Raw genomic sequence first — 144,179 nt, 5'->3', positions numbered from 1 at the left:
TGCCCGGGGTCTCTTTATCGACATATACGGGACAATAGGCACCATTTGATCTGTAAGCTTAGCACAGGAGCGTCTTATGCAGGGTACAATACAGACAGAAAGTAGCAGGAGTATGATAAGAGTAACCAGAATCCCCATTCCTATCTGCATCAAGAATTGTTTCCATTGTCCGGTCCATGCAAACCACTCATCCCAGGGGTTAGTTATCCCAGAATTACGCTTCAGCTCTTCTGACAATGTGGCCAATTTCTTTATTGCAATAGTCACTTTACCTGTGGGGCCTGTATTATCTGGAATATTCGTACAGCAAGTTTCACCAATCATTTTACAAACACCACCTTTCTCGGCTAGCATCATATCCAGAGCCACTCGGTTCTGGAAAGCCATGGTGGCCGTGGGGCCCAACTGATCAGCAAACCCCTAAAGTGCATCTCTTGTATAGCTCACGAATCCCTGCTGGTTGTAATATATATACAAACATCCTTATTGATGGTTACTATTCCAAACAGGGACTCAAATCCGGCCCCAACCTGATCCCTGGCCTCAAACCCATCCGGCACCCCCCTTGGCACTCCGACCGCATCCATATATACACACATGTGGATCAAACCTGCCACCTGGTTTCAGATTGTGACGCTCGTCTGTAGGACCTGAGGTAAACTTCTTTACCGATGACAACTATGATGTCAAACATCAAACATCCGACTGACCTAGGAGTCTGTCAATCAACTGAGCCAAAACAGACCAACGGCAGACACCATATGATAAATATGACCGGTCACATTAACCTTTCAAGCCTTGGGTTCCAAATTAGTTTGTACCTGGATGCATCAGGGAGGCCAAAAACTATATGATTTATAGTAATTAGTTCCCACAGATACGTAGAGATGAGCCGCGGCAAGTATACAGCTCACTCTGCTTAAGGCGCGTACACTGAGCGTTTATTGACTGAGTATAGTTCTAATACAGGAAAGGAATACGTCCTTAGTCATGGGGTTAATCTTATTGGGTTAGAAAAACATCAAGAATTGTGCTTTGTTAAAACAATCAGCGCATTGAGAATAAATATGTGAAATGTCCTTCAAATGATCATTCCTCCCTTGTGAGTTTGGATGGTCGCAGCATCTTATTAGCACGATTCGTTCTTTTCCCAGAGCTCAGGGCGTGGGGGAGTCTCTTCTGATAACGATTTTTTCAGGCTTGGCTCTCGGAAGAATAAAAAACAAATCATTAGACATTGCACCGAATATCCTGCTGTAAAGTTATTTCTGCTTGAATTATTGTTTCACTACGCACAAGCTTATTTACATCTTGTAATGCTCCATTTTGTATCTAGCAGCCATTTTGAGACAGATTCTTCCATTTTATGGACCTGTACCTTCTCAAAGGGATTCTTTAGCGGAGCTCACTAGAAGACGTCCGCCTTGAGTGTCGTCCAGGCCACGCCCTCCGTTTGAGCGATCATCGTGTAAATGGGCCTTAAGAGTTCCCCATTTATTTGTGCAATTAAGGCATAGTTTTTCTGGTGCTGAATACGTTCAAATGGGCCTTTTGTTTTCTTTATAATGTTTCAATGTGGCAATTCCTAGTGGCCGGGTATTTTTATGCTCTTTGCTTCTCAATTAAAGTTCCTTTAAAAGAAATATTCAGAAGAGGGGGCAATCACCCTACAAAGGGCGGCTCCTTAGTTTCCCAATTATGGAGACGCTTCTAATGCATTTCGTCCAGATAGCAGGGACCTTCAAGTTTTCGTCCTCATCAAGGGACCATAACTACAAGTTGGCAAATCAGAGATAATGTATAATGACAGTGCTAATATATAATAACATCTGGAGTGCCAGATGCTGTACAGATGTAGGGTCATTACAGTGGCAAACGATAATCCCTAAGGACAGTTTCACACAAGCGTGTTACGGGTGCATTTATGCAGCAGTAATACCGACAAGTGTTCTGGCCCAACCGTGGGTCTACTTACTGGGACTTATAGCATCATAGGAATCTATAATGCTCTGAGTTCAGGTCAGTGGACGCACAGTCGGGTCGGGATACTTGCCCATAATACGCTCATGTAAAGCTGTCCTAAGGCCTCTTTCATACAGCAGCATTTCTCATCAGAATTTGTAAGTAACAATCAGGGTGGATCCAAAACTCAGAAGGTGGTAAAATCTCTCTGTTGTAGTTTTTCTCTGTTTCTGTTTAATTTCTGTTTTTGGCTTATAAATACTGATACAAAATACTGACCAAATGTGAAAGCGGTGAAAGAAACACATCTAGTAGCAACAACGAAGCAAAAACCAAAAATAGCTTATTTGTCTATTATTGTGAAAGATAGAGGAAGAAGGCAGCTTCTGTACCCCCAGCAGTGTGCTTATAGCATTGAAATGCAGCTGTCTAGAAAATGTCCCACTGGCTATAGGATTAAAGGAGGATTTCTATCCTGCATTGCCAAGACTATGACTCACGCTTTAGTTTTCTGAATCTTTCTTAATCCGTTTTATCATCATTATATAAACCACACAATGCTAATTTAACTTTTCATGGAATTGCTGATGTTCAGTCAAGAGGCAACAGTAGGAAATATCCTGAAGCTGCAATCTGTAAGCACCTAGAATGTTTGCTGAAACTTAATTATATAGTTGTATCATTCACATATAGAGTTTCTAATGCACTAAACAATTCTTGTTATCCATAAAGCATAAATGAAATAGAATTATAAGGGTGCTAATACTTGGCCATGGGTAACCCTCACATTGCTGGGTTGTATCTGTGCTAGCAATTTAAAACAATGGCAAGTCCAGGGGCAGCCTGCAAATAGCGGTACATTCCAAGTGTTAGCTGTGTCCGCTAATAGAATCATATAATGATAGAGTTGGAAGGGACCTCCAGGTCAGCACGTCAGACCCCCTGCTCAATGTAGGATTCACTAAATCATCCCAGACAGATGTCCGTCCAGCTTTTGTTTGAAGACTTCCAATGAAGGAGAACTCACCTCCTCCCGGGGTAACCTGTTCCACTCATTGATCACTCTCACTGTCAAAAAGTTTTTTCTAATCTCTAACCTGTGTCTCTCCTATTTCAGTTTCATCCCACTGCTTCTAGTCTTTCTAGTCCTTCCCTCTGCACTGTGACAGCCCTTCAGATATTTGTAGACAGCTATTACGTCTCCTCTCAGCCTTCTTTTTTGCAAGCTAAACATTTGCAGATCCTTTGACCGTTTCTTATAAGACATGGTTTGCAGACCACTCACCATCCTGGTACCTCTTCTCTGAACTTGCTCCAGTTGCTCTGTGTCTGTTTTAAATTGGGATGCCCAGAACTGGAAACAGTATTGCAGATGAGGTCTGACTAATGAAGATTAGAGTGGGATAATTACCTCACGTGATCTAGACTATATGCTTTTCTTAATACATCCCAGGATTGTGTTTGCCTTTTTTGTCACTGCATCACATTGTTGACTCATGTTCAGTGTATCATCTATTAGTATACCCAAGTCTTTTTCACGTTCTGCTGCTTAGCTGAATTCCTCCTGTTCTGTATGTGCCTTTTTCATTTCTCTTGCCCAGATGTAGCACTTTGCATTTCTCCTTAAAAATACTGCTTGTTAAATACCATTCTGTTAGTCGTCGCCAACAGTTCAAGTTTTTGAATACTCTCTCTTCTCCAGTGTTAGCTAAACCCCTCAAGTTTTGTGTTGTCGGCAAGCTTGATCAGTTTTCCCCCAGTTCCCTCCTCTAGGTCATTTATAAAAATGTTGAACACTTTGTGGTACTCCACTTGAGACATTTTTCCACTTGGATGTGTAGCCATTTATGACCACTTTAGGACCAATCTTTGAGTATGATCACTCAGCCAGTTGTGATAATAGCTGTCTACAAATAACTGAAGGGCTGTCACAGTGAAGAGGGATCAGCCCTATTCTCATTTCCCGCTGTTTGCTGGACCGCTGTGTTGGTCTTTGCAGATGGAACAACACAGCTACGTACACACTGCAGCCACCAGACATGCTATTGTAGGCACAGTTCTCATTAAAGTGAATAGTAACTGTGCCTGCAATCCCATGCCTTCAGAAGAGGACACAGCTAAGGCTGAGTATGTCTTCACTCCTTATCCCCGCACTAAGCCTACCCCAAACTTTGTTCCCTGGAGATGACAAGGGCCTTTGGACACCTCCACAAAAATTTCACTGAGGCAGAGGAATTAACTGTATTTTAATTTTTTCACTGGATTAATCCCTTAAAATATAAATTATTGATACACAAATTAAATTTAGAAGGTTGGGCTTTATAATAAGAGAAAAATGCAAAACACTCCAAAGATTCCACCACCCCACAGCACAGTGTGCAGACGGGGTGGACAACACTGGTTTCCCCCCATAAATGCAATCTAGGCAAAGGGGTAAATCCCTTAACCCAGACTGGGAAAGTGTGTAGCACCCAGATGTAAACACTGTCTGGATGTGTAGTATATGCACACTTCCAGAAATGTGGTTAGTAACTAACCACCTATACTAACAGAAAGTTACTTTATAGAGGTCTACAGAAGTCGTAGATTGAGACCCCTTTTTGGAACGTAGTACTCCTCGTCCTAGTCATGGGTGAGGGTAACTGTGTTGGAGGGGTGCTAGTGGAAACCAGTGTTAAACATTATCCTGACAGAAGGCTGAAAATGCTATACTATAAATCCCTACTTGTCTTACAAAAAAACCTTAGTGAGAAAAAAATGCAAATGTTTAAATTCAAATGAAAGGATACCTAATTGGTTTATGATAACATCTCCGGAATCTAGGTCTAATAAGGAATCAATGTTTGTAATCCACTGTCTAGGGCAGTGAAGGGGTTAATTTTTGCATTCCTTGTGGTTTAGGGCAGTAAAGGGGTTAAGCCCTTAGCGACCAAGCCTGTTTGCACGTTAATGACCAAGCCAGATTTTGGAAATCTGATGTTTCACTTGAATAACTCAGTTAAGGTTTTACATATTCAAGTGATTCTGCCATTGTTTTTCCATCACATATTGTTCTTCATTTCGGTGGTAAAAATAGTCTGATAGAATCTGTGTATATTTATGAAAAGCGCCAAAACTGGCAAAATTTTGAAAAAAAAATTTCATTTTTTTTTTACATTTTCAATTGCAATATCTCAAATATGTGCAAACATACTGTACAATTTTTTGATACAATATATATTTCCATATGTTTAATTTATTCTGGATGCACATTTGAAAAACTTTAGTTTTTTTTTAACCATTTAGGAAACATACAAATTTAACATTGATTATCAATAGAGATGAGTGAGCGTACTCGGAAAAGAACTACTCGCTCGAGTAATTTGCTTTATCCGAGTATCGCTGTGCTCGTCCCTGAAGATTCGGGTGCCGCTGCGGCTGACAGGTGAGTCGCAGCGGGGAGCAGGGGAGAGCGGGCGGGAGAGAGGGAGAGAAAGATCTCCCCTCCGTTCCTCCCCGCTCTCCCCTGCAGCTCCCCGCTCCGTGCCGGCACCCGAATCTTCAGGGACGAGCCCAGCGATACTCGGATAAAGCAAATTACTCGAGCGAGTAGTGCTTTTCCGAGTACGCTCGCTCATTTCTAATTATCAACATTTTGAGGAACACTTTGTTTTCCTGCACCAAGCCAAGATTGCAAAGGCTCATAGGTGTCAGAATGATGGATTCCCCCACAAATGACCCCATTTTAAAAACTACGCCCCTTAATATATTTACTGAGGGGGGTCAGGAGTATTTTGACTCCACAGGTTTTTTTTCAGGAGTTAATGCAATTTAGAGAAAAAATAAAATTTTGCAAAAATGTCATTTTAAAGGCAGGTTTTTTTTTTCTATAGTGCACATGAAAATGAGGATTTACACACCAAAATGGATACCCCTGTTTGTTCTGTGTTCAGAAACATACCCATTGTGGCCCTAGTCTTAAGTCTGTATGCACAATGGGGCCCAAACCGAAAGGTGCAGCTGGTGGCTTTCAGAACAGAAATTTTGCTTGAAGGCCTTTTAGGCCCCATTACCCACTTGTAGAGCCCTTGAGCGAAAACTATGGAGATCCCCCACAAATGACCCCCTTTTGAAAACTAGACCCCGTAATAAATTCATCTAGGGGTGTACTGCATATTTTTACTCCACAGTTTTTGAATGAATTTAAGCAAAGTAGAAGGAAAAAAATTAAAATCTTCAGTTTTTTGGCAATTGTGTCATTTTAAAAACGATTTTCTTTGTACAGAATACTTATAAATAAAGACTTGCACCCCAAAATGGATACCTGTTTGTCACGTGTTCAGAAACACACCCATTGTGGCAGTAATCTTATGTCTGTATGCACAATGGGGTGCAAAATGAAAGGAGCAGCCAGTAGCTTTCAGAATAGAAATTTAGCTTGAAGGCCTTTTGGGCCTCATTGCACACTTGTAGAGCCATTGAGTGTCCAAAACGATGGAGAACCCCCACAAATGACCCCCGTTTGAAAACTAGACCCTGTAACGAATTCATCTAGGGGTGTACTGCATATTTTGACCGCACAGTTTTTGAATGAATCTAAGCAAAACAGAAGAAAAAATTCCGATTTTCATTTTTTTGGGCAATTGTATCATTTTAAAAACAGGTTTTTTTTGTATGTGATCGGGAGCCGCATACAGCGGTCCCTGGTGATATCTCCCTGCACTTAGCTATCCTTGACAGCCAGGTGCATGGAGATTTTAAATATGCCGGGCTCTTCGGCCTTCTGTGCATGCATGGCATATCGGCGCATGCGCAGAAGCCCATGGCAGGTCCAGACCGCCGCAGGCATCACGGAGGACGGAGATGAGTATTTTCAGCTGCCCTTATAGATCCAATCCATGGGGCAGCTAAAAGTTTAACTTTTTCTGACTCTTTTTTAACTTCTCCGTGATCACCGGATGCTGGCGATCATTGGATGCCAGCGATCACTGGTTCGGTGGTCTTCGGTGATATCCCCTGTCTCCCAGCTACCTTCAGTAGCTGAGAGCCAGGAGATTTCAAATTTCCCGGGTCTCCCAGCTTCTGCACATGGGACTGACATAATGACGCCTGGCATGCATGCGTGGAAAATCGACATCAGGTTCTGGAGGACCAGATCGCCACGGGACATCGCAGAGGACAGGGGTGAGTATTTTCAGCTGCCCTTATAGATCCAATCCATGAGGGCAGCTGAATCTTTAACTTTTTCTAACTTTATTTTTTAATGCGATCGGTGATCGTGTAACCGGGGGGGTGAAGGGTGGGGGGGTTTCCGCAGCCCCTGATGACAGCTCCAGGTTGTCAGCTACCTCCGGTAACCGACAGCATGGAGCAGTCACGTCCTTAGCCTGCAGGGCTTTAATCCCAAGAGGCAGCATGTTTTTACATCCCTGGGGATTAAAGCCCAGCAGACCCGGACGTAAAAACACTATGGGGTGGTCACTAAGAGATTAATGTCATTATTGCTAGTGGTCTAGAAAGAGAGAAAAGGTTAATGTTGCATACCTAGTATCCAGTGAGCTACTACTAGGTAAATAAATAAAAAGTACGAATAGGGAGAGGGAAGGGGGGTATAAGGGAGTTGCCCAGTGATTCATTTCATCCATTCACATCAGTAGGATTTGAAAGTTTGAAAAGTCTTGCAAGGAGGCTCACATAGCCCAGGGGCCAAAATCTAAATTGAGCAAATCCTCCATCCCCATTTCCTCCATATGCATTAGGAAGTTTAATTCTTAAATAATAAACATTGTTGGAGGGTGGGGGTTCCGCCAGTGGCTTGGGATCATGGTTCGTGCTGCCGTCAGAAAAAGCCAAAGCAATCCTCGTTTTATCTGGGCAAAAGCCCTCGGGATAATGGACAGTAGGGCTAGTTGAGGGGACACAGCTATTTTGTTATAGAAGAGAGGCGCCAGTGCACCTATTCGAATTGGGAGGTTACCCTTGATAGTAAGTCTATCCCATATATCTAGGCAGGTGGCTGACAGGGATGCCTGCGGAATAGAGGTGGGCCTATCTTTGAGGGGTATCCATAGTAGTATGTGAATATGGGGCCATGTCAATACTGCCGCTAGGCCAACCCATTGTAAAAATGCCAAACAGTCTCATCAATATTGCTGGGGTGTAGTATAACTTAAGCTCAGGCATTCCGGCACTTCCATGAGTTTTCAACGGGTTAAAGTCCTGAAGTTGAGATGACTGGTCAGACCCCCCCTCCCCCCCCACAAACCTACAGGATACCCTTGGGATCTGCTTTAAAAAATTGGTATGGGATTTTAATAGGGAGCATTTGAAATAAGTACAGGAATCCGGTCCCAGTCCCAGCTGTTTGAGGGAGGATCTGAGAAATCCCCAGTGTACTCAAATGCCTTCTCTGTGTCAAACGCAAAGAGGCAGAATGAGGTGTTCAGGGTTTTAGCTTTGCTTAGCAAAAGAAGGGTCTGTCACCTTAATGAAGACCACCTGGTCATTGCGGATGGTGGCTGGTAGAATGAGCCTCAGTCTATTGGCGAGCAATTTTAGAGGAGAGTTTGAGGTCTATGTTAATCAATTATATAGGGTGGTAACTCAAGCACAGGAATCAGTCTTTCTCGGGTTTGTGGAGTACCATAATATGTGCCAAAAGGGACTAGTGTGGAAAAGAAGTGGCAGGGGATAGTTAATTGAATGTGACCATCAGGATAGGGGTGAGATTTCCTCTAAACATTTTAAAGAACTTAAGAGTGAACCCATCTGGACCTAGGGATTTACTCACAGGAGATATTTTAATCACTTCACTGATTTCTTCCTCAGAAAAATCTTCGTTCTACCAGTTCCTGACGACCCCTGGCATGACTGCTAGAGCTGTCTCACTTATGTACGTGGCTATTCAAGCTTGTAATGAACTAGGGTTCATATAATCAAATTGGGCTTTGAGGTTGTAAAGGTCATAATACTCCCTAAAAATCTCTGGTATCTTGTCAAGATTGTGTACTTTACTTCCAGACTTATCCTGAATGTGGCAAATAAAAGTGTGCCTCATCTTAGTGTGAAGGAAACGAGCAAGGGAACGACTGTACTTAAAAGTAGAGTTTCAATATATCACAATATCATATTTTTGATCTAGGAGGCTTCTTAGCTCTTTTTTGGTGTTCAGAAGCTCATTGAATATCACTTGGGAGCCTGGGTTCTTGTGCAATGCCACAAAAGACTCAATTCTAGATAATAGGGAATTTATTTTGACTAATCTCTCCTGAGTTACAAGGAGGGCGATTATACTTCGTTAGGGGGAAGAAATTAATAGCCATACCTGGAAAACTAGGGTACAGGTCCCCCAGTATGGGATACGCTTTCTATGGGAAGTGTCGTTCCCCCCGAGAAGTGTGCCCCAACCCACATTGTTATATAACTGTAAATATTTTGTTTCTACAAGGCATGTATAACTAACAATAGATGGGAACCTAAGGTTAAGTATCGGCTTCATATGAGGCTCCCAGAAGAACCAGCTCCAAGGCACCGATCCAGCATTTTGGGGGAAGCTCCCCCACTGCACAACAGCGGACCCTGTAGCACGACCCTAATAGGTATGGAAGGGCAGCACCTGAGAAAGCTCCACAGGTCTCCACTATGGAAGAGCTATAAGCTCCCTGATATACATCAATCAATAATCATTTACATCCAGCACCCCTCCCTAAGGACCCCCACCCCCCCCAAAAAAAAAAAGAAAAAAAAAAGGAAAGTTACTGTAGTTTAGGCGGAAGGCGGGATAACTACCCATTGAGCTTCTACAAGTCTACCCTCAATCTTCTCCGTGGGCCACAGCACGACTGGAGGTCGGAAGACCGTGGGGAAGGTAGAGTTGGCCACTTCCGAAGAGCTGTCAATGGGAGACCCAGAGCAGACAAAAAAAAACAAGGTGGTCTCTTGGGTGGTGCAATTCCTCCATATGATCCCTGTGGCGGACCTACAAGCGAAAGGGAAAGCCCCAGGTGTTGCTCAAGTCATGGTGATGGAGTTCTTCTGGGAGAGGTCTCAAAGCCTTTTGCTTCAAAAGTATGAGGTGGGAGAGATTTGGTAGCAACTGTAGCTCAGATCTTTGAAAGAGAATGGAGTGTCGCTGTCTTGCCTTACGCATAGTGGATTCCTTTAGCTAATATCTATGAATATGGCAGATAACATGTCAAGGATGCTCTGGGTCTATAGATATAAGACCCAAGGAGCAATGGAACCTGTCCATCTCTAATGGGGTATCCAGAGGCACCTTCAGGATGCTGTTAAATATACTCCGGAGAGTTTCTTCCAAGTGCTGTTGATCCACAGACTCAGAGAGACCCCATTATGCAGACGTTGTTCCTTCAGCCTCAATTTTCTATATCGCCCAAGGAATACACTATAAATTGTAGTTGGTAAGAAACTGTGGCCAGGGCCACAGTATGAGTGTCCACTGTTGAACAGGAAAGAAACGATATCCTCCGCAGCGGATACTCTCTCCCCAAGCTGCTGCACCTCTGAGCAAATGGTGTTCAGCTCCGACCTATAGGAAGACTCCAGCCATCTAAGATTCCATGTCTTCCCTTGTAAATAAGTATCTGAGCTAGGAACTTAGCTCCCTGGCAGTGCTATCTTGCTGCAAATATTGGGAAAGTCATGGGCTGTGCATATACAGTGTAGATAACACTGGAAGGCTGTTATCAGCTATCTGAGGAGTCAGCTTGTGCAGAGAAGGATGGGTAGGGTAGTATCCCATGAAGTGCTGACCATTGTGTTGTATGAGAAGCAGATGGTGGGTTTGATGGAGATAATGCAGGGGAGCAGTTCCATCCTCAGGTGTACCCGTAACTCTAACCCTCAGGTTCCCCTGAGCAGGGGGGGATTGATGGAGTAGTACCTCCAAAGACAAAGTTTCATCTTATGCCTGGGAAGAGCTGATGGATATGCAGAATGGGGGTGACCCACGGGTGACAATGTGGGCAGGAGGAAGCTCATCTGGATCTTGCAGGATCCTTTGTGTGGTGGAGGGTGGGTATTGTAGTACACTTCCTGAAGGCACTGTATTTTGTGCCTGGGGAGAGGTGCTAGGAGAGCTCCCCACTCCAGGGGCTCTAGAGTGGCCTAGAATCTCCTGCTTCTCCTGCAGGGTCCCTTGTATGGCTGCGGGGCTTTGCTTTCTCTCCACATGCTCACTGTGCGGCCTCTCTCCTGGCGCCATTAACAGCATAGGAGAGGCACCATGTAGCAGGCCGTTCCGCTCTGCTTCGTCCCCCGACAACCTCCAAGAGCTCTTTGTATTCTCCGCCTGTGGCCTAGATTTACCCGTAGCACCACTGTCCTCCCTGCATGTGGCTGAATGTCTGGACATTCGCTCCCGCGAGTGCTCTTCCAGCAGGCGGCCTGAATCCTCCATGTCCGGAACTGCACCATGGGAGTTAAGTGGGGAACCGCCGGTCAGGTATCGGCCAATGTCATGAGCCACGAAGGTCCCCACCTGAGCTCCTGGGCAGCAGTGTGATCTTCCCTTTTTGCTGTTGCCCCTCTGGTGCTGCAAAAGTGCCTTGTATGGAATTTCATTGGGCTGAGGGCCTCTCCAAGAGCAGGGTCTGTGAAATAAGCAGCTTCACTCCACCATGGACAGCCCATGCCCCCATTACCTATAGTATAGTACAGGTCTTTACAGTTGCATGCACTTTTTAATATTCTTAATCTTTTTCTAAACACTCTATCTAATTTTTTTCATTGTGTTTGCCCACTAGAGGATTTGAGCATGCGATTGAGGTTTGCTTACAGTAATATGGTGGAAAACTCCAGTATTGCAGTGTATTATGCCTGAAAGTGTAAAATTGTCAGGATCCTTATTAGGCCCAGTGGGTAGCAAATGGCATAGATGCATAGCAAACCTGCATGCCTTCTTTAGGTATCCTGTGGTGGAGTGAAAGAGGGAGCTCCCTTGCTCTGTTTAACTACTTAGATGGTATGGTTGCTATTGACCACAAATGTCTGAGGGGTTAAACAGCTGAGATCAGAGTTAGTTTTGACCTAGACTGTTGCAGTAGAGTGTTAGCTGTAATATACCATCTCTGCAACGATCATCTCTAGAACTTTGGAAATCTTGCAGACCTGGATTTGGAGATTCTCTGCCACTCTTCTCTGCAGATCCTCTCAAGCTCTGTCAGGGTGGATAGGGACCATCTGTGGACAGACATTTTCGTCTATCCAAAGATGTTCAATTGGTTTAACGTCAGGGATGTGGTTGGGCCACTTAAGGACATTCACAGAATTGTTCCTAAGCTACTCATGTGTTATCTTGGTTGTGTGCTTATGGTCATTGTCGTGTTGGATGGTGAACCCTCTGCTCAGTCTGAGTTCTCTTGCACTCTGGATCAGGTGTGCATTAAGAATATCTCTGTACTTGGCTCCATTCATCTTTTCATCAACCATGAGCAGTCTCCCTGTCCTAGATGCTAAAAAACACTCCTACAGCATGATGCTACCACCACCATGCTTCACTGTAGGGATGCTATCGGGCAAGTGATGAGTAGTTCCTGGTTTCTATAGACATAATGCATAGAATTGAGGCCAAAAAGTTCAATCGTGGTTTCATCATACCAGAGAATCTTGTTTCTAAGAGCCTGAGAGTCTTTTAGGTGCTTTTTCCAAACTTCAGACGGGCTTTCATATGCCTTTTACTGAGGAGAGGCTTCTTTCAGGCCACTCTGCCGTGAAGCCCAAATTGGTGGAGTGCTGCGGTGATGGTTTACCTTCTGGAAGTTTCTCCTATCTCCACACAGAATCTTTGGAGCTCAACTAGAGTGACCATTACATTCTTGCTCACCTCTTATCAAGTCCCTCTGATTACTTAGTTTGGTGGTTTGGCCAACCCTAAAAAGACGTCTGGTTGTTAGAAACTTCTTTCATTTAAGAATTATGAAAACCACTGTGCTCTTGGGAACCTTACATAGACAGGGGGTGTTTTTTTAAAATGATGTCTAATCAACTCAATTTACCACAGGTGACTCCAATAATAGGTGTAGAAACATCTCAAAGATGATCAAGAGAAATAGGAGCCCCCTAGAGCTAAATTTCAAGTGTCATTCCAAAGAGGTTGTATACATATGTCAATGCAAATTCTTAGTTTTTCATTTGTAAAAAATGTACAAATATTTCTAACATTCTGTTGTCACTTGGTCATTATGGGGGACTGAATGCAGAATTTTTTTCTAAAATTTGCACAGGGCCACAGCATAACAAAATGTAAAAAAATGAAAAGGTTTGAAGACTTTCCACATGCATTTTAAATAAATAGCTGGAGTGTGGCACCAAGAGGGTTAAGTGCTGTAGTAGTGGGTAAAGCATTGTTTTGTATATGTTTAAAAGGTAAAGCATACTGTAGAAATTGGATTGTGCTTGCAGAAAAACATAAGGAAGCTAGTGATTAATTTGGAAATGTGAAAACTACCAAGGCTGTAGAACTGGATGGATAGCATTCATGAGTTTGTTTGGGAACAAAGCTGTGGTGCAATCTCCTTTCTTCCTTGTGTCCTACAGCTGTGTAAGATTATCAGTGAACTGCACAGTATCTAAACCATGGCATTTCTCAGACTATATAAATAGTAAAAAGATTAATACTGAAAGTGTTGGCTCTTTAATAAATAATGTAGGAAAATTGCAGAAGCTGATGAGGAGAAAGCAAATCTATGAAATAGCTTTTTCTCCAGTATATTTACTGAGGCAAATGTAATGTCAGATGTCACCAGTCTAACCCAGGAAGAAGTACAGAGCCATCTTAAAAATATTAAAATAGACAAATTGCCCGGTTTAAAGGGAATTAAGTAATGTGATAGACAGACCCTTGTTTCTTATATTTAAGGACTCTATAGTGACAGGGTCTGTTACAGCAGATTGGCACATTGCCAATGTGGTGCCGATTTTCAAAAAGGGGTCAAAAAGTGAACCTGGAAACTATAGGCCAGTAAGTCTTACTTCCATTGTGGGTAAAATATATGAAGGGTTTCTAAGAGATGCTATCCTGGAGTACCTCAAGAATAATAGCTGTATAACTGTATATCAGCACTGGTTTGTGAGAGATTACTCCTGTCAAACCAATCTGATCAGCTTCTACAAGGAGGTAAGTTCTAGACTGGACCGGGGAGAGTCATTGGATCTTGTGCGTCTGGACTTTTCCAAAGCGTTTATATTGTGCATAAAAGATTGGTATATAAAATGAGAATGCTTGGTCTGAATGAGAATGTGTGTAAGTGGGTAAGTAACTGGCTCAATGATAGAAAGCAGAGGGTACATACTCTGAGTGGGTCACCGTTCGTAGTGGAATATTACACGGGTCAGTATTGGGCCCTATTCTTTTTAATATATTTATTAATGACAGTAAAATAGCAATATTTGCAGATGATACAAAACTATGTAAAGAAATTAACACGAGAGAGGGTGCAAGGCAGTTGCAAGAGGATCTGGAAAAGTTGGGGGCTGGAATCCGCACACGTGATGGGGCGGAGCTACGTGATGATGCGTAGAAGGGGCGGAGACAGAACGCCGCTGCTGCCGGACAGACCCGAAGGCAGAAGACCCTTCTGCGCAAGCGCGTCTAATTGGGCGATTAGACGCTGAAGTTAGACGGAGCCATGGAGACGGGGACGCCAGCGCAGGGAAGGTAAGTGAATAACTTCTGTATGGCTCATATTTAATGCACGATGTATATTACAAAGTGCATTAATATGGCCATACAGAAGTGCATAACCCCACTTGCTTTCGCGAGACAACCCCTTTAAGCGGGTACAAAGGTCGGCAACTACAGTAAAAAAAAATAGAATAGGCGAACTACAATACTCAGAGAGGTTATCAAAATTGGGATTATTTAGTTCAGAAAAAAGACGGCTGAGGGGCGACCTAATAACTATGTATAAATATATCAGGGGACAATACAGAGATCTCTCCCATCATCTATTTATACCCAGGACTGTGACTCTAACAAGGGGACATCCTGTACATCTAGAGGAAAGAATGTCTCTACACCGACATAGAAGAGGGTTCTTTACTGTAAGAACAGTGAGACAATGGAACTCCTGCCTGAGGACATGGTGATGGCGAATTCGATAAAAGAGTTCAAGAGGGGCTTGGACGCCTTTCTTAAGCGATACAATATTATATATTATCATTAATAACTTCAGAAGGGTTGTTGATCTGGGGATTTTTCTGATTGCCAGATTGGAGTTGGGAAGAATTTTTTTCCCTTAAAAGGTTAAAATTGGCTTTTAGCTCATTGGGTTTTTTTTTTTGCCTTCCTCTGGATCAACATCTGGGGGGTAATAGGCTGAACTGGGTGGATATTGGACATATGTCTTTTTCTTGCCTTACATACTATATTACTACGGTTAAGCATTCCCCAGAACAAAACCTCAGCAAGAGCTTTCATTTTTAACCCCTATTGTTTAGAACCCTTTTGTGCCACCTAAACAGTTCTGACTCATCAGAACTGTTTAGATCATGGACTCCACTAGACCTCTGAAGGTATCTGGCACCAAGACATTAGCAGCAGATTCTTTAAGTCCTGTAAGTTGTGTAGTAAGACCCCATTGATCAAACCTGTTTTTCCAGCACATCCCACAGAATGTGAAGGCCATGTCATCACTTTGAACCACTTCTCATGTTCTTCAAACTATTCCTAAACAATTTTTTCAGTGTGGCAGGACACATTATCTTGCTTCATTCTGGACCTTTGGAGCTCCTTCAGAGTTATTGTTGTCGGTTTTGTTGAATCTCTGATTATTGCCTTCCTTGTTCGGTCTGCAAGTTTTGGTGGGTGCATTTCCCTTGAGAGTTTCCAGTTGCGCCATATTCCTTCCATTTAGTTATACTATATTTAATAGCGCTCTGTGAGATGTTCAAAGGTAGGCAGATTTTTTAACAACCCAACCCAGATCCATTCTTCTGCACAACTTGATCTGCAAGGCTCCTGCAGAGGTTTGATATTCTACTGCACTCTTGTACGAACATATCTATGACTCCATGAGGTGATGCATTTAATAACATATTAGAAAATTGTCACTTATATAATTGCTTGAACTGGAAAGCAAGCTTAGCTTCTGGAATACTAGTACATCCAGAAAGTCACTTAAAAAATTGTAGTCACGTTGGTTTGGATGCTATAAAAATGGTACTAATGTGAGAAGATGTACAAAATATTCAGTGGTTTTTGAAATAGGACCAGCCACAAAGTCCTCATTTAGTGCAGTAATAACGTAATATACTTCCAACTGCAACGTGCCCATTAGCAGTCAAATAGTTGCAACAACAAAGTCCCTAGTGCTAGTCTAAGGGCCCTTTTACACGGGCAGATAAATCATTTAGATTACTGCATCCAGCAGGAATCTGAACGAATATCATTCAGTGTAAATGCATCCCCGACTGAACGACGAAGGATAATTTGTTCGCTTCTTATTCGTTCTTCAGTTTATGCATGCAGAAAACTGATTGACGGGTCAGCTTGTGCAGACAGGCAGTCGTTAATTTATGAACGACAGCCTGTTTTCTGCGAATGGAGGCAGGAAGGTCGGGACGATCCCCAACTCACTCTACCTCTAATCACTAGTGATCATTTTCCAGTGTAAAAGCACAAGAAGCAATCATCGCCCTTGATTTATCCATGATGAGTAGTAAACGCCTGTGAGGGTTTTCTTTTGGTTAAAAACCAATAAAAAAAAGGCCACATTTAAATGTATGATAATAAACTTGAGGTTACCAATGTCGTATGTTCTGCTGTGTGCATGAGGCTGCAATAGGTTGTCTGGGGTTGGGGGCATTTTTATTTCCATGGGCCGTGCCTTGGTATAACATTTTAGCTCCATGATCTAAAAAATAGAAATAAAACCATGGAGCAAAAAACAAACATTAATTAGTAATAAACAGTAAACAAACTTTCAATGGCCATTAGAGATTAAGAGATTACAGTTTAATACATTCTGTAATAATGTGGTGGTCCTCTCTCAATGTAGTGTAAATAATGTGTCTTTTGAATCACTGTATTTTCGTTTGATAGCAATAAGGTATAGCAATCATGTGAGCTCATGTAATTGACCATCATACACCTGCTTTTATATGGTCAATAACTTTTCAGACAATGTGGTTATATAATATGTAATGTGTTAATTAGCAGAAGTGCTATTCACTTTATTTACCCAAAATTACATTTTTGTGCTGAAATATCTCTCTAAAGTGCTAGCCCCTAGGGAACTCCCTTCTTCCTAAGGTTCTATTTACTTTGAGATTTTGTGCTACAAAGCTGATTTCATCTTGGTATCCGTCCTCCATGCAAAATACTGCATGAGGACGATAAGCGCTATGAAACCATAGGCTTCAATTGGTGAGATGGAGACCTGTTTGGTCTCCATTTCATCAAGTTTCTGTCCCTGGCAGTTTTTTGTAGCTGCACAGAAAAGTGTTGAGGTTTGTGGAAAACTGGTTATAAATGCAGGATACGAGACATATAGTGGCACACACACAGCAACTTATTCTGAAAAGTCAGTTACAGTATACTATAAAGCTGAAATACTTCTTCAATGTTTATTTAGGAGCTCAACAAGCCTTTTCCTGCTAGAATATGGATGTTCAATTTTTTGTATCTATACTGAAATATTTATAGCTACCCAACAGGCGGCTGATCTCACATGGAATACAATATTTAGTCATGTGTGTTCAGATACATCTATGTATAGACCACAAGCAGATCATAGACTAAAATAGAAGCATCATAAATGGAGAAATCCCTACAAAATGTATTACAGAATACTCTATATCTGCAGGACATATATATATATATATATATATATATATATATATATATATATATAAAATTTCTGTTGTCTGTTCCTTATGCACGGTTGAACTAATAGACCAATCTGATCCAAAATTTCTACATATGTGAATGAGGTGTTGTCAACAACATATTCGGATAACGGCGGAATACGGCCGAACAACTGGATCAATCTGTACCCACCAGACCAAATTTGCCACATAGGTAAATCAAGTGCTTCAGAAGGTTTTAGACTGAAATTCAGCTCTTCAGGACCTACGGTTCACAACATATTTGCAAAAATTTAGAATACAAAAGCAAATATGAGCTGTTGACATGACATTATTAGCAATGTTAGTTATTAGTTTTTTTTTTGCCTTCCTCTGAATCAACATTGCAGGATAATTGTATGGAAATATATAATTTTTCAGCGTTACATACTGTATTACTATGAGAGTATAAAAGGAGAAGTGTGATTGTCCTCAGTAAGAGAAACCAAGCAATCTTGTAGATATGGTACCTTTTAATGGCTAACAAACATACATGATGTTACAGCAAGCTTTCGGGACATCGCCCCTTTCGTCAGGCTAATGAATGAATGAATGAAAGACTGACGAAGGAGGCGATATTACGGTACCAAAATTTTTTTCATATAGTGAAAGGAGATAAACAGTGAGAGAGAAGAGTTTGACATTGATAGAGGTGACACTTTCAGTATGCTTGTTGATATACATTCCAATCTAGCTGTTCTTGGCATGAATGTAACGAAGAACAGCAATCGAGTCTATAGTTATTGTGTTAATCGAATAAACCATGTATGTGGTGCACGAGGAGTGTTTACTCACTTTATGTACTTAATGGAGAGCTTCATTCTTATTCTGCTAAGTTCAGCTTATACGTGGGGATGACACTCCCAAACTCTGATGGACAGCAAGTTTAGTGGCCCGAAGATGTTGTGTGGATGCATGTGCATGACTGTTGTAAATGATTCTTGTGTCTGTACTCCTTGAACTGCGTGAGTTACGCGATTGAATGTCTCACGTAGTTGAGAGGCGGAGTTTAGTTAGGAGAGTTGAGAAAATGTAGTTAGAGGTGGATGTTCCTGCACTGGGCTAGGCGTAGAGTAATGGGTCTTCTGCCATGACAAGAAGAGAAGGGAAACCTCTGAGCAACCTTAGAATAAAATAGAAAGCTTGAGTGAATGCTGATTACTGAATCGGGAGTGCATACCCCAAGGACGGTCTATCAGATAACTGGGATTGAAGATGTTTACATTCCTGAGGGAAGAGTATCTCCTAGAAGGTGTGGAAGAGAAGTGAAAATCTCTGAAGATTTGTTATTTCTGCACAATATACTACTTGTAGAGGAATCAACGTTGGAAAAGCTGTGAGTAAAGAGCAACCATGCACCTCTGGTTCTTTTTCTGAAAGTTCATTATTGGAGTGTGGTGGCGCTAGCAGGAGAGATTGCAGAGCCACTTGTGACATCCATCTTGGTTCCCCGTGGTCTTCCCCATCACGGTGGGCCTCCAGCTCGGGTTGCCTCATTGCACAAGTTTGTGAGAGATTGACCAAGCCGGATACAAAGTTTCACCAAAGCATTCTCCTGAGGAGGGACTATTAGTCATCCTGAGATAATTACTGTCTATATGTTTCTGACATAGTTTTGTTATCAGTCACAGAACTATTTGTTTCTTATGCTCCTTAACAACACTAAATCTAAGTATAAGTGTATATGTGGGTGGTCGGCTTATGATATTAAAGTATAAATGAAATGCTAAACTTTGATATATGTATTTTGTAACAGATTTCTTGCCAGTTGGGAGAGCTTTAGTTCCCTGCATTTACATGCCACAATTTACATAGATCGCGGCAGGGAAGGGGTTACCAGCAGAGATCGCTGCTCTGATACACCCCTGCTGTAACAGCGGGAGGTCGGCTATCAGTGTCTGCTGGCTCCCGTTGCCAGAAAGCGCAGGATCTCTTCTGATCTCGCGCTATCCCCAGGACGTAAGTGTACATCCTGTTGCATTAAGTACCCCGCAACCAGGACGTACATTTCTGTCCTGTGGCATTAAGGGGTTGTATCTGAATTAACTTTTATCACCTACCCAAAAGATAGGTCATAAAGATTGATCATGGGGGTCTCACCGTTGAGACACCCACTAATCCCGAGAACAAGATGCTTTATCCACCCACAGTAACATCACATTGCAGGCCTGCAGCTGCTGCTCCATTCAATTCAATGGGGCTGTTGAAAATATATATGCGCTTGTGCTTGCCTTTCTGCTGCAGTCCCACTGAAAATGTATGGAGTGAAACTGGATGTGCAGCCATCACTCCATTTAATCCCCTCCTCACTGTGAGGGGTGCAGTGAGCCTGCAATGAGAAGGAGGGAAAAAACGAAACTGCATTCATGAGATCGGTGGAGGGCTCAGCAATGAAATCCCGCCCCCAAAAATCAGACTTTTATCACCTATTTTATGGATAGGTGACAAAAGATAATTTTTTAAAAATATATTTTTATTGAGCTTAATTTGTAGTAACAAAAAAAAAGTATTGTAAAGATACATATACACATGTGTACAAATGACATGTAGCAAGAAGAGAAATATTACGAATGCAATAAGCTCATATTTTACAAATAATACAAAAAGATATAGAAAAGCATAAACAACAGCATAGAAATAGAAACATGACCAACAGGAAGGCTTCAAGAAAGGCAGATCAATATAAGCGCAAATTGATTTACTTCTCCCATTTGTACCTAGATTTTGTATAACGACCCATTATGACTCCCAGGGTACCTTCCATACTACAGTTACTACCGTATTAATAAAAAAAATAGTTTCAAAAGGTTTGACAGTTACTAGAATATGAAAAACTAACGTTTTATCTTCTAGCCGGAGAACTGCGATATTAATATGTAGGAGAACCAATGAACAGTTCTAATCCACCTTAATATGTAAGATTTCTTTGAGTAATATAACAATTTGGTTCCAAAATTCCCGAATACAGGGACAATCCCAAAATATATGTTTCAAAGTTCCCTTACTTGCGAAGCATTTTTAATATGTTGCGGATGACGTAGGATATAATGAAGCTAAGTGGCTAGGGGTCAGATACCAGTAGTATAAAATTTTCCTTGATATTTCTAGATGTGCGGTACAATGAGAAAGCAATTCTGCAGCACAAAAGTTCTATTCCACTCGTCTTCACTAATGAGAACCTCTAGTTCTCTTTCCCAATGGGAAAGACACAAAGGTTTTTTCACTATGAAAGCGGTACAAATAGCTGAGTATGCTCTTGAATTACCCTTGGTTAATTTATTCAGTTTGAAAAATGATAACTCAAAAGGGGTTTTTCTTTATAAATATGAACAAGCGCTGTGGAAACCGAAAGCCAGGTTTTATAGTCAAAATAATAAAGTTAGTGCATTATTAGCATCTTATCTCAAATCTAGAGCAGCTATCTCTAAAATATCTTATATTATTAATGCGCAAAATGAAAAAATATTCAACCCTTAAACTACAGCGAATATTATAGCTTATTATTATGCAGCACTTTATAATCTCCAAGGCTTTATAATCTCATCAATTTCCCAATCCGCTGCTGTGGAGATAGAATTTATAAAGTTGTTTCACCCCCTAAGGCTTTATTCGCACAAGCGTATATCGGCAGCCGTTTTCACAGCCGGCTGATATACGCTAAGATCTGAGGAGTTAAAACTCATGAAAGGGCGCACAAATCTAACGTTTGTGGGCCCGTTCAAACGGCATGGGCCCCGACACATATACGCCAAGGCCGCCATGCCATTGCACCTTCCCTCCCCCTTGCCGGCTCACCTCCTCTTTCCTCCCCTCCGGCTGAATGCAATGGGAGGGGGCGGGGCGGGGATGGAGCTAAGTGCTACCCTGTCCCGCCTCCTCCCATTGCTGGCGGCGGACAAGGGGATGGGGTGGTGGCAGCTTAGCTCCACTCCCTCCCATTGCAATCAGCCAGAGGGGAGGAGAGGAAGGGAGTTTAGCAGTCATGCTACTAAACTCCCTCTCACCTCCCTTCAGGGAGATGTGGCGTGAGATATAAGTCATACTGGTGTGCCAAAATCATGTTTAGGCTTTGTGAGTGCGGCAAATCTTGACACGATACAGATAAATCAATTTCATTTTTGTATTCAGCTATGTATTTATGTTTATCTATTCATTGCACATTTATTCCATCACTCCAGAGAACATTTTCACACGTTACAAACGTTGTCATATATCAATGTCCTTAAAAAATTATGTTTTTTTTTAACTTGCACAATTTCGTGATTTGTGGAAAAAATTGACGTGATACAAAATTTTGAGTCATTTTTGGAATCTGCAGAAAAAATGCATTCCGATACGCCTTTTTATTTAAAAACAACAGACAAAAGTTGCAAAATTGCAGATCATTGTTATCTGCCCCTATATCCATAGCAGAAACTAATAGTGCTATGAAGTCACCTAGACCATATAGAACTCCTGGCTCTGAGGGTTTAACAAATAATTACTATAAAGTTTTTCAGTCTGCCTTATCCTCTCATATTCTCTCTCTTGTTAACGATATACAAACAATGGATAGAATCCCCAAAGAGATGTTACACGCCCTAAACCAGTGAAAATCCCAGATAGACCTGGAAATTCCACCCTATATTATTATTTAACACAGACTTAAAAATATAGTCAAAGATTTTAGCCAGTAGGTTGGCAGATATTTTACCTACTCTGGTTCATCGAGATCAGGTAGGATTTATTAAGGGTGAGTACTCTGTTGACGAAACCCGTAGATTTGTAAACATTATTAACTTTATTGAAAAAACTCAGCTGCTTTCTCTTGGTGCACAGAAGGTGTTTGACTAAGTCCATTTGGGATGCCTAAAGGCTGGTTTACACGGGCCAATGATCACTCAAAGGACAGTTTGAGTGACAGCTTTGAGCGATCATTTAGCATAAACTATTAAGTAGCTACTTAAGAGCAATTAAGTTTGCAAATGAAACCTTAGCTGAATGCAGTCAATAGCTGGAGGGCTCTTATCTGCGCTCAGATCCTTTGTTCTCCAGGGGGAAACAATAATATCAGCATTCCCCCGTGGAGAACTGCTGATAAATTAACAATCAACTAGCAGTGCCCGAAAAGCGCACGGTGGGCGCACATTTAGACGCACCGATTATCACTGAAACGAGTGCCGATTAGCTCAAGTTTGTGATTTTTGGAGAAGCATAAGACTCAATTAAGGCACTATACTTCCTCCCATCTGCTGCTGCACTAACATCTGGATACACCTCTTAAACATTTAATATCTCCAATGACACTCTGCAAGGATGTCTGTTATTCACACAAGCATTTTCAGGCAGCTAATTTAGCCGCAATAAAAAATCGTGACCATCTGAGGTATTGGTTTCCAATGTAATCATTTATATGACCGATTTTCAGTCGTGTAAAAATGACACGCCAGGAAAGTTAGGACATCGGCAACTGAATACGGTGACCGATTTTATATGTGGCCAGAAAAGATAGGTCTCACCCTAACTTTTGGCCGAGATACCCTGACGGCTCATATGGGAGCTACAAAAAAGGCAGAGGGAAGGAAGTTTTGCAGTGTTAAATATTGCAAAAAGATGACAACTAAGGCCTCATGTCCACGGGGAAAATCAGATCCGCTGCAGATTCTACATGTAGAATCTGCAGCGGGTCCCTCCTGCCCCGCGGACATGAGCGCTGAAAATAGCAATTTAAAAGCATTTACCTTTCCGTAGCGGACGGCGAAGATCAGCTGTTCCTCACGGCCGGATCTTCATTTTCGGCCGGCGGATGAATTCCTGACGCCGGCGGCACATCGCCGGCACGTCGTCGACGTGCCGCGCGCATGCGCCGGGCACATCCGCCGAGCCGAAGCAAGGGAGATGCAGCCGTGAGGAAGAGCAGAGCTTCGCGGCCCGCTGCGGGTGAGTAAATGCTTTTAATTCCTATTTTAGGTCTCCCGCGGATCCGGACGGCTTCCATAGGCTTCAATAGAAGCCCGCGGGAGCCGTCCCCGCGGGAGACCCGCATGAAAATGGAGCATGGTCCAGATTTTTTCATGCTCCATTTTTTTTTAAATGCCTTTTATTGACGATCCGCGGGTATTTATGTACCCGCGGGTGGTCAATGCATCCCTATGGGGTGCGGATCCGCGCGCGGGAGATCCGCTGCGGATTTTAAATGTCATTTTGCCCGTGGACATGAGCCCTAAGCCTTCTGAGGAATTATGCTGACCAAGAGATTCCCAGGCTGCGACATATTTTTTCGCTAATACGCCGCCCATGTGAATAGATGAGAAAAATGCAGATTTTGTCTGTGACTCAATTGCTGCTTTTTCCATTTACATGCAATTGTATTCCATTACTCCAATAGACTGAGCATTATTTAACCAATTTTCTTAAAGATGAAGCATGGTGGTGGGAATAGCAACCATCAAAATACTAATAATTTTAAAAATCCTATATATGTTTAGGAATCTCCCTATCCCTACTCCAGTGTCTTAAAAATAATTCTTAATAAACATTTTTGCAAACGTCAACGCCCCGTGCAGTGGTCCACCTTTCAACCCATAAAGGTGAATTAGGCATACCACACATTTTTTATTACTAATATGCAACCATAATTGATCAAGCCAGACACTGGAAAGCCAATAGAGTCACAAAGCATTGGGTGAATATGGAAAAATTGTTTCTGAATACTATACCTGTCAATGTTTTAATTACCTCTACAGGTGATGCCCTTTATTATCCCAGATATCTGAATTAGTAACTGGATCACTGCAGGATAATGTAAATCCCAGATATATAGGAAGGTAATTAACTAATAGCCTTTAATGAGAGTTCTGCTAAATTTCACATTCCTAACAAAGGTTTTTATAAGTTCCTCAGAATGCGCCATTTTATTACTAATTCTTTTTTAATTTCTAATTTGTTTCTGTTCCCTAAACTACAATTGAATCAGCGATCTCTAATTTAAATAAGGTTTCCAAAGGCATCTATAGACTTTTTATAGTTATTTGGATAGATCTCTGCTTACTGTCTATAGACAGAAAATGTTTATATTAGCAAGCTCGCTTTCAAAATGTACATCTCATTTAGAGTTGACAAGGAAGCTTCAAGATCGTTGCTATCTCCCTCCTATGCGCCTTGTTGCTACTTATCCTTCAAGTTCAGATAAATGCTGGAGATGTTCTGGTGGCAAAAAACCTTAAAACACATTTTTTGGGATTGCCCTAGTATTACTTTTCCAACCAAACTAAATTCCTTCTTTAAAATACTTAAAGTCTTCCAATAATATGGAGCTGCTCCTTAGCACTGCTACATGCAGGCGTTACAAGTGTAGCCGCTACTGATAAGACCATAGTCATCCATGTACTAGTGGCAGCAAAATCTTTGATTCCGAAATTTTGGAAAATCTCTACAGTTCCTGTGATAACCGAGCTTACCTCCTATATTAGCAAAACTTGCAGGTTGGAGGATACATTAGCAAGTATGAATAGGAACTACGTAAATGATACTGTTAATTGGAAAGTTGATAAATTCACCAATTTATTCTTCTGTCCTTGTGTTAACATTAGATAAACTCATTGAGTTTTAGATAAAGCCTTATTAGGGTTATTTCGTATTTGAAAACCACCTGTTATCCTGTTATTTTTTTATGTCAAACAAAAAACCCCTTAAATTTAGCTCTTTATATGTAAAATGGTTTATCAGCTACAATTATCTTTTGATGGGACTTTGTATGGTTATTTAAAATTGTGACATATTGTAACAATCCTTTCTCGCTCAATAGCATGTATTTAAAAAAAAGGCAATTGTGCAATTTTTTAGGGGGAGGGGTTCATTTTTATGGTATTCATGGTGCGCTAAATGGCATGTACTTTATTCTGTGGGTAAGTACTATTATGGCAATACCAAATTTATATAGTTTATGTTTTACTACTTTAAAAAGAAAACTTTAAAACAAAAATGGCTTTCTGTTGCTATTATTTTTCCGTCACTTGGGCTTGTGAGTGGCCTTTTTTGTGGGGTGAGCTGTAGCTTTTAGTAGTAACCATTTTGGGGTGCATACATCTATTTGATCATGTTTTATTCAATTTTTTCGGAGACAGCATATTCATCATTGCACTTGGAGCATGCTTGGAACGTAGAAAATATAGATACCAGGACTGTAGTACTAGGCAGTGACTGTTGTTAGCTCTCCGTTAACCACAACTAAAACTTAAATTAATCTGGGGTGGATACTTCAAGTACTGAGCTGAAACCAATTAATATCATAATTCAAACCATTTGCAACACAAGTATCATCAAATTTTGGGGAAAACTCCCGTATTGTATATAAAAATCCCCAAGAAAGAAGGGAGTTATACTGTCTCCCCATCCTAATGAATCGGTCACAGGTTGGAGGTGACTGAAGAAACGCGTCGACTGTGGGAAAATAAATCAATTTCTGCAGGACACACAAAAACAAGTTGATCATGCATAATTTATATACTTTTTGTCCACTAAGAGAATCCATTGATATTGGAACTACAGTGTTGATACTTTACTGATCGTAAATTGATCATTTAGATTGATACATATCTGTGTATGTTTGTCAGTGAGCTCAATTTTTAACAGAGTGAATAAAAGTTATACTTTATGTTTAAAATTAGTTAGTGGGCTCTTCCCAGTGTAAGAAAGACTGGGAGGGATAGAGCTAACAGCAGTTACTGCCTAGTACTACAGTCCTGGTTTCTATGTTTTCCCTACTCTGAGCATGCTCAGAGTGCAATGATGCATACACCCATAGCTGGGCAAAATCAGAGAAAATTAAACCACAACAACATGGCAAAAAGTGGACTTCAGAATTCAAGTCCATAAAAATAGTTTCTGAAAGCTATATGCCTTCATGATGTGTGAATTACCTTATGCATTTTAGATTTCCATTAAATATAGGCTATGGGAAACACATTTAAACCCTGGAAAGCCATCCCATTCTTTTTCCCAGGATTAATGTCTTGATGGAACATTTTGAACACATATCCAGCCACAGACTAATGAGAAATGCTGCCAAGTCACCTGTTTAATATTTTCCCTATGTCTATTCTTTCTGTGTACAATAGAAGAGTGTGTCATTTTTATCTATATGTGCAGCTAAACATCAACTACATCACTTCTCATGCTAGGAGAAGACCATGTAATCCTGCTGGCCAGATAATCCCTTGCATAAACACTTTGCCCACTTGAGCAAACAACTCATACTGAGTTTACTTCAGATAATAATGGAATTGAGATGATTAAAAGCCATTATCTGTACATGTAATTTTATATAAAAATGTCAGTTTGTTCAGTTGTGCGTCCGTTTTAGTGATAGTCGTTGTGTGTAAAAGGGCTTTAGTAATATAAGTGGTGCGCTAATCTTAAGAATGAGGTTATGTGAGGGTAGACTGGCTGTGTCATCAGTTTGTAGTACTGAATCAATAGACATATCGCATTTCTTCTCCTTTAAATTATTTTAACAAAAGATCATTAATAGCGGCCACTGTGCTATTTTTGGGAGTTAAAAATCGCATGCTTGCATAACTAATTTATGAGCTTTGCTTTGATGTCAGAGATGTCGGGGTACACCTTAGCAGTTAATTCTGTAAGAGAGGTCACCTCTATGGCTAAGCTTGGTGTTATGATGATCTTACCTTCAAGTGTAGAGTTTACCCTGCCTCCTGTTTTAAGTTACTTCTCTGAAAAATGCCCATCGGAGGCGACACCACTGAAGAGAACTCTCATATTTGTTATTAGGGCAAGCTTCTGAATAGAAGGCCACAAATATGAGGATTTTAAACATGACCTTCGTCTGCTCGTGTCTCCCTGGGCACAACTGCTAAAGTTTGACGAAAGTTTCCATCTAAGAGAACTGTAACAGTCCCCATTAAGCCAGCATTTGCTTTGCACCATATTATTCTGCTTTGATATGCAGCATAGAGGTATCTCTATATGCATCAGATTTAAGGGCAGTTTAAAAGCAGAATGAGCTGTCTTTCCTCCATCTAGTAATGTGGCAGCACTGCCAGAAAAGACGACAGCCAAGGCTATGCCACGATCTTTCCATATTCTGGATAGCACTAGATTTAGGACAAATGATTTGCCAGTACCACCAGAAGCATCCAGAAAATATTTGACCAGTGCCCTACTCAACACTTTCTAAAATTTGGCTGTAAACTTGAAACTGTTCTTCAGTTAACAAACTTTCGTTATTAGACACTACTTGTGCCAAGAAAATAGTGTCATAACTGATCTCTCTAAGGTAATCTCTATTTTGCTCAACTCTATCACATCTTCTAGGTTGAGGTATACCACAGTGTTCTAAACATTGTCCTCTAAAAGACAACACTGTGTCTTCAATAGAAATCAATCATTATAAATTTCATCCATAATATGATGAACATTTTCTTGAAACTCTGGTACTATATGACGCTGTATGTCCTCCGATATACTATCCTTGTATTTTTTCCAAAGACATAAATCATCTGATAGTTGACAAAATATCAACAATACTGAGAAAATTTCCCGTAGGCTGAATGGAGAATCAGAAAGAGAAGCTTCTTCCTTAGTAGCATTCCAGTGCTTGTTATCCTCTAGAAAACTTAGAGCCTTGCGGACTGATTTATAAGTCAGGTGAACAATACCATTAACAGTCTTCAAATCCAAGAATGACGTTGGAGCTCTAATTTCATGAAGTAGAAGACTAAGATATCACTCAGTGTTATTATGGAGGACGGTGTACACTCTGCCCAAAGTGTGATACATTTTTACTTCCGGATAGCCATCAACATCATTTTCACGTTTTCTCCTCTCAAATCTGTTACTTTTCCATACATAGTAGGAAGGAGCTCCCGCATAAAGAAGAGTTTTTGCTAAATCATCTGTTTTGCATAGGTAAAAAAATACTAAAATTGTAGTTTTTTCAGGGCTGTTATCCTTCTGTAGCAAATTATTCTTGTAATTTGGATTTAAATGGATACGCTGGCCATTTTCTAAATAGCGAGATAAACGACTGTTGGAAACATTTTGTGTATAGAAAATGCCAGACAACATCCAAACGGCCTCAGAACTGCTAATGTATTGACCACTTTCATATTTACCCATGTTTTTGTTAGATTTTACAGAACTGCAATACTCCATGTTAAAATAGGTGAAAAAAGTACGTGAAAGAACAGGATTATAATGTACCACCCAGCGGTTATTCAGGGTTACACTATTGATTTCAACGGTGAAACCAGCATCCTTCTGAGCTCTTCACCGATACCTTGGGTATCCTTTGTCTTCTGTTTGAGTTTCTTTCAGAAGGGGTCAAGGATACTTTCTGCAGCAGCAACTTTCTTTCATACAGGGTGCATTGGTGTCAGAGTAACACTGCTTACAGCATCAATCAGGCCCACCTCAATGCCCCGTTGCCGGCGGTAAAGAAAAAAAACACCACACACAGAGGTCTGGTATAGTTCCTCACACTGGGAGTAACTGCGCACTTTATTATAGATTACATGGGGCTTTATACCCCTTATCACGTCATAAGAAGTGTGTAACTGTCTTATTGGCTCAAATCCACCGCATATACATGTGATGTCCGCAGTTCCGACTGAGGCAATCTCTGGGAAAACAGCCAAGCACGCGGTCTTCTCTTGGCCTTGCAAAGTCTTGGCATAATATCTAATCAAGCTTCAGTAAGGTCCATATTAAGTTTTTTTTTTTGCATTATAGCATTGCATAGAATTAGCATATGTATAAAAAAGGCATATAACATATATATATATATATATACACACACAAACACACACACAAACACATATATACATATCCGTATTTTCCACCTACATACACATGTATTTCCCTCTCAAATCCCCCTAAAAAACTTAATATGGAGATCAGGCACCAGGCCTCGCACTCTCCCTCAGTCACCTCAACTCAGAAGGAGGACATGGATTCCCTGGGCTCATCTTCAAGGGCATCCATAACCTCTATCTGTACAAGTTGACAACCCACAGGGTGCCCCCTCCTTAGAACCTACAGTTTTCTATACTATCCCTGGGCAAATGGGAAATCCACTGACAGTCCATCTTAGGAGACCGAGGCAAGGGCAGTACTAGTCCATCTCTCCATGTCTTTGGTAGCGTACGGTGGTTGGCATTATCGGGACTGGCTCTTCATTTCTTTCAAACAAAGGAAATGTTGGTGTCACATTGTCCAGTCCGACAGACTGGTTAATCTTTTATTGGCGATAGTCACCTTATCTTTAGGTCCTGTGTTATTGGAATGTAGGTGCAACAAGTTTCATCAATCATCTTACATATTCCACCTTTTTCTGCCATAATCATATCCAGGGCCATTCTATTCTGGAATGTCATAGATGCGGTGGGCCCTAACTGGTCAGCTAACCCTTGTAAAGCATCCCTGGTGTAATTTACAAAACTCTGCTTATTGTAATAGATATCATTTATCCAGCCCACATTCTTGTTAATAGTGACGATAGCAAATAGGAACTCAAAACATGCCATAACCTGATGTCTGGCCTTGAATTCATCTGGCACCCCCTAGGCACTCCTATTGCATATATATATATATATATATATATATATATATATATATATATATATATATGTGGATCAAAACTACAACCTAGAGCGTTAATTTCTATATGTGCAAGGGCATTAAGGATTTGGCTAAGGCACACTCCCCAGTCCAGTGTCTGCGTCGAGCATGGTACGTATCTTACCATCTCCGCATATCCAGTAGACATCTCCAAAAGATTGGACCTGTGTTTGAGCCCAGGCACCATCCTTCCTGCTTGCGCAATTTCCATCAGTGAAATTTCCCAAAAATGTGCCAGTACCATAATTAACAAAGCAAATGTAATTTCCAGGGTATGTTCTAATACCTTCCCTAGATCGGGGCACCTTAGTGACAATGGGGTATTCCTTCTTCCACTTCTCACACTGTTTCTTATTGGTGGTGGTGTTGGTATATAGACTGATAAAACAAGTCTCATGATTTTCAGGTAACTTAGGTCTCATGTCCACTAGCTAAATGGAATTGCGGATTCCTGCAGCGGAATCCGCAGTGGATTTTGCCAAGAGGTAATCATTGGCCATCCACGGGTCCATTAAATTGATTTTTGCACCCGCGGATGGCATTTTAAAAGAAAAAATGCGGCATGCTCCATTCTGCCGCGGATCGGCAACATTGCTATCACATTAATAGTAATGTGTGCGGATATCTGCATGCAAAAAAAATAGCATTTAAAGCAAATCCGCGCGGAAATCCGTGGCAGATTCTGCGCGGATTGTATTTTTCAAGTGGACACGAGGCCTTAAGGGGGACCGTGCCCAGATGGGGCCTAGCACTACTGCAAACATAACAGTCAGTCTGATTATGGGTGTCTCTATTGCATTTCATCCATTCCAGCTATAGATTGCGGTCAGAAAAACCTGTCTCTATAGCCATGGTTTCTTTAAAGGTAGGATGAACTATCGCCATAACTCCGCCCTCTATTTTCAATTTGGGGGCAAGAGGATTCGTTGAACCTACAGGTTTTGATGACTGTATCCATCTAGGGTCACCTTTCATGTCTACAATTTTAAATTTTCCTAAAGAATCATCAGTTCTCCCATGCGTCCACACCCCTATTATGTAGTTACCTGCATCTCCTGGTCCCGGGTTCTCAATGGTCAATATCAGCGGCATATTAAGCCCATGGTCCCCATTTCTATAACTCTTTCCTCGCCGCAGCAATGTCATTGGGCTTATTAATGATTTTCCATTTTTGTCCTTTTTATTTTGAGCACTCTGAGGCTTATATCCCCAATCTTTCCCAGTGTTACAACCTACTGCCCCCCAATTCTTGCATTCTGTCCTCCAATGATCATCTGTGACACATATATACATTTCTAGAGTATAGAATTCATATTGCCCATTTGATTATGTGAGCTTGTCCTGATCCCTGAAACAGGGGGCTAGAGTACAGTAGTCAAAGGTGTATATGGCTACGTGTTAAAGGAATTGTACCACAAGGTCACCTCCCCTTCATATTCCCCGGACGAGGGGTTCCAGTTTCCCTCCTTTCCTGCCCCTGACAGTCTGGCAGCTACTTCTGCCCAGGCCCCCCACCCTGCCCATAGCATGTAAAGGATACACAGGATCATGAGTTCTGTGCTCCGGGACCCAGGGCCTTTTTGTAGTGTGAAGCGTGGATCCAACTGGGCTTTCCTTTGAGTTTAACTGCAGTTGGGGTGGTGAGCAACACCTGGTAGGGACCTTCAAACTGGAGCTCTAGTCCTTCTCTCTCAAACTTTTTCACATAGACCCAGTCACCTGGTTTCAGATTGTGACACTTATCTGTAGGACCTGGGAGAGAAGCGGAGACTGCGGAATGTATTATTGACAATATCTTGGCAAGGCCCACGACAAAATTAACAAGAGAATCATTCCCCAAGCTCAGCTACTGTGGTATGTACCCTCCTGAGAAAAAAAACTAATGGAAGGCACTCAATCCAAGATTTGCCCATTTCCTCCATTGCCTTTTGTATCTTAAATTTCAGGGTACCGTTCATCCTTTTCTACTTTCCCCCTACTTCGTGGATAGTAGGGTGTGTGAAAGGCCTGGGATACACCCAAAGCAGTTGCATTATTTCACTTGTGAAGTGTGTACCTTTGACTCAATCACTTCTGGTGCCCGTCTCTACAGATTACCTCATTTATGAGCTTCTGTGCAGTTAAATGCTTATTTACTTTGGTAACAGGGTAGGCCTCCAACCTAAAAAGACATCAACAACAAGCACATATTCATACTTCCCAACCAGTGGGAGCTGAATGTAGTCAATTTGCAATCCCTGAAATGGGCAGAGTGGCCCTGGCAAGTGTTATGTGGCAAATTTACTTCAGCCCTGTTGCCTACGGCACAGATCATGCAAGATTGGACAAATGATGTTGCAGCTACAGAGAACCCAGGAGCCACTCGTCCTCGTTCAAGCGCTGACATTATTGCTGCTTTGATAGGTGTGTCTTTCCGTACATCAGCTGGGCCATCATTGGGCACAGGGACCGTGGTAGGCAAGTTCTGTTGACTGTTCACCATACGCCGTCCTGTTCTGTTGCTCCCATTTTTAGTCCATTTTTCCTTGCTGGCTTGTAACTGTAAAGTCCTTAATATATCAAAGTCCAAAGTTTTGTCAATGTCCAAAGTTTTTGTCAACGTCTTCTTTTGCTCTACGGCTTGAGGGCCGCTGGCTTTGCTGTGTGGTCTGCGAGTGTGTTGCCTCTTGCTTCTCCAGTGTAGGAATTGGTGTGAGCGTTCCACTTTTTCAGGTAAAAGTAGGGCCTCCATGAGACTCTGCACCACTGCGTCATTATTAATTGACTGTCCTGCTGAGGTAATAAACTGTCTGGCCTTCCATATTGGGCCGTAATCATGAGCTATGCCAAATACATACTGGATATCAGTGTAAATGTTTGCCGTCTTACCTTCTGCTACTCTACATGCCTCAGTGAGGGCCTTCAGTTCCGCTTTTGCGCTGAGACATGCGGAGGAAGAGCTTCTGCTTTTAGGACATCTCATTGTGTGACCACTGCATATCCGGTATGCAGTCATCCATCCTCACCCTGGTACCATCTACAAAAAGCTCAAAATATGCATTGTCAAGAGGGCGGCTGGCTTTGCTGTGTGGTCTGCGAGGGTGTTGCCTCTTGCTTCTCCAGTGTAGGAATTGGTGTGAGCTCTCCACTTTTTCAGGTAGAAGTAGGACCTCCATGAGACTCTGCACCACTGCGTCATTATTAATTGACTGTCCTGCTGAGGTAATATACTGACTGGCCTTCCATATTGGGCCGTAATCACGAGCTATGCCAAATACATACCGGATATCAGTGTAAATGTTTGCCGTCTTACCTTCTGCCACTCTACATGCCTCAGTGAGGGCCTTCAGTTCCGCTTTTGTGCTGAGACATGCGGAGGCAGAGCTTCTGCTTTTAGGACATCTCGTTGTGTGACCACTGCATATCCGGTATGCAGTTATCCATCCTCACCCTGGTACCATCTACAAAAAGCTCAAAATATGCATTGTCAAGAGGGGTTCCAGTAACCATTTTTAAAACCTGAATTTTCTTGTTGCATCAATGCTAGACAATCTTGCTGATATTCTATTTCACATAGATCTGAATCTTGTTGCAAAAAATTAAAAATAGCTGATCTGTAATACCTAGATCACCTGTGCCTTCTCCCCCCCCCCCTTTGAACCAGGATACTCAAGTGGAAAAGAGTAGCCGGGTTCAAAGTAGTACAACATTGGAAAAAGATGCTATGAGGCATGAAGTGGGGTGGATCTGACAGGCCAGAGATTAAGTGCTTGGGTTGCACTTGTGTGCATATGCTCTGGATGTCATGAGGGGTGAGGACTACTAGGGGGTAGTCCAGAACCATAACCTTATTTTCCTCGCAGAGGTCATGGACCATGCACCACATGGACACCTCTTTGTTTATTTTCTTGACTGAAAAAAGAAAGGTGTTTGCCAGAGGACATGTCTCGCAGTAAACCCCCATTGGAACCAAGTCTCCCACTTGTCCCCAACAACATTTTCTTGTGGGAAACTAAAAGGGTACTATTTGACCTAGGGTGTGTATCCTGGTTTCAAATACATCATCATAGGGGGTACATTCAATTTCCCTAGGTCTGTCTTGGAAATGGCCAACAATTTGTCAGGACCTGCGGAAGACTGAGTTTCTGCAGCGGCTGTCAGGGCGAACACATGAGCTGGATCCACCAAAAGAGCAGTTCGTTTATAAAATTCTTTTGAACTGGCACCCGAGGTCTCAACCTGTACCAATTCATGCTGTGAGAATTTGATGGATGCAGATAAGGCTTGTAAGATGTCAGCGCCAATAACAGAGACATGAGTTATATCAGGGCAGAATAATCTACAAACATCTATCCATATTTGAAATGTGATATCGTTCAAGCAAATGCATTATTCATCTGATCCTGCTTGCAATGTCTCATCAAATTTGAGACACAAAAACTTTTCCTGGCTGCCCAAGATTCTCCCCCCTCCTTTGTGGACAAGAGAGGGATGACCCATTGTGTACTTTTACATCATCTAGCTCCACCCCTTTGATTCTGGCCGTTTGCGTGTTTCTTCATGCTTTATTTAAACTTTACAATCTGCACGTTTACGTCACAAACAAGTAAAGTCTTATGCAGGGGGGGGGGGGGGGGAATTTTTATCCCCACTCAATATCGGCATCACACATTTTACATTCATCACAGTCTGAACATGGGTCATTAACTCTCATCTATCCATGCGGTCAAGTCTGCCCCGTCACCCCCACATTTGAAGGTGTACCAGGACATACAGATACACAGAAAAAAAAACATGTGACAAACAAACATATATCAGTTGAAAAGCATTGAGGCGAGTGGTATAAAGTACATGATTCTATTGAGATGAGATTGTGAATGAGTGCTATTTTTAACAATTTGTGTGAAAAAGTTTGCTGAGTGACTGAGACATTCTATGTTTCTTATTTTCTGAAGCTGTTATATGCTATATTAAACGTTGATGTATTTTAGAATGCGTGGGTATTTTTCAGCCCCCCGTCTTTCCTTCTCTGTCTGTGACCCTGAGCAAAGAGTGAAGTCCGAGAATGACAGCCCCCACCTTTGCAAAATAACTGACTGTAATCTCTCTGTGAATATGAAACACAGACTGAACAAAGTTCTTTTAGTTTAACTACTCCTTGCATTTAAACTCATAAAGAATACATATGCTAAGAGCTTTTGACAACACAACATGTTCTGCATTTTCAACCCCTGTATTCTTAAAAGCCCCCACAGGATGGGAGTGGGGTATAACTTTCTTACACTTGTATGAAAGAGACCAAGACGTGTCCATTTGTGACCTCAGACCCCAGCAAGAATGTACCTTAAAATTCCTATCTTTCCTGTCTTCTAAGACAGTATAATTCATTAGATTCATTACAAGCTTCTATTCCATTAAAGCAAACAAAACAACTTTCCAAGGTTAGTATCACATTCTCTCCTATCTTATCTCTTGGCCTTGAGAAGTTAGACAGAGGCAAAAGCTTCTGCAGCTTCAAGTAAACAATCTCTCACTAAAAGCAAGTTCAGTTAACCATTTGTGTGATATATACATATACATACAACGCACACATACATCCATATATATCTACCTAGTATTATACACCTTTTCTAATATATCTGTAGGTGACACAGTCACATATTGATCCTCTCTCTCTCTTTGCCACCAAATCACATGCCTTGTAACCTTTCTCTCCACTATGCTTGTTACCCATATTTCTCTCACCACCTGACAATCAATGTAACATTCAGTCGACACTCTCCCGATGCCGACACAATATATCACATACCGTACTTTCAAACATTTCACTTACAGATACTTTCTTATGCAAATAATACATGTACAAACTTAACTTTCCCTGACTGTCCCTTTGTTCTTCTTCTTCTACCTATCCCTCCTTAGCAATTGCAGCTGCTGTTTTTCTCCTCACATTTCAGCACTTTCAAGTAAACCTTTGTCCTTCAAGGCACCCTTCTTGGTCCTAAGAACCTTCTCCCAGTCACCATACTGTAATCTACCATGCAGGTTCATGTCACACATTTTCATAAGGGTTTTCTTACATTTTACAAACTGGAACCCCTGTCTCTCCGCCATCAATTCATCCGCCCGACGACGGCTCTTAAGTGGCATTGGTATCCAAGCTGAGTGGCATTGGTATCCTGCCTCCCTATAGCATCTTTTAGGCCGGCTTCACACTGGTGAGAAAATCACGTGATTTTCGCACAATGCAAGAGTGAGTAAAAACGCAGAATTATAAAACCAATGATTTTTAATTGTTTCATTCCCATCTCAAGCTTACTTCTTGTTCATCTTCACCAACTTATAAAATCTGTAAAAATTGAGGTTTTTGTTGCGTCAAAGCAGACTACCAACTAAGTGGTACACCTGTCCTTGCACTTTGAAAGTGGACATAAAACTACTTTCTACAATTTGCTTAGTTCCAAAAGACGTAATTTGAAAGCAACTATTGTACTTTCTAATACAGTTCATAAAATGTATGTGCCCCAAATGAAGACCCATAATTAAGCTACAGAGCATGTCATCTATCTCAAGCATAGGAATTTGCACAGTACCGCTGCTGCAACACATACCAGGAGCCTTTTCTTTCCACTAAAGGGCGGTAAAATATATAAATTTCTGAGTCATAGTTCTTAAAGCAACAGTTTTATCAGATTCATAATCCACATTAGAATCGTAGAACATTCCAGACAAAGCTTTAACCTTCAATGGAAACGATTGCCTTTCTGATCGTCCTCTGATTATTTCTGTCATATCTATTAACAGCTGCTCTGTGAATTTTGGGGTTATTCAGATGATCGTCAGCTGATGATTTTCTATGGATCTCAGGTTTATTTTCTTGGTGTTTAGCTGCTGCAGCTCTTTGAATCTCAAGGTTACTAATCAGCTGCAGCAGCTCTATAAATCTAGGATTTATTTTCTTGGTATTTAGCTGCTGCAGCTCTATGAACCTGTGGATTTGTCTGTTGGTAATCTGTCACTGCAGCATAGTGACTTTCCGTATTTATTTTTGTGTACTTAGTAGCGGCTTTGTTGAGCTGTCTTCTTCTAATCACATCAGTAAATCCAGCTCAGTGTTTTTTAGCAGTTTTCCTAGAATTAGAAGTACTTTTAACCTGAGGAATGGAGAGTATGTTCAACACAGCTTCATAAGGCAGGTAAACATGAAATGTCCGTTAGAGAGATCTTGCAAAGAAGTGAAACGCAGTCTATTTACGGGATTCCCTTCAACTCTGAACTTTTCATACAATTCTCCATTGTGATAGATTTCAAACACTGACCTAAATATTTGCCTGGCTGCTACTAATTTGCACAAACCACCATAAGTTTGAGGTCACAGCATATCAGCAAAATAGTCAACACAACTGTTATTATTCCCATCACTATCATGAGATAAAATGGTGTAATCATCCCAGTGATTCACCATGTGCTCCAATATCTCCTCACACACCTCTCTGGCAATGACCTGAGTATTGTACAAAGTATAGGATATTGCGGTAAACAGGCAAGCACCATCACCAATAATAGGTACTACAGAACGAGGCACCATTGTGCCATTTATGTTTTAACCTATCTGTCTACTCCATTCCCTGATACACAGCGCTCAATGAGTGCTATGTACTAAAAAGTGAAAGTATAACTTCCACTACACGAGCTGACAGTCACGTGACCGCCGGGATCCCCTGGCACAGCAGAGCTGCACGGTCCTAGCAGACCCTGACCAGCTCTACCAGTGACTATTGTCACTACAGGGGATGTTTTTCCCTGTAACTGGGGTCCTATGAATGCCCCAGCTACAGTGGGAAAGTGTCAGATTAAAACAAAAAACACAAAAAATATGTGAATGTCCCCTAGAGGTCTTATATGACGTCATGGAGGACATAGATGGTAAAAAAAATAATTACATAAATAATTAAAACAGAATTACAAAATAAAATAAAAATATATACATAAAAAAAGAAAATAATCAAAAGCCAATGCCAACTAAAACCATCGCTGTATGTGCCCTGTAATCCAAAACCATCCATATTATATATCAAAACTTCCAAAACAAAATGAGGAACCCATTCCTTTACTTTTTTTTTGCGTAACTATTTTAATTAAAAAAAAATAACTATAAATGTTAAAAAATATATTTTTTTAGCTTTTCACCTCCAATAAAACTGAAAAAAAAAATCTGAAAAAAAAAGTAAATGAAAAAGATATTAAAAAATAGCCCTATACGTCAAGGGGAAAAAACGCAGCAAAAATTATTTTGGTAGTTGAAGGTAAAAATAAAAATAGGGCAGTTAAACCACCACATGGGGAAAATCCCTAAAAAGTGTCTGGTCCTTAAGGTACAAAACAGCTTGTTCCTTAAGGGGTTAAAATTTTCACAAATGTATTATCCCGTTGGCTCTAATTTCTGAGTTATGAAAGTTCTATTTATCTTTTGTATTTCTATTTGATGCCCCCTGCATGGAGTCTTTATATTTCCTAAATGTCCTTTATCCATTTTCTGGATATTTACCTACTATAAATGAAAACCTTGAAACATAAAGAATGATGTAACATAAAGGAGCCTTAGAGCTCACTCAGACCAGCGGATTTAGCCTGCGGATAATATGCAGGACACAGCAAATACGCATGTAACATGTATTTAGTGCATATTTTATGTAGCAGACAGACTATGATAATGGTGCTTACTACGTGTGTAATACGTACCAAAATAGGATATGCTGCGTTTTTTTGACGACCGTATGAAAAGCGCATGTCTGATTAGCCCAATGTAAATCAATGGGCTTTAAGTACTGAGTATTATGTACGCAAAATATACACGCAGGCTAAACACGTTTAAGTGAGGCCTTAAAGGGGTTGTCTCGAGGAAGCAGTGAAATTTTTTTTTTGCCCAGTCCCCCTTATTAAGCATACATTACTAAGCCCCCCTGTAAATGACTTTTAAAGCCGGTTTCTACTTACAGTTCCAGCGTTTCAGCAACTTATAAAAAGTTTCCCAAAGATGGCCGCCGGCTCTTTTCCCAAGGTGCACCGCGGTTGCTTCAGCCCGACGTGCGCGCTCCCGAGACGCTACCAGCTGTGTCTCCCTGACAACCAGACGCCCCGTAGCCGCCGACTGGACCCCGGGATTGAACGCGGCCGACCACGGCACACGCTCTTGGGCCACAGTCACCCACCGCCAGGCAGCAGGTAACCGGCGCTAGGCCCAGGCTCCCCCGCGCTAGGCCCCTTACAATAGACGAAGGCTCCGGTGCCCGGCGGCAGGCTCCGACGTCCGGCGGCAGGCTCCGGGGACCGGCGGTCTATACAGTCCCCCCAGCGCACACAAAACCCCCCCCGACCCCTCACTTACATGGGTGGCTTCTCGGCAGGGCTGGGCGGCTTCTTGGCAGGGCTGCTCAAGTTTCTGCACCTTTCTCTAACAGAGAATGGTAGCAGAATGGCCGCTCCAGCGCGCTCCCGAGAAGTGACAGCTCGTCTGCGCATGCGCAGAAGAGCTGTAGCGGCTAGCAGGCTGAAGCGGCTCGTGCTGAGAGCAGAAGACCGAACTGCGCAAGCGCGTCTAAAAAAGCAAGCAGACAGCGAAATTAGACGGAGCCATGGAGACGGGGACACCAGCAATGGAGCAGGTAAGTGAATAACTTCTGTATGGCTCATATGTAATGCACGATGTATATTACAAAGTGCATTAATATGGCCATACAGAAGTGTATAACCCCACTTGATTTCGCGAGACAACCCCTTTAAGGTTACACGGTGAGATGTGCTGAGCGCCATGAAGATAGCAGCGTCAAACTGCAGCCTTGCGTACAATGACTTAATAGTCTTGCGTTGGGAACTAATGCGCATGTGATACCACAATCGCAAACATTGCTAAATTTATCAGCCAAATTGCTGCTTTGAAGCAGTCACACAACAGCATGTTCTACAAGTTTTTTTGTAATGAGACATGCTGTCAAACGTCACGTCGCCATGTAAGGCTGGTTGTCCATGGGCAAGGTGTTATAGCGAGATCCACAGTGATAAATCGCACTCGGAGGTCGCATGACACGCTTTCCATAGGATAGCTAAGAGCAGGAGGGGAGCAGTTGGAGCGAGCCAATGTCAGGCTCGGAAGTGTATATGAAGAAGATTCTAATACTGGTAGCTGGAGGTTCAGGGGTTACTGGTTCACCGGGTGGGACGGTTATTAAGTGGGGCCACTATTACTAAGTAGGGCTACAGATGGGGCACTTATTCTGTGGAGCAACAGAGGAGGCACTTTTACTTTGTGTGTCCATAGAAAGGGTACTAGTACTATGACATTTAGCAGAAAAAAGAGAAGAGTGTGCAGAGACGAGTCATGGCTGGACAAACTCTTCTCGATGATCTGGGCCACATGGAGAAGAAAATAGAATTTGAACATTACCAGAGACATCATCTGTGAAGAAGTCACCTGTGATCACTGGAGGTAACTGCACTGTAATCACTACCGCTGTGTAGAACTGGTATCTGATTGCATGCTGACTGTATTATTTAGAAGTCTCCTAGAGCAGAGCCGCTGAGTAATAAAACTTGTCTTACAGACCACAGTTTTGCTGGGGGCCCCATAAATTTTAAGTACGCCCCTGGATTAAGTACATAAGACAACACATACAATAAGCATAAACTAGAAAGCGAAGCCCGCTATGACCTCTATATGCCCTAATGGATTACGCCGGGTACACATCTGCATTGGGGCCTCTGCTCGGAGGTTCCGTCGCAGATCTGGCACAAAGTACTAGTAAAAATAGCGCCGCAAGCAGCACTTTTTTGTCCAGCAAAATTCCAGGCAGCTAAGCAGAAACTGAATGGACTCCATTATAATCAGAGGTCCGCTGGGTTCTGTCATAAGATAGACCTCTTCAGCCAGGGAATTCCCTGAAAGTGGAGGAAAACGGAATCCCGACCCAGAGGTGAAAACGTCCTTATTAGTTTAGGTTATCCTGGTAGGTGCACTCTCTCTGAGCACTGTGGTGGTCACCACAGGGGGCGCTCTGTCTATAGGACTACACATGCTGGGAAGGTCATCATCACATTGGAAGGTGTGGCAACACTGACATATGTAACCATTATAGGTCAAAGTGCAGCCATTGCCCCATACACCCCAAGAGCAGTCACCCCATGCACTCTGAGAGCGGTGACCTCATTGCCCCTCCCCCAAGAGCAGTATACACCCCGAGAGCAATCACCCTATATGCCCCGAGAGCAGTGACCCCATACGCCCCGAGAGCGGTGACCCCCATACGCCCCGAGAGCAGTGACCCCCATACGCCCCGAGAGCAGTGACCCCCATACGCCCCGAGAGCAGTGACCTCATACGCCCCGAGAGCAGTGACCTCATACGCTCCAAGAGCAGTGACCCCATTCACCATCCCGAGAGAGCAGTGACCCCATTCACCTCCCCGAGAGCAGTGAACCTATACACCCCAAGCGCAGTGACCCCATACACCCCCCCAAAAGAGCAGTGACCTCATACGCCCCAAGAGCAGTGACCCCATTCACCCCCCCCCCGAGAGAGAAGTGACCCCATTCACCTCCCCGAGAGCAGTGAACCTATACACCCCAAGCGCAGTGACCCCATACACCCCCCCAAAAGAGCAGTGACCTATTCACCCTGAGAGCAGTGACCCCATACGCCCCCAGTTGCAGTGACCCTATTCCCCCCCCCACGCGAGAGCAGTGACCTCATTCCCCCCCCAAGCGCAGTGACCCCATCCCCCCAATTTCGAGAGCAGTGACCCCATACACCCTGAGCGCAGTGCCCCGAATTTCCCCCTGAGAGCAGTGACCTATTCACCCAGAGAGCAGTGACCCCATACGCCCCGAGAGCAGTGATCCCAAACATCCCAAGAACAGTAACCCCATACACCACAAGAGCATTGACCCCAAACGCCCCGAGAGCGGTGACCCCAAACATCCCAAGAACAGTGACCCCATACACCGCGAGAGCATTGACCCCCAAATGCCCCGAGAGCGGTGATCCCAAACACCCCAAGAACAGTGACCCCCCCAAACGCACTGGGAGCAGTGACCCCAAACACCCCGAGCAGTGACCCCATACACCCCGAGAGCAGTGACCCCATTCCCCCCCCTCAAAAGCAGTGACCTTATACGCCCCGAGAGCAGTGACCCCATTCAGCCCCGAGACCAGTGACCCCATTCACCTCCATGAGAGCAGTGATCCCATATGCCCCGAGTGCAGTAACTCTATCCCCCTCCCCAGAGCAGTGACCTCATACACGAGTGCAGTAACCCTATCCCCCCCAAGTGCAGTGACCCTATGCACCCTGATCGCAGTGCCCTGAATTCACCCCCAAAAGCAGTGACCTATTCACCCAGAGAACAGTGACCCCATACACCCTGAGCGCAGTTCCCCAACTTCCCCCCCGAGAGCAGTGACCTATTCACCCAGAGAGCAGTGACCCCATACGCCCCGAGAGCAGTGACCCCATTCGCCCCGAGAGCAGTGACCCCCATACGCCCCGAGAGCAGTGACCCCCATACGCCCCGAGAGCAGTGACCTCATATGCCCCGAGAGCAGTGACCCCATTCACCCCCCCGAGAGAGCAGTGACCCCATTCACCTCCCCGAGAGAGCAGTGACCCCATTCACCTCCACGAGAGCAGTGAACCTATACACCCCAAGCGCAGTGACCCCATACACCCCCCCAAAAGAGCAGTGACCTATTCACCCCGAGAGCAGTGACCCCATATGCCCCCAGTTGCAGTGACCCCCCCCCACCCCCACGCGAGAGCAGTGACCTCATACACCCCCAAGCGCAGTGACCCCATCCCCCCAATTTCAAGAGCAGTGACCCCATACACCCTGAGCGCAGTGCCCCGAATTTCCCCCTGAGAGCAGTGACCTATTCGCCCCGAGAGCGGTGACCCCAAACGCCCCGAGAGCGGTGACCCCAAACGCCCCGAGAGCGGTGACCCCAAACGCCCCGAGAGCGGTGACCCCAAACATCCCAAGAACAGTGACCCCATACACCGCGAGAGCATTGACCCCCAAATGCCCCGAGAGCGGTGATCCCAAACACCCCAAGAACAGTGACCCCCCCCAAACGCACTGGGAGCAGTGACCCCATACACCCCGAGAGCAGTGACCCCATTCCCCCCCTCAAAAGCAGTGACCTCATACGCCCCGAGAGCAGTGACCCCATTCAGCCCCGAGACCAGTGACCCCATTCACCTCCCCGAGAGCAGTGATCCCATACGCCCCAAGTGCAGTAACTCTATCCCCCTCCCCAGTGCAGTGACCTCATACACGAGTGCAGTAACCCTATCCCCCCCCAAGCGCAGTGACCCCATGCACCCTGATCGCAGTGCCCTGAATTCACCCCCAAAAGCAGTGACCTATTCACCCAGAGAACAGTGACCTCATACACCCTAAGAGCAGTGATCCCATTCCCCCCCCCCCAGAGAGAGCGCGGTGACCCCAGACATCCCAAGAGCAGTGACCCAATGTAGCCCGAGAGCGGTGATCCCATACACCCTGAGAGCAGTGACCCCATGTGCCCCGAGAGTAGTGCCCCTATATAGCCCGAGAGCAGTGACCCCATCCACCCTGAGAACGGTGACCCCACACAGCTCGAGAGCAGTGACCCCTAAACTCCCGTAGAGCAGTGACCTCATACACCCTGAGCGCAGTGACCCGTGAGCTCCCACTAATGGTGGGCTGTGAGGACGCTCGTCCTGTGTGCCCACAGCCCTTCCTCTCCCCGTGACGGGCGGCACATTCCGGCCGCGCTCGATCCCAGCAGTCACCTCCCTCGGCGCTCGTTCATCTTCGGAAACACTCGGCGGCTGTCGGCTTCTTCCGGGGACGCGAGTGAGAGGTGAGAGGAGAGAGCTCGCCGCACCTTGCCCCGGAGTTGGTGACTGGCAAGTGTGTGCCCGCCTGCCAGCCCTCCGTGACACACAGGTAATGGGCGCTGCTGGGGGTCTCGGTGCCAGTCTATGGGGGCACGCTGAGAGCAAAGTGGCATCTCTAACTTTTCGTGCCGGGATGGAAGCCGGTGCGGCCACTTGTGGCTGCGGGGAGGTCCGGACGGCGGACTACTGCTGTCACTATGCGGACGTGCTGGGGGTCCTAGGAATTGGTGCAGGCTACCAGGTAATAATGTGCACCTTCTGTGCCACATGTGCTGATGCCATTGGGACCAGGGTACTTGTGCTGACACTATGCATTCAGTATATACTATATACTTCCTGTGTCTACAGCCCTGCCCTATACCTGACCCCTCATTACTGCTTATATTATCAAATACTAATGTCACAGAGGAAGCTCAGCTCTACTACATCGTGTCCCATTTACAGTATATGATGTCATTAATACGAAAGTTACCCAGCGTGATGACATCATTCAGCATGTATAGCCGTGCTCTTATGTGGCTTGGGATGTTCCCCAGGAGTGCGGGCCCAATAGGTGCTCTTACCCACTGCACCCCATATGGCTGTGCCACATGTATGGGCAGTCTTAGAGCAGGTAACTGGCAGCATGAGACGGGCAGGTTGTAGCATTATATGACGGAGATGCTGGGCATTATTGGCACGGCTGATAAATGCCCAGTATTGGGAACTTTGGATTTAATGCCCTGTTAGTTTTTGGCTGCTGCATTTTCTCGGTAGAAGGAAGGGCTGATCTCGCTGTCGTTTCCTCCCTCGGATTGTGATTTTTATAATCTCTGTTGGTAAAGAGGCCGGGACTGCTGTGTGTGGCAGTGCGTGCCTGTCTGATCCGGGCAGGGTGTCTGCCAGTTGTATACACACTTTTTAAGGAGTCATGTCTGCAGAAAAGTAGCCTCTTCTTTAGAAAAGAGATTAGTATGAAAGACGAGTTACCATCAGACTCCCCGGCACCAAAACAGGGACCCAAGTTCCCAGGTGAAAAGTTTTTAGCAAAATATGGTCATTTGCATATTTGTACCCTATTGCCAATGCATTTTGTATAAGAATAGCAGAGCTGAATTTGTCACTTAGGTTTACATTGTTGCTGAGATGTGCTGAAAGATAAACGCAGCTCTGCTACAAAACTATTTACATAGTTGTATGTCTTGTATTTATGTTTTTCTTTTCTAAGTACTGTATGTTTTTCCTTTTAGGTTGGCATCATCCGTCTGCCCATTTCTGCCTTGCATCGTGCCCATTTCATGTCCTTCACTTCCTGAGAGCCTTGCGCTAGATAGACGCAGTGAGAGAACATGGCGAGCGGGGGCTATAGGGCACACACCCCATCTTCTTCTAACACAACAGATTTCTTGGAGGAGTGGAAGGCCAAAAGGGAGAAAATGAGAGCAAAAATGTATGCAGCCGAGACCGCGGGGGCATCTGGGGCAACGGATGGAATTAATAAAGCTAGCAATGAGATGAACAATAATAGCAGTAGCAGCAGTACCAATGCCTCAAACAGCAATAACCAAGCCGCTGCCGCCTCCGCTGTACTTAAGCCTCCGGTCATCAGGAGGACGGAGGAAGATCAATCTGTTGGCACCTCCGTAGGGCAGCAAAGAAAGGTGCCAGTTCCCGTACAAGATGGTGTAACAGGAGGATCAACGCAGGAGGAATCGCCACCACCCGCGTCTCAGGACAGTCTGAGTAAGACCAAAGACAAAGGAAAAAGCTGCAGTGGTCCGAGTGCCAGGAAGGGTAAAGGGCAGATTGAGAAGAGGAAACTCCGGGAAAAAAGAAGGTCTACGGGGGTTGTGAATATTCCATCAGCAGAAGTAAGTGATTGGAAGGGATGCCCAACCAGTAGTACACATGCACACTTGTGTTTTACTGAAACCACTGATCATAGTTTTTTATCTACTGAGCCTAATATAAATGGCTATAGGATGCCAACCACTCCATTATAGTAGTTGGTGCCAACCAATCTAATATAGCAGAGGAATACGTTAGAAGGCATATTCATGTGAAGGAGTCTGCGTATTGGTGAGACCTACTGTAGTTGGAAGTGCCATTGTATCAGGCAAAAAACCCGCAAGGGCCATAATGTCTTTACTCTAAAGTTGTCCAAACCTGTTCAATAGCTCTAGTGTTCAGCCGAAAAGGATTTCTTCCGACTCCTATACACATGTATGCTCGGTTCAGCTGAGCGTTCATGTGTTTGCCATGGGGAGAGGGAAACCAGCTGCAGCCAGACAGCTCTGGAGGCGACTTCTATCCGGGATGAACAAAAGGATCTGGCGTTGACATTTAAGATGCTTGATCTTCTACCCCCCATCATGTGTCAGGGAAACATCAGGAGGCCCATACACGTACGGATTGGCAAAAATCAGCAGGTTTGGACCGCTTTTCTCTAGTATGTATGAGGGCCATAAGGTCTGAGAATGTGGTGGTCTATCCTAATGATTTGCCATAATTTTGGGTCTTTTACACAGGATGATCATTGGGCACTGAAGCGCCTGGCAGTAGTCCCAGCGATGATCACTCCTGTGCTTTTATGCAAGAGTGATGATTGCTCAGTGGATGCAGGCGCCTCCATTCACAGGAGGTAGGTAGTGAGAATCGGAACGCTAATTGTTCCTTTTAAAAGGGCCTTTAGTATGTTAGGAATACCCCTTGAGGGTGTGTTTACATGGGGTGGAAACGCTACGTAACGTCTACAGGAAATATCGCTGCATTTCCGCATCCAAAGCTGAATCAAAATCTGCATTGGATTTTGACTTGAAATCAGCTGTGTATCCACAACTGATTTCGGGAGATATAACACTCATCCCTGAAGTCTTCAGGTGTCAGCTCTTCCTTCACCTGGTATCCGGGGGCCCTATACTAAGCGCAACGCCGTTGGTCAGGGGATGTGGAAGTGCCCTCACCTGAGCAGTGGTGCTGCGTTCAGTATAGGCTGCCGGATACCGGGTGAAGGAAGCGCTGACAGTCGAAGACTTCGGGGATGAGCCATGTGTGTCCTGAAATCAGCTGATTTTGAATCAAAATCCACACCAATTGTTCCGATTTTGACTCTGTTTTGGATGCGAAAAAACAGCGGAATTTCCGCCTCAGATATTCTGCAGTATTTCCGCCCCGTGTAAACATCACCTTAAAGAATTTTGTTGTGGGTATTGGGCATCTCTGTATCAGGTTCATACTGCCCGTGGCCTGGGGGGCATGATGTGTGTTCAGATGACACAGTGCCCATTCTGCGCCATAGCTTCTTCATTTCCCATGGGGTAATAAAACATCTATTTTTTATGTACATTCCCTTTATTGGATTTTACGCACAGTGATCTGTCTGCAGATGAGAAATAGTGGATGAGTGTGGAATAGATTTCCTACCATTGAACTTCTTTGTATGGCAATTAGTAATAGACGTGGTGATGTGGCTGGACCAATGCAATTGTGAATTTGCCATGGTTAAGTATCCGCAGACAGGGGACGGTTACATGGAAGCGGGGTCTCTTTGAAGTCTTAGAGCTTTTTCTGTTTAAGTAAGTTTGTTTGCCCCTCTTCTGTAATCGTGTGTTTCATTGTGCAATCTGCTTATAATTAAGAACAGTCTGTGCCCGTGGAAGAAATGCCTTCTAATTGCTGTATCCAAGGGGCCAAGCTCTTTTCTTTTGTTACAGTACACAAGAGAATATAGCAGACACGTCTTATCCATGTCATCACAGTGTTTTCTATGAGTGGATAGACATGTGATATATGAAGCTTTGGAAAGACTGTTAGGGCCCATTCACATGACTTTATGTTTGGGCTATGTGCTGTCTGTGTATTCCATGGACAGCATGCAGTCCCATAAGTATCTATGAGGTCCGATAGTCCATGTGAAGAAACGTTACATCTCCTATTGTCTGTTTTCACAGAGGAGATTAGGACGTTTAATTGAGAAGAGAAAGTACCAGCGCTGAAATGAACACAAGTTCGAGTCCCCTGTGGGGGCTAAATATAAAAGTTAAAAAAAGGATTTATTAAGAGTTTTTAACAGTAAAATAAAAATAAAAAAATGTTTAAAAAAGTTAACAAAAAAAAATAAATTTCCCATAAAAAGAAAGTTTTAAAAAACCCCCACATATTTGGTATTGCTGGGTACATAAAAGTCTGAACTGTTGAAATATTACAGTATTTATACTACATGGTGAATGCCATATGAAAAAAAAGTACAGAATGCAAAAATTGGGTGTTTTTTTTATTATCTCACCTCCCATAGAATTAAAATAAATAGCAATAAAAAACATGATGTGTTTCCTATAGTGCAGGGGTCCCCAACTTCAGTCCTCAGGGACCACCAACAGGTCCTGTTTTCAGGAAATCCTCTAGTAAGAACACCTGTGGCAATGTCTGAGGCACTGACAATAATTACATCACCTGTGCAACACTGAGGAAATCCTGAAAACATGACCTGTTGGCGGTCCCTGAGGACTGGTGTTGGGGAACACTGCCATAGCAGTACCAAAAAAAAAGCACTACAGCTCATATAGAAGTAAGACCCGAAAAAGCCCAGTCAGCAAAAAAATAAAAAAGTTACAGGTCCCAGAATATGGCAACGAAAAACAATTTATGTTCAAGAAAAAAAAAATTACTTTTTAAAAATAGAAAAAAACTTAAAGATAACCATATAAATTTGTTATCCTCATAATCATACTGACCCATAGAACAGAGTTCCTATGTCGTTTTTACTGTAGTGTGAACGCTTAAAAAAAAAAAAAAAAAAAAAAAAAAAAAAAAAAAGAAGGTGGGGGGGCAATTGCATTATTTTCTAATTTCTTTACGTTTTTTTTTGTACATCATATGGAACATTAAATGGTACCATTAAAAAGTACAACTCGTCCCACAAAAAGCGAGCCTTCATACGACTGTTAATGGAAAAATTTAAAAGTTATGGCCTTTACAAGACGAGGAGGAAAAAACAAAGTTTATAAAAAAAATAAATAAAAATCTCTGCCCCTGAAGGGGTTAAACAAATCCCTAAGGCAGGATTCACATGGCTGTAAAAGTGTGTAGCACCCAAGAAGCTTAGGTGCAACTTGCATTGGACAGCACAGGGACATGTGTGCGCTGTTGATTTCCATAGACCCGTCCCGTACACCCTTCACAATCGCCCAACATAAATTTACTATTAGGCAGTTGTGAAGGGGTTAAAGGGAACCTATTATCAACTATAAGCCCCATAAACTAAGTTATGGTGTATATAGTTTAGGTGACATGGAGCCTCTTTTTATACAGGCCAATCCCCCGTCTCTGCGGTGTCCCTGGCAAAGTCAGCGCACCCACAGCAAGCGTGACTCTTTTCAGAAGGGCAAGCGCATGTTCCCATTTATCAGTAAGTGGGGTGCACACATAGCCTTCTGAAAAGAGTCGTGCGTATGCTGACTTTGCCAGGGACACCTCAGAAACAGCGGACATGGTGAGTATACTAATTGTATATAAAGATTCTGCGCAGCACCACTCACGGGGCCTTCTCTGAATGCTGTAGTGTAGTAAATAGCTGTAGTATTTTCACTATAATATCTGTATAGTATGTATAAGTAGCTTTATCGTATATCTAGCATTTATACTGTAAAAACCAACTTACTGTAACAATAAGATTCTGCCGCTCCTGGGGCCTTCTCTGAACATGATGGTCACATGACTCATTTACTGAAGGTCCTTTGCCTGCACAGTCATGTCATGCTAGTGGTGCGGCTAGCAGCTGGTAAAGTTTAGGGCAGCGGTAGTGGCGCCACTAACATGACTATAGCCATATTGCAGTCCGCGGGCCGCAAGAAGTCCTGTGCCCAACCACATGTTGTACAGGCCTGATATATCTAAAGGTGGAGCTACAGTTATTACCTACGCTATAGTATTACTTAGTTATTAGCTTCTCGCTGGGTGTTTTGATTTCGATTACTAAAATTCTGTATAACGTCCTATGTAACTAATGTTTGCCTGGTGACCCTAGCGGATCTCCGCATCATTGAGTGTCGCTGGAGATGCATATGAAAGTCATTCAAAGAGTATGTTCAAATGACGGGAGGAAATCCAGACCATTATTAGCTACTAAATCCACATATAACACCTGCAGATTTTGACATGGATCCACAGAAAATCAGCATCAAATTTTCAGAATTTCCTGTGGAACTAGCAGTAATGGTAAGAACACACCTTTACTTGACAGTAAACCTCTAGGCAGATGTGTAGACTGTAATGTCTGCACATTAGAGATGAGCGAACGTACTCGTTTAGTGCGATTTCACAATCGAGCATCGCTTTTTTCGAGTAACTGACTACTCGGGCGAAAAGATTCGGGGGGTGAGCAGGGGGTTGCAGAGGGGAGTGGGGGGGGGGGGAGAGAGAGAGAGAGCTCCCCCCTGTTTCCCACTGCTACCCCGCGCTCCACCACACCGCCCCCGCCCCCGGTGTCCCCCGAATCTTTTCGCTCGAATAGTCAGTTACTCAAAAAAAGCGATGCTCGATTGCGAAATCGCCCTAAACGAGTACGTTCGCTCAGCTCTACTGCACATACATTATGAAAGCCCACAGGTGTTCACAATCATCAATGTCTTCAGGATGTTGGACAAATACTGGGTGTCTGGCCACTGGACCTTGGGCCTCCTAAAGCCAAGATTAATCCAAAATTGGGATTAAAAAGAAAAAAAAAGTTGGAAATGAAAATCACGTACATGTGTTACTTAAAAGAAGTAACACGTTCTAATATTTTGAGTCCAGACCTGCCATAACCGTTCGTATCCAAACCACCCACTTTCTTCTGAGGAGATCCACTTTTCCTCTGATTACACAAGGATCTGCGTTCTCTGCAAGATTGCCCACAAGGTGCTTTTAGCTTCTTATCAACCTCATTGTGGCTGATAGAAAGTATGTCTGTGATTTCATTCAAAGCCTTGTGCTTTGTGTTTCTATTTTTGTACTTAGAGTATGTAATGTGCCGAGGTGAATTTGAGCGCACTTTCCTGCGCTTGCGTACGAAAATTTGATAGAAGGAAACTTGCAAATTAGATTGAGACAGCGCATCTGATCAAGCCTGTGTGTATAGTCCACAAACTCTGTTGACAAACAGGAGCGGACATGCAGGGTTTGTTTCTTGTTATCAGTTTGAAGTGAGAAAAAAGATACATTGTTTCTTTCTCTGAAAACATAACAAGTTGTTTGTAAAATGTTTCCAAACACTTTTTTTGTAAAATGCTTGGGGTCTTTTTACACAGAAAGACTATTGGGTGCTTCAGCGCTGACAGCCGTCCCATCGGATCACTACTGTGCTTTCACTTAGGAGTGAGGATGGCTTCGGGAATGTATCTTTTCTGGCTACTCTCCTCCATTCATAGTAAACAGGACATCATTTATAGATAAGCGACTGCCTGTTTACACGGCCGATCATAGTTTGATTTTTATTCCTGCTGAAACTGGACAACAAAATGAATTATGCCTCGGGCAGATTTGCATTGAGAAATCCAGAGCAAATCCAGCCTGCAGCATGCTATGAGAAAACACGATTTCCTGCTCACGAGCGGAAATTGATTGCGATTTTCTGCTCGCGGGGGACAAAATTGCAGCATGCTGCGATTTGGTGCAGGCTACGCACAGCCGGCTTCCACTGAAGTCAATGGAAGCCATCCGTCCTGCGGCCATCCTGCAGTCATCATTGCAGAATGGTCGCAAGAGCAGCGTCATCGCCATAGCAACGGCGCGGCATCCCCTGTACTACGTGGGTGCCAGCCGGTGCTCCAGCAGACACATTCACAGTAGAGGAGAAGACGGCAGAGAGGTAAGCTGGGGTCACCAGCCGGGCATCGGGTCGAACTCCGCTGCTGGAATCTCACATGTGGGGCTCAATCCGCCCGTGTACAGGCGGCCTCATTGTTCATCGTTCAGTTGCTGCTAGCATTTACACTGACCGATTATTGTTCAGATTCCCATGATCCACTGAGAATCTGAACAATTTCCAAACAATTTTAAACATCCATAGAAACAAAAAGAAACACATTCACAATTTATCTGCAAACGATGTTTCCAACAATATGTTCCTAAGGCCGACTTCACACGGCCGTGACAGGCTCCGCCGCGGAATTCCGCGGCGGAGCAATACTTACCTGCGGATCCGGCGTCCCAGGTCCCGTATGATGCTTCAGCGCGCATGCGCAATAGAGCAGGTGACGCGCCAGCCGCATCATGTGACATACCTACAGCGTCGCATGACGTGCCGGCCATGTCATATGACGCGGCTGGCGGTACGCGGAGAGGCGGTTTCACGCTATCTTCCGCTGTGCTGAGCGGAAGATAGCGTGAACGGACGGCTTCCATTGACTGCAATGGAAGCCGTCCGTGCGTACACCCGCAGCAAATAGAGCATGCTGCGGGTGAGTCTGGGTGATTTTATGGTGCGGAATTCCGCGGTGGAATTCCCCACCTTAAGCATTGAGCTATTAGGTTCAATAGAACCTAATAGCTGCGGGCAACACAGCGGATTTCCGCCGCGTATTACACGGTGGAAATCCATCCGTGGGACGGCTTCCATTGCAGTCAATGGAAGCCGTGCGTCACGCATTCTTCCGCTGTAGCACAGCGGAAGATAGCATGAAACTGCTTTCCCGCCTACCGCTGCCGCGTCATATGACACGGCCGGCACGTCATGTGACGCTGTGGGCGTGTAATGTGACGCGGCCGGCGCATCACATGACGCTGCGGTGCGTCACACCGAAGCGCCATGCGGGACGTAGGATGCCGCATCCGCAGGTAAGTATTGGGGTCTCTGGGGAGGCGCCGCGATGGGCTCTGCCACGGAATTCCGCGGCGGAGCCCGTCACGGCTGTGTGAAGCCAGCCTAAGTATGTACTAGACTAGCGGCTGTGCCTGGTATTGCAGCTCAGACAGTAACCTGTGTCTGAAAATGGCGGTAAAATTGCGGCAAAATGCTGAGATCAAAATCGCACTATTTTGCTGATGCTATGTGTGAAAGTGGCCTTACCCATCATAGAGGGGGAAGCCCTACACTAATAATTTAATAACTGGTTATGCCTACAGACACGTTATTAGACGGGATGTCCGTTTTAATAATGACTGTATGTGTTTTTATAAGACAGCTTTTTGGCCATTTATAATAACAGTACCCATAGAAGACAAGACAAATGACTTACTTGGAGGAGTGACGTGCCTTGATAAATATTACACCCTTCTAGCAATACAGGCACTGAGAAAGCTGATAGTGTTACCAAGACAAATAGCAATTCCATTCTGATTAGTCATTTTTTATCTATGAGAACTGCTAGTGTCCGTGCTTCATATACAGCAAAGTGACAGTTTTCTTAAACAAAAAAAAGATTTGGATTAATATAGTTTTCTTAATAGTTAACAATTTTTTTTACATATTTATTCTTTTCACTTTTACTTTCAGCCCATTTTTATAGTTAAAATGCCTTATCTCAGCATTAGGCCCATGTGATATCACACATGGAAGATCCATTCTTCTGTTGTTTTTCTAAGATAAGAAGGTTTTATGGAGTCTTTTCCTTCTCCCTTAAAGAGGTTGCTCTGGATTAGAAAAACATGGCCACCTTCTTGGCAAAATTGTGCCACAACTGCCAACAGGTTGTGTGTGGTGTTTCAGTTCTGTCCCATTTGCATTAATAGAGCAGAGCTGCAGTACCCGACACAACCCATGGATGGACAAGTGTGGCATATTTCTCAAATCTTGGAGACTCCCCATAGCCATACTTTTCAATCTTTTACTTGATCTCAATAGATCTACATCAGAGCAGATTTCCAATATTTAGTGTAAAAGTGACCTTGTTATTTTCTTGTAGTTGTTGTTGTTAGCCGTTTAGTCGTTCACAAACTCCCTCTATATTTTTCGGTTTTGCACTGCTTCTGTCAGTTGTGTGATATCCATGCTAGTATCCGCCCTGACAGTATCAGCCATCGTGTTCTTGGCGGCCAGGTCTTCTTTTACCACTGATCTTTTCAAGCATTATAGATTTTTCTAGTGACTCTGCTCGCATTACATGACCAAAATACGTGAGTCTGAGCCGCGTCATCTTGGCCTCCTTGAGTCTGAGCCGCGTCATCTTGGCCTCCTTGAGTCTGAGCCGCGTCATCTTGGCCTCCTTGAGTCTGAGCCGCGTCATCTTGGCCTCCTTGAGTCTGAGCCGCGTCATCTTGGCCTCCTTGAGTCTGAGCCGCGTCATCTTGGCCTCCTTGAGTCTGAGCCGCGTCATCTTGGCCTCCTTGGGTCTGAGCCGCGTCATCTTGGCCTCCTTGGGTCTGAGCCGCGTCATCTTGGCCTCCTTGGGTCTGAGCCGCGTCATCTTGGCCTCCTTGGGTCTGAGCCGCGTCATCTTGGCCTCCTTGGGTCTGAGCCGCGTCATCTTGGCCTCCTTGGGTCTGAGCCGCATCATCTTGGCCTCCTTGGGTCTGAGCCGCGTCATCTTGGCCTCCTTGGGTCTGAGCCGCGTCATCTTGGCCTCCTTGGGTCTGAGCCGCGTCATCTTGGCCTCCTTGGGTCTGAGCCGCGTCATCTTGGCCTCCTTGGGTCTGAGCCGCGTCATCTTGGCCTCCTTGGGTCTGAGCCGCGTCATCTTGGCCTCCGTGGGTCTGAGCCGCGTCATCTTGGCCTCCGTGGGTCTGAGCCGCGTCATCTTGGCCTCCTTGGGTCTGAGCCGCGTCATCTTGGCCTCCTTGGGTCTGAGCCGCGTCATCTTGGCCTCCTTGGGTCTGAGCCGCGTCATCTTGGCCTCCTTGGGTCTGAGCCGCGTCATCTTGGCCTCCTTGGGTCTGAGCCGCGTCATCTTGGCCTCCTTGGGTCTGAGCCGCGTCATCTTGGCCTCCTTGGGTCTGAGCCGCGTCATCTTGGCCTCCTTGGGTCTGAGCCGCGTCATCTTGGCCTCCTTGGGTCTGAGCCGCGTCATCTTGGCCTCCTTGGGTCTGAGCCGCGTCATCTTGGCCTCCGTGGGTCTGAGCCGCGTCATCTTGGCCTCCGTGGGTCTGAGCCGCGTCATCTTGGCCTCCGTGGGTCTGAGCCGCGTCATCTTGGCCTCCGTGGGTCTGAGCCGCGTCATCTTGGCCTCCAGTGATATTTTGGGTCTCATGCGATTCAGGACTTCTGTTTGTTACTCTCGCCTTTCCAGGGCATATGCAGCAGCTTTTGCCAGCACCACAGCTCAAACGCATCAATCCTCCTATTAGCTTGTTTTCGCAGTCCAGCTTTCACATCCATACATGGCTATGGGGAAAATAGTGATTTGCACTATCCTGCATTTATTTGCTATACAGATATCCCTACTTTTCCAGATTTTGTCCATGTTTAGCATTGCACTTCTCCCCAATGCCATTCTACATATTATCTCTGGCATACATTCTCCAGCCTGGTCAATTGTTGTGTCATCCGTATAACGGAGATTGTTGGTGTTTCTGCCACCTATTTTCACCCCGACTTCCAATTCGTCTAGGATTTTCTTGTAGACTCCACCCCAATGCTGTCCATATACCCATGTTAAGGCATATGGACAGCAGTTGCCTATGATGGGATGTTTGCACAATGCAGCTTTGCTCCAATTTTTGCACACTGACCTTTTTTTTAATACATGGTATAAGGCTTTACACACACCTTCCATTTCCTGTAGATATGCGATAAACGCTTAGGCTATGTACACATTGCAGTCTTGGTCTTCAATTACTGGAGATGTCTTCAGCTGTTCATGAGGTTTTCATAGTGTATCCCTTAAAGCCATCTACCACCCGTAAACTAGTATGGTATCCCTTGAATGGATATATCATGAAAAATTCATTATATATACGTGTAATGGATGCTTATGATGGATTCCATATAGTGATACCCATTGCCCATTCACTGTTATTTGAAAAATACGTATACCGCATGGTGCAGGTTTTTAACTGGACTCAAGCAGATGGACTAGTGTAGGCTACTGCTCTATTCCATACTTTTCTTTGTAGTATACTGACATATGCTGGGTAGACAGACACTCTTTTGGCCCACGTCTGACTAGTAGAATCCTATGGATACATTTAGCATGTATGTTGGGAGCTTTCCCAGTGTAGACACTAAACATGAGCAAAAAACAAGATGTGAACCCATTTACCTGCTTTATTGTGGGCCGTGTAAAATGAAAAACAATTAGCTGACAAATGAGCAAATGCTTCTTTGTCGATTAATCATAAGTTTTATGTAAGCATAAAAATCATAGAATTGTAATGTTGGAAGGGACCTTCAGGGTCATCGGGTCCAACCCCCTCTCAATGCAGGATGCACAAAATAATCGCAGACAAATGCCTCTGTTTGAACACTTCCATTGAATGAGAACTAGGCACCTTCTGTGGCAACCTGTTCCAATCATTGATCACCCTCATTGTCAGAAACACTTTTGTAATATCTAATCTGTGACTCCTCCCTTTTAGTTTCATTCCATTGCTTCTAGTCTTTCCTTGTGCAAATTAGAATAGGGCTGATCCCTCTGCACTGTGACAGCCCTTCAGATAGTTGTAGACCGCTATTAAGTCTCCTCTCAGCCTTTTGCAAGCTAAACGCTCCCATATTCTTTAACCAGTCCTCATAGGACATGGTTTGCAGAACACTCCCCATCTTGGTAACTCTTCTCTGAACTTGCTCCAGTTTGTCTTTTTTTAAATTGTAGTACCCAGAACTGGACACAATATTCCAGATGAGGTCTGACTAGTAGAGAAGGATAATGACCTCACGTGATCTAGACTCTATGCTTCTCTTAATACATCCCAGAATTGTTTGGTTTTTTTCCTGCTGCTGCATCACATTGTCGACTCATGTTTAGTCTGTGATCTATTAGTATACCCAAGTCTTTTTCACAAGCTGCTTAGCTCAATTCCTCCCATTCTATATGTGTGGTTTTCATTTTTCTTGCCCTGATTTAGGACCTTGCATTCCTTTTTGTTAAATACCATTTTGTTAGTCTGCGAGCCTGTCTAGATCTTTTTGAATACGCTCTCTTCCCTAGTGTTAGCTATCCCATCTAGCTTTGTGTCGTTTAATCAGTTTCCCCTCAATTCCGTCCTCCAGATAATTTATAAAATTGTTGAACAACACTGGGCCCAGGACAGAGCCTTGTGGTACTCCACTTGATACATTCTTCCACTTGGATGTGCAGCCAGTTATGACCACTCTTTGAGTACGATCACTCAGCCAGTTGTGAATCCACCTAACAGTTGCCTTGTCAATTTCATATTTGGTAATTTTTCCAATAAGGCTTGTATGATTTACTTTGTCATATACTTTACTAAAGTCAATATATACTATATCTCCCACATTTCCCTGATCAACCTAGTCAGTGATTCTGTCATTGAAGGAAATTTGATGAGTCTGGCATGACTTATTAGTTACAAACCCATGCTGGCTCTGATTATTAAACAGTGTATATGCAAACACTTGGATGAGAATGAAGTAAATAATTCGTTCAAAGATCTTTCCCTGTATAGAAGTCAGGCTCACAGGCCGGTAGTTTCCTGGATCCACCTTCTTCCCTTTTTTGAAGATAGGGACAACATTTGCCCTTTTCCAATCTTCTGCAACTTCTCCTGATCTCCAGGAATTTTCAAAGAATACAATGAGTGTTTCAGCAATTACCTTCGCTGCTTCCTTTAGTATCCGAGGATGTAATTTATCTGGACTTTGAGACTTGAATTTATTTACGTTAGCTAAGTGTTCCCTCACCATGTTTCTGCTTATAGATAGCTTGGGCTATTTTATTCCCCCAGTAGCACAGGGAAGATCAGGTGATGTTGCATTTACTTTCTGAGAGAAAACAGATACAAAATAGGAATTTAAAAGTTTGGCCTTCTCAACATCATTCTTAACCAATTCACCATTTTCATCCTGTAAACATCCAATAACATCTTTGACTTTTCTTTTGCTCTTGACTTATCCCCCAAATCCCTTTTTTTACTTATTGCCTCTGTTCCAAGCCTCAATTCATTATTAGCTTTTTTGAAGTTGCCCTACAGTTTCTGTAGACTGCTTTATTTTCTTCTTTAGTTATCCCCCTCTTTCCATTTGCTAAACATATTTTTCTTCCCTGAGGAAGAGACCAGTGTTTAGGTCTTGATATGCGTTGGCGTTTTTTTTGGCTTTTTCAGCTTCCGTAGTGAGGCTAGGTGACGTCACCTTAGCCTGTACTATATGTGTATGCAGCCTCTACTGGCTGGAGTGGCTGCTGCTCACACATGTGCTCTCTGCTTTGCTCAACTGCTGGTTATTGCCTTCTGTTCCCATTCTCCACCCGCTGCTGGGTGTGTGTTGTTTACATTGGCATATTGTTGTTTTTTACTTTCACTGTCACTTTTTTCTTGTATTTTTTAACATTGCTATATTGCCTTTTTGTTCTCCATCCTGATGCATTTTATATGCCTCTTTTCTTGGTTGTACTAATATAAGCATATTCATTAAGTTCAGCACACCGTTTGCTTTTGCATGTTTTCTTCCTTTTTAGCATGTGTGTAAGTCCTGTGTTCATCCATCCTGGTCTATTTTAACTGCTTCCCATTCTTCCTTCTTTTAGGGATTGTTAATGATTGTGCTTTGAGAATCTCAATTTGCAATATTTCCCAACCTTCTTGGACATTTCTGTCCTTGAGAACATCCAGCCATTGGATTCTTCCTATCCTCTCTCTGAGTCCATTAAAATCTGCCTTTCTGAAATCCAACCTTGAGGTCCGAGTTTTCTCAGGTCTTCCCCCTCTTGTTATCCAAAATTCAAGGTTAGCATGATCACTGCCTCCTAAGGTCCCAGCCACTCTTACTTCCTCAACCATTCCCTCCCTGTTGGTAAGAATTAGGTCCAAGATAGCAGATCCCCTTGTTTTCTCTTCTACCTTTTGGAAGATAAAGTTGTCAGCCAAGAGCAGATAAGAATTTGTTGGATCCATTACTTTTACCGGAGAGAGATTCCCAACAAATGTCTGTATAGTTAGAATCTCCCATAATCACTGTGTCATATTTTTGGCCATCTGATGTAGAAAGAGTTCATCAATATCTTCTGCTTGTCCAAGCAGCCTATAGTAAATACCTACAATGGTGTCCTTTCTGTTGTTCTCTCCTTGTATTCTCTTTTGCAGCGCCGTGTGAGCGCTGTCCCATAGACTTGTATAGAAGAGAGCATGCACGTTCGGGTAAAAGAATTTGGATTTGCAGCTTCGGCGTGATCTTTAGAGGGGGACACCACAGGAAGTGGGAGTATAAAAAATACATCACCTGGCTCCCTGTCACCTCCCCTAACACCACCATAACGTAGTTTATTGTGCTGTGGGGACGTGGCGGTTTCCCTTTAAATCTGTGCTGTTGCAGATTCCACTGATCACAGTTCCTTCTTTTTTATCATAAAGAAATGTAGCTCATATTGTAGATCAAAGACTGCTGAACTCACATCAGTATCAAGAGACAGACGTCTGTAACTGCATTGACCTGGAACAAGATGAGATTGTTTTTAGGAGTTTAGTTGATGAACTTTATTACTGAAAGTGATTCCCCTTGTGATTCCAGTGCTCTACCAAATAGGAGGAGGCATTAGATGAGCATGACTGAGTGCGTCCGTAGGCTTCAGCGTACGGGAACAAGAATGCCTCCTTACGTGGGACCAGCTTAAATACTGTGATTTTAGACAGATTAGTTTAATAACCAAATAAATGTACTTTTTTTTAATGAAATACAGTTTTTTTATTCTGTCTGCAGAGCACATTTTGGATTGTAGAAGCACTGTCATGCAGTGTCACTTTGCAGTTTTGCTACAGTTATGCATTTGTTTTCTTTGCTGTTAAGCTGTGCTCTGCGTATATTCTGCGAACAGTCTTTCCGTAAAAAATAATAATTTTTTTCTATGAACAATGCTTCTGCAGTAGGGTGACATATTATGAATGCTGTTTTTTCAGTTTGTAGCCATAGTTGTAGCATCTCTGTAAGTGGCCTTTGACCCTTATTGCTGGGTCTCGCTTAAGGATCGCCAGTGAAGAGGTAGACACGTGGGAGTAACTTCCAATTATCTTTATTTCAACAAGATGTGGAAGTCCTAATGGTTACAGTACAAGGCATGACGCTTGATCGTTACAGTTACAATTGCGTACAAAGCTTAACAGTAAGGCCAAAGTCACACGGGCGTATGGAGTGAGACCCCCACCGATCTGCAAATTATTCCCTATCCTATGGATAGGGCCTAACTTCAAATTCTGGTATAACCCCTTTACGTAGCACCTGGAAAGAAGATTGGTAACATAGTATGCTAGGCCAAAAAAGACATATGTCCATCCAGTTTAGCCTGTAACCCCCCCCACCCCAGTGTTGATCCAGAGGAAGGCAAAAAACCCCAAGGAGGTAGAAGCCGATTTTCCTCATTTAGGGCTCCTTCCCACGGACGAATTTCTGCCGCATAATACGCGGCGGAAATCCGCTGTGTTGCCCGCAGCTATTAGGCTCTATTGAACCTAATAGCACAATGCTTACGGTGCGGAATTCTACCGCGGAATCACCGTAAAATCACCCGTCCTCACCCGCGGCACGCTCTATTTGCCGCGAGTGTACGCGCAGTCAATGGAAGCCGTCCATCACGCTATCTTCCGCTGTAGCCGGTGCATCATGTGACGCTGTGGGCGTGTCATATGACGCGACCAGCGCGTCACGCGCTCTATTGCGCATGCGCGCCGAAGCGTCTTGCGGGACGTAGGACGCCGGATCCGGAGGTAAGTATCGGGGTCTCTGGGGGGGGGGGGGGGGGGCGCCCATCACGGCCATGTGAAGCCGGCCTTAAGGAGAAAAAAATTCCTTACCAACATTATTTACTAAGGGCCAACACTTTCAGTAGTAATCTTTGTACTATTTATACAATTGAAGAACAGTTTGTTAGTTTTATTCTCTTTGACAATAAGTCTCTCTGTCTCCATCTTTGGTGATTTTATCTGCTTTTTACATAATTTATTTTTAACCTTTTATAGGTTTTTAGTGCTTCTTCGCTGTGTTATTGTTTTAGTAGTCTAAATGCTTTCTTTTTTGCTGTGTATTGTCCCTCACATCTTTATTGAGCCACATTGGTTTTCTCCTATTCCTAACCCTTTTATTCCTATGAGGTATGAACTGCTCACAGTATGTATTTAAGATCTTTTTAAAAATCTCTCATTTATTGTCTGTACTCTTATTTCTAAAAAAACATGTCCAAGTCAGGGCATCTCTGAACTGGTCAAACTTTGCCTTCCTAAAGTTTTTAGTATTTTTATAGCTCCCTGATAAAACTCTCTTTTGAAAGACAAGTGAAAATGTATTATTTTATGGCCCCTATTTCCCAGGTGACCCCCACCCCCCCAACCTTGCACCCCTGTTATTCTGTCAGGTTTGTTAGTTAATATGAAGTCCAAAATGGCCGTTCCCCTAGTTTGGTCCTGCACAAGTTGGGTAAGAGAATATCTTTAGTTATTGACAGAAACTTGTTATCTTTATGAGATCTGCAGTTTTCAGTTTCCCAGTATAGATCCATATAGTGCCTCAGTAATAGATTTTCAGTGGCTTTTGTTGTATTTGGTGGCCTACAGAAAACCCTAAGAGGATTTTATTATTTATCCCTCCATATATCTCTACCCGTAGAGACTCCACATGTTTATCTCCCTCACATATGTCTTCGCATAGTGTGGGCTTTCAATAGGATTCGACATTAAGACAAACCGCTCCCCCTTTTCTGAACAAACTATAACTCTATAAGGCTGCCTGCACACGAACGGATTTGCATTGCAGAATCCACAGTTGGTGTCCGCACCGCGGATCCGCAGCAAATACCATTCATTACATGCTATGGAAAACGCTTCTTTCTGCACACTCGCGGAATCGAATTGCGATTTCTGCAACCAGAGGAAAAATCGCAGCATGTTCTGTTTTAGTGCGGATTCTGCACGGACGGCTTTCATGAAAGTCAATGGAAGCCGTCTGACCTGCGGCCCTTTTGCAATTGACGTTGCAGAAAGGCTGCAGATTCTGCGTCACTGCATAGTGACGGTGTTGGAAAAATAAACATTTTAAAAAAAACTCTGTACTGCTCATGTTTGATGGTGGCTCACCGCAAACATCCGTAGTACAGATGAAAAGAGAAAAAGACAGGTATGCGTGGACGTCGGCTGGGCACAAGGTTGGATTCTTCTGTGGGCTCCCGTATGCAAAATCTGACCTGTCCGTTTGCAGGCGGATAGTTCACTGCCCAGTCACAGCTTTCATCCAACCAGGTCTCTGTTATTCCCACTATATCGTAGATTTCTTAAGACATTATTACTTCCAGTTCGTCAACCTTATTGGTCAGATTTCTAGAGTTAGTCACTATTCTCTAAATTTTGGTTGTAAAGTCCATAACTGCCTCGCTAGCTTTGTGTGGTTAATCCCTATGCCTTATCATTAAACATTAGCTGTCATATTATAATTTCCCTATCACAAATTTTTATATTTTATCCGGTTGGTGATCTATTGTTCTACAAGTCACAGTACACAACATGCGATGCCAATAGTGCACTGATTTTTTTTTGTGCGTGTATTACGCAGAAAAAAACATGACATGCACTAGCTAAGCATATTTGTCTACTTGCTGTGTGCTCACATGTGGCATACTGATACATGCGTTCCTGTAAGGCTGGCCCATTTAGACACAACGATTATCGCCCAAAAATCGCTTAAAAGCCGTCTTTTGAGCGATAATCGTTGTGTGTAACTGCGCTGACATCGTGAAGTTTTCATTAAGCCGTCGCTCATCGTTGTCTTTCAGCATGCTGAAAGACGACGATGAGCCTTATCAGGGATTCACAGTGGGATACAGCTGATACTATTTCAGCTGTATCCTGCCCCCTGATAACAGGCAAGGTATGAAGAACAGAGCGGTCCAGCTCTGTTCTCCATACTCCGCTCGAAGCGCTTGGCTGCATAACAGCCGGGCGCTCCAAGCAGAGAACAGCTGGATGCAGAAGACAAGCGATGCCACCCCGCTTGTCTTCTGCATCCTTCGCTCAGAGAGCTAGGCTGTGTAACAGCTGGGCGCTCAGAGCGGAGAATAGCTGGATGCAGGAGACAAATCAGACCACCCCGCTTGTCTTCTGCATCCTCCGCTCGGCGTGCTCAGATGTATAACAACTCAATGTTTAAACGATCATCTTGCGCTGTAAATGATACAGCGATTGTCGCTCAACAGACATCTTTTAAGTGATTATTGTTGTGTCTAAATGGGCCTTTAGGCACAAAATCCAAATTCTGTGGTCATAAAAAATGCATTTAAAGGTTTTGTCCAGTCTTATGGAAATAAGGCGTAGTTCCTTTCTTAAGGGAGCTCCTCGAGTAGTGAGCTGAAAGCAGAGCTCAGCCTGCTGGAATCCACAGAGATCAACTCTAATTTCCATATAGAAATATATAGCTGAGTTTTACATTTCTATATCAATGTAAGTTAGATAGAACATAGACTCACTTTTTAGGATGTGGTACTGAGAACATGCACTTGTTCTGTCTTTGGTGTTGGTGAGTAGTCCCAAATCGCCACTAGGTGTTCAGTGTGTCTGGATACAGTTTCCTGAAAGGAAGAATGAACTGTTTTTTGAATATTTTCTTTAATCCTAAAATATTTTTCTTTGTGGCCTGATGTTTAGGTTTATTTCTTCTTTATTGTGAAATAGTTTGTATCAGCAGTGGATTATCATACCTCCTTATTTACCAACATTGTTTTTGTGATCACCCTAGATCCTTCCCTGCATGGTATACACCCACACTCCCCTTTTATTATCACACTGTGGTTGCAGAGCAGATTCGGATGGCTTACTGTATATGGTGACCTTTACTGGAATTATAATGCCTGGCATTCCAGGGCCCGCACCTGTGTTTGTCTAGTCTCTTCATAAACATTACATGGAGGTGTTTGGTTTCTCAGCATACATACAAGAAAGCTGTAGTACATGCTTCCTTAGGGGTTATTCACACGGGTGTGGAATCAGCCCGTGTGCTGTCAGTGTATTTCATGGACCGCAATGACCCTATAATAACCTATCAGATTATTCACATACCTGTTTTTTGATATGGACCAACAGTCGGTGCGAAAAAAATAGCTACATATCCTTTCCTCATCTGTGAGAATAGAGCATGTGATGAGCGTAATGTAATTATACCTTATTCTATACACCTCTATAAGCGCTGCGGAATATGTTGACGCTATACAAATAAAGATTATTATTATTATTACACCAGATAGTCATGTAATAACCAATGTTACCTGATAATAGTTTTGCTTGACTTGCTGGTACGATGTATAGGAGTGTAGAACTGTCTGCTTTAACTTTGTAACTCACTTGCTGTTTTGCAAGTACAAGTGTTTTGGATTTCCTTGTAAGTGATACTTTGTATCACTGGACAGCCTCAGGACTCTTCTACTGCAGCAGATCCTCTGCCAGGAACGACTGCCGATCAACATTTTTGCAAGCGTATCGGTGCTGATTCATCTCCGATTACATGGAACAGTTGACACAAATGACTGGTAGTGCGACCGTTCAGGCACAGACAGTTGCATTATCGTAAGCAGCACATCACAATGCAGGGCGATGTGCTGCCAACAACCGATGATTTTTGGTCCTGCGTAAAAAATGTAACATACTATGTTAGGCTTAAAAAAGACAAATGTCCATCTAGTTCAGCCTGTTTCCACCCTCCTTGTTGATCCAGAGTTAGGGTTTATTTACACGAGAGTATATTGGCCGGCGTTTTCGTAGCCGGCCGATATATGCTTCCATCTGAGCAATCCACCCTCCCCCTCACTGGCTGTCTGTCTCCTCCCCTCCGAGCGGTTTGCGATGGGAGTGGGTGGGATGGTGCGGAGCTATGGGCCTGCCCCCTCCTCAACCCTTGTCTGCAGCCAGCAATGGGAGTGGGCGGGACAGAGCGGAGATTGGCTCCGCCCCCTCCCATTGCAACCGCCAGAGTGGAGTAGAGAGGAAAAGGGGGGGGGGACTGCTCAGATGGAAGCGTATATAAGCTGGCCGTGAAAATGCCGGCCGATATACGCTTGTGTAAATAAGCCCTAAGGCAAAAAAAACAGTGTGGTAGAAGCCAATTTACACCATTTTGGAGAAAAAATTCTTTCCCGACTCCATAATAGCAGTCAGAATAATCCCTTGATCAACATTTGTATTACATTATACTGCAGGAATTATCAAATGATCGCAAGTTCAAGTACCCTGTGGGGACTAAATTAAATATACAGAGGAGTTTTAAAAAGTTTTTTTAATTATTAGAAAAAAAGTTAGTAAAAGTTAAAAAAACCTTTAACCTATATTTGTAATAAAAAATTCAAGACAAAAAACCCAAACGCATATGTGATCATCCAAACAATTGAATATTTGCTTGGTTGTTTGTTGATCACCAACACCTTTACAGGAGTCAATGAGTCACATCTGAAACCTGGTCCTACACACCTGCTAAAAAACAGGCAGCACTTATCCGATCAGCCATTTATTAGATCTACCCAACAAATGGGTCTAAACAAAGGAGCTGTATGTTTGCTATTTTTCTAGTCAAGTATTTGGCCAATTAAAAAAACAAAACAAAGAAAACCATACACCTCATCACATGATAAAGAATTGCTAGTCATACATGCAAACACTACATGTGTAATATAGTATTAAAGCCAAACTGTACACAACTTTTTATCAGATGTTCGTCAAGTATCAATCGATACAAACATTTTTATCTTTTCGTTCAGCCATTTTCTAAATCTAATCATGTGTAGAGCCTTAAAGGGAATGTCATCCATTTTTAAAATTTACTAATTAACACAGATAGTAAAACCTAGTCAATTTTTCAAATCTGTTTTTATTTCCCTGTTTTAGTTTTTTTTTTTTTTTAAATTCTATTATCTGTACATAACTAAGTAGGCAGCCATCTTGCTTGAGCTGGTGTTTATAGCGCTCAGAGATGCTTTATGACTAGAAATGAGCGAGCGTACTCGGCCACGCCCCTTTTTCGTCCGAGCACTGCGATTTTCGAGTACTTCCGTACTCGGGCGAAAAGATTCGGGGGGGCGCCGTGGGTGAGTAGGGGGTTGCAGTGGGGAGTGGGGGGAAGAGAGAGAGGGCTCCCCCCTGTTCCCCGCTGCTACCCCCCCCCCCCCGCTCCGCCACGCCGCCCCCCAAATCTTTTCACCCGAGTACGGAAGTACTCGAAAATTGAGGTGCTCGATCGAGTAATTACTCGAAACGAGTAGGTTCGCTCATCTCTATTTATGACAGTAATTATGGTCCATTTACACAATGAAGAGTGAGAGAACACATTGACTTGTATGGGAGACTGTTTTAGACATGCTCTGTGACCTGTGCAGGGGTCATTCTGCAGAGAAGGGAAATGGATAAGCCGTGACCATCACCTCTTGTGAATGGTGGATCTTGTGTCATCTACATATAGGGGTTACTTTTCAGTGTAATCCTGCCTGTGATGTTAGTGAGATGACTGCAGAAAGGTTCTCTCTACAGACGGCAAGTGTTAAACTATTATGATGCTCAGTGTGAAAACTGGAGGCTTTAAAGGGTTTTTGTCATTAAACAAAAAACAAATTCAATGATTACCTATCCTTCTCCTGTCAGTCTTCTACAAGCATCTTCTCCTCGCTGATCTTCTCCAGTCCTCTGGGTCACCTCACCATAATCCGGCTAGAACCTCTTCTTGTTATGATGCATACATTCTCAACATTCTTCCTACAGGTCAGTGTAGGTTACATCACTAGTGACGTAGCGTTCACTGCCTAGCAGGGAGTGCTGATCTATCACCGAGACTGCGCATGCGCACAGTCTTGCATCAAGAGTCCATATACTATTGCAGAGAGACAGCGTGCATGTGCAGTCTCTGCAATAGCTTAGCACTCTCTGCTAGGCTATGAACGCTACATCACTAGTGACAGCATAGCATACATTGCCCTGCAGGAAGGAGACTGCAGATAATGGACTCTTCGTCACCAGAAGATGAAGAATCAGCTGGCTTATGGTGAGGTGACTTAGGGGGTCTGCAGGAGGCAGGTGAAGATTGTGGAGGAGAAGATGCAGGAAGCAAACTGACGGGAGAGGAATGGGTAAGTATTGATTTTTTTTTTGTTTTGTTTTCTAATGACAAAACCCCATTAAGGATTTTTAAAATGTAGAAGGAGACATCAGATTGATAGAACCACAAAAAATTATTTAAAAAAAAAATTCTAAAAAATTCAGCATAGAAACAATAGGTCATTTACGCAATAGGTAATTTTTTGATGACCCATTCCCTTAAAGTGAATTTTGCAGCCATGCTGTTTGCATAATGAAAGGACCCTAAACTACAGCAATCTTCAGTTTATATACATGCCTGTATAGATCCTGAACCCCCCCCCCCCCCCCCCCCAACCCCTACATAGCTTAATGCTAAACGGCAGCTACAGTTCTTAAAAATACTTACTTGGACAATTGTGGAGATGCTTTAAAGGGGTTTTCTCAACATTTAGTGCATATTCACAGGATGTTCCATAGAAGTCTGGTAGATGTAGGTCCACCTCTGGTACCTGCCCCTATGCAGAGAATGTAAGTTCTCTGACCCATCTGTTGAGGCAGCTGCCAGCTTTTGCGCTCATGTGGTCTATGAATGGAGAGGTGGCCATTTGGTTGTGCAGCCCTCTCCATTCATTTCTATGGGAGTTATGTAGGCAGTCATTCATAGGTACGCAGCCACCTCTGCATTCATTTTTCATGGAATAGACCTATTGTAATTTGGCATTACCATGTAAAGCCTCTACCTTCCAGGGTATACTAATAAAAGGTACCTTGCCTGCATAGCTGTGAGTTCTGTGAACGTGCCATTTGAATGCCTTATCTGTCTATATCACTTAACAGGTCAACACGATTCTCCTCTCAACTCAACAGCATTATTTGTTGCTAACACGAACAACGTCTGGGTTTTTGCCTCATAAGTGTTACTGGATCACAGAATTTAACATCTAATGCAGAATTTATTAAATTAGGAAGTTTGCAGAAGTACTACTGGGCAACATTTTTTGAGAATGGGTACAATTCTTTCATTTTCACTGAAGAAAAAGAGGTTTAATGAGTGTTTTGACCTCACAACTGTTTGATGGTGCTTGTTAACATTTGACCATGAAAAGTAAAAAATTACATTGTTTTTTAAAAACATAGGTTTAGCCCCATTTTTTAAATTTTCACGAGGGACCATATGAGAAAAATCACAGAGAATATGCCACTCCATTCCTACGGAGTACAGAAACTTCCTGTATGTAAGCATAACCTGTTGTTTGCCTACACTGTGTGTCAAACACAAGGCCAGCTGCCTCATTTTATGTGGACCGTGGTGTGCCTAAGCCCGCTCACTATTGTAGTGATTACCAGCTGGAGTGCCGCAGCTCCCCGCTGGTAATCATGCTGTTAGAGCTGATCCCAGCGCACACTCTGACATCAGTGTGCAGCCTGGATCCTCCTCCCCTGAGTCCCCTGCTCCTTAGTTCTGCAGAAGAGGACTCAGGGAGAAAGCGTGCCGGGCGCACCCATTGACATCAGTGTGCATCCGGGCTCAGCACGAACAGAGGGGGAGCGGCGCTGACAGCAAGAAGGAGGTAAGTATATGGGTTGGGGGGGAACTATTATTACTGGGGGGGGGGGGTTATTATTACTGAGGGGGATTAATATTGCTATAAGGTTAATATTACCGAGGGGGGGTTAATATTGCTGTGAGGTTAATATTACTGGCGGGGATAACATTATTACTGGAGGGGGGTTAATATTGCTATGGGGGTTAATATTACTGAGGGGGGTTAATCTTACTGGGAGGCTTAATATTACTGTAGAGGCTAATATTGCTATGGGGTTAATATTACTGATGGGGATAATATTACTGAGAGGGGTTAATATTACTATGGGGTTAATATTGCTGAGGGGGATAATATTACTGTGGGTTTATTACTACTGAGGGGGTTAATATTATTACTGTGGGGGTTGCTATTACTACTAGGGCCACTGTGGGGTACCCTGTTACTACTGGGGCCACTGTGGGGGTCGCTATTAATACTGGAACCACTGTGGGGCTCGCTATTAATACTGGGACCACTGTGGGGGTCGCTATTACTAATTTGGCCACTGTGGGGGTCGTTATTGCTAATTGGCCCACTGTGGGGGTCAATATTATTACTGTGGCCACTATGAGGGTCACTATTTTTACTGGGGCCACTATGAAGGTCACTATTAGGGCTCGTTCATACGGGTGTAATCGTATTTCGATCGCACAAATACGCTGCGTATTTGCACAATCGAAAATTGCTTATGCCGGCATATTTGGGCACGCAAAAAAGGACCACTGAAATGGTGCACAAATATGCAGTGAATACATAGGTTTCCAGCGCATTCACAACGTATTTGCGCGGTCCATTCACTTTAATGGCCTATCGGGGTGCGTAGTATGTAACAAAATAGGTTATGCTGTGGTAAAATATACATCATGTGAATGAACTCATTGAAATCAATGGCTTCTATTCACTGCATATTATGTATGCAAATACGCTTGTGTGAACAGCCCTTACTGTACTGTCTTACAATCGGCCCTTTGAAGGCAGCCATAAGGCCGATGTGGCCCTCGGTGAAAATGAGTTTGACACCCCTGGCCTACACGGCAGGGCTCTAAAGGGAAGAAGTGTAGATTTCACTGCACTGAGCCCCAACAAAATTGGTTTGTGCACAATGGGTCCACACCTGCACTTCGGACAGGAGCCTTTTACTAGTTAATTAGAAGTCAGCACAGAATTGTGGGCTGGGGTCAGGTGGAGCACACTACGTGTAAGGGCAGTAGTACGCGAGCGCCGCTAACACTCGGCTAATAGTGTTAATTGTTGGACGGCGCATTGTACTTGCAGGCTCAGCTTGGCAATTGTCGGGAAAACGTAAGGGCTAGTGACAGATGCTAGCATTCGTATAATGGCAACTCAAGAGAACATTATATAGCAGCTTGTGACCCATCCTCTCCGAAGCTAAGCTCATGAAAGACTGCTGAAAAATCCATGATACAGGTATCAATTTTGGTGTCATGTGGTATATAATCTATTTAATAATGGTGTTAAATTTTCTAATGTGGTGGGTTCCCACATGGTATTGGAATTGTGGTTTTACTTGGTTTCCAGGGTGTTTCTACTATGTTTTTTGGGATGCATGTTAGTTGCACATAAAATCCACTGATTGAAATCCACTTGTGTTTCACCAAGAAATGCTATGGCTCTGCAGTGCGGTTTCCTCCTGTAGCAGCTGATTGGTTGAAAACCGTGGCGCAAAGCCACAGCTTTTCACAGTAAAACACAAGTGGCCTTCAGCTCTGTTCATATCCTCTCTGGGCCTTATCGTTGATGTAATGCATGCCAAATGTTTGGATGAGAAGGTATAACATGAATGAAAGTTAACAAAGTTCTAGTAAAGTTCTGTTAGGTAAGGGAAATGCAAAGGCGTCTCTGAAGGTCTGTATTATTCATTAGAGTGAACTGCTCATGAATTATACACTTGCTACCTCATTCTCTTTGTGGATCTTGGGTTTACGCTCGCATTATATACATTTTACATTAACTTGTACCAAGGCATTTTAGTTATTTAAGCTACTGCTAGGTTGCTAAATGTACATGAGTACACGATTACTTTAGTTGCTTCTTACCATGATGTAAAGCTGCATACCGGATTAGATTGCTAGACCATCCGGTGTGATACTTCAAGAATGTTTCTGTTTGCATGTAATAATGGGCACAATGATCTATGCTTTCGATGGTCCTGAAGGTCCTTGTTGTTCTCACAAGGAGGTTTGAGATACATTTCACAGTTCTACAAGCAGTGGACATAATCCAACATAAACTCAGTAGCACTCATTTTAAATCACTCTTAATTTATAAGTTATTGAACAATAGATGCACATGGTGTGCCAAGTCTGCGCCCCATCTTGGATTCCCCCCCTTGCCTTCTTCATGGGCCTACCAAGAGTTGAGCTGTCCTTGGAGACGTTCGATTGTCTGTGGGTACCTTGAGATCTCTAATGTGTATGGGCAGCTTTAAGAAAAGAAGTGCAAAAGTTGAAACCAGTCCTTACAAGTAAATAACTGGCATTTTCTTCTAGGTCATTATGATCCCTGTTTTTGACTTCTAAGGAAATAAACAGAAACTGCCCCTTTCTTACATATTCTAGCTGCAGTTCCATAAACATTCATCCCATAACGCGAAAAATAGGTTAATGACCCCTGTGGCATTTTTCAAGCAGACGTCTTAAAGATTAATTAGACACTTGGCCTTTTTATCATTCTGCCACTTATTTAGCGGCCAAACTGAAAAACACATTATTCCATTTTTCTGAAGCTTTAAAAATTATACTGACACAACTTTAAGGCAAACTAGTATGCCATCAGTGTCATTTATTTAATGAATTTATCATCAGCACCTTCCAGTGTCAGAAATGTCAGGACACACTGCATATATAACAGTCTATGTTTACAGACTTGCATTGCATGACAGTAGAGCAGAACACATCCAGAAGAACCACCTGTCCTCCTTCCTGGTTTCCCCACAGGTTAAAGCCATCTCTTCTACCTCAAGAAGAGCTTCATACCAATCAGTACAGATTGACATACCTACTACTACTTTTATAAGAGCTCTGTAGGAGCTGGGAGGCATTATAACTTACATAATACCCATTAATATATCTACCCGTATAAAATCTTCCATTACAGTTGAAAGAAAAAGTAAGTGAACACCTTGGAAATACTTGGCTTTCTGCATTGATTACACTGCATAACACAATTTTTGTAATCGATAAGCAGATAGGCGGCTCATAGTAACTTTAATGCTGAATTCTAATATGATAGCCGTTTTTTATGCCATGTAAGGTTTTCCAGTTATGACGAATAATGTAATCCAATTGCCATTGTATTGTATTTTTTGGAAATATGCCTCTACAATTAATCCTGACTGAACACTATAAGGGTAGGTTTATGTGAGATATAGGGTATTGTTTCCATGTGGCAGAAACACAACTGATCATCCACCAGTAAGTTTTAATTAATGAGCTGTGTTTTTACAGGCCATTGGTTAGACTAAATAAAAGAATCAAAAGCATAAAACAAAAATACATATTTAGTATCGCCGTGCCTGATCTATCAAAGTAATGCATTATTTACCCCGCATGGTGAACGTCATCTGGAAAAAAATTTAAGAACGCCAGAAATGCACTTTTTTTGGTCATTCTGTCTCCAAGAAAAAATGCAATTTAAAGTGATCAAAAAGTCCAAAATGGTACCAATGCAAACTACAGGACGTCCCGCAAAAAATGAGTCTTCGCACTCATTTATGTGTACATAAAAATAAAAAAGTTATTGCGTGCAGAAGATGGCAGTAGAAAATAATTTTTAAAAATTAAATGTTTTTGAAAAAAATAAAAGTAGTATAGCAAAAAAAAAACTACATAAGTTTAGTATCGTAGTAATCGTACTGACCCATAGAAAAAAGTTAGCAGGTCATTTTTGTTGCAGTTTGTAGGCCATAGAAACAAGACGCACCGAAAGATGGCGGAATTTCATTTTTATTTTTTTCATTTTACTGCACTTAGAACTTTTCAAAGCTTTTTCAGGACATTATATGGTACATTAAATCATACCATTGAAAAATACAACTCGTCCCGCAAAAAACAAGCCCTCATACAGTGACATCGATGGATAAATAAAGGAGTTACGATTTTTTAAAAGTAAAAAAAAAAGCTTCTTCACTAAGTGGTTAAATAATTTAAAAATGAGACGTGCCGCTGTTATTCAGTTTTACCAGCATAATCAGCAGAAACATATCAATTTCTGTTACAAAATTTTTTAAAAAACTTATTGCACAGTGTTACTAATAAAATGTGGCCTGATTGCAGTTGTCCAGAACTGTAACTTAAATAACAATCTAAGTAAGGCCGTCTGCAGACGGCCGGGTCGGATCCCGCTGCGAGAATTCGCGAGACTCGAGCCCCTGCAGGGACCAGCTCGGCACTCACCTCTCCCGCGGCTCCGGCTGTTTGATGTGCCGGCTGCCGCCCAGCCGACGCATGCGCAGAGCCGAGCCAGCGGCCGAGGAGTAACATTTCTTTGTGGGGCTCTGCGAGCTCCGCACTGAAATAGAGCAATCCGCGATTTGTTTTCCGTGCGAGATTGTGCGGACAAGTCGCAGTCGTCTGCATAGGATTGCGTTTTCTAACGTAATTCCATGGCAGCTTCCACGGGCTAAAATTCCGCGGGAAATCCTGCCGTGGAATTTCCGCCCGTGTGCAGTGGGGCCAAATTTAATAACGTACAAACACAAATTAATAACTTATAAATGTGGGGAGAAAAATTAAGCAAGGGCTCATGCCCACAAGCGTATTGGTAAAATGCTGCAGGTCTCCCTGCAACATTTTACTGATTTTATAAACATCAGCCCTGCTGGCAGAGAGTCGGCAGAGACCGAATATGGCTGCGTGCGCACTGTTCACGGCCACGTATCATACGAACATGCACAGTGTGACCCTTTTATTTTTTTAAAATCCCCACTCTATTTCAGAGCAGGGATGTGTATGAAATCGCTGCCCATACACAATGTATTGAATATGGACAGGACTCCTTCTGCGTAGTACGCAGAGAAATAGAGCATGCTGCAATCTATTTCTGGTGCATATCGAAGTGGCTACATGCACATGTGCATGGATCTATTAAAGTCTTTTATTGACTCCATTCACTGCATATCACGTGTCTGTGCTACACACACGTAATATGCAGTGAAAACACAGTCATAGACATGAGCCCTAAAGCTCTGTGTAAGGCCAGGCCTACATGGCAATTTTGGCTACGAAGCAAGTTGCTGTGTCTTGCAGATCACAAAAAGATTTTTTTTTTTTGATCTGTGGGTCCTGGCCACTTGCAAGTCATATAGGGACCTTATTGACTTCAATGAGAATGCAATGCAAGATCGTAGAGCCTGATGTCAAGTCCAAAATCACCATGTAGCCATAGCCTTAACGACTTCACCAAGAGCAAATTGGTAAAATGTGTTTCAATTAAGAAGATGAGATTGTAAGGGTGAGTGCTTTGCCCATTAAATTAAAAACCTAAATCTTGGTTACTGAGGAATCTCTTCTTCTGAAGAAAGATTGGTTAGGGCTAATGCCCACGGCTGGATTTCTGCCGCATTTTACGCAGCGGAAATCCATAGTGTTATGCCACAGCTATTAGGTTCTATTGAACCTAATAGCTCAATGTTCACGCTTCGGAATTCCACCGCGGAATTCCGCAGCGTGAAAGAAACCACGGCATGGTCTAATTGCTGTGGGAATATGCGTGGACAGCTTCCATTGTAGCCAATGGAAGCTGGCCTTCATGCTATATTTCCGCTGAAGTATCACGTGAATCCATGTCCCCGCCCACCGCCAGTCACGTCATCCTGCACTGCCGGTGAGTCATGCGCTGTTCTGCGAATGCGCGCCGTCTGGAAGGACGGGAATAACGCGGCGGATCCGGGAGATGAGTATGGGGGTTTTGGGGGGGGGGGGGGGGGCCGTGGCGGACTCCCCTGTGATATTCTGCTAGCAGAGTCCGCCATGGCGTTGGGCATGAGGCCTAAGTCTGAACCATGACTTGATGTGAACAACATTCAGAAAAGTTGTTTAGAAATGCATAAAGCCGGAAAAGGCCACAAAAGCATTGCTAAAAGACCTTGGTATTCATCAATTTACATTTATACAAATTATCTATAAATGAAGAAAATTCTGAACTGTTTCTAATCTCCTGAGGAATAGGTGCCATGGTAAGATCAGTCCAAGAGCAAGCAGGCAATCCTGAAAGAGGAGAGAAAGAACCCAAGCATAAAACCAAAAGGCCTTCGGAAGACTAGAAACTGCAAAAAAAGCTATAAATGTGACCCTATTAGAAAAACAAAGAACAAGAATGGTGTTCACAGAAGGACACCATGAGGGAAGCTGATGCTCTCCAAAAAAACACACATTGCAATGTACCCCAAGCATGTGAGACCGCCTGAATGAAGGAACATCGCATTCTAATGTGTATCAAACCCGTTTTACAGGACAATGTAAGGGCAGCAGTCCATGACCTCAGGCCGAAGAGACATTGGGAAATCTAACAGGGCAGTGACCCAAAGCACACAAGTAAATCAACTAAAGAATGGTTGAAAAGGAAGATTTGTATTTTGAAATGGCAAAGTTCTGACCTTAACCTTATTAAGATGCTGTGGCATGACCGAAAGGGCTGGGCATACTGGGCATCCTGGAAATATTAATGACCTGAAACACATTTGTTAAGATTTCCACAAGGCTGATAAAAGAATTCTAATTTAAAGACATAAAAATGTTTGGATGTGATTGATGCTAAAGGGGTTCTACATGGTAATACCTTTAAAGCCCCTTCTACACGGGCTGAGGTGCCCGACAAGCTTCTCAGCTTTTACATAGGCGTGATAAATGGAGGCAGAGCAGGATAGAGATAGTTCACGGTAAACAGGCAGTCGTTCGTAGATGCAGCGGCAGACCTACCACGAATGTATGGTCTGCATGAAAGATCCAAACCGCGATTTATTGCCGATCCTCCTCTCACTGAATGCGTTTGCACTGCACAATTATCATGCAAACCCCTCGATTTAATCAGTGATTTGCACCATAATTGTGCTGGGTAAAGGGGCTTTAAGGCTAACGTCACATGGGCAAGTGCGATATCTGTCCATGAATTGCAGCATGATATCACGCTCGCCGCCATGTGAATTCCACACGGATGCGAGGCGTTTTTGTGTCGTAATTGCTTTGCATCACTTGAGCGATGTAGCAATCCTCTGCTGCGGCTGATAGCCATGGCGGAGGATCGTGGAGTTGCTCCCATAGTTTTCTATGGGAGACCTCTCATCATGTGCACTTGGTGGTGCGATGCTGCTGGCCCCATTGAAAACAATGGGAGATATGATGCGAGAGTACATAGAAAGATAGAACATGCCGCAATTTGTTCCCTCTATTGCATCGCTGTGCCGCGCAGGAAAAAAAAAAATCACTCGTGTATGACCCCATTCCAAAGAATGGGGCTTATATCTATGCAAGATTGTGCGTCTCAGAATGCACAAATCTCGTGCGATTTTCTTGCTTGTGTGAAGTCTGCCTTAGAATTCACTTTTTTCCTTGCACTGTAGATATTTTCAGTAAGGCCGAATGCAGACAGCCAGGTCGGATTCCTCGCAGCGGGATGCGACCCTGTGCCCCTGCAGTGACCTCCGGCTTACCTGTCCGGTGTCTTTACTCTGTGCTGTAGATGTGCCGGCTGTCGCACATGCGCAGTGCAGAGCCGGTGTGTCCGTGATCACGTGACCACTCGAGGCTCACACTAAAATAGGACATGCCGCAATTTCAACCCCGCGAGCGGAATATTGCAATTGATTTCCACTCATGGGCATAGAAATGCATTTTTCAATGCATGCCCTATGGGCCGTATTTGCTGTGGGATATGGAGCTCCGGATCACGCAGTGCAAATACACCCATGTGCATTGGGCCTAAAAGACATGGACGGTACAAATGTTTTTGTGTTTGTCTATAAATGGGATGTTTTATCAGTAAACAATGTAGATATCTAAGTAATTCCAAATGATTCATTAATTGCAACTCTACCTCTTGAGTACTACATTTGTTTTGAACCATGACAGTAAGGGCAAAGAGTTGGCAAGGTAGCACCCGCTCTGTCACCGTAGGCCTTAGTAGATAAGCCGCCACTATTTATGCTACTAATTTTGCCTCTGTCTCGTTTGTTCAGAGTCACCTTGACTAAGCTTTATGTGATGCAAGCTTGTACATGTACGGCAGCGCTCTCCTGTTTTTCTCTTTGGGTGTGTATGTCATGTAAGTGAGTCTTTGGATGTTGTCAGCGCATTAGTGTAATGTTTTATTTTCATCTTGCCAAAGTATGTCTGATCTCTCTAGCTGTTTGACTTGGCTAAAGCCACATCAACTAGATTTTCTTTATTGACTTTCATGTTTCTGTAATGTAGTGAATCGTAGAAGGAAATGCTTATCCATCAAGAAAAATATGTAGTGTAAATTAAATGTGTGTGTGCACATAACAAAGGGAGGAATTAAATGTATGAAACCCATGCATTACTGTAAAATGGCTTTGAAATGTCCCATATTCCTTCATCCAGTGCCACCGTCAGCGGTGATGCACAGCTCGTAAATGCAAATACCTGCCTCTTTTTGAATGAAATTGCTAAATCTTCACAAGTTGTTAGAGCTGTACAATAGTGTGGTCTGCTCACAGCCGTGTCTCGGGTTTTCTCATTAAGGCTTTGTGTCACAATGACGGCCATTTAACCCCTTTAGTGGCACGCCCGGAAAATCTCCAGGGCTTGCTGCACTGACCATGCGGTTAAACCCCGGAAGATTTCCGTGGACAGCTCGAGTGCTGAAATGTGCAGAGCACTGAGTTGTCATGTAAAATCTTCCGGGGTTTTTATGGCATTGTTGACTCATTTAAAAAAAAAACCTGCCCTGTGAGGCATGACATGGTAATAATAAACCTGCAATTGAAGGGGTTAAATGAAATGTATATATGGCACATGCCATAAGATGCCAGCAATATTCTCCCTTGGAACGATTGGTTTTACATAGCTGCAGTATGGGCCTAGGTGAGCTAACTGAATGTGTCCAATGTTTTTGTCTTGGAGTTCTTTTCTTCCACCAGCATTGGCGTCAGGTTTTACAGGTAGACTTTTTATTTCAGTGATTGAAAAATGAAAAGAGGGTATTTTTTCCACAGTCCTCTAAGTGATAACATGGCTTCTTTCCTTTCAGATGAATAGCCTTTCATTCTCTACTTGTTCTATTTTACAATAGATTTGTCTGGTTACGTTATTATCTGAATGACCCTGTGCTTTTTAGTGGAGCGCTGGGGTTTCGATGAAGCACAGGTCATCCATTTCCTTGGTTTTGCATTTTCATACTGTGCACGCATGGTACAAGAGTAGAATAATAAATGTTCGCTGAATGCCAGCCTTGTCTTTGGAATTATTTCATACTTTGTCTCTTCTTACTGAGAAATGGGAGCCATAGTTTAGATCTCCCGAGATCTAACATGATTAGTTCAGCTTGTTTAACAGAAGAATAATGGTTGCTTACTCAGAGGATACTAAAATATTTGGGTTCTGTAATCTTTAGTATGCTTAAAATGTAGCCTTGGAGAACATTCGAGCTATCCTTCTGTCAGCCTGCTAAAACATAACATTTGGCCTTTCTTTTTGTTAAATATATTTATTTTATTTTAAATGGTAATCAATTATGGTCACCCATATAGAGGTTTTCAACCAACTTTCCAAAACTTCTGGACTGCAAATTTGTCTAGTTATCCAAAAATAAGACATGGTGGCTAGTAGAGATGAATGAGCATACTCCATTAAGGCGATTTACTCGAGAGAGCATCGCCCTTTTCGAGTACCTGCTGGCTCGTCCCTGAAGATTCAGGGGGGCTGCGCGAGGCGGACTGAGAGAGATCTCTCTCTCTCCCTCCCGATCCCCTCCGCAACCCCCTGCTCACCCCGTGGCCCCCCCGAATCTTCAGGGACGAGCCAGCAGGTACTCAAAAAAGGCGATGCTCTCTCGAGTAAATCACCTTAACGAGTATGCTCGCTCATCTCTAGTGGCTAGCTCTACAAAATTTGGCATATTTGCAATGTAGGTTGTCTGGGTAAAGTGGTTGACAACCTCTCTGGGAGTTTTTATGTTGGCCATATTAGTTGTCACTTATAAGGAGGTTGTATACATGCGCAGAATCCTCTACACCAGTGTTCCCCATCTCCAGTCCTCAGGGACCGCCAACAGGTCATGTTTTCAGGATTTTCTCTGTGTTGCACAGGTGATGTCATTATTGTCGCTGCCTCAGACATTGCCACGGTTGTTCTTACCATAGTATATCCTGAAAACATGACCTGTTGGTGGTCCCTGAGGACTGGAGTTGGGGACCCCTGCTCTACACAGTCGGCTACAGGATGTCCAATTCTCTGCTTGCTCTGACGGTGGATTTCTAGGGACTTTGTGTGAATCTTGCACGGATGCGCAACGCTGTTTCCACTCTTGCTAGTGGACAGCCGGATGATTTTCGCTTACAGATGCAACCTTTTTCCTTAAAACTGGGGTAGCACTTATGAATTGTGCGCCCGCTGGTTGATCTTCACCAAACTTTGTTAGAAAATGATGTTGCACACGAATAACAGATCGGTAGATGTGAAATTCAAGGACACGAAACGCTCTCTTGTCTTTGTTGGCAACCTTTTTGTCTCATGTTCCCCTAGCACTGACTATGGCAGAATAAAACTTTTTGGGCCTCATTTAGGCAAAACTATCTAAGGCGTTATTCACACGAGTGTATATGCGTAGCTATTTACCCGTGTAAATAACCCGGGCCATCTAAATGAATGCATTCATCCTGATGCCTGGGGTATTTACCTGGGTAAATGGCTGTGTATATTTACGCTCGTGTGTATAAAGCTAACAGTAAGACTGTTCTTGCTGCCCATAGCAACCAATCACATTGCAGCTTTCTTCTACCTCAGTAGCTTGAGAAATGAAAGCTGTGCTGTGATTGGACATCTTACTGTTAGACCATTTCAAAAACTTTTAGTTAGCAAGTTTCCCTTTTCATTTGTATCACATTTATGTATCTGAGTGTGGTTAAATGTAGGGTTTCAGTTTGGGTGGATCATTTGTAATAACCCTGCATATATACTGAGAAGTAATAGATTATTTCCGATTTTCTTTAATGTTGTTGAGAAACTGTATCCACCAATAATGCTTTCATCTTTAATTCATTGCTCTTTTATGATAAGCTCGTCCAGTAAATAGTTTGTCTACAACTTTTTATATGTAGCATTCATACCTGCATTTAAGCAGTTGAACCTGTAGGTTGGTAACTTGGCCCAACACCAGCTGGTGTGTTCTTGGCATAAGGCCACTCTCGGACAACCATATGTAAAAACGCTGTGTTCTTACGTGTTTTTTGCACACTTGCCTGTGTTTTCACTGCATATTTTTGCGCAGTACAAACTAGGACATGCAAGCTGACTATGTCAGAACTTCCCCCCCCCCCCCCGTTATGCTGGTTGCATAGCAATCTGCGTAAAAAACGCATTATTACGCATGCAATTACATATTTACTACATTTTTTACACCCCCCATTTTTTTTGAATGGGCGATTTACGTGTGAAATATGTGCTAAAATGCCCAAAATAGAACATGCTGCGTGTGACTTTGCGCATGTAAAATACGCGCCACAAAAATACTAGTGTGAGAGTCCCCATTGAAATACATGAAGGTTTAGTGCTGCGTATTTCACAGCAAAAGAAACCCTCGCATGAGTGGCCTAAGGCCTTATTCACACAGGTGCCTGCCTGATCTCACTTTCAGTGTATGCGCATTTTACATCAGATCTTTGTGCTTTTAGTGCCCGTGTTCGATCCTTTTTTCATGCGCACAGAAAAAAAATGAAAGATGGCCTAATTGATGTTATTTAAATCTCCAACTGAAGACAATGGCAGTGTAAAAGCAAAGCGGAACATGCCTTCGCAGTGCATCGCTTTTTTTAAACACTCTCATTGACTTGGATGGGTGATTCTAGACCGAGAATCGTTCCAGAATAGGATATGCGGCAATCCTTTTTTAAATGGGCCATCGGTTTGTCAGGAAAAAAAAAAATCTCACATGTGTGAATATACAGATTGACTTTAATGGATCCAAGTTCTGCTAGTTTCAAACTCGGACATTAAAATCATCCTTGTGAATAAACCTTAGGGTGCTATTTAATGAGTGGCGCTAAACTTGCGATTTACAGTTAATTGTCAGACTGCAATTTCAGCCCAGCAATTATCGGTAAATCGTGAGAAATAGCATCAGCCACTATCGCCCATTTAATAGCTCACTTAAAGCTATAAGCTAGGATTCATGTTTCTAAGGTCCATTTCCCCCTCTCTGATCACGTTCATTCCACTTTTAAAAAAAGAGGAAACCAGAAGTGTGTAAGTTTTCCTAACTAAAGTTGAAGCAGCATATGAAAATGATGGAGTGATCCAAATTCTAGCTCCACAGTTTAGGGCTAGGCAGACCAAACTGGCCTGATATGGGATGTAATACAGTGGAAATGGTTCATTGCCATTATTGTTTTGGTTTGGTTTATTACTTGCCAATGATTTCACAGTGACGAACATGACATTCTTATGACTTTGATTATTTGAAAGAAAAAAAAAAAAAGAAAAAAGAAAAAACATTTTATAAAGAATTTATAAAAAAAACAAAAAAACAAAAAAACGATGGCAGAAAGAAAAAAGATCCAAATCCCTCTTGTAATCTTATGATTTATGTAAGCTTACCTCATTTCAGAAATTATGCTGTTTAGTGGAGTGAGAAAACCCCTGTCATAAACTTTTAAGTCATCTTATGAAATTCCAAGGCCTGATGTTTGGCTTTCTTTATCGGATCAGTTGACCAGCGATCCTCAACAACTTCTTTTTCTGAATATAGTTGTTTTATCTGTATTCAAACTCCTAATGATGATGTCTGTGCGTACACCTCGTTATATCCTATAACCAAGCCGTTATCGGATAACAACATGACTACTTCTGAACTAATGAAGTCGTTTAGTCAATTATTATATTTCTCATTGCATAAATTGCAAGCTTAGAACGAAAAAAAAAGAACATTGCCAAAAAGAGAAAATCTGCTGTTTTCTGTCCCCATACTAGCAGGCCTTTAGAATAGTAGAACAGTACAATGTGGAAGTGGGCAGGCAGGTCAGATTGGGTGTTCATGGAGATCTGTATAATAATAGTTATAGTAATCTTTATGTACTACCAACATATAAAAACAACCAAAACATAAGAGATGAAAGAAGAAAGGTCGCTGCCCATGATCTAAATAGAATGGAACATTCTTATCAGCTTAATTTATGAGGTCAACAAGGTTTATATTTGTTGAGGTTGTAAATTAGCTGATAAAGATTGCAGGATAGAAGAGATAAGGACTGAAAACTTAAAGGGGTTGTCCCGCGCCGAAACGGGTTTTTTTTTTTTTTAAACCCCCCCCCCCCGTTCGGCGCGAGACAACCCCGATGCAGGGGTTAAAAAAACCACCCGCACAGCGCTTACCTGAATCCCGGCGGTCCGGCGTCTTCATACTCACCTGCTGAAGATGGCCGCCGGGATCCTCTGTCTTCATGGACCGCAGGGCTTCTGTGCGGTCCATTGCCGATTCCAGCCTCCTGATTGGCTGGAATCGGCACGTGACGGGGCGGAGCTACACGGAGCTACACGGAGCCCCATAGAGAAGAGGAGAAGACCCGGACTGCGCAAGCGCGGCTAATTTGGCCATCGGAGGGCGAAAATTAGTCGGCACCATGGAGACGAGGACGCCAGCAACGGAGCAGGTAAGTATAAAACTTTTTATAACTTCTGTATGGCTCATAATTAATGCACAATGTACATTACAAAGTGCATTATTATGGCCATGCAGAAGTGTATAGACCCACTTGCTGCCTCGGGACAACCCCTTTAAGGCCCATTTAGACACAATGATTATGGCTCACAATTCGCTCAAAAGCCATCTTTTGCGCGATAATCGTGTCTAAACACGCTGCCATCGTGCACTGTTTGTGCACTATTCGCTCATCGCTAACTTTTAGCCAGCTAAAAATCAGCGATGAGCCTTATCAGCACCATTGTTACAGCACTCTGACCCCCTGAGCGACCAGGTGGGGTGCCCTGAACTTCCCGCACCCCACTGTCCCTGCCTACTTGCCTCGACCCTGGCTAACCCTAGGCGGACAACTGGACGGTGGTCCCTATCCTGCCTAGGGACCTGGCGACTGCAAAGATGAAACTAACTGACGGGGGACAGAGTGCCGACAGAAAAGGCAGATGGAATGACCAAACAGGAAAAGACTGTGCTACAGGCAAACTGGAAAGGACGCTGACTAGCAACTAGGGCTGACTGAGACAGGCTGCAGACAGAACTGACTAGCGGCTGACAGAACCAATAATTGGCAGTGAGCTCAGGTCACTGCCAGCCTTATAACTACAAGACTCTGCCTGGGGGTGGAGAGTGGGAGGAGCCAACCCCCACTGCTGCATAAGAAAAGTGGAGTGCGGGCGGCACCCTACGGGCTGACACGCCCACGCCGCCGCACACCGGCCGCACCATGTCGCCGGGAGAGCCCCGACCCAAGAGCTCCAGGACGCCGGAGCAGACGCCGGAGCGGCGCGCGCCAACCGCGGGACCCTGCGCCGCCCTGCATGGTAACAGCCGTGCGCTGAGTTCTCAGCAGGATATCGCTGATAGTATTGTTTCTGCTGGTATTCCGCTTGGAGCTCTCAGCTGCACACCAGCTGACAGCTCCGAGAACAGAACAGCTGTATGCAGAAGACAGTGCTCCTGCTGTCTTCTACATACAGCGGCCGCCTTCATTTACACACTAATAAGCTCTTAAGTAGCTAATTAGCTGCTTAAGAGTTTATGCAAAGTGATCGCTCAAAATTGTCAGTCAAACTGCTGTTTGATCGAATTTTGAGCAATCGTCTTGCTGTGTAAATGCACCTTTAACATTCAGTCTTGCTTCACTGATAGCTCTCATACTGACACTTGAACTGACTATGTGGACCCTTGACCGAAAAATATAATAAAATATAACTTTTATTAAAGAAATAACTAAAAAGAAGAACAAACACACATAAATCTAGATCCAGGAAAACCCGTGAAACCGATAAAAATGTATTGATACCACTGTCCATAAACAGTAATAGACCGGTCAGTCTGAGTATCGTTATGACTCAGCCATTTAGTGTATTCGGTCTCTTTGCAGAATCTGACAGGATTATCAGAATCTATTGCATACACATCAACCTAATCAGAGGATGAAAAAGTGACATAAGTCCGACAATTGGATGTTACAGGACGTGACCTAGACTCCAGTGATCAGGTTCAGTGATGTATACGTCGTTCACATCAGGAAAATAGTCTATGCCGGACCACTAACAATTATAAGCGTAACCCAACGCGTTTCTCCCACAACGTGGGTTCATCAGGGGTTTCAATGCGCAAAAGATGGTAGTTTACTGGTTTAATGACACCCAGTCAGAAATCTGATAGTGGTACAAAAATAAAAAATTGATGAAGCCTCAAAATGTCCAGCGCTGTCAAATAAATGACACACTGGATATAGAGGGATCAGTCAGAGTAGAACTGTCATTTCCATTGGTGACAATTATATTACTAAATAGATCATTGTCGCCATATAAGATAAATGAACTGACAGGACTACGGAAACCCTACTACTACAATGGTAGAAATAAGAGTAGGGTACAGGTAAGAAAAATTTCTACCCTAGGCGAGAAAACTAGGGCTGACATGCCGCCATTTTGTTTATTTGTTTGATCTCAGTTTTTGCTTATTAAGGCTCTGACTTAGTGACCACCTTATTGAGGGACTAATATAGGTCTTAGGATTCTCTTACCACTCTATTGAGGGACTATTATAGGTCTTAGGAATTTTCCTTGTAGGTCTAGAGCGAAAATTTATCAGATGGCTATCCAAAAGGCGGCTAGTCTGGGCTGCTGTGAATATGCCATCTGATTATCCAGGGACCTGATTGCAAAAATCTTGCCCTCGGGATATTTTTTGACTTAACGGCTGAAATTCTTCTATCTTTCTGTACTCGGGACTATTATCCCTGAGAAAGTATAATTTTTTCTCGCCTAAAGGGTAGAAATTTTTCTTACCTGTACCCTACTCTTATTTCTACCATTGTAGTAGTAGGGTTTCCGTAGTCCTGTCAGTTCATTTATCTTATATGGCGACAATAATCTATCCAGTAATATAATTGTCACCAGTGGAAATGACAGTTCTACTCTGACTGATCCCTCTATATCCAGTGTGTCATTTATTTGACAGCGCTGGACATTTTGAGGCTTCATCAATTTTTTATTTTTGTACCACTATCCGATTTCTGACTGGGTGTCATTAAACCAGTAAACTACCATCTTTTGCGCATTGAAACCCCTGATGAACCCACGTTGTGGGAGAAACGCGTTGGGTTACGCTTATAATTGTTAGTGGTCCGGCATAGACTATTTTCCTGATGTGAACGACGTATACATCACTGAACCTGATCACTGGAGTCTAGGTCACGTCCTGTAACATCCAATTGTCGGACTTATGTCACTTTTTCATCCTCTGATTAGGTTGATGTGTATGCAATAGATTCTGATAATCCTGTCAGATTCTGCAAAGAGACCGAATACACTAAATGGCTGAGTTATAACGATACTCAGACTGACCGGTCTATTACTGTTTATGGACAGTGGTATCAATACATTTTTATCGGTTCCACGGGTTTTCCTGGATCTAGATTTATGTGTGTATGTTCTTCCTTTTAGTTATTTCTTTAATAAAAGTTATATTTTATTATATTTTTCGGTCAAGGGTCCACATAGTCAGTTCTTTCCAAACTAGTTGGACTTCACTGCCTCTGTTAAATAATCATACTGACACTTGGGTCCTTCTAGACAGGACGTCCCGACAATTTCACACAGGAGCTATGATCGCTCAGTGAATGGAGGCGATGCATGTTGGAGATCACTACCGGCCACCCGCCTCCATTCACAGCAAACTATCAAGTTGTTCATAGATGAATGACTGTAATAGGACAATCGTTGTTTAATTTTCATGCCTTCCTAAACTGAACAACAAGCAAATAAAATATCGTTAAGCATTTAGTTGCTGGCAGCACTTTCTGAACGATTGTGGTTTACATGATCCAATGATAATCTGAACGATAATCTTTCTGTGTTAAACGGCCCTTGGTGTATTTTTAAACGGACTGCGGTCTGACGCTTAAGTGCCTGACAGACGTCCAAACAATTTTCGCTCCTTTGCGTTTACACAGGAGTTATAATCGATTATTGAATGGAGGCAGAGTGTGCAGATATCTCTTCTGGCCGCCCACCTCCATGCAAAGTAAACAGGCAGTCATTCATAATGAACGACTGCCTGTTTACATGCGCCAATAGTCATTTTGTTTTTAGGTGACCTAAAAACTAAAGGCCTGTTTACACGCAATGATTATCACTCAAAATCAGTTCAAACGATGGCATATGAGCAATCATCATTGCGTGTAAACACTGCCATCATTTACTTTTCGGCTGAACGATGATTTTAAGGTAAGCTTAAAATGCATCATTCAGACGGAGAGTAAATAACAGGGACTGCACACTGTGTTCTGCACGGGAGTTAGAGATTACATTGTATTGTGCCAACAGCCCATGCGAGAACAAAGGAGCTGTGTGCAGAGCTCAGACCACATGCCGGGCTTTGCAAACAGCTCCCGGATGCCCTTTTACATGCAAATAAAGCTAATAAAGTGTTAATGGATATTAGTGTCCATTAAAACTTTATGCAAAATGTTCGCTAAAACTCAATTTTTCAATTGTTTGAAAGATTGTCTTTGTGTGTAAATGGGCCTTAGGTGACTCCAACAAGTGAGTGATTCTCACTCATTTAATCTGTCAGGGGGAAAGCTATTTTCACCAATTACTCTTTTGAGCAATCGCTTTGGCAAATATCGGCCCATGTAAAAGTATCCTTAGACTGCAGTTTCTATATACAGCGATATGTAGAAACTGAATAAGACACACTCTGCAAAATTTCAGTTGAACCCTATTACAGAAATGATTATCCGCCCAAAATACATGCATTCTAAATGAAAATCTGTCCCCCTTCCCTCCAAGGTGTCCCTAGTCTTTAACATGCTAATTATAGAAGTGCTAATTGGTTAAACATATGTTATAGAAACATAGTGAATAGGAACGGGGGAAGGTAATGTGTTTTTTTTAAAATTGTAGCTGGAAAACCCCGTCCTGGACTGTACATTCCCATACAATGGGCACCCAGTTTCAGTTTGCACTAATAGCAGTTACTCTTTTATGTGTGCATTAAAAGGTTGTTAGCAATTAAGTCATTATATAGCATCCCGTTTCAGTGTTGGAGCTTTCTTTGTGGAATGCATGAAAACTCAAAACCACCTCACTTGTAGGAAACAAACTTGTATGCCATAAAGTTGTGAAGCATGTTTATATATGTTTAAAAAAATGGAATGAATGCTTATCATGATCAGCAAGCCCTCACTTTAAAGTGTTTGATTGCATAAATGCACAGTCAGATAAAAAAAGTCCATGTTCTTTCCCAGTGTTTGCATTTAATGTTAATCATATAGATGAGAGGATGGATGGTCCAGGGACAACATCATTACAGTTCTTTCTTCTCTGTTTTCCTGATATGCAAATGAAATGTAAAGGGTACATGAGATGTGAAGCGTCCAACATTCTGAGGCCGCTCCTGGTTTTCTGCCCCTCTTTATGCATAAACTCTCCCCTTTGCCTTGGAAGTGACATCCCCAGCTCCTACACAGCATCTCCAGCTTAAAAGAGCTGCAATTGTCAATCATTAGCAAGAGGGCAGGGTGAAAGCCCAGACCAGTTTTAGTGTGTTCATTGCCCATTGGGTGGTTCACACCTTATCTGCATACCAGAAAAATGCAGATTTCGGGGAGGAGTGTGAAAACCAAGGTAATATTGGGGTACGTTCCCACGTTGCTGATTTGCTGCAGATTTTGTCACAGATTTTGATGTGGATCTGCAACAGATTTCACCCGCCCTTTCAATTCAATTTTTCTTGAATGGGTGAAATCCCAAATTTGCAACAAAATCTGTATCAAATTGGCTAGATGTAAATGTACCCTAATCCCCCAACTATGGTTAGCATAGGTTTATGTGGAGCAATCAACATGCCAAACTTCCCTTTAAAGGGGTTGTCTCACTTCCAGCTGTTTGGCTACAAGAAGCAGACCACTTTGTACATTGCACAGTGGCCCGGTTGGTACTAAGAGACCTAATGAAGTGACCCAATGTACAGTGCTGACGGTTTCCTGCAGCAAAACATTTGGAAGTGGGAAAACCCATTTACGGAAAGCCCATGCTTCAGCTATAGTGGAAATCCCACACCAATTGGAGAGGTTTGGGAGAACTTTGTTCTTGTTGAATGAAAAGACGCTAATGCAAAATAAAAATTAAAAGAGCACATTTATGCTTTTGTGTTAAGCAGCAACATTTGTGAGCTTATACTTACAATGTAGCTGCCGGGGACTCTGGGAGAGCAGGGCTCCAGACATAAAAAGAATTACGGTGGCTTCACACGAGCGTGTGCCATACATGGGTGCGCACAAAAGCAATGGACTGCCAGCAACCTCTGCAGTGATTTTCGGGGAAGGGCTTTAAATATAAGCCCTTCCCTGAAAATCATCCCTATTTGTGTAAAAAAAAAAAAAAATTAATAAAATTTAAAAGTAAAATATATATACTCAGCTCTACACCGCTGCCGTGTAAATATTCCCCACGGGTAGTCCCCTTATCACTGAACACTGTGACAGCACTGTCACAGTGATCAGTGCCGTAAGGACTCCCTGCAGGGAGTAAAGAATTCTCTGCCACAGCTGTCACAGCGTGGCAGAGGAATTCTTCATCGCCACGGGGAGTAAAGAATCCCCTGCCACAGCTGTAGTAGAGTATTTCTTCATCCCTGCAAAGAGTAAAGAATTCTTTGCCACACCTGTGGTAGAGGATCGCAATGTTCTCCCATTGCTTTCAATGGGACCGGCACTTCTGCAGTCCTATTGAAAGCAATGGGCTGTTGGCAAGCCCTGCAGGGATTTTCAGGGAAGGGCTTTAAATATAAGCCTTCCCTGAAAAATCACCCCTAGAATGTGTTAAAAAAAAACTAAAAATTGTAGTCCCCTTTCCTCAGGCGCGTCTAGCCTGTCTTCTCCCTGCACTGCTCTGAAGCTCTTTCAGCAGGTGGGGATTTAAAATCCCTGGCTGCTGAAAGGGCTGTATGTGATTGGCTGAGTGCTCAGCCAATCACAGGGAGCTCTCAGCCATTCATTGAATGACAGCTGAGTGCTGCCTGTGATTGGTCACAGCACTCAGCCAATCACAGGCAGTGCTTGGCCATTCATTGAACCAATGTTTTAATAGGAGCGTGTGTGTTTTGTTTTTTTTTTCCCCTACCTAGGAGACATTGGCTCGTAACATGAAGATATTTTGGCCAATTAAAAATATTTAGTTGCAAATTAAAAAAAAATAAAAATTATATGTAATAACAAATAAGACTAGCTATGTAAAGTGTGCCATATCCCCCAACAGTATAATTGCATTCAGTCTCCACCCACCCTGCAATATTATTATATCTAGCCCCCTCCTCCACAGTATAATTATATGCAGCTTCCTCCCCTGTAGTATTGTTATATACAGTCCCCCTCCCCTGCAGTATCAGTACATCTAACCACCTTTTCCCATGTAATAGAATTACAATCAAAGGCTCTTACAGATAAACCGTACTGAATGCCACTCATCTAACCCCCTCCTCTCCCTTCCCCTCACCCCCCCCCCCACCATCCATAGACAAACCATTAAAAAGGTTGTCCCGCGCCGAAACGGTTTTTTTTTTTTTTTTTATCAATAGCCCCCCCGTTCGGCGTGAGACAAACCCGATGCAGGGGTTAACAAAAAAAAACCAGACAGTGCTTACCTGAATCCCCACGCTCCGGTGACTTCTTATTTACCTTGTGAAGATGGCCGCCGGGATCTTCTCCCTCGGTGGACCGCAGGTCTTCTGTGCGGTCCATTGTCGATTCCAGCCTCCTGATTGGCTGGAATCGGCACGTGACGGGGCGGAGCTACGAGGAGCCACTCTCCGGCACGAGCGGCCCCATTCAGAAAAGCAGAAGACCGGACTGCGCAAGCGCGTCTAATCGGGCGATTAGACGCTGAAAATTAGACGGCACCATGGAGACGAGGACGCTAGCAACGGAACAGGTAAGTGAATAACTTCTGTATGGCTCATAATTAATGCACAATGTACATTACAAAGTGCATTAATATGGCCATACAGAAGTGTATAACCCCACTTGCTTTCGCGGGACAACCCCTTTAATTTCTCTCTTCACTGTCCCAGTCTGTGTTGACATGCTACTTATCTTTTCTTGAAAGATGACTGGCTAAAACTAGTTGCTTCAGCAGGTGTGCAACTAGGACAGAGAACACCCAGAAGCTGCATGGATGTTGTCCTTTCTGTTCTGGAGGGCAGCGTCCATGTCAGGGCGGGCCAAGTGGATGTGCCTTATACAGGCAGAAGAAACGTCTTTTACATTCACTCACGCACTCAGCATAGTGGGAGGGCCAGTCACAAATGGCAACAAATTGAAAAATCTTGTTGCCATTTAGAAAACTTTAGGCACATTGGTGACAGCTTTGGTCGTCCTCTGGAGAGCTGACCTCTTAGCACCTGATACATTGGACCTTGTTTGTCGCTTATAACATTCTGACACTGCTTAGCATTAGAACTTTTGTGTGCACTGCTGACTAGCAGCATAACATTGCATGAGCCACAGCACACATTCTTATAAGAACCTTATATGCTGAGCCCTCAAAGGCTTGTTTTGGCAAGACCTGTGGGGCTCAGTTGTAACTATATCCCAAGATAGTTACTGCACTGTTCTTTTCAGCTATGTCTACTTTATATGTTTTCACATCGATAGAGTTGGTAGCTGATAGGATACTGTATATAATAGATAACCTATTTGGCATGTATGCGCGCGTAAGCTAGTGCTTGCTGCGTTATTTTTTGCATGCGCATTTCACGGGTAGTGTGTGAGAGGCACCGTTGACAGTAATCGTTGAAAGCCCCTAACTCCGTGTTTCCCAACTCCAGTCCTCAAGACACCCCAGGATTTCTTCAGTATTGCAGAGGTGATGTAATTATGGTCAGGGCCTCAGACATTGGCACAGGTGTTCTTCCTATAGGTTGTCCTGAAAACATGACCTGTTTAGAGTTGAGTTGGGAAACACTGGTTTAACTATTAAACAGTATTAGTAAATAAGCCCCACTGTGTCTGCTTTTGGAAATTTTACAGGAGCAAAGGTGCAATTCTTGGTAGTACAGTCAGCAGGATTTATACCTTCTGCCATGAAGTGGTTAATCGGTGAAGACGTCATTCACAGAAGGTCCCTTCCAGTAATGACACACCTTGACCCGAGGACAGATATGTCAGTAAATAATCATGTTTTGTTATGAAACAAACCCTAAAATGTAGCATGGAAGTTGCTTTCATGCACAAATATTGAAAGCATTGAACTACAGAGGGTTTTTTTCATTCTTTTGTGCCTAAAGTATCGCTTTCTGGATTTTAATTCATCCACCGTTCACAAGTGCAATTGTTACGGGGAAAGCTTTGTAGATGTTTGGAATCCGATTTTTGTCTTTGTAATCATAATTTTCTCCTTTTTACTTTTCACACACGGCATATAAATGCATTAACGTGTGCTATATTGGTAAAGCTATTTAATTGTCGGAGCATGTCTGCTCAGCTATTTCTTTAGTCAGCAGTGCCTGGAAATGCTGTGATCTGCTCTTTAGAGATGAAAATGTCACCAAACATAATGAAATCTAATTCCTCTCCCTGTTCTCTTCCCCGTGTGAAGTGTAAAACAGCCAGAAGATGTTAGAATTCGCAGATCAAAGGCCCTTAAATGCTGATCTAATAAGACTTGTAATACTGGTATGAAAAAGTTTATATGGTAAATAAAGGCGTCTCTTCCGCCAGCCGTCATTAGAAGAAATGGACATTTATTTTACCCTATGTTTGGCACCACTTTGTAAACAAAGGCAATTGTGAGTCACTCACTCAGCTAAACCAAGTTCCTTAGTCCCCTTCCTTTCTTCTCACTTGGTTATCTCTAATGAGTTTCTGCAGTAGAGATGGGAACCTGAAACCAAATATCACAGATAACTTTGTGAACTGTCCACATCACTAGCATGACTAATCCATGTTTCCAGTTCACTGCACTTCCATGCATCAGCACTGCCAGCATTCACTAGAATGAGCTTCATTTGGTCATGTGTAAAGTCTATCAATATCGACAGATAGTGAAACTGTAAAATAAAATGTATCAGAAACCTCATTTAGCTATCTGACAGCCTATATGGCAGCTGATAGCTGTTACAACTCTTCTACAACTCCATCAGATTCCTCTCCTATTACTTGTAATAAGGTAGATTTGCCATTCAGAAGTTGTGAAAAACTGGTTGAAAAATTCCCCAGTGATAGCTGTAACAGAAGCTATTTTTCCTGTTTTTGTCACGAGCTTTACTAGATGTCATTTAGAAACGGTTAAATAAAATCTATATATAAAAAAATTGTCCCGTAAGGCTGTTAACCCAATGTTTGCCGTGTTTTATGTACAAATGACTGAAAAATTTTTTGTTGTTGAAATAGCACGTTTGAACATGGGCTAAGTGAAAGATTAAAGGTGTTTTCCAAGTTATTGATTTTAGATAGTTTTGGGCACAGGAAACCCAAAACTATCTAAAATCAATATACCTCCATGGTGTCAGACTGCTACTTTGCCAGTCCTGCACCATCGCATCTGACAGGTGACGACAGTCGGCCAGAAGGTCGGTGACATCACATAAACCTGTCACATGGGCTTCTAATGAAGAAGCCCTGAGGCACGTTTTACGGGACATCACATCTGTCTGCAAGTGGGAAGCAGAAGGTTAGTATTGTAGTTTTTTTTTTTAAATATACTATGGGGCACATTTCTAAAAGTTTTTATACCAATTTCTGGCATAAATGCAAACTTTTGTGCAAACTGGTATTTGCACAAAAATTTGCAACTTTTTAGCTTTCTGTGCTGGTCCTACCACTTTTTTTGGAAAGTCTGCAAGGCTTGTCAGGAGGCGGCATGACCACCCCATAACGAGAGATTTATGTATAATTTGCATTTAAAAAGTGGAGTAAATTTAAAGCAGGAATGAATGCCAGGTCGGACCTGGTTTACATTTATGAGAAAGCTTAACGAGCTGCCTGAACACACTCGAAGTATGGAGAGGCGTTCACCCTCTTCATCTGTTAAGTGCACCAGGGAAAATCATACTAACCCTGGCGTCGCAAATATGGGGCTTGGTAAATTTTTTCTAATGTGTTTTGGTGCCCCTTCAAGAGGGGCAGCTGATACACCTGTGTGACCATACAAGTCCTTCACCTCCTGTGGGTGGCCTTGAGTTCACAAACCTTACCCTTATGCCCCTTTTAGACAGGCTGATTGTCATTTGAACCAGCGAGTGATGTCACCGCTAACTGATTCGCACTCGGGTAGTCTGTTTAGACAGTCAGATACATAGTTGAGAATTGTTCACTGCTTCACATTCCTATGTACAACACTGAGTGGGGAGTGTTCAAACGGAATGAGAAGTGATCAAACCAATGATGAATTTTAGTACTGAAACTGAACGACACACAAAAAGTGAATAAATCTCGTTTGGTCATTGGCTCACGCTAAAACTGAACAATCGTCGCCCATTTTCTATCATTCCGTCTAAATGTAGCATTACTAAAACATTGGAATAGGTGATGTTTAATAAAAAAGACCGTTTGTCATTTGGTGCAGTAACTGCGATAAGGTTTATGGAGGGCCTGTGATAAAAGTAAGAGCCATCTCTTATCTATCACTTGTAAAGATTTTTATCTGGGTGACAGTTTGTAACTTTCAGCTGTGAGGGGGAGAAGAAAGGCCCAGGAGCTTATAAAACTCACCAATAAATAGAAAGTGAAAACACAAACGGGTGCTGCGTCTGTTATTACTACTCCGAAGATTAGGAACCTGGATGTTATTAAATAACTGCTGGAACGCTTTACCATGGGGATCGTATTGTACTGCTTTCTGCAGATTATGAAGGGTGGTATGGAATCACAAGTGTGTTCAGCTGCGTCCAGTGAATCTCCAATGCGAAGCCCTTGTTTCCTTTCATTCAAGAGAATTTGTCTCCATGTAAGGAAGAATGTGAACTGATTGTGTTTGTGAAAACATTCCTCCTCAGCCTCAGTTGCTCACTCAGCCGTCTCTTTTGCAAACACCATCATTATGGCTTGAGTAAGATTTTAATATATAAGACGAGTTCCATAACTTCATTGTGCAACCTAAGAAGGGTTTCCATGCTAACCCTTACTTTATGGCTTTTTCCAAGAACTATCAAAGCTTTTACAGTTCGGAAAGTCACAGATATTGTATAAAAATATTTCTCTCTCTTTCAATCCACAGGATAGGTGATAGCAGTGAGACCCTCACCAATCAGACTTTTAAGACCCTCTCCAATCCCGAGAACAGGGTCCAGTGTCTCCCATCTCCTCACTACGGACCTACTGGACACCCCCACAGGAGGAAAATTGAATGGAGCGACGCCGCTTCGTTTACTTTCAGTGGGACAGCCGGAGCTGTTTTTAGTATAACTCCTTTAAACATCAGCCAGTTGAAGCAATCTGAGCAGATGAAGCTGATCAGATTCATATATAGCTTTGTGGGAAAAGATTAATTACAACTTAAATTATTAATTTAAATTCATGCTTTGTCTAGGTTGGGAAGTCCAGTGGGCAGACCTATTTAATGATTGACAGTCATCGTGGATGCACAGATACCGGTCTGTCATTGAAAAGGACCGCCCCCTGGACTCCTAAGCCCAGAATGAGCATTGCTTTACATCAATAAATTACAAGTTAAACTGTATCTTTTCCCACAAAGTTACATATCAATGTATTTAGCTGCTCCTGCTCTATAGCAGGCAGCATGGAGATAGGACAGCATGTTCAGTGTGACAGGTTTACTTTAACTGGATCACAGACATCAACTTGCGCCAGAAGGCCCAGTCTTGTGCCAAAGTGACTATTGGCCTTTAGCTGTTTATGGTGCGCCACTATGGGCCGTTGAGGGCCTACTCTGTGCCACATCCTGCCCTGCCTACAAGCTACTTACAGGATTGCACAAGTTACTTAGTAAGGAGATCTTAGCCTGAGCCTCTACGAGTTTTTCTGGCCGCTCTACCACTGCCTTTGACAGATACCAACCACCCTCAGCTGTGAACCAGCAATATGCGCTTCACATAATGCTCTGTGCAGTACAGCCCCAAGTCACAGGCTGGCAAACAGTTTATGTCCTACCAAACGTGTTGCAATGTCTACAGAGGACTGCGCAACATAAATGGCAGGAACAGTAGAACGGTCACTTTAATATGGGATACTTCAATGTTTCTTTTGGTGCACAGGCAGAGGATCAGTCTTGCAACTGACCCCATTTGGCTCTACCAGTCTATTCCTTCTGCTTAGCTATGAAGGCCACAGTAGGCCACATGGCAGTCTTTCAGCAGGTTCTCTCTCCATCCACTTTGCTCAGGTAGTGCCTTCCATCGTCTTGCCGCCAGTCCACCAATCGTCTGGCACCAGTTCACAGGCCTGCTTGTCAGCTCACTCGCAGCAGGTCCTTTGGCACTACATATAATCGCTACTACACTCTTTGCTGACACCAAATATTCCCATATTTGATCTCCTCTCGCTTCTACCCCTTCCTCTTACCAGTGCACTACTGAGCGCCAGGAAGCTGGCCAATATAATACATTCAATTCTGTATTAGCTGCCACTATGCCCATTAAACAGTGCTGTTTGCTTACTTTGTGCACTATCTAGATCAGGGATGCACAACTACTTCTGGTCTGGAAGGCACATTGCCATATTGAGCCACCAGGGTATTGCCATGTGAGACATTTGTGGTATGTCCTAAGTACATGCCATTATAAATGTAAGCAAGTTCCACTTCCAGAACTCCCACCTGTTGGGAGAATGGGAGTCCCCTTTCCCTAATCAGAACTCCAGAGAGGAAGAAACAATGCATATGGCTCTCCACTGTAGATGATAGATGTCAATATAATAGACTTGCATTTCCTAAGTCCTATAGACTAGAATGGAGAGAGCTGCATGCAGATAAAATGCCTCTAACTCATATACTCCTTTCTGGAGTGCCAAACGAGTCAAGAGACCAGTCTCCTAATGTATATAGGGGCCCAGACATGGCTGCATAGTGCACCCTTAGTGCTTGTCCAAATATATAGTGCACCCTTAGCATTTGTCCATTCCTGTTGCCCTGCCATGTGCCATTGCTCTTCACCCTGACATGGAAACTACATGGAGCAGCCACTGATAGATATTTCTGCATCCACATGACTAAGGCCGCATGCGGCCACCGGAACGCATGTTGTGCATCCCTGATCTAGACCAACAGATCTACAATAAAACTCTAGCTCTCTGGAACCTGAATCATTGGGACTCCTACTGATTCCAACACAAGTAGAGACAATTTTAAAGAAATTTCCCAATTGGTCAAATGGTATAAAGAGCATGAGTTTTGTGTCCACTTTGCAAGAGTCAAAACCAAGTTTAAGAGGTGTTTACAGATTTTGGTATATTTTGGGCATGATGCTGAAAATATTTAGTAGTGTGCCAAATACAGCAATGGGCTTACTGACTGTCTCCAGAGTAGCAGATTATCTGAGGTTTACAAGCTGCTCTCGAAGTACTTTTATGAAAGACCATCTACTTCCACATCATCCAACACTGAAGTGAGCGTAAATATTATGTTCTGCAAACCCAAATTGTTTCTGACTTTTTTCATCTGTTAACTTCAACTACAGAACAGATTGCTCTCCCAGTCTGGCTGCGTTTCGGTGGCTGTAGTTTATACCGACTCTTATCTGCAGTTTATAAACCCTCTACAAACACATTCAGAAGAGTCGCGGAACACAATCCTGTAGTTGTCCTCTTTTGGCAAATTTAACTGATTCCATTTTTTAGTTTTCATAAGCCATTTGCAAATGTAATCATCCAACTGAGTGGTTGTCACGGGGTAAGTCTCCCTCCGTGTCACGTACATTCTTCAAGTAGTAAGGTAAGACTACTGGGACCTCTAGTCAGAGTATTTTATATGATGCTTATAGGTTGGCCCCTACTTGCAAACCCAATGACTGGTATGGATGATGTAAAAATACCTCTGGATACACTGGGGCAGACTTACTACTACTGTCTATTAATTAGCCAGTGCACTAAGGCCAGTCTCACACACAAGGTCGGCAAAGTACTGCGATTTTACCAAAATTTTCTGACACAGGTTACTGCGCCAGACAGTGGGTTTTAACGCACTCCATCATTGTGATGGGTGATGAGGTGCGTTAGTCGCGGTAAAATAGAGCCGACATCGTTCGAAAATCGCTCGTTCGAGCACGTCTGCGAGGCCCCATTGAAATCCGTAAAAGCGTTGTACCGCAATTACTACAGCTTTCAAAACACCGTGGTAAACACGGTTAAAAATGAATGAGTTACGCAGGCTCTTACCGCTTTGAATCCGGCAGTGAGACAGCCTGTCGCTGTGTATGACAGCGATATTGTACAGCGATGCTGTCATGCGCAGGCTTCCTGTTTTTGTCTTTTTTTTAGATTTTGTTCACTTTTTCCGCGCTGCCACATCAGAGCATATATACGCCACGCGTATGTTTGGCATTGATTACGCTCCCATAGAGAACAATGGGCTCTCTTGCACGTAATACATGGCAAAAAAGAGCATGCTACGTTCTTTTTTGTGCTCGTGTATTATGCAATGCATGCACACAAATGTGAGCAAAACGGCGTAAGGCAATGTATTTAATTCCCCCTGAATTACGGCTTATCACACTAGATAGCCTTTCAGCGCACCATATTTATCCCAGCGACTCGGCTGAATCATAAACTGTCTAACTACCACCTATTAGTTGGCTTAGTTTACGCCAACGTTTTGGCGTACAACATATAGGCCATGCCATCTTTCCACTAAGCCACGGCCCTTTGTCAGACACAGCAAAAGTGTCTGCAAATGTCTAAAACGCATGATCAATGTGGCGCAAAGCATATAAGACTGTTTGCACCAAAAAACTGACACATTCTCAATAGTAAATCTGCCCACTGTGTGAATTGAATTGCTTATTTACATAAATATTGGGTACGATATAGTCCTGTTTTATTCATTTACTATAGATTTCTGCAAAGTTGCCTTTCCAATGTGCTTTTATTGCTGGGATGTCGGATGGTCAAGTATAAATAAAGGGCCTTGCAATGTAAAATTTCCTGTGAACGTAGATAAGAAGAATATTGTGAGCTAAGAGTACAAAGCTGCATCCTTATAAGGAAACGACTTCACCACCAGATCTGAGGAACATTCCTCCAATAGATATTCAAGGAATGTTTTTTTTTTTCACTTCCCAAAATCCGCTGTATAATAGAAGCACATGCTTTGCATTTCTCCATTCAGCATAAAGGTTATTCTGCGTTTATTATCATGTATGTTTATTGTACCGCCGCTGCCGCTGCACATTTAATTAACTGCATATGTCTCTAGAGTGGCTAATCATTTAAAAGGTCAGCTAATGCGTATAATGAGCATGGAAGATATTTGATATTGCCCCTGCGTTGTGTCAATAGCAGATTGTTCTGTGCGCTGCTCCATTTATCAGTGATGTATTTCTTAAGTAAGCCCTTAATACAAAATGCTGTTTTAGTGTTAATCCCTGGTTTTGGTCTCAAGATGATGGAGTGAATTTTTTTCCCCGTTCTTCATCATGGCATTCAGACAGCCATTTCCTAACAAAGTAGTACAAGGGCTATTGTTTTTGTGCAACAGGTTGCAGTTAATAGGTTTACAGTATTGCAGGATACATATAACAGTACTCCATATGGATCACAATGCGCCCTAGAATTTGCGAATGGCAAAAATATTTTGCAATCTTGTTTGCATTCGCATCTAGCTCTGCCACTGCTTTTCCAGGGCTGTAACTGGAATCCGCTACCGTCACCCGTATGGACGATCCTCAGTATTCTGCACTAATAGAAAAAATAGAATGTCCTCTCAGATGAGTGATTTCCGCAGGCGGATTGAAAATTGCAGCATGTTCTATTACTGTGCAGGATCCGCATGGATGGCTTCCACATTGCAGATAGGCTACGGATACCCACCTCATTACCTAGCGATGGCGCAGGAAAAACGAATATTCGAAAAATAAAATCTGCGCATGACGAGCAGTGAGCGTCCGCGGTCATCCGCAAAACATAAAAATAGGGTACGCCGTTCGTTAGGCTCACTCACACGAGCGTATTGCACGTATAATTTTTGCGCACGTAATACACAGCACTAAAACCCCATTGATTTACATTGAACCATTCAGACGTGTTTTTTTTTTAAATGTGGATATTATGTGTGTGATACAAAAACTCAGCATGTACTATTTTGGCACATATTATGTGCCATTAGCATAGTGTGGTGCATAAAAAATTCCGCACCTGATACGCATGATAAAGACATCTGTCTGTGTGAGTCTTTATAGTCTTTGCTGCGAGATGTCGGTTGTATATTACAGCTGACATCGCCTGCTGCTGGGGGCACAAGCTCAACTCGCCTGTGGCATCCAGTAAATGCACCATCATGTCCTTCTCTGGTAAGAATACTGCAATTAGGAGGGCAGCAACATAGTAACATAGTATGTTAGGCTGAAAAAAGACAAATGTCCATCCAGATTAGCCTGTTTCCACCCCCATTTATGGGATGAAGGGAATAACAAGGCAGAGATCAAGGCCGGGCTCACATGAGCGTATTGCTTTTTATGCGGGTGATGTCTAACATTAGAGGATTTTCGATGCAAGACTTCAACTTATGGCGCTATATAGGCATACAGTGGCAAACATTGCCCATAAAAGGTTGCGCCAATCTACCAGCCTTTTTGGACTTTCTCTCTCTTCACATTTACACTGGTCCATCTAACAGGTTGTACTAGTCACTGGCTTGGCAGCAGCCAAATTTTGATGCACATCTCCTGACTTTCATATCACACACAATACAACCCATCTGGAAGAAGACCCACCCGGTCACTCCATCACGGGATCCTCGTAGGAGTAGCTCCACCTCCTGTTTTCAGTAGTCTGTCATTGGCAGCCTGTGGCCACACAAAGCATAGTGTGTACATGACATGCTGGCACCGAGCCTATGGTTGGCAAAAGGCTGAACAGTTATCTTAGTACTGTGACTATGGGAGAGAATATATTGTATTTCCACAGCATGTGTTGATGTAGAACAGATAAGAGATTTATTTGTCTTGTTTTTGGAAGCTGCTGTAAATGTTGCAATTCAGTCTTAAAAATAGCCGAGCATCTGTAACCGTTACGGGACCTCACAGGATGATGCAGCGTGACGACCTGTACAGCCCAGCCAGCGTGGAATTTACTTGATTTTCTATTATTGAGGGCACCTATATAGATTAATATAAAGATTACACTCGAGCACCAGTTGGCTTTTTGCTTTCTTCTCATTGCACCCTGTAATGTTATAATATACATGAGTTTTTAAAGGCATTGGCTGCTTCTTCTGTTTGCACCCAGTTTGAGCTCAGTTTTGTACATAGATTTTCCTATTTTTCTGCTGCCCTCCTGTCTGAAAATATACTTACAGGTGATGGGTGATGGGAGGGGGGGGGGGGGTCCTAAGCCAATTGTTCTGCAAGTACTGCACTGGCTGGAACGTCTTCTCCCACACTTCCCATGTTGCCTTGTACAGCCCCATTCCAATCAGCTGCAAAGCTGCAGCTGAATTCCCACTCCCCTGTTGCATGTAGTAACTAGCAGTGTCCCCATGTCCCTGTTACTAGAGAAGCCAAATGCCTAACAACAGGCAGTGGATTGCAAAGATGCTGGAAGGGAGACCCCAAGTGGCGGCCACTTCAAACTTGATTTGCAGTGGTAAAACGGATTTTTTTTTATGCAAGTGTACTACAAGATTATTAACACACATGCTGTTAGATGAGCACAAGTTGTGTGAAAGGTTAGTGTCCATTTAGATGGTGTCCTCCTCACTCTGTGATGGGCAAAAACGACAGAGTCTAGTTTTGTTTTATAATATCATTCTTTCCTCTTACTGTTGCAATACAATACACACTGGAATGTTGTAAAATGATTACAATGTTTCAGCTTGTAACATTTGAACCTTTAGTTAAAGTATTTCCGTGTTTTGGTCTAGAAAATGTGCCACAGCACCTGCTTGTATAATACACATCTGCAATGTGTGGCAGTTATGTTTGTTTTATGTCAGGTATATTGCCATTTTTCTCGAGCCCTGCTACAGCCATTTTTGGAAAAGTGACAACAGGACGAGTGCAATCCAAAGAAAAACAAAAGCAGAAAGTAGCACTCATTCAAAGAGGATTTATGGGCAAAATGCAGGTCAATACCACCTGGAATCCATAGCTAACAGATAATCCAGAAAAAAATCATAAGACAGCATCTTGGGTGCATAAGCAGATCATCTTTATTCCTCCATCATACAGCATTTTGACTGTATTAGTCTTTGATGATAGAGACTAATCTATTCAAAATATTGCATGGCGGAGGTCATGAATTTCATGTAGAGCCACAGAGACCCATGATGTATGATTACGGTCTATAACAAGATTACTGATCAACTTGTACGAAGGGTAATCATAGGTATCATTGGGTGTGTCAAGAAAACATTCCACACATCATTACTCCAGTTCTAGCAACTTGGGGGTTCATCGGTTCATGCTGCTTGTGCCCAATTCTAACCTTCCCATTAGCATGGTGCAACAGAAATCCAGATTCATCTGACCAGGATTCTTGCCTTTCTGATTCTCTTAGGCCACCTGCACACAAATGTGTTTGCATTGCGGAATCCGAGGTCGACGTCCGCACTGCGGATCCACAGCAAATACCATCCGTAGAGTGCAGTGGGAAATCGACTCTTCCAGCACAGTCGCGGAAACCAATTGCGATTTCTGCGAGTGGAGGAAAAAAAACAGCATGCTCTATGCTCCAGCTGGGCATGGGATCGGATTCCGATGTGGGTTCCTGCATGCAGAATCTCAGATCATTTGTGTGCATGCGAATGATTGCAGAATGACTGCAGGATGGATGGCTTCCATTGACTACAATGGAAGCTGTCAGTGCGTAGCCAGCACAAACTCATGTCATGCTGCGATTTCTTCTCCGCAAGTGGAAAATCGCAATCATTTTCCACTCATGGGCAGGAAATCGCGTTTTTACATTGCATGCTATGGGACTGGATTTGCTGTGGAAACCAGAGGCGGAATCCCGCTCCGTACTCCGCAATGCAAATCGGTCTGTGGACAGGGGCCTTTAGTTGGTGCACAAGTGTTGTTTGACGACACTGCCTGTAGGTCATAGTAATTCTTGAAACCCTCCTCTTTCGTTGATGAGCTGTTTACGTTCACGGGATCCCCTTTCGCTGGATGTTTTTCCTTGATCTCCAGGTTGACAGGTTTTGAAATACTGCCCTAACTTTTTTAGCGCTAATGGCCATGCCTAGTTTGGAGTTACTCAGATCGCTTGATTTTCCTCATACTAATGTGATTTCAAACGGAAACTGAATCGCAGAAATGGCTGAATGGTCTAGTGGGCGGTCCTACCAGTGACTGACAGCTGTATATGACTGTACATACAGGGCTAGCTGTCAGTCACTGATAGGACCGCCCATTGGACCACTAAGTTCAGAAGATGTAAATGAATATAATACAAGTTCTACTGAATCTTTCCCCATAAAACTATGTATCAATCTGCTCGGCTCCTCCTGCTCTATAACATCATGACTGCAGTATGGAGAGCACTTTTTAATGCTGACCGATTCCCTTTGTTATGGTTTGAGTTTTTCCCCTTTCCTTAGAATGTCTCATTTTCTAGCATGCTTTAGTCACAGTTTTATCATTGAGAGAGAGAGGGAGAAAAGACATGTGCAAAGTTTGCTTTGGCAAAACGCAGAGATTCTTGAGCTGTTTGTTAGATTCTCAGTATAAAGCTGCAGCCCATGTGACCTCTCGTGTCAGTGACTTGAGAAGCGGCAGTGTATGGGTGCATGTTTACAGAGCGCTGCTGCCTGCGTAGCCTGTTGAGGGACACCGGCTCACGTTCTTATGTCTAATTATTCTCTTCCATTCCACTGCACAAATTATATCCCCTTTTTGTGTTTTCTGGGTGCCGACACAATAAATCAGGATTTCATATCCAAATGGTTTGGGCCTATTCTTCCAGGCCGATGCTCTACTGCGCTCAAGCTGGTTGGATGCTACTTATGGGCGGCCATTGCTAAATAGTCACACAGAGTCTCACACAGATAGAGATTAGGACTTGAACTGTTGCTTACAGTGTATGCTTCTGAGTCAGAGCATGTGTCTATTTTTGTGTTATATACATGCAGTGTATGTGTGTGTATATATATATATATATATATGTGTGTGTGTGTGTGTGTGTATGTATATATATATATATATATATATATATATATATATATATATATATATATATATATATATATATATATATATATATATATATATATAGCGTGAATTTCAAAATAGATTTTAGGTATAGTGTATATACTATTTTATTTTTTCTTGTAAACATGATGGGTGTTTGTGTAGCTTTTTATCTCTGGATTCAGTATGATATAGCGTATAGTCAAATGTCACAATAAGGACTGTATAAGCATTTTTATTCTTTAAGGGCTCCTGCAGACTGCAAAAGCGTGATGTAATCGCGCTGTGAAGGGAGCGCTATTGCAGGCGTATCTGTACATTCTACTGTACTTTTTTTGCAATACCGGGACCATTCACATTGGCGTAGGACACACCCGCTCCATAATTGAATCGGCTGTGGAGCCTAATTAGTCCCTAGTGTTATGCATTTCCCCCACAAAATCGCGCCTATAGCAAATGCGCACACAAATAGAGCATGTCACGTATATTCTCATGCGTGATAAAATTGTGCACAAAAACGCAGAATGGGAGAGAAGCCATTGAAAGCAATGGGTTCTATTTTCTGCGTTTTGTATGCACAAAATGACTCGTCTACAGAAGCCCTAAAAATCAGTTTTAATGCCTGCTTCTATGCATGAGACTATATGCTCGGCATGCAGTGGCGCTATACTTGCATGCAGTCAGTAAAGGCACTTTCTCATTTAGAAGCAGCTGATTGGTCAGTCTGGGCAGGTTGCTGGAGTGAGTGCAGCACAATATCTGCTGAAACTGCTTTAATAATGCTGTGCTGCCTGGACAATAAGCAACTATCAACTACCAACGCTATGTACCCACCATCCAGTGCCCTACACCCGGGGCACACCGCGGCCTTATTAAGAGTCAGCCTGCCAACATCGCCATATGGAGTTTACCGTTCCACCATAAAACTCCAGTAACAACCCAAAGTGCCTGTCTTGACCTCGGAAAGTAATTCAGCAATAGATGCCTCACTGGTCAGAGCACCCTCAGCACAGAGCCACCATCCAGCCCCATGTACAAAAAGTTGCTGCTATATATTTTTTGACATAGTAGGACTTTAGTCAGGTGCACACAGCCACCCTAATGAGTACCACAGCACCCTTACTGACCTCCTCTTCATGCAGATGGCGCTGACCAGTACATTCAGCAAACCGTAGTGAGGCTGAAAAACTACATTGTATGACGACCTGCAGCGGTGTCTCCAGTTGGTCTGGAACTCATGTCTACATTTAAAGGGGGATTTCCATCTCAGACATTTATGGCATACCCACCGAATATTCCATAAAAGTTTGATAGATGTCGTTCCCACCTTTGGGACTCGCATCTGCTTCAGAACTGAGGTCAACCAATGCTGCCCAGCTATATGCGGTGGCTGAGGGTGGTCAGGTTTACGGAAATGGCTGAGTAGACTGACTTATGCTGTTTTCCATATCTCCAATAGTCGTGAATAGGAGTTACAGAAACCATGTAGCAATGCTGACTATGCGGTTTCCACAGCTCCAGAATTGGAGCAAGTCACAGTTTACTGTACTGTTTCCGTAATTCCCATTCATTTCTATGGGGGTTATGAAAATAGCGTAGTGCAGCTGCTTAGCTGTTTCCATACTCCAGGCCATGCTGGCTGTTGTGTACAAAGGAGTATTCCCATTGTGGAATGACTGGTCAAGCGCTTTACCCTGGCCATAATATATCTTTACAATTACCAATGTTTAGCATAGTAAGCGTATAATGTCATATAGCGTTGAATAAGTGGAGATCGCAGTATAGTATCATTGTATACATGCTATGTTGTTCATTCCACTCATTCAACTCTGCATTGCCTTGTATGCTTATCATGCAGTACACCAGTGATGGCGAACATTTTAGAGACCGAGTGCCCAAACTGCAACTTAAAACCCACTTATTTATTGTAAAGTACCAACCTGTCAGGGGGCGGGGCTTATCACGACGTATGGTTTTTATGTCCGTCGTTCTTAAAAGGACAAGGCTGTTTCAAAATAGACTGGGTGCCTATTTTGACTTCTTTTGGATGCGGAGATGCTGTGGAATTTGCCACGGAAATTTCCGCTGACATTCTGCAGCATTTCCACCTCGTGTAAACATATCCCAGCAGTGATATTGACCCCCCCCCCCAGAGTGGTCCCAGCAGTAAGGGTGACAACCCCAGAGCAGCCCCAGCGCTAATAGTGACCCCCCCCCAAAGTGGCTTTGGTGGTTATAGTGACCACGCACAGCGTCCCCATCAGTAATAGTGACGCCACACCGTGGCCCCAGTCGTAATAGTGACATCCCACAGTGGCCCCCCCAGTAGTAATAGTGACACCACACAGTGGTCTCGGTGGTAATATTGACATCCCACAGTGGCCCCCCCAGTAGTAATAGTGACACCACACAGTGGTCTCGGTGGTAATATTGACATCCCACAGTGGCCCCAGTAGTAATAGTGACATCCCACAGCAGCCCAGCGGTAATAGTGACACCCCACAGTGGCCCCAGTAGTAATAGTGACATCCCACATCAGTCCAGTAGTAACAGTGACATCCCACAGCGGCCCCCAGTAGTAATAGTGACATCCCACAGCGGCCCCAGCGGTAATGGTGACACCCCTCAGTAGTTCCCAGTAGTAATAGTGACATCCCATAGTGGCCCCTAGTAGTAATAGCGACATCCCACAGTGGCCCCTGTAGTAATAGCGCCCCTCCCCCCTATCTGAGACCCAAATTTCCCCTTCCCCCCACCTCCTCTGCTTGGCGTTGTTGCTGCCGCTGATCCCAGGAGCACACTGTGACATGCTGCCGGACACCTCCTCCCTTCCCCTGCTCTCACGGAACCAAGTAGGAGACGTCAGAGGAGGGGGGAGAAGGATCCCGGCTGCACACTGACATCACAGTGTGCTCCGGGATCAGTGCCTCTAGCAGTGCTGCTGAGTGCATACTAGCAGGGGAGCTGCGGTACCCCTGCCGGCATTTACTAATGTGGTGAGCGGCCGATGGTGACGAGTGCCAGCTGGGAAGGCTCTGAGTACCGCTTCTGGCACGCGTGCCATAGGTTTGCCACCACTGCTATACACTATAGTCATATATGTATATAATATGAAGAGAGTTGACAGCCCTGTATTATAGGGATTTGATGTGTAGATGGCACAGTATGGCATGTATAGAATATAAGGTGTATTGGGTAGACTACAAAATGTGGCATATAAATAGTGTAATATATGAGTGGACTGCATGGTGTATTGTACTGATGTACAGACTCCTGATTACTTTCCGAAACAAGTTATTTTAAGCCATTAAAAAGCTATAGAAATGGCAAACTGTGGAGCTGAACATTTTCTTAGCGCATTAAGAGTCAAGTTAATCTTCGTTACATCTATGCATAATACAAGATATACAGTGTACAGTCTGGTATGCGTACAATGAAACATTGGGTGTAATGAATGCGCTGCACAGCATGGCATCCCTACATATTATTAGTTTGCATTACCACAAATTACATCCTTCCACTTATCCAAAATACTTCTCCAAAATGTTAGGGGTGTTCTTACGCTGCTGGGAAATCTGTACTCTGGCCTGTGCCTACTGTATATATCTGTCTTATTATATAGTCACAATCACATTTAATAGATCTATTCATTCATCCTTTGCTTTTCTGCAGAGCCTTGAAGATGAGGATGATGAGGAATCTGGACAGAAAGAAAGGAAGAAAGAAGATGCCGTAACCCAGCAAAACACCCTCCAGAATGAATCCCTGAGTATAGACCCAAACGACTATCTGCAGTCGGTGAGGATGAGTATTTAGTACAGTTTTGTGCAGTCCCAGCAATCTGTCTTCATGTTTGTCTTTTTAGTTTTTTAATACACTTGACTGTGAACGGATTTGTATTATTTAATATGCCGATGCAAAGTATTAAATTGCATTTCCACCAAACATCAAAAGAGGGTGCACTGAAATGGGGCAGTCGCAATACCAGGCACTGCCTGTGAGTCGGGCTGGAGCTGGTTCCAACTTGACTCATCCACAGGATTATGCTTGTTTAGTCATTGCGAGTTATAAGTTGTACTATACATAGGCTTCCTTTGTGCTGAAGGCAGAACGATATATTCTAGGTCACTCCAAATGCAGTCCATCAGTGCTAACATCCGTATAGCTTCTGCTCGATAATTTACAGCATAATGCCACCCAAAGCACACAATTCCTCTATTACTGTAGTTAAAGTGGTTTTCAGGACTTTATTGTTGATGAATCAGGATAGCCAAATTATGGCAGCATCTATCCTTGTGTGTAGTTGTCAAACTGTATTTATTAATCCAGCATAAAGAACAACACAAGATGTTTCGACCCATATGTCATTTTTTATGTTGGCTAAATGAAGACGGTCAGGGACAGAGGAGGGGGGACCCGATCGATCCCACCTCTATCACCAATTCATCACGGATCGACTAATCCAAGTGCTTTTGCCGCTATAACCACGTGTCACTGCAGAGCCTCAATCAATCACTCTAGTGGGGTTGATAGAGTACAGGTGGATTTGTACCCAGGTTTACCAGGATCCTGCTCGCATGCAGAACAAAAGCTCTAATCGCCCGCTGAACAGGTCTAACGCCTCTAGCTCTCTGCAATACCCACACACACATGCTTCCACCACCAGCTTTTAAAGGTAAGCTGGAACCCAGACTATGAATTATGAACACAGTTTTTGGAGTTATGGTTCATTTTTAAAACGGACAAGGTTCGACTAATAGATTGCAGATTTATTCTAGAAAAAGACTAGCAATGCTGCATATCTATATATGTACAAACATATACAAAAAAGGATGTACAGTGGAGATAAGGTTTACAGGCATATACAACAGGCAGTACTGGAAGGAATAACAGAAACATACCAGATCTAGGATGTTCGGCCCAAGGTTCTGATCTGTGCAGAGTCACTGGAAGCAAAACGGGATAGTCCACGTGCTGTGGCGCACCTATGAAGGTCTGACAACTCGGTCCCTGTGCCTTTCACCAGAACACACCTCCCCCCCCCCCCCACCATCTCTGAGGTCATTCACGGAGGGGTTGGGGGTAGAAGCGTAGGTATCTGTGAAAAAAACATAATTCCCCATTTTGGGCCATATCTCTGCAGGAGATCCTCTGATCGGGAATATATGCTTGGCATATTTTCGGTCATGATTTTATCTACCCAGTGATACGAAGCATGCCCCGGAAATTATACCATTTGGGGGTGTTCTGGGGCCCACACCTCATTGTGTAGATGTGTATTCATCAGCTGGCCTGCCTGATTCCAAAGATCTAATTTTAATCAGGCTGGGACCTTCATACGACCAATAATCCTTATTAAGAGATTTTCTTCTGATTTGAATCTCAGGTGTCAATCCTTGCTGGCGGGAGTTAATTAGTATTCCCCCTGTCACTGGCTAACTTTATTGCCATCATGATCAAAGACTTCCTGAGACCAAATCAGATGTGAGGGAGCGAGAATATTGAGTCCACTGAACGTTTGCATGGTTTTGAAGAGTGGACAGTGAACATGTGATTCGGGGTGACCTTTTTCCAATATCATTATACTACAAAGACCATTTTAATACTACACACCCCGATAGATACTATCACTTTCTACATATTCTAATAATCTAGTGTCCATGAGAGATCTCTGCACTCGCATAAACTTTGCAAGGGGCATGTTGTATGTGAGCATGCTCTGGATTTGTCTTTTTATGCTATCCTTATGATAGGTCATGAGTCTAAGATTATGGGGATTGCCCCCCCCCCCCCCCCAATGATCGGCTGTTCTTCTGAGCGGTTGTGTGCCAGAAGCAGCATATCTCCGTACACTGTGCAGCAGATGTAATCGTACTGAGGGCTCATGTGTACGAAGCTATGCTATTTACAACATACATCAGCTCGGAAGAACAGCTGGTTTACAGAGTGCCACAGGTCAGACCCCCACGATCTAATATTGATGACCTATTGTGGTGATAGATCATTAATTTAAAAAAGTCCTGATAAACTCCCACGTGTACCTTAAATTTTGGTTCAACCTTAGGATCGAGCATGCTTAACCACTAATTACGGTATTTCATAAGTAGTGGTAATGAAATCAATGGAAAACCAATGGCTGATCCAGTTCAGCTAACAATTCTTCTGCCACTGTTTCTTTTACAGGCAGTTTGAATGTAGATAATATTTTAACCGAGGAAAGATTATTATCCCCTTCAGCACTCATCTCCTGTCATCTTCTATTTAGCAGTTCCTAATATAGTGCCAAAGTATTCCTATTTCGTAGTGCTGTACAGATTGCCATGAGTCATATCAGTCTGGTTAAAATGTTTAAAGGGGTTGTCCCGCGGCAGCAAGTGGGGTTATACACTTCTGTATGGCCATATTAATGCACTTTGTAATCTACATCGTGCATTAAATATGAGCCATACAGAAGTTATATACTCACCTTCCCTGCGCTGGCGTCCCCGTCTCCATGGTGCCGTCTAATTTCAGCGTCTAATCGCCCGATTAGACGCACTTGCGCAGAAGGGTCTTCTCCCTTCTGGTCGGTCCGGGCACGAGCGGCATTCTGGCTCTGCCCCCTTCTACGTGTCATCTCGTAGCTCCGCCCCGCCACGTGTGCCGATTCCAGCCAATCAGGAGGCTGGAATCGGCACACGTGACGGAGCGGAGCTACGTGTAGAAGGGGGCGGAGCCAGAACGCCGCTCGTGCCTGGACCGACCAGAAGGGAGAAGACCCTTCTGTGCAAGTGCGTCTAATCGGGCGATTAGACGCTGAAATTAGACGGCACCATGGAGACGGGGACGCCAGCGCAGGGAAGGTGAGTATATAACTTCTGTATGGCTCATATTTAATGCACGATGTAGATTACAAAGTGCATTAATATGGCCATACAGAAGTGTATAACCCCACTTGCTGCCGCGGGACAACCCCTTTAACCCCTTCATGTCCCAGGGTGTACGGTTATGTCCTGGGCGTGCAGTGTCTGTATGGCGCAAGATCGACAGCCAATCCCACTCCATACATGGCGGGTGTCTGCTGTCTTGGACAGCTACCACCTGCCCACAACAGCTGCGAGCAGCATTCATGCTGATTGCAGCTGTTAAACCTTTAAATGTGTCTGTAAATTCTGACTGCAGCATTTGAATGCCCAGATCGGTATTCGGGGGCATCGTACAGCCCTCCACAATGGAATTGTAAGGTGCCGTTCTGCTGTCATGGCAGCCTGGAGCCTTTTGAAAGCCCCCGGAGATACTAATTGCTTATTAAAGAATGTCTATAGCACGTCTTGTCTGAATACAGTATAATGCAGTACTATGGTATTGCATTATACTGTATGAGCAATCAAATGATGGCAAGCTCCAGTTCTCTAATGGGAGCTTAAAAATAAAAAAAAAATCTGTACACATAAGTGAAAAAAAATGTCTTTAGGGCTGATTCACATCAGTGTCAGGGGTTCTGTTTGGAACTTCCATCACTGATTTCTGCTATAAAATAGTAGGAAATAGTGCAGCAAGCTGTACTATTTCATCTTTTTAAAGTCTGGCAAAATACTGGACTGCAGGCTGAAAATCAAACAAACCCTATTATGGCCATATAGTACTGTTTCATTCGGCCAGGGAGTGCCGTTTTCCTACTTACAGAATGTAGCAGGAAAACGGCACTTTTTGACAATAATGTGAACGTGCCCTTAACCCCTTAAGGACATGGTCTATTTTGGCCTTGAGGATCAAGCCTTATTTTTTAAATCCGACATCTGTCACTTTATGTGATAACTTTTGAATGCTTCTACTTATCGATGCGATTCTGAGATTGTTATTTCATGATATAGTGTAGTTTCTGTTGGTGGTAAATTTTCATCAATAAATTTTGTCTTTATGCACCCTCAAAGTATTCAAAATGTCATTTGGGAAGTTTGTTAACTCTTTAGATGTTTCACAGGAATTAAAGCTAAGTGCATCAAAAATGTAGAACTTTTTTTTTTTTTTTTGCAGATTGTGAATTTAAAACCACTTTTTTTTCTATAACACAGCAGGCGTTAGTGGAGAAACAAAACTAAGGATTTACTATCCAGATAATGAAATGTTTAGAAATGCCCAATATGTGGACATAAACTGTGGTCGTCAGGAAAAAGAATAAATAACGCCAGAATTGCGCTTTTTTTTCTTCTTTTTTTTAGTCAACAAAAAATAAAAAGCGATCAAAAAGTCATATGTAGTCCAAAATCGTTCCAATAGAAACTGCAGGACATCCTGCAAAAAATGAGCCCTCGGACAACTATATCGATGGAAAAATAAACAAGCTGGCAGCAGAAAATATTTTTATTTTTTTCCAAAGATATTTCATTTTTTTAAACGTAGCACTGAAACAAAAATCTATAGGAATTTGGTATCTCCCTAATTATTCTGACCCATAAAATAAAGCTCTGTCATTTTTGCTGCAATGTGTACCATGCAGAAGCAAGCTCCCCCTCCCAAAGATTATGGAATTGTTTTTTTCCCCAGTCGTCTCTACGACAGCACCAACTGAGATTGCCTCCTCCTGATAGGACAGGAACACACTGAGAGGTTAAAAGCTCCCCCCCTTCCCCACTTTCCTCAGTGTCTTCCTGTCCTGCCAGGAGGCAGGATCTCTGAGAGGGGCTGGTGGAGAAGCCAGCCAGGATTACTTACAGGCAGATTGAAGGGCAGTGGGTTAGCCTGTCCTCCCTTCCAAGCCAGCCGACTCCCGGGACGCCACATGGGGTGGTAACCCCCGGGCCAGGTTCCTCCCGCGGCGGCCCATGGGGGGTACAAAGCGGGAGCCTCAGTCCCCCTCGTCCTCCCTGCAGAAGTTACAGCGCGGCGCTCCAGGAAGCCCTTCGACGGCGGGGCACCGCGTCACGTGTCCAGCGCGATGACGTCATCGCGTCTGCATCAGGAGCGGAGGGGGCGGGGCTTAGCGCAGGAGCGCGAAAATTAAAGAAAAATAGGAACCTGACAGAAGCCAGAACAAGCCAGCACTACAGGTCGCAAGGTGTCTGCAGCACCGGTATAGTAATGAGTGCTCCAGCCCCAGAGACAGCTGAAACCTCAGCCTCAGCGGCCGTAAGTAGCTAGTGCGGCAAAAAATACAATGCAAATATCCAGTGTATTGTGTGTGGAAAAATTGCGTATTTACCCGCAAAAATGCTTTGTCAGGGGGATAAAAAAGACATCCCCCCCAGAACAAAACTCAGAAAATGCGTGGAATGCGGGATAAAACTGCCAGCTACGTACCAGAGGCCTCTATGCAAGGCATACGTAGCTAGGCTAGTCAAAGAGGAATCGGGGGGATTCATGGAGGACGTTAGGAAGCTGGTGAAAGAAGAGGTTAGATCAGCCCTAACGTCACAGCTGGCGCCGCCAGCGAAACGCCAGAAAAGGGCGTATGTTCCTGACGAGCCTTCCGACTCCGAGAGTTCTATCGGGTCGGAGCAAGAGGAACAGGCGGCTGAGGAGTCCTCAGATGAGGAGGACTACAAAAGATACTTATTCCATCAGGGCGACTTAATGGAATTGATTAAGTCAGTCAGGGCTACACTAAAAATGGAAGAGCCCAGAGAACCACAAGATGAGATATTCGGGGGACTAGGGGAGAGGCGCAAGCATACCTTCCCTGTCCACAAGAATATCACCAAAATAAGCCAGAAAGAGTGGATGAAACCAGATGCAGGCTCCTTCTCCACTAGAGGGGTAAAAAGAAGGTACCCATTCGAGGAGGAAGTTTGCGCAAGCTGGGAGGAGGTACCTAAGGTAGACGTCCCAGTGGCCAAAGTAGCCAGGAAAACGACCCTGCCCTTTGAGGACGCCGTACAGTTAAAGGATCCCATGGATCGCAAAGCTGAGGGCCTTCTAAAGAAATCATGGGAGGCAGCAGCAAACATACTTAGGCCAGGGATCGCAGCCACTTGTGTGGCACAAACTCTGGGGTTATGGCTAGAACAGCTACAGCTACACCTATCCAATAAGACGCTGAGGGAACAGATCCTAAATTCCCTTCCGATCCTGCGTATGGCAGCAAATTTCCTAGCGGACGCCGCGGTCGAAACTGTCAAACTCTCGGCGAAAGCTACAGCCCGGTCTAACTCAGCCAGAAGAGTGTTATGGCTGAAATCGTGGTCAGGCGACCTAGCCTCAAAAAATAAGCTATGCGCCCTCCCGTTCTACAGCCAGTTTTTGTTCGGACCGAACCTTGACAAGATTCTAGAGAAGGCGGCCGACAGAAAGAAGGGATTCCCGGAAGAAAAGCTACAGAGAGGGAAGACCTTCTTCCGAGCCCCAGTGCAACAGCCAGAGGCCTACCGAGGCAAGGGCAAGACAGGCCGCTGGAGTTACCCCAAGGGTGGCAGAGGAAGGAACATCCTCTTTAACCCCCACCAGGGGGAGCCAAAGCAGAAACCCTGACGCCATACCCGTAGGGGCAAGGCTGGGGAGCTTTGTGGATCAATGGGCCGCGATTTCCGAAGGCCCATGGATCCCAAAGATCTTGCAGCAGGGATACCGGTGAGTGACGTTCCTGTGCGGGGCTCTGCGAGCCCTGCTCAGAAATATAGCATGCCACGATTTGTTTACCGCTCGAGATTTTGCGCGGCCAAATCACGGCCGTCTGCCTAGGATTGCGTTTGTTAACGCAATCCTATGGCAGCTTCCAGGGATGGAAATTCTGCTGGAATTTCCGCCCGTGTGCAGGGGGCCTACGTCATATACACTGAATGGCCAGTTTATTACCAATACCCATCTAATGGAGCATTAGTCCTCCTTTGGCCATCAGGCCTGCAGCAATCCATCGTGGGATAGCTTCCAAGGGTCAAATTTGTTTTGTGGGAGTATTGGCCCATATGGGCAGGATAGCCTCTTGTATTTTCCAGAAATTAGACGGAGGTTCTGACATGCTTTGACCAGCTGACAGGAAGGATTCCTCGGTTCATGCTGACCTTCCCATCAGGATGGTGCAACAGAAATCTGGATTCAAATAGTATATGGGTTAAAGGGCAATTTTCTAGTGTTTGTATTGGCCACTTCTTGCGCTTACCGCAAAAAACACCGCTCCAGTAAGAATAGATGAATCAACTATTTAACCAACATTTAAGAGTGTATTCAAACTTACTGTATGCAGTTCTGAGCTAAAGGCAAATAATTATCATGCTGCAAATCATGGGCATGAAGGGAGGGCTAAAACAAGAGTGCACACAGAGCAACCATCTCACGCACGCCATCATACGCAGGCTTCCTGGTTTCTTCTTTTTTAACTTTTCTTTTATTGACTCGTTGCGTAAAAACGCCGCAAACGCGCAATGTAATTGCATAAGTACCACATTTTCGTACACACCCATAGAGAACAATAGGGCTCTATTACACGTAATATATGGTAAGATAGAACATGCTGGGCCATTTTTTTTTTTTTGCACATGTATGATACGCAGTGAATATTACATGCAACAGCAAAAATCAATGCACTTGAATTGCCAGATGTGAGATATGCTGTCATGTGCAAGCAAAAAACACGGTGATATTCCGTACCACACCCCGATATAACCCTGCGTTTTATATGTAGCGTTTTACCATACGTTCGTGGGAGCTTGGCTTTAGACTGGATTTATCGTGGAACTGAAGTGCTACATTACTTAATTCTGTAAATCTGTAGATATATTTGAAGATTTGCCTAGCCAAGTACTGCAGTAATGTCAAATACTGAGGCTTTGTGTGTAGAAAGGAAATGGCTTTTATGCCTTTTAAGTCCTGTTCTTGTACTATTCCGTTTTGGGTGTTTAAATGTTAACAAAATGGCCTGATGAGTTAAATTTGGAATTTGTCATGTGTTTTTAATGGTGACTGATGGTATGTGAGGAATGTGCAGATCTGATGTAGTACATGCTCCCTAGTTAGTAAACAGTAGTCTTATGTGACGCTAGTTCTCCCATGCCTTGTGCTTCTTGATCATTGCCAAGACTGTAGAGAAACTAAACCATTTCCAGGCAAGCGGTCGGCATTATTCCCCATTCCTGTGCATATTATTGAAATGTGAATAGATATGCGTTTTGTTCCTGGAGCTTTTGTTAATAAGCACATTAGTCACTATGTCATCCCTGGCTGTGCAGGACGTGTCTGTGTTGCTGTACTGCAGATCATGTGGAATTAAAGAACAATGGTTGCTTGTCAACCGCTCGATGTATCCCCATAACTTCATTGCTGCAGTCCTACTGAATGGCTGTTGTATTGATGGAATGAGGCCATTCCTCATAGAATGCTCTCTGATATCATTTATTTGATTTCTTGTCACAGTGGCTTTTAGGCCGCATTCACGTGTTGCTGATTTGTTGCAGATTTTGTAGTGGAGTTTGGTGCAGGTCTGCAGCAGACTTCACCCCTTCAATTGAATTCATATTGAAGGGTTACAATCTGCAGCAGATCTGCTACATGTGAATGCATGCTTAAAGCAAGTCTGAGTTTTCAATACGTTTTCTAAAATATACCAGATTCTCCTAGACCTCTTATCTGTTGCTGCATGCTCCGTTTCCTCTCCTCAGTATATACTCACATAGAGGTGAGTAAGATTCTCCTCAGTATATACTCACATAGAGGTGAGTAAGATTCTCCTCAGTATATACTCACAGAGATGAGGTAGATTCTCCTCAGTATATACTCACAGAGATGAGGTAGATTCTCCTCAGTATATACTCACAGATGAGGTAGATTCTCCTCAGTATATACTCACAGATGAGGTAGATTCTCCTCAGTATATACACACAGACAGATGAGTTACATTCTCCTCAGTATATACTCACAAACAGGTTAGTTAGATTCTCCTCAGTATATACACACATAGAGGTCAGTTAGATTCGACTCGGTATATACACATAGAGGTGAGTTAGATTCTCCTCAGTATATACACATAGAGGTAAGGTAGATTCTCCTCAGTACATACACACAGACAGGTGAGTTAGAGTCTCCTAAGTATATACACATAGAGGTGAGGTAGATTCTCCTCCGTGTATACACATAGAGGAGCGTTAGATTCTCATTAGTATAATCACATAGAGGTGAGGTAGATTCTCCTCTGTATATACATATAGAGGTGAGGTAGATTCTCCTCAGTATATCCACATAGAGGTGAGATAGATTCTCCTCAGTATGTACTCACAAACAGGTGAGTTAGATTCTCCTCAGTATATACACACACAGAGGTCAGTTAGATTCGACTCAGTATATACACATAGAGGTGAGGTAGATTCTCCTCAGTACATACACACAGACAGGTGAGTTAGATTCTCCTCAGTATATACACATAGAGGTGAGGTAGATTCTCCTCAGTTTATACACATAGAGGAGCGTTGGATTCTCATTAGTATAATCACATAGAGGTGAGGTAGATTCTCCTCAGTGTTTACACATAGAGGAGCATTAGATTCTCATTAGTTTAATCACATAGAGGTGAGGTAGATTCTCCTCAGTATATACACATAGAGGTGAGGTAGATTCTCCTCAGTATATACACATAGAGGTGAGGTAGATTCTCTTCAGTATATTCACATAGAGGTGAGGTAGATTCTCCTCAGTATATTCACATAAAGGCAAGGTAGATTCTCCGCAGTATATACTCACAGACAGGCGAGATAGATTCTCCTCAGTATATACTCACAAACAGATGAGTTAGATTCTCCTCAGTATATACACATAGAGGTCAGTTAGATTCGGCTCGGTATATACACATAGAGGTGAGGTAGATTCTCCTCAGTATATGCACACAGAGGTGAGGTAGATTCTCCTCAGTATATACACATAGAGGTGAGGTAGATTCTCCTCAGTATATACACATAGAGGTGAGGTAGATTCTCCTCAGTGTATACTCACACAGAGGTGAGGTAGATTCTCCTCAGTGTATACTCACACAGAGGTGAGGTAGATTCTCCTCAGTGTATACTCACACAGAGGTGAGGTAGATTCTCCTCAGTGTATACTCACACAGAGGTGAGGTAGATTCTCCTCAGTGTATACTCACACAGAGGTGAGGTAGATTCTCCTCAGTATATGCACACAGAGGTGAGGTAGATTCTCCTCAGTATATGCACACAGAGGTGAGGTAGATTCTCCTCAGTATATGCACACAGAGGTGAGGTAGATTCTCCTCAGTATATGCACACAGAGGTGAGGTAGATTCTCCTCAGTATATGCACACAGAGGTGAGGTAGATTCTCCTCAGTATATACACACAGAGGTGAGGTAGATTCTCCTCAGTATATGCACACAGAGGTGAGGTAGATTCTCCTCAGTATATACACACAGAGGTGAGGTAGATTCTCCTCAGTATATACACACAGAGGTGAGGTAGATTCTCCTCAGTATATACACACAGAGGTGAGGTAGATTCTCCTCAGTATATACACACAGAGGTGAGGTAGATTCTCCTCAGTATATACACACAGAGGTGAGGTAGATTCTCCTCAGTATATACACACAGAGGTGAGGTAGATTCTCCTCAGTATATACACACAGAGGGGAGGTAGATTCTCCTCAGTATACTGTACATTAGAATATACGTATATAATCTGGAAGACTATATCACTGAGTTGTGTGTTTTTCACATAACTCCGCTATTTCTACTCAGGGGTATACAAGCGCACCACTTCTTTAGCTGCCTGATGTACACTGTGCATAGTATGCATCTGTAGTCTAAGACACTACATGCTGCTCTGACTGGCCAGCACTGTTCATGTGGGCAGAACTGGCCAATCAAAACAGCATATAGTGTCCTTGACTAATGATGCATTAAGCCCCATTTACACGGGGCGACTGTCAGACAAACGCTGCCCGACACTTGTCCCTGCATGTACTCATTCCCATGCTGTTGCACAGGAGCGAGTATCGTTGGCTCGCAGTGGGGTGGCTGGAGGAGATTTCACTCCCCGCTCTCCCCAACCCCTCTCTATTCACTTTAACAGCAGCCATTCAGTATTGAATGTCTGCTGTTTACACTGAACAATCCTTGTTCAGCCCATCGTTCATCGTTTATGCAGCCTTCAAAGAGGGATGATGAGCTGAACAATGATTGTTCAGTGTAAACAACAAACATTCAGTAGTGAAAGGCCGCTGTGTTAAGCTAATGGAGAGGGGTGGGGGAGAGCGAAAAGAGAAATCTCCTCCAGCCGTCCCGGCCCCCTGCTGGCCACTCTGTCAGAAAGCCAGCGATACTCGCTCCTTTGTTACAGCACGGGAGCGAGTATGTGCAGGGACGAGTGTCGGGCATCGTTTGCCTGACATTCGTCCCGTGTAAATCGGGGTTTAGTCTAGGACACTATATGCACCACTTCTCGTCAGGTAGTCGGAGAAGTAGTATGGCCATCTTTGTTTCTCCAGGACCAGAGGGTGACTTTAATCATCATCCATATCACTCCCTGATTGTGGCAAATTGTCATAGTAATCATGGTATTCCGTTGGCACAAAGAAATGGTAGCACTGAGGTGTTAATTTATTCAGGAGGAGTAACAGAGGAATGGCACAGCACAGAGTTATGAGTAATGTTTATTTAATGGCAAATACGATTCTACACTAAGATCGGCATGTCAGGATTGGTGATAGTTTGTCTTCAAAGTCCTGTAATGTAGATTTTTATAACAAGAGTGACATACAGTGTGTCACATTATGGCCTGCTAATGCTTGCTTTTTGTTTCCCTGCATCAGTTTCTGTCTTTTGTTATAGACTGAAAAGCTATGTAGTGAGTGCAAAGCCAGATTGTTGTTGGGCTTTCTGGAAACTTTTTATTTGTTTATTCAGTTGAAGTCCCAAAATGAAATGTGAACTTGTTTAGCAATGAACTCACGTAATCAGCATATTGTAGACTCAGTAAAGGCATTCCGATTTAATTTTAATGGTTATATTGGGAGAAAGAAGGAATTTTAATTTGTTCTTATATGTAATTTGGGTTCAAAATGATCACTTTATTGTACATTCCTTTCAGAACTAGAATACAGTGGCTTTTGTTTTATAAGCAAGCATTTTGTAGTTCAGTTGTGACATATCCATAGCAACGGAAAATGAAAGCCTGACTTAGGGCTGCGTTCATACAGAGTGTTTTTAGCACATAGTTCGGGCCGTTTTAGTATCCCACTGACTTCAGTGAGAATCCATAGTTCAGAGTAAAATTGACAGGTCAGTTCTTGACTAGTGATGAATGATAATTATTAGAATAATTGGGTTGGGATCTGCACACTTTTCCTAAAATAATTGGAAATCCGGGTGACTCAAACTATTAAAGTCAATGGGAGTAAAAAGTCTGGTTCACTAATTTGGCCTCAGAAGGTCTTTAATGCACCCACATAATAAAAAATCCTCTTCCTCACGATCTCTTCATGGACAAACTCATCTCTGCTCTACTTGATTATGCTTAGATAACAGATTAAGAGATGCTCCATTGCATTAAAGAGGTGGGGTAGATTCAACTCAGTATATACACACAGATATGAGATAGATTCTCCTCAGTATATACTCACAAACAGGTGAGTTAGATTCTCCTCAGCATATACACACATAGAGGTCAGTTAGATTCGACTGAGTATATACACATAGATATGAGATAGATTCTCCTCAGTATATACTCACAAACAGATGAGTTAGATTCTCCTCAGTATATACACATAGAGGTCAGTTAGATTCGACTCGGTATATACACATAGAGGTGAGGTAGATTCTCCTCGGTATATACACATAGAGGTGAGGTAGATTCTCCTCGGTATATACACATAGAGGTGAGGTAGATTCTCTTTGGTATGTACACATAGAGGTGAGGTAGATTCTCCTCAGTATATACACATAGAGGTGTGGTAGATTCTCCTCAGTATATACACATAGAGGAGAGGTAGATTCTCCTCAGTATATACACATAGAGGTGAGGTAGATTCTCCTCAGTACATACACACAGACAGGTGAGTTAGATTCTCCTCAGTATATACACATAGAGGTGATGTAGATTCTCCTCAGTGTATACACATAGAAGATTAGTAAATAAAATTAGAAAATAGCGTTAGATTCTCATTAGTATAATCACATAGAACTAGTCAGCTCTCCACTTTTCCACTTTTTCAGCTCCATGACGGAATACTAGAATGGAAATTTCAAGCATTGAAAAAAATTTCTTTCTTTTTTTGGATTCTTCTTAACTATTTGAAGTGATGACAATTTTTTAAATTGGACCTAGCATTTTGATTTTCAGTGACCTTGCACCAAAGATGACACATCTAATAAAGTTCAGTTTGTGACAGAGTAGCCGGATTGCTTTAGTTTGCTGCTGTCAGAATATTAGTTGGGCCTCTCAGATACAATATACTGTGACGGTTCTATGTTTGCTGGCATCTACATGTAGTTGGCTGCATGAAACTTCAGTGGTTGAAGCAGACATGATTCAGCAAGTCACATAAACTAGAGTTACATTTGGTGTACTTAAGATAGGATGTGGGATAGTCAGATTTTCCTTGTTTTATGCTGATGTTAAACTATTTGGAATTTGGCTAAAGAAAATGGCTTTTCAGCTCTTCTTCAAACCTTCATGTGCATGATTCCAAATATGGCTGTGCTGCAGGGGAAAATATCTAACGTTTGGTTACTGTGAATTTATTATTTACCGCTAATTTCGCTTTGTTTCTCTTTGTTTAGGAAAGAAATGTGCCAAACAGATATAAGAGGTAAGAATACAGCAAACCTGGAAAATGGATTACTGTTACATATGCTTGACTGGATAAATCCTTATATAAAATAGCAGCTAGCTTTCAGTGCTAATTTATAATGTACCTAGTTTACCCACAGCAGGTTCCAAGTGACCTGTACAGTTTACCACATGCAAGAAACCACAACCGTTCTGTCCTATAATTTAATTCACAGAATAGATGCCTAAAATATTACTTTTAATATCGTTCATTAAAAAAGAGGGACATAGTTTAACAATTAGTCAAAAATGAAAGAACCTATTTTTAAGTTCCCATAGATGAGACTGTAGCTGCCCAGTCAAACCGTTTGTACAATTATTAAGGTCAATGATAGGATTCAAACTCAGGGCCCCCGAGTTCCAAAGCCAGCAACCACTTAACCAGGTAGCTACCTTTATAAAGGTACTGCCGAAAAGAAAATGTATATAGTGGGAAATACGTGATAATCAAAGAATGCTGAAGTCCAAATAATTTAAAACCATCCCTAAGATGATAGAATAGTAATTATAGACAAACTCCCCTTAAGATAGTTCACAGGAAAATAATATAAATGTTTTCTCAAACTGGGCTAGAACTTTTTTTTTTTTTTAAATGAGTGATAATTAGTTATATTTTAGGGATTTGTTCTGTGAATTATTCTAGCTTTTCTAGATTCTTTTTCCCTTTAAGTGATTTCAGTGTCCTATAATTTAAGCATAGGTGGTAGAGATACCCATGATCACTTCCAACAGGCCCTCCTTGAGTGTTTTGTGAGGTAAGTGTATATATAACCTACAGTGGACACCAATCCCGCAGATGCTATGGGGCGGAATAAGAAGGATCCAAGCGCATCAACATTCACTATGAGCATGTATATTGTTTTTCCTGTTCACAAACCTCTTGTTATGGGGTAGGACACACGCCATACCATTCTTCTCTCTCACAAGGTGAATGATGTGAGTGATCAAACTCTCTATACAGCACTGTGGATGATTTTGGTGCTGTGGCTTGAAGGGACACCAGGATGGGGCTCTACACTTTGCATTGTTTTATCCTTCTGGGACTCTTTCTCTTCTATACAGGGCCCTTGTATTTATGTGATACTAGCTTTCAGTATAAGCTTAAAGGGGTTGTCCCGCGGCAGCAAGTGGGTCTATACACTTCTGTATGGCCATATTAATGCACTTTGTAATGTACATTGTGCATTAATTATGAGCCATACAGAAGTTATAAAAAGTTTTTCACTTACCTGCTCCGTTGCTAGCGTCCTCGTCTCCATGGTGCCGACTAATTTTCGGCCTCCAATGGCCAAATTAGCCGCGCTTGCGCAGTCCGGGTCTTCTGCTGTCTTCAATGGGGCCGCTCGTGCAGAATGCCGGCTCCGTGTAGCTCCGCCCCGTCACGTGCCGATTCCAGCCAATCAGGAGGCTGGAATCGGCAATGGACCGCACAGAAGCCCTGCGGTCCACAGAGAGAGAGGATCCCGGCGGCCATCTTCAGCAGGTGAGTATGAAGACGCCGGACCGCCGGGATTCAGGTAAGCGCTCTCCGGTTTGTTTTTCTAACCCCTGCATCGGGGTTGTCTCGCGCCGAACGGGGGGGGGGGGGGGGTGTTAAAAAAAAAAAAAAAACCCCGTTTCGGCGCGGGACAACCCCTTTAACCTTCATCATGTAAAGAAAGTTGAGTAAAGATTTGAAAAAAAATGGGCTGTACGATCCTGTGATGGTGCTGAGTGTTGGCCTATATGGTACTACCTACTTGTTGAGTTCAGACAAATGTTCCGTAGTCATCAGTTTTAGATCTGCTACTGCGGTTATGTTTATGAGTTACACTTTTAAATCTGAGTGATCAGGAAAATGTCCTTGAGGTTTTACAAGCGATCAGTATACTCTAACCTTTTGTTAAAGGGAAGTGTGAATGGTTCACTAAGCCGGAACTGAACACATTGTACATGATTGTATTACTTAATTTTCAGTCTATGATGGATGCAATAGCATTAGTGCACACTCTGAAGTTACAGTAGATTGATTTTTTTCCATCACTGCCTTGGTATTATGTAGCAATTGAATTTCTTGCTACTGTGAAATTGGGTTGAAAGGTAAGTGTTTTTTAATTTTTCAAATAGAGATTTCCTCTTTTTTCCTGGAGGGTAATATTTACTAGCACACAGCATAACAGCCATGAAATACTCTTATCGAGCTGCTGTAACTGCATTTTGTACCTTATTTAAAGGGCTTTTTTTCTGGGCTAACGTATTGATTACCTACCCTCGGGATTGGCAGTCAATACCAGATCAGTGGGAATCTGACTGCCAGCACCAATGCCAATTAGCTGTTCAAAGAGGCTTTAGTGTTCAGATGAGCACTGAGGCTTCTTTACTGTAACTGCAGTTCCTGGTATTACAGCTCATTTCAATTCCCTTGAATAGGAATAGTCTTGCACAAAGGCCATGTGACCCATTATAATTGTGGAATAGGTCATCAGTATTTTAGTCCCATAATCTCCTTTATGCCTCAGCTTATGGGTATAATTAAGTATGAACATATAACTTTCATATAATCAACTTGTGCTTTCTCATTCTTTATTTTGAAGCTGGCAATTGTAATAAAGTAGTAGACCATGCTATAATTTGGACAGAGGACAGGTTTCATTTTTACCCATTTTTTTTCTGAAATGATTCTTGTCATACTAAGCCTTTGGCTGAAATGAATGTCTGTGTGTTTTTATACGTATATGTACACACATATTTGTAGTTTAAAGGCTTATACTGGGGCTTAACTATTGATGATCTATCTTCAGGATAAGTCATTAATTGTTGATCGGCGGAGGTCCAGCACCTTGGATCCCTGCCAATCAGCTGGTACACTGGAGTACTGTCAGTGCAGCAGGGCTGGACGTCGTCATTGGTGGTCAGGGCTGAAAGTGTAACAGACGGCTTCACAGTGGTGCCCCCTATTACACTTACAGCTTCCTATTGCGGTCAAAGCCAGTAGTGTAATGGAAGGCATCACTTCCATTGATTTCAATGGGAGTGAAGCCCTCTATTACACTTCCAGCCCTGATTACTGATGACGACTTACAGCCTTGCTGTACTAACAGTGGCTAGAGAATCAGCTGGTCAGCAGGGATCCCGAGCGCAGACGCCTGCTGATCAACTGTTGTTAACAGTAGTAAAAGCCCGGAATACTCCTTTAAAGGGAACCTGTCACAGGGTTCATGCTGCCAAAACCATTGGCAGCATGAACTCAGGACAAATATGCACAGTGCCCCTGTGGATATGATATTTTGAAATGCTGCAGTGTTTCAGAATAAACACACTTTAAAGTTTTCCTTGGACCGCAGCTCTGTGTCAAGGGGTAGGCTGTGCCAGCCTTTCCTTGCCCGCATCATGTTGACTGACAACCCTCTCCCTGCTTGGGTATAGGGAGAGAACTGTCAATCAGCATGCTGCTTGTGGAGAGGAGCCAGTGTAACACTGCTTTCGTTACTTGGAGCTCTGTTCTAAGTCAAACTTCAAAGTATATTTATTCTGAAAGGCTGCCATGTTTCAGAATAACACAGGGGGAATGGGCATGCTTGTTCCTGGGTTCGTGCTGCCCCTGGTTCGGGCAGCATGAACCCGGTGAAAGGTTCCTTTCAATTTGTAATGCATAAAAAGTTGAGATTAAATTGGGAGGGCCTGTGTCAGCACCATGGACAGGGTTTATTATGGTGGGCAATCCGTTTCAGGAGGTACAATTGATGCTATAGATGAACTCTAGATTATGTAGAGCACATTTCGATAGCGGTCTGTCACTTTTCATTAATAATAACGCAGAATATTCTGTAGGATTTGAACACCGTCTTATATGAATTAGAACATCATCCAAACGCATTTGTCTTGTTTCTATAAAGCGCCATTAACGTTGAGTTACAAACGGCCAAATGTGGTAACAAATTGAAGCTCTGGCAAGTTGGAGAAGCACCTTTGACAAGACTGCTTCACTGCTGGATCTATTGTTGAAATGGAATTTGACCCAGAGCACACTGAATTATTTATCTGTAACAACACTTAAAATTCATGTTTATTATTCAAAACATTAAAAAGTTACAAAAATACATACTAAAAAGAATGCCAGAAACAAACCCAAACTATTATGGAGAAATCATTAGCATTTCTGTGTTATCAGTCCAGTCACATCCCGGCCTGGCTTATTTAAAAAAACCAAGATCATTATCTGCAGGCTATGTAATTCCTACGTTGGCATCTTGCTCTTCCTATTCTTCAATACTTGTTAAATAAAGCCTTTCCCGTATTATTTTGAAAAATTTACACAAATATCTGCATGTTTTGGCAGATGCTGATTCCTACATTTAATATATTTTTAAAATACCAAAAAAGAAAGAACAAACCTAAATATGGTAAAATGAAGTGTCCTGAATTCCTGTTGTGTTAAGATGTTTGGAAACCTCACATTTATTGCAGTAGAGCAGTATTTATATACAGAGCTGCCTGCCAAGATGTGTTTTTCATTAGCAGACGGGCAGCCTACTTTTTGTTTTTTTAAGTTGCAAACAAAGTGAAGTGCCTAATAGTTTTCCTTACAGCATTTAAGGTGGTACTACTTAGGGCCTGTTCACATCAGGTTTCTCCTTCCATACAGAGATTCTAAAACCCTGAAAATGAGATTGGGGCAAAATCCCTGGAAGGAAGCAATCCCTGCCATTGTAGAGATATGCTGAAAAGGAGACCAATAGGTCTCCATATTGGCAGGTTTGTGACCTTTTGTTCTGGAAAGAATAATGCCGTCCACTACATTATACTTTGAGATATACTTTAGGCCAGGCTTATATGTTATTAGAAGTACAGTGCCCCTTCTTGCATTAGGCTTCCGGTCCACGGGTGTTGTGGGAACCCATGACGGATCTCCACCGCGGGAGCCCCAGCCGGGGAGCAGGAGCATACTGCGATTTGCCGGCCATGAGATGATTATCGCCGCTGGGAACGCGATTCAAAAACACCCGTGGACAGGCAGCCTTAGGCACATCTTGGCACCTCTGTTCGCCTACACTGAAATACGCCAAGTCCAACCAGCCAAACATTTCTGGGATAATTTTAAATTTAAAAAGTTTGGTACCATGATAATCAGTAGAGCACAGTGTGATTGTTCTCAGTAAGAGAAACCAAGTAATCTTGTAGATATGATACCTTTTTAATGGCTAACAAAAATGCATGATGTTAAAGTGAGCTTGCAAACCCACTCAGGGTTCTTCCTCAGGCATAATAAAATAGATCCAAAGAAGTGTGTGTCTATGTATGTATGTATGTATGTATGTGTATGTATATATATATATATGTATGTATGTATGTGTGTATATATATATATATATATATATATTGTGTGTGTGTGTGTGTGTGTGTGGGACAAACCTGATGTGATTAATTTGCACTTAAAAAGAATACAAAAAAGGATTAGTAGGGAATTAAATAAATACTTAAATAGTCCACTGATAAAGGTGGGAAAGTTTTATGGTCTCTGAATTAGAACACATGAAAGTCACAATATTAAAAGGCAATTTTCAAATCACAAAGCCATAGAAGAAATTTGGGAGTACAAATTTATAACAACTTTTGACACTTTCAACAGAGACCTAAATTATTCAAGAGGATTCATGCGAGATAACACTCTGGCCTGGTGACCCCCTAACACTAATGGCCAATGTCTATGGGCGTACTTGAATTGCAGATGATCCGCAGTTCAAGACATGAAACATGGGTGTCCGCAGCTGAATTAAAGCATGCTTATTTGATTTACGGATCTTTGGGCCCAAAAAAACAAATTGCAGCATGCTTCATTTCAGTGCAGTTCCCACACGGACATCTTCCATTGAAATCAATGGAAGCCGTCTGATCCATGGCCCATACACAATTGAATTGCAGATTGGTTGTGGTTTCCGTGGGTAAGCAGGTGTTTAAAGAAAAACTCCACTGTGGATGTGTGGTGGCGCGCGGCCGGCGCTTCCGCACACATCCGCAGTCAAGAAAATAGAAGACCTGGCATCTGATCATCCCATGGGCGTTACTGAGAGACCATAAAACTTTCACATCCTTATAGTATGCGTCATTAGTCTAAGACACTACATGCTGATTTGATTGGCCAGTTTGAATCTCCATTAACATCAATAGGGAAAAAACTGAACCATTTTTTTCAGTTTTATTTTAGCTTCTCTACTTAACTTTCTGCACATGTAAAGACTAGAAGCAATGGGATGAAACTGAAAGGAAGGAGACACAGATTAGATATTAGAAAAAAACTTTCTGACAGTGAGGGTGATGAATGAGTGAAACAGGTTACCACGGGAGGTGGTGAGTTCTCCTTCAATGGAAGTGTTCAAACAAAAGCTGGAGGAATATCTGTCTGGGATGATTTAGTGAATCCTGCATTAAAGGGGTTGTCCCGCGCCGAAACGGGTTTTTTTTTTTTTCAACCCCCCCCCCGTTCGGCGCGAGACAACCCCGATGCAGGGAAGTAAAGAAAGTTTACCGGAGCGCTTACCTTAATCCCCGCGCTCCGGTGACTTCAATACTTACCGCTGAAGATGGCCGCCGGGATCCTCTGTCTCCGTGGACCGCAGCTCTTCTGTGCGGTCCATTGCCGATTCCAGCCTCCTGATTGGCTGGAATCGGCACGTGACGGGGCGGAGCTACACGGAGCCGCTCTCTGGCACGAGCGGCTCCATAGAAGACTGCAGAAGACCCGGACTGCGCAAGCGCGGCTAATTTGGCCATCGGAGGGCGAAAATTAGTCGGCTCCATGGGAACGAGGACGCTAGCAACGGAGCAGGTAAGTAAAAAACTTTTTATAACTTCTGTATGGCTCATAATTAATGCACAATGTATATTACAAAGTGCATTATTATGGCCATACAGAAGTGTATAGACCCACTTGCTGCCGCGGGACAACCCCTTTAAGGGGGGGGGGGGTTGGACCTGATAACCCTGGAGGTCCCTTTAAACCCTACCATCCTATGATTCCTCCAAAAATAGAGTTTAGAAACACTGGTATGAAAGCAGCCTAACAATGTGTCGTGAAGTGAAGTACAAGGTGTCATCAAAATGCCCTCAGAAGCACTTGTATAATTGAAAGCATTCCATAATTACTATTACTTAAAGTGACACCTAAGATTTGAAAAATGGGAACTAGGATGGGACCTATGAGGAGACAGCCCTGTAGCTGTGGGAGCCTCTAAGCTGGATCCTGAGGGGGACGAAGAGAGAGGTGAATTTAGTTTTTTTTTTTAAATTTTACTCTGAACCTAGCTGTAAGAAAATTTTGCTTGTAGTAACAAAGCCCCTTTAAGCTAGGAAATACTGTAAAAATATACAAAATCATTTTTTTATAAGAATATTTCCCGAGACTTGTTGAATCCTGTGGAAGACCTAGACAACAGTGAAAGCTTTTTTCCATTGTATTCAGTTTTGAAATCACTGTCTACGTGATAGTTTTGCACAGAGAGCTAGGATTCATTTGTGGGAACTACTACTTTTTTTTTCCAAACCAGAAAGTTTTACAACTTGTTTGGCGTGATAGCCGTTCTAAAAATAAAACATTACAGGCATAATGGGATAAGACATTGCACAGTGCCCCATATGTGTCACTACAAAGATAAATAGGAATTGTCCAGTATGGCTTTCTAATTGTTTCAGTTGGCACCGCTGCTTATATTTGCCAGGCACAAGCTAGAGGTTAAACAGTAATGCCCCAATCATAATCATTTATCTAGTTTGTAGAATACAAATGTCGCTCTCACTGATGATTTGAAGACCCTGTCTCTGAGTCACATTAAGACAATCTATTTTTCCATTTGGCATGGCTTCATTAAAAACACAACTCTTGCAATCATTACTTCTGTTTAGGTTACAATTGCTTCAAGCAGTACACTGTGCTTGTTGTTCATACTGTAGTAATCATATTAACCCATTTATTTACATAGTGAAATTAGGCAGAAATCGAATTCTGTTATGAGTTAGCCGTATATGGTATGCCTGATACGGAAGACTCCATGCCAATAAATGTGAAACATTATTTAATCCAGTTGTTTTAGATATTGGCCCAAGAATAATATTATTCGATTTTGATTTTACTTGAATTTGGTTTTGATCTGTATTTAGAAAATATGAAAACAAGACAATTATTTAAAGAGAAAAAAAATCAAATGTAAAACCTGATTTATCCTCCTAATTGTATTTGGGGAATTGTAATAACATTTTTACTGTCATGTTATAAGAGGATTTTAATTAGTGTCTTTAAAGGGGAGTCATATTAGCTGATGCTGTCTGTTTGCAGAGTTCTTCCGTAAATCCGCTGGTTGCTGGGCCTCTCCTTGGCTTTTCAAGGTTGCTGCACTTCTCCTTTGACTACTTGATGCACACTGTGCACTGGTAGTGTATTGATACTAATAAGGACCATTTACATGCAAAGATCATCTTTCAAAGGACTGAAAGATTGAAAGATTTTGCTATCTATTTGCATAAAGTGTTAATGGCTATTAACACTCTATTATCTTCATTTCCATGTAAAACAGCCTCCAGGAGCTGTTTGCAGAGCCCAGCATGTGATTAATCACACGCCCAGCACACAGCTGCATTGTTGTGCTTATGATTGCCAGCAAATTACAATGTTATATGCTGGAAACCGTGGAGATAACAGCATGCCGTCTATTGAGAGACACTTTATCTCTGTGTCTGAACGCTGGATTTTAAGTTCACCAAAAAAATCATTGTTTAAATGAAAAGTGCATGATGCCCGCATTTACATGTAGCTATTATACTCGCTCCTTTTCGGTCGTTTGAACGAATTTTGAGCGATAATCGTTACGTGTAAATAAGCCTTAGGACTCTACCTCCTGTAGGCATTGTTCTTGTAAGCAGCGTGAAGTTTTTCACTGCCCCTGGTAGTGAGAGGTGTAGTGTCTATCTTGGAAGACCGAATAGGGGCCTAGAAGTTCATTGATTCTCAGCAGAACACCAGAAATGTAGGGCAGCAGGTAATATTACTTCCCCTCTGGTTGCGGGAGCAATTTTGTCCCAGGACTGAAGGATTGCTTTAAGTTGGCAAAAATCGTATAGACAATGTGGCCAACACCCTCACCCATTTGGTGAGATTTGTGCAGCTGCTGATGTATTGGCTGAGAGAGCATCTAGACTGTGCACAATTGTATCTGTTTCTTAGCTGAGAATAGAACTAAATATGTACAGGTTTGTGACTTCTGTAACCAATATTGTCTTATTCACTAACAACAAGGAGACATCTGGAGAATTCGGACAAATTAAAACACAAAGTATATTAAAGAGTTGTACAAGTTGTCTAACTTTTTATTTCTGCAGTGATTAAGAATTTACAAAAAAAACCTGGAAAACAGCCTTTAAAGGGTTGTTCAGGACTTTACTATTGATTACCTATCCTCAGGATAGACCATTGATAGTTGATCAGCAGAGGTATGCCACTTGGGCCACTCTCAGCATGGACGGAGGAGGAAGCAAACAGCCCTATCAACATTGCAGTGGCCTGGGTTACTATTGCAGTCACAGCTCCCAATCAATGTAGTGCAAAACCAACCCTGGCCACTGCTGTTTGGATAGAGCTGTCTGCTTTCAACTCTGTTTGCACTGACAGTGAACAGCTGATTGGCAAGAGTCCTGAGCAGTGTCAGCTATTGATCATTATCCATCCTGAGGTTAGGTCATCAATAGTAGAGTCCCAGAAAATCCTTTCTAAAGTGAATCTCCACCTTTTATCATCCTGACGTTGTTCGGTCCAAAACTCTGTTACAAATAATTTCTTAAAAACGTACCATTATTTCAGTTTTTGGACATAAAATAGTAATACTAGGAAAGTTAATTCATGTTATTACAAAAAAATTGCCACTTTCTTCACTTATGAGGCTTTTTTTGGTCTCTCCCCACCTGCACTTTTCACTTACTCTCAATTTACTGGTAAAATCCATCTTTAGAGATAAAAGGAATTATTAGCTCACTGAGTGATCAGGTTACAGCCGCTGCCCATAGACGTCCTGAAGGAGGAGGAGCAAGCAGCAGACATAAAGACGCTGTGGCTCTACTGTTTGGTTTTTTTTTTTACATTCCATGTCTGTAAATGTTTATGTTCTATGAATATGTTTAAAAATATGTCTGTATGGAACTTGCAATGTGTATGTAGTGTTTTACATACTGCATTTAAGCATATTTTCATATGAATACAATAAATTACTGTTTTATTTTGTAGCGTAAACAATGCCCCCGATGATGATGTTTTAAATCGCCACTCTCGAAGTGACAGGACAACTTGTAGTCGCATCAATAAGGACACAACTTCTGCCCAGGGAAGTTCATTAGAAAAAAAGATTGAGGAGCTTGACAAGGTAAGATATCCTTCACGTCAGCCACCTACTTACTAAACACACAAGCTTCAAATGAAATGAATATGTCTGCCATGTACTTCACAGGAGCTAGCAAAAGAGAGGCAAGAAAATCAAAGATTAGTGAAGATGATGCAAGACAAGGAAGAGTTAATTATGAAAATGAAGGAGGAAATTGACTTACTAAATAGAGTAAGTTTGTTGGGTACTAATAACTTTCAGAACAAAATGATGAGTTTATTCGTTGTTTTCTAGAATATTCCCAAGCAATTGTGGCAATAGAGTCCCCGGAGCCCCTGTATAGACTTGTCTATAACACCTGTATTCATATGTAACATATCTGCTGGATACTGTTCAGAAGAAGCATAGCTACACATGATATTGCTTTAATGTGTTTTTTTTTTAACCAAGATGTCATTTTGTTTTATTCTTGTTTTATCCTTTTATTTGAATTATGCCATGGAGTGCCTGTGGGAATGTAATCAGAATTGTTTGAGGTTGTCTGAAAAATACTGAAGGATTTCCACAATGCATGTGGCCTTATGCAGAAGTTTACAATTCTTCTGGCCATATGTATTTAAACGCTTTTATATCCTGGTTACTCATATTCCGTATTCTGATTGTAGAGCTATCAGTGACTGAGCTCTAGATTGCCTATGTTAACACCCCGTACTTTATTTTTTATTTAATGCATGTAAAGTGCTTCTACCGAGAGTGCTCTAATTCTGCACAGAAGGAAATCCATAAATTGTGCTTACCTCAGGTCTGGACATGTTTTATCCAATTTAAGCCCCCGCCATAAAAGCAGATAGGGGATTACAAAGTAATCAGTGTAATTGGTGGGAATTCTAACCTTCTTTCTTTTCTCTCATTTTCCCTCCTGCTATGCACTTTCTTACCCTACCTTTCTTTCCAATAGCAATTCGTTCCCTCTAGAAAGAGTTCTGTTCTCTTCTTTATTTTTTTGCCTGAATTTGTTTTAACCAGCACTTTTCTTAGTTGCTATTGCTATTTAGGTACTTAAGTTGCCATTGTTGTGTTCCGCATGTGTACTACTTATTGCCTTTCGAATGCTCATAATGGGTTAAAGAAGCGCTCCGTTTTTATTTGGGGGAAATCTATTACAATATCAGTGACCACTGCTGTGAAGTATCCAGTTCTGTAGCTTGTCCCTTCCAGGCTGTGTATTATGCACTTTTATAACGGCCTACAGGTCACATGACCAGCACTCTGACAACACTCTGTGTCCTGCAGGTAATGGGACAGTTTTCTGACAACTGTCATAAGGAAAAACTTTCCTTCTTGTACATAGCAACCAATCACAGTTCGGATTTCATTTTGTATTCTGCTCTTCGGAATGAAAGCTGTTCTGTTCTTTGTTGCTATGGACAACAAAGACTGTTTTTCTTCATGGAAGTTGACAGACAGCTGCCCCATTACCAGCAGGACACAGAGACTTATCTGAGTGCTGGTCATGTGACATGCAGACTAGAAGAAAAGTGAAGAATACACAGAGTGGAGGGGACGTGCTACAGAACTGGATTCTGCATAGCAGAGATCAGTGATATTGTGATAGGTTTCTCAAAAAAAAAATAATGGAGTACTTCCTTAAATGGGTTACACTAGGGTCAGAGCAGAAGCCACTGCTCCGACCCCTGTGTAGTGGCAGGTGCTCGTAATTGCAGTCACAGCTCTCATTGACATTTATGGGCATTGCAATTACAAGTAAGCTCCAGTTGATTTTAATGAGAGCTGCTTCTGCAATTATGAGCTCTGGCCACTACACTGGGATTGGAGCAGCGGCTTCTGCTCTGACACCAATGTAGCCACCACTGACAACCACAGCTACCTGGAAAATCCCTTTAAGTAAAAACAATTAACAGTGCTTTCTAAAATGACAGTTCAGCCCCTAAACTAGGATTTCAAGGATTTTGACTGTAGGAAGGTTCTGTATGACCTTACAGCACAGTATATAGATGTCCTAGACCTATGTACTTCAGTGTGTACGATAAGTGTTGTATGATCATGTGTACAAGTAATCCTTGGGATCTAATATTGGGAGCTACTTGGAAATATTAAAGTAAATGCGCATTTAAAGCCTTTTGACATGTGAGAAATACCTGTCAAATGTTTTGATCAGTGGGGGTCTGGATTCTGAGACTCCCACTGATTGCTCAAATGAAGGGGCTGCAGTGGTCACCCAAGCACTGTGCCCCTTTGGCTGCCTTTGTTGCCTGCTGGCTCCTCTCTTTAACTGAAGGTGGATATGAATGTCTGCAGAAGTCTGTGTGTTTATTTTCAGCTGCCATGAGGAGCTGTTGGGCAACGAATACAGCGGATGGAGCATAGCGCTTGGGTGAGCGCTGCAGCCCCTTCATTTCAGTAATCACCATGGTCTCAGCATCCGGACCTCCTCTGATAAACGTTTTTGATGTGTCAAAAGTTTTTAAACGTTGAAGTTGCTCATTAAGGCTAGGGTTGGGTTGTGAAATATAAAACTGTAGAAATGGTTTGGAAGTTTAGTATTCAGCAAAAGTAGTAAGAAATAGTCAGACATTCTATTCTGTCATTACTTTTGATACCAACAAATACACCACATATGTTTTCCACAATTTCGAGGAGTTATACAATGTCACTTAGTTATATGACCATATCAAAGTGTCCAGCAGAAAACCTGCCATTGACACACATGATACATTATATCACCCTTACTGCAAGGAAGGATAATGCAATTCAGCTTGACTTTTTGACTTACATGTATGTGTATTAGTTATGCTTGTCATCTGCTGTGTATTTCACATACTTTTGAGGTCGCAGTATTTAATTCATAATACTTTTCTTTCATCCATTTGTCCCGCTTTTACAAATGAGGGAGATGGAACAATACCTCTACAGTGTCACCTATTAGAAAGCAGCATTCCTGCAAGTCAATGTTCGATTCATAATACAAGCCTTATAACAAAGACTGTGAATTGAAAACCAAGCCAGAATCCATACACAGACAGCTATTTCTGGGTTTTCGCCCCTCATTAGTGTGTAGTAGGTTTCTGGCTTGGCAAGAGAGAGGCCTATGATGTAGGTCGGGAGACGTATCATTTGTCCTTAAGAAGAGCACCTAGAAGGTGTGTGAGGGGGACTTATAAGGCCACCCATGCTCCTCAAGGGAAATATGCAAATGAGAAAGATGGAATAATGTCTCTCACAATGTCCTTTCACTGGCCAAGCCCGAAACCTACTGCACACTGAAGAGGGGCAAAAAACATGAAACAGCTGTCTGTGTATGGATTCTGGCTTGGTTTTCAATTTCCAGTCATTGTTATGAGGCTTGTATAAAGAGTCTAACATTGACTTGCAGGAATGCTGCCTTCCAATAGTTGGCACTGCAGAGGTATTATTCCATCCCCCTTATTTGCATATATTTTCCAGAGGGGCAAGCATGGCCCTATAAGTCTTCTCGTTCACCCTTTAGCTGCTCTCCTTAAAGGGGTTGTCCCGCGCCGAAACGTTTTTTTTTTTTTTTTTCAACCCCCCCCCCGTTCGGCGCGAGACAACCCCGATGCAGGGGTTAAAAAAGAACACCGGAGAGTGCTTACCTGAATCCCCGCGCTCCGGTGACTTCTTACTTACCTGCTGAAGATGGCCGCCGGGATCTTCTCCCTCGGTGGACCGCAGGGCTTCTGTGCGGTCCATTGCCGATTCCAGCCTCCTGATTGGCTGGAATCGGCACGTGACGGGGCGGAGCTACACGGAGCCGGCATCCTGCACGAGCGGCCCCATTGAGAAAAGAAGAAGACCCGGACTGCGCAAGCGCGGCTAATTTGGCCATTAGACGCCGAAAATTAGTCGGCTCCATGGGAACGAGGACGCTAGCAACGGAGCAGGTAAGTGAAAAACTTCTTATAACTTCTGTATGGCTCATAATTAATGCACAATGTACATTACAAAGTGCATTAATATGGCCATACAGAAGTGTATAGACCCACTTGCTGCCGCGGGACAACCCCTTTAAGGAGAAATGATACCCTTCCTGCTCTTACGTGCTGTGCAGTGTGTTCAGTATTTGCTAGACTGCTTTTCTAATGCAGTTTCTTCAAAACAATGTTATTTTACCGAATACCTCTTTTCATTTTCTTCCTAAGGATCTGGATGATATAGAAGATGAAAATAAACAGCTAAAGCAAGAAAATAAGACCCTTCTGAAAGTAGTTGGCCAGCTGACAAGATAGAAGACGCAATGACAATTTGCTGTGGAAACAACACTACTGATTTTTCTTGAGATGCGAGGGAGTAGCATAGGGGAAATTTGGTTAAGGGGATCTTAAGGCAATCTCTTCGATGAAGGGGTATACCCAGTGCTTTTCAAAATTTGATAAAGTAGTAGAATTGTATATTTATTATTATGGAGACTGTGTTCTTAGAGGTAAGAAATTGCAGCAGATTTTTAAGGTTTATATCTATTTGAGACAAGACTGACTTTGTACTGTCATGGAAGTGATCAGCTGACAGTTCACTTATTTTGTGCAGCCTATTTTTTCATATCTGGACAGATAATCTTTCATGTTCTCTTTATCTCATGATAGGAGAGACCATTCATGAAATATGTATGTCTTGTTAAGCGCATGTAAATCAAGTGTACCCAAAGAAAGTGCAATGGCCAGACTGAATTACCCCACCCATAATGTCTAGAGAAATTCCCCCAGGACAAAGGGTGAAGGAAGAGGAATGTAAACCTAGTCACTGGAAAGGAATGTCTGGAGAGTCCTGATGATTATGTATAAAATCTATAAGGTTTCTTTTCTCCTATCTCTTCAATCCATCCACATTGTGCTAATTCAACATCCTTAGAAGGGGCAGCGATTGACTCTTGGATACATTGTCGCAATTGTAATGTATAGAATACTAGTCTGCTGATTGTCTTATCTCACCATGTTATCACCACTGGAAAGCAAAGCTCTGTATATATAGAAAGATTGAGTAATTGTAGTTCACAATGAAGTAATAATTGTTTACATGTACCTATCCAGTTCCTTATTTTTACCTTGCTATAACAATAAAACATATGCAAATGCTATAATGATCTGTCGTAATATGCGAAGGAGGATAGTCCATTCCCATTGACTGTATGAACACATTCAGGAAGGGTTTAGAGGAGCCGGTGGACTTACATTGACACAGTCCATTGGGCTGCCTGTCCATGGGCGGGTTTTCATTGCGTTACCCGCGGCGATAATATGGCCACGGGGAACGCAGTGGAAGCTCTCAATAGCATTGCTATGGAGAGCGCTTCCCCCTGTCCACGAGCGGAGAATCATTGCGATGCTGCGATTTGACGCAATTCTCCACGGTCAGCCTATCTGTCAGATAGGTTGACCAGTGGAGATCCGTCTGCCAGCTCCTGCTCCCAGGCGCCGGCTCCCGCGTGATACTGCGACGTCGTGGACAGGGGGCCTTAGGGTGGTTTTCTTTTTTTTCATAACGCACATACACTTCCTAAACATTTCCATATCACTTTTTACTGCTGTCCAATGACCAGACAGCGCTGTCTATGGGCACACTACATGTAATAAAGTCTGTATAGAGATTCCGTCCATAGAGTGCTGTTTGTTTGTGTATACTGACACTACAACTCCCTCCTGCATGGTCCCTAAAGCCCCATTGACACATGAAGATGATCGCTCAAAATTTGTTCAAAAGATAGGGAGAATGACCGTTTGAGCAATCCTTTTACATAAGCTGCTAATGGGCACTAATGCCCATTAGTAGCTTATTAGCTTTATTTGCATGTAAATGAGCCTCTCTTTGCTGTATGCAGATAACAATGGGTGGTATGTTATTTGCGTACAGCTCCATTGTTCTACCATGGGACTGCAGCTGAAAACAATGTTATCAGCACTCCCCTGGAGAATCCCAGTCTGTGGTCCCTGCTATCAGCTGCCCGGCCGAATGATTGATTTTAAACTCAACATAAAATCATCAGTCAGCCGAAAAGCAAACAATGGTAGCATTTACACACAACGATTATCACTCAAAAGACTTCGTTTGGGCGAATTTTGAGCAATAATCGTCCTGTATAAATGGGGCTTAAGTACAGGTATATGAGATAGCTCAACAAACTTAGATAATAGACGTAGAAGGTGTTTGTTTCAACTCTGTAGATTCACCTCAGACGAGAAGTCCAGTGTATTTGTACCTTGCTACAAACTTAAAAAAAAAACATGCCTGCAGTTTCTAAATGTAACAAATGTTTTATTTTGAAAGCATATGTATGTTTTGTGCTGTTGTATATTAGTTGTGCTACCTATCTCATCCAAAATAATACCACTGTTTCATCTAAAATTCTTCTGGGTGATTTACTAGTGGATAAGGCCACCTGCAGACGGCCGGGGCGGATCCTGCTGCGAGAATTCTTGTAGCGGGATGCAAGCCCGTGCCCTTGCACAGCCCTTCAGCTCACCCACTCCTGGCGTCTTCACTTTGCGCTATGTGTCGGCTGCCGGCCAGCTGGCTCATGTGCAGAGCGGAGCCGGCCCGTCACTAGTGACACTTCTGTGCGTGCCTCTGCGAGACCCGCACAGAAATAGAACATGCCGTGATTTATTCTCCGCGCGTGTGTTCACGCGGACAAACCGCGGCTGTGTGCATAGGATTGCATTATCTAATGCAATCCTATGCAAGCGGACACGGGCTGAAATTCTGCGGGACATCCCGCCGCGTAACTTCTGCCCGTGTGCAGGGGGCCTAATTGTGCAGCAATGGCTTTGCACCCATTGTGAAGAATAATTCTTAGCACATATAGAAGTTTCTGAATTCTTAAATCTGTTGTTTTCTGATATAAATCATGTTTAATATTGCATTAACAATTATGTAAAAAATATACAGTAATTACAATATACACCTTTCAAATGCTTCCTGACTTTAATGCTGTGCAGTATTTTAGTCTTTTGGCACAAAGCACAGATTTAGATGAATGCAAACTCTGTAAGTGTATTTCCTCTCGGATTAGTGGGATATGGTTGATGGTCCTGAGAAATTTGTATTTTCCAGGTGAATGAATCATCAGCCAGGTGCAAAGCAGCTGAAATGTAAAGATTTCTATATTGTTTGCACAAAACCAAAAGCTCTGTGGTGCGGCTGCAAAGCTCAGATTTAAAGGGGTACTATATACAAAATCATGTTGAAATGTATTCCATATCAGTCTTCATATACTTTTCAGATGTATTGTTGTATACATTAATAAAGCATTATATTAATAAATATACAGTCAGCCATGTCTGCCTCATTTTCCTCTGTTTTATAGGTGGATGTCACTGGTTGCAACTATGTCTGCCCATCAGGCTAACTGGCATTTTCACCCATGGAACAGAGAGAATAGTGAAGGGCAAGTTGATTCAGTTATTCTACTGCACGGGCTTACTGGTTTAGACCCGTCAACCAGAGATCTGTCATATGAGGACAAGTATGTGATCTTGCTGAACAAAGGATGCATCTTGGTCTACCAAGTATTGGCTGATGATAAAAAAATACCTTTGTAAAAATAGGGCCAATAGCAATAATATCACTCACTTTACTGGTGATATAAGATTGTTATTTATAATCTCAGAACTGTATTCACAATTCTGCATAAGTCAGGATTGAAATCTCCCAGTTTCCCCGGAGGGTTGATTATCTGTACAGATCTACATTAAAAGCCCCCTACAGTTTAGGATGAGCTCTGTTCATTCCGCAAGAAAAGAACTTTACAATTTTGGATGACCAGAGCTCGTTAAATGTCTGTAGTTTACTTTAAATGTCTGTAGTTCCTGTTCTATCAGGGCTACCACTATTCTTTTGGATTCATTTTTAAAATTTCTTGGATTTTAAATGACACCAAAAGCATGTCAGTTGCACTTAAAGAACTGGAGCTACAGCAGTTTGAAGTGGGGTTGGCGTACTGAATTTACAACTGTCTTTTTTCAGTCAATGTGTGCATAGAAAGGAGGGAAGGCGGGGAGCAAGCCAGCAGTAGAGAAGATCTGTGATTCTCATATATATTCCTCTTCCCAAAATCAATGGGAGAGCATATGGGTGTCAATGAACGTGGTCACGATTTTTTTTATGCGCAAAGTGTGTGGGTTTTTTTCCACGCGCGAATACATACATGTAAGAAAACGCCCGTCTGACTGAGCCCTGATACAGCTGTCGACTGGGAAATAAAAATGCTCTGGTATTTGAATGTGGCACCATACAAAAAGCTTGTAATATTGTGCAAAAGTGTTAAAACTTAATAAAACCTCTATAAATTTGGTGTTGTCATAAAGGTACTGACCCATACAATAAAGTAACATAATATTTATACAATGTGGGGAGTGCGATTAAAAATAAATCCCCAAAACAATAGTGAAATTCCCTTTTTTGCATTGCCCCCAGCCAAAAAAAAATATTCAATACATTATATGTACCTGAAATTGGTTCCTATAAAAACTAGAACTTGTCCTGCAAAATACAAGGTGTCATACAGCTACACTGCTGACAAGATAAAAAAAAGTTACGAGTGCTGGAACATAGAAGGGGAAACTATGCACTAGTTCTTAAAGCTAAAATTAGTTCTGTCACTTAAGGCCCATTTAGACACAACGATTATCGCTCAAAAGATGTCGCTCAAGCGACTTTTGAACGATAATCATTGTGTTATTTACAGCGCAAGATGATCGCTCAAGATGAACGATCACCTTGCGCTGCCAGCAGAGCATGCAGAAGACAAGCAGGGTGTCCCCGCTTGTCTTCTACATCCAGCTGTTCTCCGCTCCGAGCGCCCGGCTGTTATGTAGCCGAGCGCTCGGAGCGGAGGATGCAGAAGACAAGCGGGGTGTCCCCGCTTGCCTTCTGCATCCATTTGTTTCCTGCACGGAGCGCTCGGCTGTGTAACAGCCAGGCGCTCCGTGCAGAGGATGCAGGAGAAAAGCTGGGTGTCCCCTCTTGTCTTCTGCATCCAGATGTTTTCTGCACGGAGCACGCGGCTGTTATACATCCGAGCGCTCAGTGCCAGGTATGGAGAACAGAGCTAGACCGCTCTGTTCTTTATACCCAGCCTGTCATCAGGGAGCGGGATACAGCTGAAACAATAGTATTAGGTGTATCCTGCTGTGAATCCCTGATAAGGCTCATTGTCGTTTTTCAGCATGCTGAAAGACAATGATAAGCGATGGGGTAACGAAAACTGCACGATGTCAGTTCAGTTACACACAATGATTATTACATTTTGAGCGATAATCGTTGTGTCTAAATGGGCCTTAAGGAGTTAAAATTGCACTAAAGGGAACTGAGTTCTGCATCAAATACGTTTATACGAGACAAATTCAAAATGTACAATAAAAAAAAACTGACCTCTTTGGGAGGGTTTTTCCAATTTTAATAGGACTGGGGGTTAAGCAGTATAATCTAATCTAATGTAGGTGAAACTAATCATCCCGCTTAATTTTAGGGTCTGGGCTAGACTGCGGGAATGTGTCTTAGAATAATCTTGTTGACTGTTTCCAATAATGGAGAATTGTGAATGCAGCTCTTGGATGGTACAGACTGACCTGTAAAAGATAAGTAATGTCTTCACAAGTTACTGAACCTTTTATGGAGAATATATCTCCATATCAGCTGTCGCACGCCTTAGGACATGTACACATAAGGCAGGTTTGCAGTGGATTATCTGAGTGGGATTGCCAGGCTAAAACTCCACAGCAGTTATAGTAGCAGCAAAGTAAATGAGATGATCAAAATCTGATCCACAGGCTGCAGGAAAAATCTGCACTAAATTAGTATGTAAATTGACCTGCAGTGCAGGTTTCAGTAGTGATATCATCTTTTCCATAGCAAATGGTGAAGTTTGTGGCAAATCTGCAGCATTTCCACACCAAGATCCACTATGGGTTTTGGTGGGCAAAACCATTGCAGAGGGTGAAATCTAGATTGACAATCTGCAGCATAAATTGACATGCACCGCAGATCAATTTATACAAAAATTAATGCTGGTTTTGTCTGTAGTGGGTGGATGAGATTTTGAAAGTCTCATCCACTTTGCTGCTACTGTAAATGTGAATTTTCATTCCGAAACCCGTGAACATGGCCCGAGAGCTGCTATCCCATACTGCCTGTTTTTTGCTCCATTACCTTTATTTCTGTGTGCAGTTCTATTGCTCTTACAGTGACAAGGAAAATGAAATCTATATCATTGTTGCCAGTCTGTATATGGCAGTGTGCTATATTGGGCTGCAGACGCTACAATTAGTCTGCCTAAATTGAACATGTATCTGACTCTCTCCATGTAGGGTAGGCAGTTACAAACCACTCCTGTGAACTGCTGCAGGTAATAATAAAATTAAACTCCTTCAGCCCCTTTAACTCATAGAACCGAATGAAAACTATCTGATTTCCATCCATGCCCACTACAACTCCATTCATTTTAATAACGGCACCAGAGATTGCCGAGTGCTTCTACTTCGCTGTTTCCTGTGCCTCTCATTGAAATTATTAGAGCGGCAGCATGGATGTGCACCTAACACTCCGTTCATGTGGGGATTATCAAGACCCCCTTTCTTGGGATTGATTGGGGAAGGGTCACAGTGGTCAGACCCAACCGTTATATATAATTATCACCTGTACTGTGGATAGGGAATAAGTAGATTTTGGTACAACCCCTTTAAGATGGGTATATAGCACTGTGAAAATAAATACTTTGCATTGCAATATTCCTTATTGTGGTGCAGATATTCGTACGTCTGTTAGTATATAAGATATATATGGTGATTTACCTTCATCCATGTTAGTGAAAGTGGCTCAAGATAAAAATCCCTGTTTAGATTCCTTCTTATTGAGGTAATATATGGCTTATGTGTAATGCTAATAGCTTGAGCAAGAAATAATACACTAATTTCTGTACAAGAGGGATGAAAACAAAACCAGTCATTTGGATTTCTGTAGGAAACATTGTAATTGAATATTGGAAAGAACCAGCTTCTTGTCTAGAATGAGATGTGGAACTGGTAAAGAATTAGTCATTTCTAAGAGCCAGCGCCAACATTGAGGTTCAGGAAATATGGGGATGCGCTGCTTCTTTTTTAACCACATAATCTGTTTGATTCCATGTATATTGGTACATTTTATGGCTAAACATATATTTACTGTTCTGTTTTCCTCCATCTAAAAAGCTTAAGTGCTAAAATGATTGTTCCCCAAATCACTGCATACAACTGCAGCTTAATGCCGTGTTAGCAAAAAACAGTGAAGATAAGCACTTTAGCTAATGAAGTAATGTGTTCTTCATATGTTCTATGCCCAACGGCTTGGTGTAGACAAATGATCATATGAATTAGATTAGGTTGGATTTCTAAATTCTCTTTTTGGTTCAACATTTTTATAGAACATATTAAACTTTTCTTTTAGATGGTTATTAACATTACTATCGATTTTTATTTTTAATTTTTATTTTTTGATATCTATTGAACACTTTTATGACCAATGGTCATTCTCACACCTGTGTCCTGGTTACATTCTGCAGTTCTGGTTTTAAAAATGATAACTTTTGTATTTTTCAGGTGATATATCTACATGAGGGCTTCTTTTTTGTAGGATGAGTTCTATTTTTCTATGGAACCAATAGACTTTTGAAAATTTCTAAGTGGGGAAGTGGGAAAACCTCACAATTGCACCTTTTTTTCTGGGATGTTGGGGAGGTACATATTTTTACAGAGTTCATGTTGCAATAAAAATGACACCTTTTCTTTATTCTGTGGGTCAGTGCAAGTACTGAAATACCAAATTTATATATATATATATATATATATATATATATTTTTTTTTTTTTTTTTTTTTTTTTTTTATACTGTAATACTTAAAAAAAAACCGTTTTAAAAATTGCTTTCTGCCACTATCTTTTTACCCTTATAACTTTTTTATTTTTATTTTTTCTGTCGATGGGCTCGTTTTTTGTGGGGTGACTGGTAGTTTGTATTGGTACCATTTTGGTGATAGCTTTTTATTCAATTTTGTTCTTGGAGATGCAGTGACTAAATAATGGCAATTTTGCATCTGCATATGTTTTTTTTCTGAAGGAGTTAATCATGCAGGATAAATGAAGTGATATTTTAATAAGTTGGAATTGATGGATGTATAGATACAAATTTTTAAACTTTTTTTTATCTTTTAGATGTGACGATTGGGATAAAATCTTTCTTTTATCTTTATTTTGCTTGTCTTTTTTTTTTTTTAATTCGTCCCCACTAGGGACTTATACAGTATAATGCAATACTATGGTGTTGTATTATACTATATTTTAACTGAATCCCCATTAAATATGCGCCACAATAGACAAAT

At 42.7% G+C, this 144,179-nt stretch overlaps 1 protein-coding gene across 1 annotated transcript; it reads left to right on the top strand.

Annotated features, from left to right (window-relative positions):
- The first annotated feature begins 44,240 nt into the window (after positions 1-44,240).
- Positions 44,241-136,911, top strand: PAWR (pro-apoptotic WT1 regulator). Its single transcript, XM_066591698.1, has 7 exons — positions 44,241-44,385; positions 45,566-46,186; positions 107,393-107,518; positions 121,410-121,438; positions 131,705-131,840; positions 131,925-132,029; positions 135,977-136,911. The coding sequence occupies exons 2-7, from the start codon at positions 45,665-45,667 to the stop codon at positions 136,061-136,063; spliced, it is 1,005 nt and encodes a 334-aa protein (XP_066447795.1). The 5' UTR covers positions 44,241-44,385; positions 45,566-45,664; the 3' UTR covers positions 136,064-136,911.
- Positions 136,912-144,179: the final 7,268 nt, after the last annotated feature.

Source organism: Eleutherodactylus coqui, chromosome 2 (assembly GCF_035609145.1).
Source record: "Eleutherodactylus coqui strain aEleCoq1 chromosome 2, aEleCoq1.hap1, whole genome shotgun sequence".
Taxonomy (NCBI): Eukaryota; Metazoa; Chordata; class Amphibia; order Anura; family Eleutherodactylidae; genus Eleutherodactylus; species Eleutherodactylus coqui.
The sequence above is the reverse complement of the archived record's forward strand: the minus strand, read 5'-3'. Positions and strand labels throughout refer to the sequence as shown.

Coding starts and splice junctions, on each gene's coding strand:
- PAWR (XM_066591698.1), top strand. CDS start 45,665: ATGGCGAGCGGGGGCTATAGGGCACACACCCCATCTTCTTCTAACACA. Junction 131,841..131,924: donor AGATTGAGGAGCTTGACAAG/GTAAGATATCCT, acceptor TGTACTTCACAG/GAGCTAGCAAAAGAGAGGCA. Junction 132,030..135,976: donor AAATTGACTTACTAAATAGA/GTAAGTTTGTTG, acceptor TTTCTTCCTAAG/GATCTGGATGATATAGAAGA.